This window comes from Vulpes vulpes, chromosome 15, assembly GCF_048418805.1.
Source record: "Vulpes vulpes isolate BD-2025 chromosome 15, VulVul3, whole genome shotgun sequence".
Classification (NCBI taxonomy): Eukaryota; Metazoa; Chordata; class Mammalia; order Carnivora; family Canidae; genus Vulpes; species Vulpes vulpes.
In genome coordinates, this window is record NC_132794.1 from 73676060 (window position 1) to 73818180 (window position 142121).

A 142121-nucleotide genomic window follows, 5' to 3' on the forward strand; every position below is an offset into this window, starting at 1 on the left:
CTTCTCGCCTGCCCTTGCCCCACCCTGAGAGGGAGGTAGGTGTTCTTGGGCCTGGGAGGGGAACCCCACGGAGGCTGAGGGACACCTCTGAGGGTGTGGGGCTGAGTGAAAGTCTAAGGGAAAACAAGGGAGCCTGGAATTCTGGAATCTCCTAATGGACTCCGAGCTTTTGAGCTCATCCTCCCCTGTGAGGGCAGCAGCATAACTGAGGCAAGCCCCCCTGCAGGAGTGTGGCTCCAAGAGGCCTCAGAGGCAGACAGCTAGAAGTCAGAACCCAGCCCCCAGCAATAGCACAACCTTGGATTATTCCTGCTGCTAAGCCTCTGTTTTCCTCTCTGTGAAATGGGAATAAGAGGAAAGCCTCCTCAAGTTGTCAGACTTAGGTATCTGGCACCGAGGGGTGCTCACTAGGAGTGAATGTGGATACTGGTGGGTTTGGGAAGGGTGAGATTTGAGGTTCAGAGAGGCAAGTTGGGGCCCCAGTGGGAGAGAGGGAGGGGGGAGGGGCTCCTTTTATTTCTTTAGCCTTGCTAATCCTTTCCCCCATGGCTGGGGGCTCTGCCCAGAGGCCAACTACTCTCCATGGCCCTGTGTGGCTGGCTGTAGAGGGAGTTGACTTTGTTCACCTCTGGGAGCCCTTGACATTCATGGGCAAATCTAATTTTCACCAATGGAGAGCACCGTCTTGGAGTTCCTGGGTGAGGATACCCCCATCTGCTTGGCCTCTGTGCCACTGTGAGGGCCAAACCAGATATCAGGGCCCCAGCCGCAGCTTCAGGGGCTCCCACCCTGGGCTCAAAGGGCTGCTCTGCTCAGCTGGACAAGCACTCGAGCTAAAGCAGGGAAATCGCCCTCCTCTCTTAGGATTGATTTAGTGACGTTCCATGGGCTGTATGTGAGCAGCTTGGTGTTGGGATAAGTGATAGCCAAAGTCACGGGTGATGGTGGGGGAACCCGGGGTGTGAAGCATGAGGTAAACCCATGGGTGCTGGCCACATGGGATAGGGAGCAGGGCTGCCTCCAGCCAACTGGGCACCTGCTCCATCCTCTCCGTGGACTGGTTAGAGGGGTGGGCTGGGAAATGCATGCAATCTTTCTTTTTTTTTTTTAAAGATTATTTATTTATTTATTTGAGAGAGAAGAGAGCAAGAGAGAGAGAGCACAAGGGGAAGGGGCAAGGGAGAGGGAGAAGCAGACACCCCGCTGAACAGGGAACCTACACAGGGCTCGATCCCAGGACCCCGGGATCATGAGCTGAGCCAAAGGCAGATGCTTAACCCACTGAGCCACCCAGGTGCCCCTATATATTTTTTCTTAAAGGTTTATTTATTTATTTGAGAGACAGAGGGAGTGAGCTAAAGAGTGAGCACAAGGGGCAGAGGGAGAGAGGATCTGAAGCAGACTCAGGGCTGAGCATGGAGCCCCACATGGAGCTCCACCTCATGCCCCTGAGATCAGACCTGAGCCAAAACCAAGAGTTGGCCATTTAACCGGCTGCACCCCCCAGGAACTCCTGTATACCATCTTTAAAGACCATTCTTTAACATTTCAGCCCTGGGACCCCTTCAAAACCCCTGTTCAGCCTCCTTAGGGCTCCTATGGAAGCTACTTAATGACAGTGTTATTCTTCGAGCCCTTTCTTCAAGCCTGTCAGAAGCAGGGACCTGTTGTTGACGGTGTAAGGTATGGGGTTTGAAATGTGGGGGGATCAGAAGGACATCATCTCAGGAGGAATCACGAGCACTGGTCTTGCTTCCTCTCTGGGATCAAAAGGTCAAGAAATGCTGACAGAGAAAGGACCAGGAAGGACATTCAGAGGAGAAGTTGGTACTTCCTGAGGCTTCCAACGTTTGCTCAGTGCTCTTGCCAGAGGGGAGAGGGTGCAGAAGGGCTGCCCAACAGATGGGATGATGACTGGGAAAAGCACGCCCTGCCTTGGGTTGAAATCCCTACTGGCTCTCAGTGTCTATGTCAGGAGTCCCTGGTCTGGGACCTGTGACGATGATTGCTTGGCAATCTGTAGGTTCTTTCCATTCTTTCGAAGAGTGGATATGAATGATTCCTTTTGTCCTGATGCGGCTCCAGGGGTGGGGTCAACCTGAGATTACACATCACAGTCATGCACTCATGCCTTGCTCATGCCTCAGCCTCTGTTGAGCACTGCCAGACTCTGCAGTGCAGGCTGCTGGGGGTTGAGTATGGAGTCCCTTCCCCAGGTGTTCACAGCCTCATAAGGGATGCAGACAAGCAGACGGAGCATGGCCACACAGTGTGAACAGAGCTCAGCACCCAGCCCAGATCTGGGGTCAGACAATGAAGCTCTCAGCCCCAAAAGCCTGGTGATAAGCAAGTGGGGAAGAGTGAGAGGCTTCCTATGCAGGGGAGCAATGTGCTCAGAAGTCCAGAGAAGGAAATATGCCGGTCTAAATAATCATGAGTAATTTGGCAAGACCCAGTAGAGTGGGGAGGGGCCCGGAGGCCAATGGCCTCGGATGCTGGACTTTGTCCTGAGGACAGTGGGGAGCCATTGCCTTCTGGAGCACCAGAGCCAGTCTTTTTCCATTAGGTTAGGATAACCTCGGATGAGCCAACACTGGTTATACTGTGGGAAGACACATGGATTATGGTTTAGTAGATGGGGTGTATTCAGTAGAGAAAGCCTGCTGAGAGACAACTGGACCCAAGGCCTTGGGTGAGGACAGCTTTGGTGACGTCAGGACTGCAGAGTCAAGTCTCACCTCACTCCACCTCCCCGACTTTGCCCTCACTGCTTCAGACAGACCCTTGCTCAAGTTGGACACGTGTGTCTGGTTGTGCTTTTGACTTGGCTCTGTGGTCCCTCTGCCCGCATGTGCCGCTGGCCCCACCTCCCTGCCCCGCAGCACTCCATCTCTCTCAGGCCCCAGTCCTGCCACTTCCTGTAGGAAGCCTGCCCCGAGCATCTGTCACTTCTAGGGACTATTTTGATCTTTCCAGTTGGAGGACTGTCGTAGGGCTTTCTGAGGCAGTATGAATCCTCCTGTTGGGCCTCATGGTAGAGCCATCTACGCCAAGCGTGAGTCTCTGCCACTAGACGACAAGCAATGTGAGGGAAGGGACTAGGCCTCGTCCCTCTTGGGTCACCTAGCTGTGTGGCCGGCAAGCAGCAGGTCCACATTCAAGTGTCTGTTCCGTGGCATCATGTTTTGCTGCATGCATCCTAGACTTGTCTGGAGATATTGGGCAGTGAGTGTGGGGCTCCCCCTGGGTTTCTCCAGGCCCATTTCCCTCAGTGGCTAGAGGCTCTGGGTTTCCCCCTTCCAAGTCTTCTTGGCTTGCCCAGGAGCCATCGCCCATCCCTTTGCTGCACCTATCATCCCTTGTGCCTGTCTCCCTAAGGGTCCTCATTATATTTGGCCAAAGTTATTTTGTGTGTGTCCACTCTCCCCACCTTCCTGCCCCTGCACCCAGCCCAGTGCCAGAGACACAGTAAAATATCAGTAAGTGCTTGTTGAATGAAAACCCAAAAGCCCTGGCGAGAGTACGAGACCGTTCCTCAGGCATATTAAAATGGGAGCACAATCGCCAATTGAATGTGTTTCCTTCAAAGGGCCATATATCCTGGAAGCTTCATTCCAGACGCCCAGATGGCAAGGCCTGGGAGAGTTCCGAGTTATTCCTATTGAAACTGTTTCCTCCAGCAGGTCCAGAGTTCAAAAGGGAGGCATTTGCCGCACACAATCGGGCCAGTGTGCAGGGATGTGGGTGGCACAGTTCCAAGGCTTCAGTGGGACTTTGAGCAGTAACCAATGCAAATCTAAGAGAAAGGCTTCTCCCAGGGGGCAAATGTGGTCACCCAGAAATGGAGCTTTTGGCGACAAGAAGAAGGAGAAGAGGGGCGCCTGGGGGGGCTCAGTCGGTGAAGCGTCTACCTTCAGCTCAGGTCAGGATCCTGGAGTCCTGGGATCAAGTCCCGCATTGGGCTCCCCACTTGTCAGGGAGCCTGCTTCTCCCTCTGCTCCTTACTCTTTCTCTCCTGCCCTCTTTCACTCTCTCAAATAAAGAAATAAAATCTTAAAAAAAAAAAAAAAGGAGGAGGAGGAGGAAGAGGAAGAAGACGACGACGATGACAAAGAAGACTGGACTTGGGGCCCTGGGACCTTAAGCCCTGGGTTTGAGATCGAACTTTCTGGTCCTCTAACCCCAACCTCATTTTGCCAGTGACAATTTATTCCAAGCCAACAAATAGATGCAGGGCAGGCCAGAGGACTTTTTCTGATTTGTGAATTGCTTCGGTTCACTGAGGCTTCAGAATGAAGTCCCTTTGCTTCTTCTTCAAGGCGACACCTCTGCTGAGTGTAGGACCCTCCCTGAAAAAAACCTACTCCAGTGGGGTTCACCTCCGTGTTCTCCATGTACAAAAGGAAGTCCCAAGCTTCCTTTCGGGACTCACTGCCTTTGCTCAGGCCTCTCCTCCTCGTAGTGTCAGCCCCTGACGTCGCAGCCTCCCCCAAATTGGGTTCCATTGTTTCTTTTTCACTGAGGGATTTCTCTGATCACCACAATTTGTAAGGATCTCTGGGGTGGGGGGATGGAGGGAACCAGTCCTAAGTGACTGGGGGTGGGGGAGGAGTTATGCTGGAATATTCCTCCAGTAAGCACGCATTGAGCACCCACTAGTATTTCCTGTCGTGCTCAGCACGTGCCAGGTGCTGTGCTAAAGCTCTCCACCGGCATGATCACACCCAGCACTCCCAACAGCCCTCCAGGTTTTTAAAAAGTGCCTTGGCGGTAGTCATGGGAATCATTGTCATGTACGTCTGTGGCTGAGTGCAGAGTAGAATTTTACTTCCTGAGCCTTTTGTGGCTGTGTGGGGCCACATGAGCAGGTCTGGCCAGTCACTTGGGAGAGGAAGTAAGCAGCACGTCATTCCAGATTGGAGACTATTTCATTTTCCCTCCACTACGGTGACAGACCAACAGTGATGGAGAAGGTGACAGCTCCACCAGCCTGCGCGTTGTTGAGAGAGTACCACGAGCGGGTGCTCAGGCTGACCCATGATGCACATGGAGCATAAATCAATTCGGATGGTTTTGAGCCACTGAGATCCTCGACTTGCTTGTTACTGCCGCATGACCTAGCCTACGCTGACCATGACCTCCATTTGACAGATGAAGAAGTCACGGTTGCGTGGGGGAGACGTGGATGGGCCTGGGGAGAGGTAGCTGGAGCTCTCATGGTGCCCAGAGCCTTGCCTGCCTGGCCGGTGAGGTAAGGCCTTGAGGACCAGGCAAGCTGCTGGATTGTACGCGGTTATCGCTAGAGTACAAGAAAGGGCTTGAGAACAGAGGAGCAGCACAGTCACATTTGGGCTTCGGGAGGATCATCCTGGCAGCAGCTGCTCTTGGCTGAGAGGTCACTCTCCATCCGCCCGCGTGGAATGATCAGTGAGGAGCCCCGCGGAAAGCCAGACTCCCAGCGTACGTAGAGGGAGGCCCAGGGCAAGTCTGCAGAGCGCCTGCGATCCCCCAGCACCCGGAGTGGACCATGCACGCATCCACAGAATGAGAGAGGCTAGGAGGAAGAGGGGACTCCCGGGAGGGCCTTCTCCCTACCCCGGGGAGGCCTGTTGGCTCCATTGTCTTTTTAAATGACCATAAAACAGCACGGAAATGAATGCCAACTAACAAGGTTAAAGGATCCTTAAAAAACAAACGATGCCATTTTTCCCCCAACTCACTGCTGAGTAAAAATTTGTCACTTCAGTAAGCATTTTATTGGTAATTACAGAGTTACTTTATTTGCATATTACAGAGCTGCTAGCGGCCCTGGTGAAAATGCTTAATGTCGTTGAGCATCTTGGAAGGAATTACTCAACCCAGGGAGGGAGAATTCAGTAATTATTTCCTTAAAACTGGAATTTGCTAATAACTTTGCAGTAGATCACTTTGTGCTCCCCAATAAGCAATTAAATAATAAGCAATTAAGTGCCAAAGTGACTGGGGCATAGGACCTACCCCCAAATAGGGTCTCTGCTAGGCATCCTTTGACAGGGAATGGAGTTCAAGTTAACCCTTTGATTCCTGAACCACAGGGAGCACTGATTCCTCGAGAAGCCAGTTAGAGAGGGCTGGTGCCCAGGGTCATGGGCTCCTCTTCAGAGCGCTATCTGGGCACCCAAAGGGAAGGCTGGCCCCTCCGTCTGCAGCCAGGAGGAGCTGGCTGTCCTCCCAGCAGCTGGGGTCACTGGGGCAGAGGCTAAGTGTGAGGATTCCAGAATCACACTTCCTAGGTTTGTGAATTGGGCCCAGCCCTTACCATCCACGTGTCTTGGACAGGTTACTCACCCTCTAGGCCTCAGTTTTTTCTCATCAGTAAAGGGGTTCATGGTGGTATGTGACGACCGGGACAGCATAGACTCAGAACCCAGTAGAAGCTCGGCAAGTCGGAGTGGGCATTGGTTTTGCCCCCGGGCATAGGTCTTTGCCGGCTTCATAGGGGAACGGGAGTTGAACCTGAGGTCCAGTGGTTGCAGGTCAGGTCTCCCCAGATTCCTTTGCCTGCCCAAGAGGTGCACCTGCAGAGGGTGAGGGTGGTGCTTACCACACGGGGTCAGTTTCCCGGGGTGGAATCCTGGCCCCCCACGTGTGCACACTCCGGAGCTGTGTGACTTTGGGGTACCCGCGCCCTCTCCGAGAGCCCTGGGCTCCTCGCCTGTAAACCGAGGACAGCAATACCCAGTGGGAAGAGGCAAGGGTGCAGGTGTCCTGTGTGTAACCACACACTGCAGTCATCCAGCTTCCTTCCAGGCAAATTAAAAAAGAAAAAAAAAATCAAGTGGACACAGACTTGTTCTTCAAAAAACAACAACAACGACAAAAAACGATCATTACAATTTCAGACTTGTTCTGTCTTCATTTCTGATTGATACTTAATCAGCAGTGGCTGGGAACTCTTGGCTTTCCGTCTCTCCCTCTGTTAAGTATTTAATGATCTGAAAACAAACACTGGAGAAGATGCTACCTACGGAGGCCCTTGATATTTCTGTAACCCGAGGGCTCCTGGCGTGGCGGGGCCCAGTGTACCCGCCGCTTCACCTGCGCGCACGATCTGCTCAGGTGTGGCGTTCTGTTTAATAATGCAAAATGCTATTCCGTGGAGGGGAGAGCACAGAAATGGGTATTTCGAAAGCTTTGTCTCCCCCTCTCCACCCCCGGACCGACTCGGCCGCAGGAGCTGGAATATTTAGTGACCTTCTGAGAAGGACTATGGGACGAACGAGCAAAGGCCCCCAGCCATAGGCTCGATGCTCAGGGCTGTAGGTCTGGTTCCCAGAGGCCAGTTCCCATGGCAGGTACCCCCTCTTATTCACCTGGTTAGTCTTTCTCTTTAGCCTAAGGATGTGGTCCAGATTGACACCCCTCCCCGGCCCTGATGGGGGCTCACTGCCCGTGGGCACCTCCATCACGACAGGCATTTTTTGAGCTGAGCTTCATAGATGTCTGTGTCCCTATGAGGCCAGGGCCTAACATCAGAGCAGGTAAACATACAGGCTGGGAAGCTGTAACGGCCAAGTCCCCTCCGGCACTGAGCTGTGTCTGCCTCATGAATACTCCCTCTTTGGCCACGTTCTGTCCTCTGTTGCCACCCAGGAGACCAGCTCCATGTCCACACAGTGCCTCTGCCAGCTTCCAAGGCCGGCTCTTGGGGTCGGAATCCCATCACACCCAGGGGTGCCTGGGTGGCTCAGTCAGCTCAGCGTCTGCCTTCGGCTCAGGTCATGATCTCTGGGTCCTGGAATTGAGCTCTACATTGGGCGGGGCGGGGGGGGGGTGCGTGTCTCTGCCCAGCAGGGAGTCTGCTTCTCCCTCTCCCTCTACCCCTCCCCTCCCCACTCATGCACTCTCAGACCTCTCTCTCTCTGAAATAAAATCTTACAACAACAAAAAAAGAATCTAATCCCACCCCAGTGATGTCCATCTCCAGACCTCCACCCTCCCTCCAGTGATTTGGCTTTTGGGGTATATATAGCTTGATCACCTGCTCCTGAACCCGTTCTAGTTTATTAATGCCACCTCCTCCCCAAACTGGGCTACTCTTCATTTCTCCTGTGCAAGAGCTTCTGAAGGACCTGGTGGGAGCCAGCCGGAGCTGATGGGGTGAGCTCAGCTGCCATTGCTCAGCTTGGGGTTTGCTGATGGGTCATGAATGTGGATGGCAGATGGAGAGGGGAGGTTTGGGTAGGTCTGGGCGGGGGTTCATCACAGGTTCTTTAAGGAACTTAGCTCTCTGTTATGATCATGCCATACAGTGTCCCGCAGGAGCTTCTAGCAGGGACTTGGGGGAAATGCCAAAAAGGCCCAGAGAATAAGTATAGATCCACATGGATATGCCTTCAGGGCAATAAAACAACGTGCAGCCTTGTCGACCCCTTGTGAGCTGACCATGGACAACCCAGCAGCTCACACCTTCCTACCACCTGCTGAAGCTGAACCCCCTCTCAGCTGAGCCTTCTTCAGGACTCCCGGCATTTGCAGTGCGTGTTGTTGGCACAGCCGTTGGACAATCTGGGCTGTGAGACTGTCTCATTTCTGACTTAATCCGTCACCCATGTCTTCCATGGCCATTTAGCCCTTTGCTCTTGGCCTCTCTCCAGGGAGGTGGGGTCCTTGAGAGCCAAGGCCTGCTTTTATTATCTCTGTGTGGTCCCTCCAGGGCCGGCACAGAGCAGGGGCCAACCAGTGGGTTTTGCTCTGGGCTGCAGTGGGCAGCAGGTGATGGAGGCAGCAACATCATCCAGGTGGAGGGAAGGCCAAGGCCTGGGGCTGAGATGCACGAGACATGTTTCTAGCTTGGAAGTTAGCAGCCTTCAGGATGGAGCCTGCCCCAGAATGGAAGATGTGTGGATTAAAACTGCCCTCAGATGGCAGCCGAACCTAAACACAGTGGTGTGCCAGCCAATGTTTAACAGCTGGCGCTCTGGGGGGTGGCAGTGCGGGAAGGGACCCATTGCTATCCTGGCTGGCAGCAGGTGCTCATTTCCAGGGTGTGCATCTTCTCACCATGGCCGGTTTCGGGGCACCCACATGAAGCCACAGAACACAGAGTCAGCCAGAAGTACCTGCAAGCTTCGCTCAGGAGTCGGTGGGAGGCTGCCCCCCTCCGTTAATGACGTCTTAGCGCTGCCCCCTTCTCATCTCTTGCAGCACTTGACCCCTTTCTGGGCCTCCAGGAAGATTCTCCTAGTGCTCCTTCTCACGGGCTGCCCTTCTCTCAGCCGTGGGTCAGCACCACCTGTGCATTAGACTCCCTTAGGGAGGGTGAGCCTGCAGACGACGCCCAGGCCTGTCCCCAGACCGGTTAAATTAAGATCTCTGGATACGTGACCCCGGGCATCGGTAGTTTTGGAAGCTCTTCGGGTGACTCCAAAGTGCAGCCAAGTTTGAGAACCGCTGTTTTAAAAACTTCTAGGGGCGCCTGGGTGGCTCAGGTGATTGCACGTCTGACTCTTGATTTGGGCTCAGCTCATGATCTTGCGGTGGTGGAAAGGGGCCCGGCCCTGGGCTCGGTGCTGGGTGTGGAGGCTGCTCGAATCCTCTCTCTCCCTCTGCCCATCCCCAGTGGCCTCACCACTCTACAATAAAATTAAAAAAAAAAAAAAAAGAGAGAGAGAGAGAGAAATAAAGAAAATTCTGATGCTGGCTGCCGCTCCAGCACAGTCGAAACACACTCCCCTGGCCCGTGTGTGTGATTACCACGCTTTCCAGATGAAATCCCAGTGTAGCCACCAGTGAGACCCCCCTTCACAGAGGCCCCCTGGCCCTGGCTCCCCTCGCCCCTTCAAACTCCCCGTTCTCACCCAGGGGACCTCATCTCCCGTAACATCCCCCTTTCCCTTCTCTGTTTCTGGCTTCTTGTGCTGCCGTCCCTACCTGGGGTGTCCCAGCTCAGGCTCCATTCATTCCCTGTCTTCTCTGTCCCCGTGTCTCCCCCTCCCCGCCACCCCCCATTTCCACACATGGCACATGGCACTCCCACTGTGCCCAGCACCTGCCTGTCCCTTGTCACCCCCTGTCCTGGCTCAGATCTGGGGCGGTGTGGAGGCCAGGGCTCTTCCGTTCACTCTCAGCAGCCCAACTGCTCCAGCCTAGGCCTTCTGGAGGTTGCTTCCTGCCCTCCTACTTCCACATTGCTGGGCGTGTGTGCTCTCAGCCACATGCCTCGGCTCCCCTTGGCCTACAGCAGTACACAGGTAAGGCCCCCCCCAGCCCCCCCATCCTCATTATAGGTATCACTCCCACTGCACGTCTTCGTGAGGGCCACATCCCAGCCTCGATAAACCCCTGGATGCTCCCTTCGAATGCTGGGCACCCTCCTGCCTCAGTCCCCACTGGCCATCGGCCTTCCTCTCTTCTCCATCCTGGAACACCCTTTATCCAGCGGAGACCCCGCTCACACGTCACCTCTTCCGTGGAAACTTCTTGGTCTCCAATCACAGCGATTCATTCATTAGTTGATGAATTACTCTCTCTGGTGGAGACTTGTGCCACGTTGTGAGCAGTGCTCTTCTGGTTCTCCCGCCACCCCCCCTTGGTTAATTTAGATTTTTTTTTCTGTAACTTTCTCTGGCTCATCTTTCCCCACTGCCAGTATTCAACAAAGCAGCTAACAGGAAGGAAGTACCTACTACATATTGTGATATCAAATTATTTAATTAATGGTCTATTATGAATGGTTTATTTAATCATTAGTCAACTAACGGGTGCTCTGGGTTGAGTGGAGTCCCCCCAAATTCTTATATTGGAGTCCTCAGTACCTCAGAGCATGACCTTATTTGGAGGTGGGGTCTTGGTGGTGATAATTAAATTAAAATGACGTTATTAGGATGCATTCTAACCCTGTATGGTTCGTGGTGTCTTTATTAAAAGGGGAGATCTGGATACAGATGTAGACCGGAGGTGGGGGGGAAGCGGGGAAGGTCACGTTAAGATGAAACCAAAGGGGGATCCCTGGGTGGTGCAGCGGTTTAGTGCCTGCCTTTGGCCCAGGGCGCGATCCTGGAGACCAGGGATCGAGTCCCACGTCGGGCTCCCAGCATGGAGCCTGCTTCTCCCTCAGCCTGTGTCTCTGCCTCTCTCTCTCTCTCTCTCTCTGTGACTATCATAAATAAATTTAAAAAAATTTTTTAAAAAAAGATGAAACCAAAGGAAACGAACTAGGGGTGGTGGAAGGGGAGGTGGGTGGGGGGTGGGGGTGACTGGGTGGCGGGCACTGAGGGGGGCACTTGATGGGATGAGCACTGGGTGTTATTCTATATGTTGGCAAATTGAACTCCAATAAAAATAATAAATTTGTAAGTAAAAAAAAAAAAAGATGAAACCAAAGGTTGAGTGGTGCTTCTACCAGCCAAGGGACCCCAAAGATTGCCAGCAAACCACCAGAAGCGGGAAGAGGCACGGAGCAGGCTGTCCCTCTCAGCCTTCAGAGGGGTGCAAAGCTGCCAACACCTCGATCTCAGACTTGTAGGCCCCAAGGCTGTGAGACAGTGCATTTCTGTTGTCCAGAGCCAGTCACATGTGACGCTTCATTACAGCAGCGAGAGCAAGCTGATACAGCTGTGAGTAGTGTGCCTTAGACCTTCATTTCAAAACTTCCAAGAGCCAAAAAAAACCCCAAAACACAAAAAAAACCCAAAAACAAAAACAAAAAAAACCTTCCAAGAGCCCCAAGTTCAAAGATCAACTGTTCCACAAGGGTTTGTTGTGGCTTTCCACCGACAGGGCACTGTTGTAGGACCTGGGGACACAGCAATAATCCAGACAGACCAAGTCTCTTCTCTCCTGGAGTTCCGTCTCCGGCGTGGACCAGGCATGAAGTAAACAAAGAAGTTAATATCTAATGACAACAGCTGCAAGGGATCCTGGGACATGGACCCTTCTTTCCAGGCTTTTTTCCTTATTCGGGTCATGGCAACTCACTGGTGGATGTTCCATCTCTGGGTTTGGCTTGCGTGGGGCCCTTAAAGAACAAAATGAGATTTTGATAATCAAAGCACCTTTTGTGTCTTCTTCTCCTTGCCCCTCTGCTTAAAAATGAGTTCATAAAACAAATGGAACAAATCCTTTATTTGTATTCTTCATAAAAGAAACCACTGGAAATCCTCCTGTGGAGCCATGTGCCCTGCAGGATGCATGGTGAGAGTGATTCCCCCGGCGTGTCAGGATGTGGTTATTGGATGGGGGGGCGAGGGCGCTTGCTGTTTCAAGCAGAAATAGGCTAACTGGCCCCGAGGAGCCGAGACAACAGGAGCCCAGGCATGTGACTCGGGCTGGCTGGAGCTGCAGCAGGACCCTTCCCATCAGGCCCAGGAGCCCTTCTGCAGAGCCCGGCTGCCTAGGGGGCCGGGGCAGCGAGGGCAAGCTTCCAAGCCAAGCCTCTGGATAATTTTTTTTTTCTGGGTGAAGAATCACAAAGACTCTAATTTGACAATCTATAGAATCGTAACACCTCATTTAGCCGGTGCCATTCGGGAGTGAGGAGTTCCACATAAGTGAGTTTTCCAGATAATTGAACTTTATTCCCTGAAGAGCCGAAGCTTAAAAGAAATTAGCCACTTTGACAGAAAGCTTTCTAAAATACGTTCCTCTGCTGTCAGACGCTGGGTACCCAGACGGAGGTTTAGCCCTTCCTCTGCAGCCCTGATGGTCAGGACTCTGTGTGCTTCTGGGTTGGGTTGGGTTGGGTTACGGTTGCCTGCAGGGAGGGGTTCAGCCCGGCCGAATGTCCAGATCAGCTGGATGGCTTAAAAGATCCTGATGCCTGGGCCCCACTCCAGACCATTTTACTCAGCATCTCTGGGAGGTGGAGCCAAACACGGGTGTTTATTAAAGCTCCCAGATGATTCCGATGTGTAGACAAGCTTGAGAACGGCTCTTCTAGCGTGGGCTGCATTTCCTACCGTGTCCCCAAGCGCAGCAGTCATGACACAAGCCACTGCTCCCGAGTCTGACACTCAGCTGGTGACCCACGTGACCCTCAGGACCTTTCATTGCTGCTCCGAGGTGGCAGGCTTGCCTTTCAGACGGGGAATGGCAGGAACTTTCCACCATTGCTTAGCTAAATGGTGGTAGCTGAGCCGTCCAGCCCTATGGGGTCCCAAACCCCTCCTTTGTGAGCCGGCCCTGGCCAGCTCTGCACTGGGGGCGCTTTCATCCATTGCTTTGGTTGTGCCTTCCCTTCTTCACAGGTAGTTTCCAGCAACACCATCGTCGCTTGGGGGCCTGTCTGTCTCTAACCATGCCCCACCACCCTGACCCAGAGCTTCCAATCTGCCCAGGGCAGGGAATCCGGTTCGCTCAGCTGGTTGGGACCATATGCAAATGGAAACACTGGACTCTGAGTGGAGGCCTGAAGAGAAGGAGCTTTGGGGGGAAAGCACGTGTGAGCTCTAAGCCAGAAGCTTTGGAAATCTGCTTTCCTTGTGGGGGACCCAGGAGATAGCTATATAAGTAAATCAACTCACTTCTCTGCCTTTTGTCGGCTCCTGGTGGGTGGGTGGGGGTGGTCCCCAGACAGTGGGCACAGCGAAGGTGCTCAGGGGATATCTGCTGCTGTCTGTTCTGCGCCCCACCATGTGGGAGGTTGGATGGAGACTCTTCAGTGTGATCCTATCTCTGTCCCCAGCTGCGGTCTCCTTCCCCTTCGGCCACACTGGGCTTCTCACCAACCTCTGAACTTGTCCCAACATCTCACCCTGATGCTCCAGCTTCTCTTCTCTGTGAGTCCTGCCCCCACTTCCTTGCAGCAAACGCTCCCCAGAGCCTCTTCCTGTAAGGCAGGTAGGTCCTGGGACCGGTCCAAGGAGCATCAGTTTCTTCATCTGTGAAATGGGAATGGTATCACGTATCTCACCAAGTGACACAGCAAGGCATGGGAAACGCCTGACCCAAATGACCACCCGAGACACAGGGGCTCATTCTCCTAAAGGACCAGATTGAACCCACAGGATTTCCGTCCAGCCAACACTGCCTTCTTCTCCCCAGTAGATCGGCCCCAGGTGTTGAGCTAGTTGGCCCCTTCTTGGAGCCATGCAGCTCAAATAAACCTCCGTTCCTCTAGAACTGGCTCCTGGCAGGAGGAGAAGTCTGCATGTTCCCGTGGGTGGAGAGGTGGGTGCAGGGGGATGGAAGAGGGGGGAGGGACTGCAGGGTGCTGGGCCCAGGGTCTCTGCAGACACCACCACAGGAGGATTGTTTTCATTCCCACTCCAGGTCAGACCCTGTGCATCCCGTCCTGTGCAGTCTGGGAGCTTCTCTCCGTGCGTTTGTCAGCTATCCCAGTGTAAGGCAGGGACCCTCTTCCACCCCAGGCGGCTCCTGGGCCCAGCGCAGAGCAGGGGCCCACTGTGCATTCCTGGAACCACGCAGAGCCTGCAGCCTCTCCAATACAGGCCTCGAGAGACCTGAGCCTGTACAGGCTTCTGCACGCAGACAAGCAGGGAAGTATTTCAAAACTTGGTATTTCACCAGAAATGGCCCTTCAGACAGGCCCAAGATACACAGCCAAGTGTTTGCACTTCGAAGGGTGGGAGCCCGGCCCCAGGCTCAGCGGCCAGGTCTTCCCTGTGTCAACAAGGGAAAGGAAGTTGGCCGGGTCTGGGGCTCTGGGGAGAGCTGACCGAGGGGTTTTCCGTGTGGCTGGAGGAGAGGGAGGTGGGGAAGGCACTTCCTGCACCCGGCCTGGATGCCTGGGGCCTTCTTGCAGGTCAGGGAAGGACCTCCCAGGGAGTTCCCTAGGTGCTCCCACTTCCTGCTGACCTGGTGCGGGCATGTGTCCTGCTCGATGCCTCCCCAGCCTGCTGACGTCTGTGGGGTGCACGGTCCCCACACTGGAGACGAGGAAGCAGGCCTGGAAGAGGTGGGCCCACGTGGTGGCCGCCAACCCGCAGAGCCGGCTTCCACCTGGACAGGAGCAGCAGGTGACCGTTTGCTCTTCCTTTGTCCCTTTGTCCCCCCTTTCTCCAAGGCTGCAGGGCCCCACCATGGCCTGCCAGGCACTGAGGGCCTGAGAAGGGAAGACACAGCCTCATGGAGCTGCCAGTCAAAGGCAGGCCAGCCCTGCCATCGGGGATGGCCTGGTGGCCGTGTGAGGGGACACTGTGCTCCATCCATATGTCATGGGAGTGGGGAAAGGGAGTGAGGGCCTCTGAGGGCCATGCCTGGAAGGGGGCATGAGCTGAGTCCTGGGAAAGGAGTCTCATTTGCTAGGGGGATGGGATGGAGAGGGCGCTGCAGGCCGGTGGCTGGCCGGGCCCCCAAATACACACGCTCTGTTCATGGGACAGCAGGTGGACCCCCGGGCAGAGCCGGAGCTGACCTCTGCCGCTGAAGTCTGGGGGAGGCACGTGGGATGGGGCCGGGCCTGGGCAGAAATCGGAGGATCGGAGGAGCCCGGGGGGTGAGCGGCACATCTGCGGTCCCAAGGGGGCCAGGGGAGACACAGAGGGGCGACAGGGCCCTGGGGGTCCCGTCAGGAGCTCTCTCGGCACGTCTGCTCCCCAGAGGACCCCGGTGACAATGTCTCAAGACCCTATCCAGGCAGTGTGGGGGGTGATGACACAGTGGAGGTGTCCCAAGTGTGCCGAGAGCTGGCCGGTGTCACCTTTATGACAGACCCATCCTCAGCCCCTGTGGTGCCGACAGAGGAACGGGTGTTGGGAAGCACTGGGTTACGTTTCAGGAGGTTAGAGCACTTCGTTGGTGTGATTTTGGGGAGGTCCTTCCGCTTCCCTCGGTGGATCTCAGGGTTTTCAGGGTTTTCAGCAGAGAGTGGGGTGGATGGGATGAGCCCTGAATTCTGGCTTGAACAGAAGCTCCCATCGGGGAGGGAAGGGGGGTGGCGTGGAGCAGGGACAAGCCCAGACCGGGAGATGGGCTGGGGACGAGGCTCTGCAATGTCACACGGAGGATGTGTGACCACAGGCAAATCGTTTCCCTGCTGTCAGTGGAGATCCTGATCCCTCTCCTGGCTCACTCACGCGGTTATTGTGAACATCAAATGACATAATAAGTGTGAAGTGTTGCTTAAACTGTCAGGTATGGTTTAAAGTTGAATCACCTTCTGGTTCCAGGACCTTAGGGAGCATTTAACCCAATTATCTCGTATTCCCGAAGATGAAACAGAAGTTCAGAGTGGCTGGGACTTGTCCGCTGTTCTCTGACAGAGCCGACACCGGTTTCTAGAGACAGTCTCTTCCCTTCAACCACTGCCCTTGCTGCTGATTCATTTTGTCGTAGAAAAAAAATTTTAACCACCACCCAGCTGACCCTTGGCGTGGAACCTCTCTCTGCCTTCAAAAGAAAAGAAGAAAAAAAAAATTCCAAACCCCAACCACCACTGAGCAGTTGCTTCTCAGGAAAAGCCACTGCCTGCTGCCCCCAGGAATGTGACACAACAGAAACTGGCCTCGCTGCCTGCCACCAAACAAACGTGGCCTGTTCTGATGGCTCTGTGGCCGATGTCTTGCTGTCACCAAGCTCCTCCAAATCGCTGTGGGAGGTTGTTTTGATATTTGATTAGCCGCGGAGGGTAGCTCGGAGTGCTTGAGCGAGCCGGCTCCGAAGCCATCACGGCGCTGAGTGCCGTGGCCTGTTGGAGATAGCGCCGTATCAGGGAGAGTGGTGGCGGGCAGGCCTCCAAGAGGGAAGATGAGTGGGCTGCTGGGAGAAATTAATATGAGGGAAGGAAGTGGTGAATGAAGTCAAATGAAAGCAGGGTCCTGTGATATCCGTGACTCATAAATCTCATTGATACCTGGCATGCGAGTTCCCGGCTCTCCCTGGAGTTAGTAAATGGCTTGTCCTCAGGGTGACCCTTCCAGAAGATTCATGGGTGTGGAGGGTGGTGGTGGTGGTGGTGGTGGGGGTATCCGGAGGAGGTGGGAGGCAGGTGCTGGGAGGCCTGTGTGGCTTTCAGGAAGAGTTTGCCCAAGTCCCACCTGTCCCACAGGAGAGATCCAGCTCTGACGCTCAGCCCCCAGGGACGTTGGGGACCTGCCTAGCACAGGATTCAGCGGGGAAGAGGCCAAGGCAGGGCGACACCAGGAGGGATGATGGCAGAGTGAAAAGGGAGGAGGAGGGAGACCCAACAGGAGGCACGATCAGAGCCTGACTCCTTAGCGAGGCTGCCCAGGCTATAACGTTCTTCAAGGCATTCGGTGCCAGGAGGGGCTTTTATTGCTTTTAACCACCATGAAGCCCCTGACACGAAAGATGGCATCTGCCAAATGAACTCCTTTCCCTATCTTATTGATTGATTGATTGATTGATTTACTGAATCAGAAATCTCTCTAAGTTCCTGCTCAGAGAACCTGGCCAGGTCCCAGAGCCCTTGGTCACCTGTGGAATGGGATGGCTTCAGCCTTGGAGTTCAGTGGGCCTTGCTGTGAGGTCAAGTTTAGGGCAATGGGGGACTCGCAGTGGGGCTTTGAAGTGTGGGAAACCACTTGAGGACCCCATTGCTTTGTGCAAGGCTCAACTCAAGCTGGCAACTCTAGATTCTGTGCCACCCCCAGTGCTCCTACGGTGCAACACCACCTACCCCGGGAGCCACGCTGGGGAGGCTGGCTCCAGCATAAAGGAAGGACAGCTGAATAGACGGGGAAAGGTAGTGGTGCCTCAGAGGATGGGGAGGGGTATGGTCCCAGGAGAGAAGGATGAGAAGAATGGACCAGGTGTCACATCAGGGAACTTGCTGCAACTATGGATGTGCTAACGCTGCCCTGTGGTCCCTCTAAGGACATGCCGAGGATATCATGTGACCTCATTCTGTTAGTCAGGCTGTTTTGTGTAGGAAGGCGGTTCCTCTGCAGCCAAAGAAACCCCCTATTTCAGTGTATGAGGGACCCACATCAGAGTCCCCAGGCATGCACCCCCAAAATGATGGGGGAACTCAAGGACTAGTTGGGAGATCCAAGAGCTGGCAAACGGGGCCTTTCATGAATCCCAGAGGCAGCGACTCCCATTGGCCAAGCCCACGATCAAACCACAACTCACCAGGACGATGCCTCCCCGTCTCCTCGTCTCCTCTCCCGCATCTCACCACCGGCTTTCCAGGGCTAGCCCAGCTGCTCGTCTCAGCTCTAGTCTACAGCTGAGGAGACTGAGGTGCCCAGAGGTGAGGTAATTTGTCCAGCATCACACTCTGGACGCTGGGCCTAGGCTCGTCCAACTCCAAGCCGAGGTTGTAACGGCTATACAGAGGCTCTTGCATACTTCGGGCTGCCTTCCCGATTAGGCTGTGAGCACTTAGAAGGCAGAAGCAAGATCATATTTATTATTTGGCGTGATTCATTCTGATGTATTTATTGAGGGCTCGCTTCACGTAGGCGCTGGGCTAGGCAGGATCTGGTCCGTCGTACAGTGGGCGATGCTCAAGAATTTCAAGACGGTGACAGTAGTGCGTTGAACCAGGTGCAGGGCCTTGGGAGGCAACTCATGAAGCTGGTCCAGGGGCTGGAAGAGAGGAGAGGAAGACAGCAAGATTAGATGTCCCTGAGGTGCCCTCAGAGGACGGGACCAGCTACAGGCCCGGGGCCCAGAGAGGGCAGGGAGGGCACTGAGCTCAATGGGCACTTGGCTCGGGGCCTATACTTGACATCGTAGACTTTCAACAAGTGTGTGCTAAGAAGAGCATCTTGGTGCACCTTCCCTCTTAGCGACATTATGAGGCAGACGTTATTTATGTAACAAACCATCATAGTGTGTACTATGTGCCAGATGTCTTCCTAAGCATTTATGAAGGTGACCCACTTTGCTCTTAACCTACTGATGCGGTTGCTCTGTCCTCCCCATTGTATAGACAAGGAAGCTGAGGTTCACAGGTGTTCAGCGAACGGACAGCCCAGCTAGTGAATAACGATTCCACCCCAATTGGTCTGCTTCTGAATCAGAAGTTTCCCCCTAGAACACCTCACACCATCCCTGTGGAGAATCTCAGTGATGTGTGGATGTGTGGACGCGTGCCTAGGCCTCGGGGGTCCCAGGCTTGCTGGAATGGGATGACAGGTCCATGAGGGGCCAGGGGTGGATGGTGCTCGGGAGCCTGCTATTGGGGAGAGGCTGAACAGGGAACCCCAGGGCCTGCAGGCTGCTGAGAATCCTGGCCTGGAGATCAGCATGGGAGGGACGGGGGCTGAAGCTGGTTAAAATAGAAGTTTTACAACTTCCCCCATCTTACAGGAGAAGGACCTTGGAAAATAAAATTAGAAGAAAGTAGAGAAGGGAAAAGCAGCCATCGTCTCAATATCGAAATACCGTGCCAGCTAATATTTTATTTTTTTTCTTTTTTCTTTTCCAGAAGAGAACTTATTTATTTATATTGCTGATGCATTAACATTGAATTCATAGCCAACAACACTATATAACTTATTCTAGAACAAACCTTATCTAACACATTTATTTTCTTCATTAGACACATCATGGTTTTTTTGAACTGAGGAATGTTAGTTAACACGTCAGTGCTAAACTTGGGGGCCATTTTATACAAAACCATCAATAAGCACAAAAAGGTGAATAACATGGCATTGAATATATTGCATAAAGGGCACTTGTTTACATTATGAGAGCCAGCTAGTATTTTAAAATACTCCCTGCCAGTCTTGGAGGAATGTGAGAAAAGCATAGTCTCTTATGTTTTGGGGGAAAGGTGAAGGGGGTGTAACCTTTGTGGAAAGCAATCTGGTGACATCTATTAAAATGAAAAAAAAATGCATATGCCCTTCAACTCAGCCATCACACTCCTAGGAGAGTAAAAGCCCACGAACATAAAAGTTCCATTAGGTAAAAATGTAAGTACACAGATGTCTGTTGGAGCATCATTATTCTTTTATTTATTTTTTATTTTTTATTTTTTTTCATTATTTTTTTTAAGATTTATTTATTTGAGAGAGGGTGTGAACATGAGAGAGGGGAGGGGCAGAGGGAGAGAGGGAATCTCAAGCACACTCCCTGCTGAGCCTCCATCTGGAGCTCGATCTCATGACCCTGAGATCATGACCTGAGCCAAAATCAGGAGTCGGATGCTTAACTGACTGAGCCACCCAGGCGCCCTGCTGCAGCTTTATTCCAATGGTGCCCTGAGTGTGTGCATACACGCAGAACGCAGTGAGCGCCCATTAACCAGGGGCGGGGAGCTAAATAGTGGTACATACACCATGGACAATTATACGGCTGATAAAAAGAATGAGTCAGCACTGTACCCATCAGACTTGGGGTGGGGGGTGCTGTTAAGAGGGAAAAGTGAGATGCAGAAAAGTGTGTATAACACGATCCACCTTTTGTAAAACAGTCACAAAAATCACCTGCCCTTGTGTCTGTACGTACAGGTGCGCGTATATCAGATCATGCAAGCGTGCATGTGAACACAGAAGGACCCACGCTCAGGCGTTAGCATGGGTCACCCGAGACAGAGTGGGGGCTACGGGGCGTGGTCACTGAGATGGCACTACAGGATAGGAAAGGGGACACAGGATTCTTAGAACAAAAAGGAGAAAGACAAACACCGCTCGTTTCCCACCTGTCTTTTTCCCACTATATAATCTTCTTCCAGCCAACTCCCTTGTTGCTTCGCATCAAGGCCACACCAGCCTGGTACAAAAATGGGGGCATGATCACATGGTCCACAGTAACCCTGTAACCCCAGGCCCCGCTGGCAAAGTTTCCAGAGCTCCAGTCTGGGAGTCCACCCGTCTGCCGGCTGGGGCCGCCGGTCATGTCATGCGTCTGCTTCCAGCCTCCCCTGCTGGCCCAACTGAACAAGGCTGCCTGGTTGGCCATTGCTCAGCATGAGGGGCTGCCTGCAACTGTGCCTGCAGATGGGGGGGGGAGGGGTCGCAGGAGCTCCCGGAGGCCACGCACAGTCATCTGGCCTCCACTCACACCTCTTCCCAGGGTTGTCAGGGTTCTCAGGGTGCACGCAACAGAAGATGGATTTTCCTGACTTCAGCAAAAGAGGGAGCTTGGTGGGGGAGACCGTGAGATGGACAAGGCGGGGATACTGAGCCAGGAGCTCAGTAACAGGAAGCAGGGTGTCCCCAGCACACCTCAGGGGCAGAGACTTGCTGGTCCTCCAGACTGGCTGCCGCTCACAGGCTGAACGAGCTCCAACCCCGTGTGCTTCCTTGGCTCTGCTGGGGATTCAGAGTCCCAGGAGAGAGTGTCCCCGGGCCTGGGGTCCTGCCCTGGCCAAGCCAGGGCAGTGGGAGGAAGGCTCCAGCACAAGAAGTCTCTGGGGCCTCCTCTCCCTTTCCGGGGAAACAGAAGCCTCCCGTGTTTACTATAAACTGAGACTGTGTTTTGTGGGGGGAGATACTCCTCCCAGAGGAAACTGGGGGCTGCTGAGGGCAATGGATGCTAGAGAATTAAAAAAAAAAAATCAAATGTCTTCTCCTCGCAGCTCCCCCCGCCTGCCACCCATGTAGCACTTAGGGAGATGGGCTGGGTTGGCTTTTTCTCATGGGTGACCCTTTGGGCTGTAAGTGAAGGGAACTGACTCCAGCTATTTTCATCCGGAATGGGGGCTTTCTAGAAGCGGCTAAGCCAGCCCAGGACCGTGAAGAACCCAAGGCCTCAGGGATTGCTATTGGGGGGCCCAGACTCTCCCTGGGCCCGTCTTTCCACTGGAGACCCCGTGGTCTCGTGTGCGTCGGCTTCCCCTCTAGTCCGGCCCTTCCTGCCTTTCTCTCTCTTTCTTCAGACTGACTGTCTGCCCTTCATGCCCGTGGAGTTGGAAAGCTTCCAGCCCACAGCTCCTCCATTTACATTTCCGCTCCTCAAGAAAGCCGTCCAGCTGTCTGGCTGTCTCTCAGCCTCAATTACGGATTTCCCAGGCACAACCGGATTGGCTCCGCCCGGGTCAGGTGGCCACCTGGGTCTCATGGGCTGTGGCCAGTGGCCGTGGCTTCCGGGGGCCTCGCCCCAGAGCTGAGAACAGAGAACAGAGGTGCTGAGTCCACCAAGCCAGGGACCCGTCTAGACGGGTGGTGCTGGGGGCCTGGGGTAGAAGGTGGGAGGGTCCTCAGTTCCCAGAGTCTTGGGAACTGGCCCACACTAGCCATGGGCTTTGCTGTTTGCTTTTAGGGGCTGCATGGGGCCCGATCGGGGAGCACGCATGGAGCTGGCAGTCATGATCAAACAGTTTTGAACACTAATTTTTTTTTTTCTCTTTTCCCCAAGTAATCGCTGCACACAGCTCTGGAAAATCGAATAATATTAAAAGGCTTCATGTGCAAAGCACTGGCTCCTCATCCCTCCCCCACTCCCAAGGGGAAGCAATCTCAGCTCCCGTAGGTCCTGCTTCTATTATTTATCTCCATATACTTCTAAATAATTTGCCAGGCAGCTCCTTCTCTCTCTCTCTCTCTCTCTCTCTCTCTCTCTCTCTCTCATTACCTATTGACTTCTCATCCTGGTCATTGAGGGTTTAGCTACTTTGCAGGCTTTCCTCCCCATTTCTCCTTCTACTACTCTGCGGCCGTGGCGCAGCGTCGCACACCTTCGGTCTGTGCTTACATTACCGGGTTCTGAAAATACGGTTTCCCCCTGACTCAGGTCCAGTCGGATGACTGCACCCCCTCTGTTGTACACCACTTGCTTCTCTTGGCATCGATCTCTTTGCTTTCTCAGTTGCCCGGTGTCTGTGCTCCCAGGGAGCTATTGCATATCTGTCAATACGGCCTCTAGACTTCGAAAGAGCGCACGAATTTCATCTCCGTGCCCCTCCTACTGTCACCTCTGATTTGGACCGGCTGCCGTCTAGGCCTCTCTGGGGGGCTCTGTGCCTGCTACACGGTAGCTACCTGAAGTTGGCACTTCCTTCAGGGGGATCCCGTGCTTCCTATATCCTCCCGTGTTCCCCGTTCTTGGTTCATGCTCTCGTTCTGCAGAGGCGCGTGCTAGCGTCAGCTGCTAAGAGAAGGTGCAGGAGAGGGTAAGTTTTTGCATGTCTGAAATGTATGTGTTCTGTCGTCATAATTGATTTATCATCAGGCTGAGTATAAAATTCCGTGTTGGAACTCATGTCCCTGTCTGCCTTTTGCGGACACGGTCCCACGGCCGTCTCAAGTTGCGGCTGAGGTCTGGATGCTGTGCAGGGCGGGGAGGGGGCCCTGCAAGTGCGAGTGCTCCAGACGGAGATTCTCAACCACCACCGGCATCGCCCCCTGCCCTGCCCCTGAGCCTGGACTTTCACTGACTCTCGTGCTCAAGCACTGAGCCGCTCGCTCGCTTGTTCAATGATTCTTCAAGACATCAGTCTGCGCCTCCTCGGTCTCCCTTCTGCAAGTGCTTGAGTGTGTAGCTTTTCCCACTCTGCTGAGTCATTGCCACTTGTCCTTCTGCTTCCCAGAGCCTGGATACTTGTTGAAATCCCGTGTCTCCTGGTGTCACAAAGCACTTTGAACTTGGATTTTTATTATTTTTATTTTTATTTATTTTTAAATATTTTATTTGTTGGGATCCCTGGGTGGCGCAGCAGTTTGGCGCCTGCCTTTGGCCCAGGGCGCGATCCTGGAGACCCGGGATCGAATCCCACGTCGGGCTCTCAGTGCATGGAGCCTGCTTCTCCCTCTGCCTGTGTCTCTGCCTCTCTCTCTGTGACTATCATAAATAAATAAAAATTAAGAAATATTTTATTTGTTTATTCATGACAGACACACACAGGGAGGGGCAGAGACACAGGCAGAGGGAGAAGCGAACCCCGTGTAGGGAGCCCAACGTGGGACTGGATCCCAGGACTCCAGGATCACGCTCTGGGCCCAAGGCAGATGCTTAAACCGCTGAACTACCCAGGCTGCCCTGAACTTGGGTTTTTATACATCTTCCCCTTTACTGTCACTTTCAGGAGAGGCTGGAAGTGAGAGAAAGCCCAGGTGTGTTCAATCCACCCTGCTTAAGTGGATTAGCATCTTGATCTTGTTTAAATCTGGCTTTTTCCTATGCTTACAACATATATATTTTTCCACATTACTCTTTTATGGACATCTTTTGTAATTGCTGTATAATATTTTATATTCCATCCAGAGGAGGTGGGGTGACTGACTTACTTACCATCCCTTATTACGGACATTTAATTTGCTTTCATTTTGCACATAATAAACACCTTTATGCATATGGCTTTTTCTGCTCTTTGGACTGTTTTCTTAGGATATATTCCAAAGGATATGAATCTGCTGAAAACCCTGATCAGTTTTGCCAAATTTCCAGAATGTTTGTACCAGTTTCACCTGTGGGCAAGAGAAAGGGCAGGCTGTCATAACCACCTGGCTGGTCTTCTATGGCTGTGCAGAACTTGTCGAAACATTAGGTTTCCCGCAGGCTTCCTCAACACCAAGTTCCGGTGAATCTGTGGAGCCTGACAAAGGCGTTCATTCTTGCTAAGAAATGTCCCCATACTTGTCTCGACCAGTTAATAAAAACAATGTCGATGAAGGAAGAAAGGAATGTAGATGCTTTGTCTTCTTCCTTAGCCTTATACTGTGTTGGGGGAAGGAGGGGGGAACCTGGAGGTACAGATAGAGGAAAAAGAATTTTCTAAAAATAATTTTTTTAAAAAAATAATTTTTAAGACATAGCATGAGTTGAAACCAGCCTGGATGGTCAGTGACTTATAAACAGGGGAATCTTACTACTTCGCCTCATTCCGCATCGAACAAAGGTGTTTTTTGTGCACTCGTAGGGCCGCCTTCTGAAATCTGCTTATAAGGACCTGCAGATCGTCTTGGGTCGGGGAAGTGTGAGGTCCTTCTTTCGGGCAGGTGAGCAGAAGAGCCCAGAGAGGGAAAGGGGCTGCTCCACCGCCACAGAGCAAGTCTGGAAGAGAGCCCTGGGCTGCCCAGCCCAGGATGCTTTCCTGCAAGTCGGGTGAGCCTGAATCACGGCTAGGGTTTGTCAACATCTCGTCTGTGACAAATAGGATGTCAGTGGTGGCACAGGGCGGGCTGTGGGCTTTTCCCCAGCCCAGCGCTGTGGAGGGACGCGGGCCAGTAGCAGTGGAATCAATATCACACTTTGCAGGGAGCCCGTTGGCGGCTGGACGGGCTGGGAACTGTGGCTCTTGGCTCGTCGCTGTCCGGGGCCTTCCAGGGGGGAGGGCAGCCATCTGTGAGGCTGGCGAGGCTTCAGGAAGGGAAGCGTGGGGCCCGGGCTCCCCAGATAGCCTTGCAACCCTTTGGACTTGCCGTGGAGAGCCCTAAGTGACCTCCCCACGCTGGCCTTCCCCCCGCACAAAGCCCCCTTACTCTTTCTATCTTCTACTTGTGTGCTGGGGGATCGTCCCCTGAGAGCAGGACGGGGGTGGTTGTCTTTATTCCCAGACCCTGTGCACTTCTCACGGACCGTCTGTGTCTCCCCCTGGAGCCTGGCTGAGCAGACGGTCTCAGTGTCAACCTTCAGGGGCCCAGACAGTCTCAGTGTCAACCTTCCGGGGCCCATCGCAGCTCCACCGCTGGCAGGTGGGTCTGGCCTGAGCACATGGGGCATCTCCGAGCCTCCGCTGCCCCATCAATAGGATGGAAGATGTGAGCTGATGAAATCGCTGATAGTCAACCGCTCCTGACCTGCAGAAACTACACATTTCATATTGTCCAACCTGACGGCGGTCCCTGCTTAGGAGCTTTTTGAGCATTAGAACGAGATCGCTCATGTCCCACGCTCAGCACCTGCCTCACATGCGGTGACCACCCCCAGGAGTGCTTTAGTCTCTAGACTCGGGCCTGGGCAAGGGATAGCAAGTACTGAGCATCTAGCATTTGCTAGATACTTTTTTCTTTCTTTCTTTCTTTCTTTCTTTCTTTCTTTCTTTCTTTCTTTCTTTCTTTTTTTTAAAGATCTTTAAACATTTATTCATGAGAGACACAGAGAGAGGCAGAGACACAGACAGAGGGAGAAGCGGGCTCCCTGTGGGACTCGATCCCAGGACCCAGGATCACGCCCTGAGCCAAAAGCAGATGCTCAACCCCCGAGCCACCCAGATGCCCTGCTAGATACTTTCTATGTCACATCATTTCATCCCCTCAACAATCCTGGGGAGGATTAGTATGATTATCTTCGTGTTATAGATTAGGAAACTGAGGCACAGTGAGGGTAACTGTCCTCCCCAATCACACAGCTAGTTGTGGCTGAGCTGGGCTTGGAACCCAGATGTTTCCCATTCTGGAGGCCACGTGCTTTCCCTGTGGCACACTCCCACTTTCTGCGTCTTACTGGAGAAGTCCCGAGTGCTGGGGACTGAAATGAGGACATTTTCCCCAAATTTTGAATTAGGAACATACCAAGGTCCTTATGAGTTATTTCCAATGAATTAAGAAGCCTCATGCATGTGATGTTCTGTTTGAGTTCATAAAGTATGAATCATCCTATGGCTCCATGAAAGAGGAACTCTTGTCTGCATTTTACAGGTAAGAACACCGAGGCTCAGAGAGGTTAGGGGACTTGCCTAAAGCCACACAGCAGGAAACAGAATAACTGAGATGCACCTCCAGGTCTGCTGGACTCCGAAGGAGGCTCTCTTTATGCTGGGCAAGAGCCACAGGCTTGCAACATCCGGGCTATCGACTGGCTGGCTGCTGGAATCTTGTCATCCAGGGGCCGGGTGCTTTCTCCCTACTGTCCCTGCCCTATCTGCACTGGACCAGCCTGCAACGGGGCAGGGCCCGGATTTGTGGGCAACAGTGACATCCCTGGAATCACCATGAACTGCTGCATCCCGGTGGCGGCCCCCTCCCCCCCAGCCCAGGCACACCAGAGCTCTGGGGGGAGGGGGAGGGGGGCCCTACTGGCTCAAAATAGCTCTGTGTTATTAGCTGCATTTAATTGAAGGTGTTTCGAGGGCAGCCTCCACCGGGCCCAAACCAAATGGAAAATGACACACTGTCAAATTAATGTCCCCAGACCATGATAAATGGCCGGGGTGGTGAGTAATGCTTCCATTTCTTGTTTTAAAGGAGAAGGATGCAGCCAGGCCCTGCAAGTCTGTCCCTATTGTGCGGGGAAAGGTCAGGGGCATCTTTGGGATAAATAGCCCTCCTCGCAGTGGCCGGCCCACCAGGATGGGCTTCTCTGGCTTCTGCTGAGCTGTGCTTTCTCTCTTTCCTGTCTCTGGAGGCTGGTGAGATTGGCGACCGGCCTGTGAGCCTCCAGGCCGATGTCCAGGGAGGAAGGCGCAGGAGAGAAGAGTAACCCTTCCCCCGCCCGTACTTCACACCTTCCCCAGCACAGTCGCCCCTGCTACCCCCTTTGACTCAGAGGCCGCTCCTGACCTCAGCTGCACCTGCTCCCCGCTGCTTGGCTTCGGCCCTGCTGCTTCCTCCACCCCACCCTGCACACCCGAGCTCTCTACCATGCGGGATGGATTGCGGAGCACCTGCTCCATTCCGGGCCCAGGCTCTGCACCCAGAGAGGCAGGAAGCCACGAGAGACAGTCCCCTTTCCCGGAGGACGCCGCAGACAGCGCCTGACAGCCAGAGTCGGCTGGCACCCCAGCAGGCCGGGCTGCAGTGGTCTCCCTTGAACGCAAACAATCTCCCAGAACATAAACAACAGGCCTCCGCAAGACAAAAACAAGGCCCCCTCCGTGATGGTGTCTGAACGCAGACAAAAATAAGAACCACAAAAATATCCAAACACTACCCTATCCTGGCTAGTATCAGGGGCTACTGCTTCTTGAGCAATTCCAGCTTTATAATAGCTTTTTTAAAAAAGATTTTATTTATTTATTCGTGAGAGACACAGAGAGAGAGGCAGAGACACAGTTAGAGGGAGAAGCAGGCTCCTCGCAGGGAGCCCGAGGTGGGACTCCATCCCAGGACCCCGGGATCACACCCCGGGGCCAAGGGCAGGACCTCAGCGGCTCAGCCACCCAGGCGTCCCACCAGTTACAGCTTTAGCTTTGCTCAATTCTTCTCTCCCAGAGGAGGTTCATGAAGACGCTCAGTCTCAGTCGCAGCACCACCTGCCCCCCCAGACCTCCACTTCCTGACAGCATTGATCCCAGAACAAAGCTCTGCTCCCTTGAGTCCTCCCTCAAATCACCCATCAGCAGCTCAAATCCTGGACTCAATCCTCCACCCTGTCCCTGAGGGGCCCCGCTGGTCCCCAGGGTGTGTGTTCTCCTTTGTCGCAACAGGTCATGCACCCACCTCTGTTCGAATACGGGTGTGTCCCTCATGGTCTTTGGTTGGATGGCCTTGGCACCACCCACCTTGGGTGCGGGGTGCGGGGTGGGGCAGAGCTATGGAGGGACTAAATTGCCCCACAAATACTCTGCTGTAAGAACAAGGGTGTTGGGACCGTTCATTCTAGATGTGGAGACTTCGTGGAGCAGGTGACATGAGCTGGTTGTCAAAGGAGCAAGTGAGGTGCGGGATTAGTGGATGACGACGCCCTCCATGTGATGGGACCATGAGCAAAGGCACAGAAGTGGGAGCCAGTGTGTAGGGTTTCTCTCTCCTCTCATTGCCTCTCAAAGCAGGGGAAATTCTGTTTATCCTTCAAGGCTCAGTGTGCCTGCCACCTCCTCCCAGCAGCCCTCCAAGCCTGCCTTGGAGTCCCTTCATCACTCCGGGCTCTAGTTTTCCTGTTCGTAAAGTGAGAGGATTGGACTAAATCATTGCTCTTCAAACTTCTTTTTTAAAGAAATACAGCCCTTTGCACAAAGGTAATCTTACCCAGGAGCCCAACAAATAAGACACATACGAGATATAAATGGAGCTGCTGTGGTTGAATTGGGGGTGGGGGGCCTGCTTCTTAGCTTTTTTGTAACTCCTGGGGGCAGGCAGAGGGTGTCCTGGGGACCCCGAGGCTCCCCTGTGCCAACAGGAAAGGCTCGAGAGCCTCTGTGACCCCCTCGGACCCTTTGCTGGGTCTCCCCCACCCTCCTGGAAGCTCCCCCGCCCCCAGACTGGAGCTGCGTTCTGATTGGCTCCCTTTCTCCGTCCCTGTGTGAGGGGGATGCTGAGCAGGTGCTGTCCCAGCGTCTTGCTTCCCCATTTTCCTGGAGGCACTGGTGGGGACCCCGAGGGGGCCCAGGTCAGGCAGCTGTGGACGGCCAGCCAGAGGTGCTCTGGCCTCTCCCTTCCAGCCAGCACTTTCCCCACTGTGTGGGGATCCAAGGCTCAGGGCATGTCCTGTCCATCCATCCGTCTGTCTGCCTCCAGGGGCTCAGGCTCCTCTCCTTCCCCGTGACAGCCCGAGGCAATATCGAGGGCACGGATGCCTCTCCCAGCTCCATTATCACCAGCTCCCCTGCTGCTGCCAATGGACCATCAGTCCCTGATGATACGTCGCAGAAAATTGGTTGTCAGGCCAATAAATATATCCGATTGGATTTTTGACATCCGGGCGAACCCATTCGGAAGGCATTTGATTAAAGAGCTAAAAGGTAGCGCAGTGATAGCCGCCCTCAGTCTGGCCTAAATAGGGTGCTGTCTTCCCTCTGGGCGAGAGGCTCCCTCCTTCCCCATCTGCTCCTCTCCTCCTTTCCCATTTTCATCCTTCACTGCTCTGAAAGTGCCGCACTCAATCAGGGCTCCGGGTGGGAGGAGGGACAGCCTGGCCAAGCGCAGAGGGATGGCCTTCCCTTGGCTGCCTGCTAGGGGGGCTGGGGCCTCCAGGTGCTGGCCCCCACCCCTGCTGGAGCCCGCCTGCACCTGCCTCCTGAAGGCGGGGCCCAGTCACTCAGTGCCCCGGTGGAGCTCCTCTTGGGGTGGGAGGTGAGGGCGTGGAAAGCGGCCCCGAGGGACGAGCTGGGTTCATATCTCTGCTCAGCCCCTCCTGGGCTTTATGAGCTCTATCCTCGAGCTTTATTTCTCCATCTGTAAAATGGGAAGAATAAACTCTGGTGCTGCTTCCAGGCATGCATTTCTTTGGCTTGAAATAAAAACGTCACGGTCGGTTAACTGGGGGACACGATGCACGCTCCCTGTCGCGGTCGGTGATGACGTGGGCACGGCGGGATGCTGCACCCCGCGTGTGGGAAGCACGCTGTTCCCTTATTTTTAGCTTGCAGTCGCCAACGGCAGGTTTGGCAAGAAGACGGCGCAATGATTGGAATCACCAAAGAGCAAATAACTTCATTGCGAATCCAATTTTTTTTTTTTTTTTGTCTTTTCATCCTGACATCCTTTCCCTATCACAAAAGTTCCTCTGGCGGTGCTGGGAGCTCGTGATGTTTCTTGGGAAGCAGCTGTGGCATTGCGGGGGGCAGCGAGGGGATGCAACGCGTGCCAGGCCTGGGTGCAGAGAGGACGTGTCTTCCCCTCCTCCCTCTCTCGCCCTCTTTCCTCCAGCCCTGGAGCCGGCACCCATGGTCTTTCTGGGGTCTGGGCAGCAGCCCCCAACCGGTCTCTTTGCCCTGTGCTCTCTCGCCCCCAATCCACCATACACGTGGCCCCTCCCCATCTCCCTGAAACCCAGCCCCGTGTGTCAGCCTCCCAGGCTGCGGGCCCTGGTGGTTCCTGGGCTCCCAGAGCACCTGCTCCCAGTCTTACATCCCCACAGCTAATCCCCCTATGCACACCTCCTTCCAGTTGTCCCCAGGCACCCAGAATATTTTCTTGCCAACGTCATTGTCCCCTGATCCCCACTCCCCGGGCCGTGCTATTATTGCTCTTTGGGGGCACAGTTTCCACGCAGCCCGCAGCTCCCGGGCCACCAGGACAATCCTGTGCCTTTTTTACCCTACGCTGCCCCCTTCCCAGCCAGGCCACAGCCCTGAGTAAATGGGCCGACTGGCCAAGAGCTCCTCTCTGGCCTGGAGTGAGAAGAGCCTTATGTGCTCAGTGATGTATTTTCAAGATCCCAGATCTGAACCCAGGCTCGGCGTGGGCTCTGCATCCCAGACTGACATGGATCTGCCAACCCGGCTCTGGGGCCTGCGCTTGCCCTGGAAGGAAAGATGCACCCCTGGAATGTGTCTGAGCCTCCGCGGGAGATTCCACTGAGCACGAATCCTTCCTGCTGCTGAGCCGCCTCCTCCTGTCGGGCTCCCTTCCACCTGGCTCTGTGCTGTGCCTTCCGAGTCCCCGCACAGAAGAGGAGTGCCCGAAGTCCCCTTCAGGCTTGGTCATTCCAGTCGATGGAGCCGAATTAGCTGGCTCATTTGTCTCTGAGCGGGAGGACAGGCGTGCAGGCAGCTGCTGCCTCCCCAGAGCTGGAGGCACCTTTGCAGCAAGGCCTCTCTCCCTCCCGGGAGTGTCTCTCCCCTCCGCCTCTGCCCCCGGGAGGCCCAAGCAGGCAGCAGGAAGCAGGTGCACCTGGCTTGGGACTCTCCCGCCAGCTGGGCGGAGCTGCCAATGCCTCTCAGACCCTGAGCGTCAGTGAGCATGGAGCCTTGGCCCCGAGCCCCCCCCAAGGCTTTGGGGGGTTGAATGGTGACCCCCAAAAGAGATGTCCGTGTCCTAATCCCCAGAAACCGGGAAGGTGTCCTTATGTGGAGAAAAGGGTCCTTGCAGATGCTATTAGGGTAAAGGTCTTGAGATTAAGAGATCCTCCTGGATTCTCTAAGTGGCCACGACTCCAGGAACAAGGGTCCTTAGGAGAGACATGCAGGGGACATGTGACCGAGGCAGAGGTTGCCCGGAGGCAGCCAAAGTGAAGAAACGCCTGGAGCCACCAGGAGCTGAGGAGGCAAGGCACAGGATGTCTCTCTGAGTCTCCAGAGGGAGCATGGCCCTGCTCACAACCTGATCTTGGGCTTCGGGACTCCAGAACTGAGCTTTGGGGTAACTTGTTGAAGCAGCCACAGGACGCTCAGTGGCTGCCTCCCTGCGCCACCCTGTCTGGGGGTGTGGGGGCTCTGCGGGGGGCTTCAGCTTCTGCCCCTCATCTGTCAGAGCAGCCTTGGGGGGGCAGAGAGGTGCTTTTGCTGCAGGCAGCTCACCCCTTGCTCCCGCCTGAGCCCTGAGGCCCCTGGACCGCTCCCCCAGCCTCGGGCAGCCCCAGACCTCCAGCCACATTCCTGCACGTTCCAATGGGGGAGCCTTGTCGCCGGTGTCCCTTTGTTCCTTCAGCAGGACAGCAGGTCTAATTTACTGCTTCACAGAGCTAACTAGACCCTCATCTGCAAAATGGACAAAATTAACAACTGTCGCAGCCCTCCAGGCCTGTGCAAAAGGAATGATAAGGCTATTGAGCCAGAGGAAAACTCTCGGGTTCCTGCAGGCCCTGGCGTTCTTGCAACCAGAGGCACTTGGTAGGAGGGAAGAAGGAAACGTTTCCACAGCTGATGCAAATGTAAGAGGAGCCCCCAACCGGGTGACCTCGAAGCCCTGGGGCAAATGACAGCTGAATCTCTCCAGCCTTGTTTTCCTTATCTGTAAAATGGAGATAATAACACCTACTTGCCTAGGGTCATCATGAAAATTAAATAGAAGAATAGAGGTGCACTTTAGAGGGCAGAGAGCTGAGCGCCCCCCGGGGACTAATCCCCGGGGGAGTCCTAGAGAGGAGCTGCCTAATGAATGTGCATTACCCACGGTGAGAGCCAAGTGCCCAGTGGAGCTGACTCACCCAGAAGTCTCTAAAGGTCAGGGCAAGGTCGAGCCTGAAGGTCACAGGGAGGAATGATGGAGGGGAGGTGACCAGAGAAACTTCCAGAAATCAGGAAGAGGACAGGATGCTCCAGCATGGAGTGGAAGGAGGGCAGGGTTTGGCATCCGGCCGACCCGCGTTCACCTTTCAGCTTGCCACTGGCAAGCTCTGGGCCCCTGAGCAACTTAGCCTCTCTGAGTGTCAGGGTTTGCCTCGGTACAGCGAGAGTGAGTAAGGCCCTCCGCTTGGGGTCCCAGTGGTCCTGGGAGCGTCCACTGAGGGGACGAGCAGAAGGGACTTGGCGCAGTAAGTCAATCCCCATCAGTAACTTTCTTGCCCTCCCCTGCTTCCCTGCCTACCGAATTGAAAATTAGGGGCCACTGGCAGGTTGCAGGAACCACAGAAGTCTCCCTGGAGGAGGTGGGCTCTGCTCAGGCTCCACTGGGGCCAGGAGAGGCCGAGTGTTGGATCACAGAGCTCGTCTCCTTCTCCAGAGGGCATCTCCATGTCACCGTGCAGGGGGACAGACGGCTACCCCATCAGGCTGCCTCTAAAAATAACCTCCCATCTTGCTCCCAGCGTTGGCACACGCTCCGGGCTTCCTCCTGGCGCTGGCCCTGCCCTGGCAGGGTTCTGCTTATGGCTCTGTCTCTGTGCAGGGCTTCTGGAGGCCAAGACCAGCAGGACCAGAGATCTGGGGAGAGGCAGGGGCTGTTCTCAGAGCCGGGAGTCCCTGGGCCTGCAGGGTGCAGGTTGAGGCAGGCCCTGGGAGGTCCGCTGGGCCCCTAAGGTCTGCCAGCAACTTCTGGCCGTCTGTCCAGCCAGGCCTTCTGTCTGGTGGAGCAGCCAGGTCAGCAGGGGAGAAGTGGGCACGCACGGCCCTTGGGCACCTGCAAGTGCATTGCCATCTACCATCTCCTCTGCCCTTGACACCTCCCCGGTCACTGTCACTGGGGAGAGGAGGACTTGGCCTTCAGATGTCTCGCTAGTCCTCTGCAGGGTGCCTGGCGCCCAGTAGGTGCTCAGGGAATACATATGTTGAATGAATGATGGAGAAGGCAGGTTTTACATTGGGACAGAGCTGGGAAACAATAGGTCTGGAATTTGTACTGACCTCGGGGCATTTAGGCAAGCGCCTTCACCTCTTTGAACCGCATGTTCTTGTGTGGGAAAGGTCCTCATGGCTGGGTGAGCTCCTCTCCACCTCCACCTCCACTCAGGCCCACGTCGGAAGCTCCAAGGGGAGAAGTATGGGAAGGAGGCAGAGTGGCTTCTAGGGAGACCCAGGCACAGAGTGGGCACGCTGACGTGTTGGAGGCCCCGTCCCCACACGGACACCCAACCTGGCTGGGGGTTTGTTAGCCGAGAGTAAGGAACCAGAGCCCCAGGTACCAAGTGGCTGGTCTAAAGTCATCCAGCCGTGGAGTGGGGGACCTGACACTGGGCCCTGAGCCTCCCGTCCCCAAGTGCTGGGTCTTCTCTGTTTCAGGATGAGGAAGAGGAAAGCAGAGATGGGAAGTCGAGGGAGGGAGAGACAGGGGTACAGTGGAGGTGGCAGGGACGTGGGGCTCCAGGAGGTGAGAGAGGAAGGGGGATTGCAAAGTCTCCATCTGCACGCTGGATCAGGCTTGACCAGAGAGGTTCCATTGGTGGTGTTCAGTGGTCAAGAGGTGGCCAGACTCTCACAGCACCACTCGGGCCCTCAGATGAGCAATGGGTGGGCTGGGAGACAGCAAGGAGCCTCTAGGATGGGTGGGGTCGGGAAGGGAGCTGAGCAGGGGGGTTGGGCAGGAGGCCAGGGCCGGGGGCTCATCAGCCCCTCTCTCTGAAGAGCACATTCGCCTTCCCGGCCTGCTTCCCGGCCTCCAGCCCCTGGAGCACAGTGCTGAAGAGCAAAGGCTTGGGGGTCCGCGGCACCTGCAGGCCTGGCACAGCCACCAGCCACCTACTACTCATGGGGGGAACACACTTAGCCCTTTGGGCATCAGGTTTGGGTGACATGGTGAGGGTGGGGGCACCCCGAGACCCCTCTAGGGAGGTCCATGTGGACGGGAAGTGGGGCGACACACGGCAGCCGTCTAGCACAGTGAGGGCACTCAGTGAGGATTGGGGCGATGATTCACAGGGATTGTACGAGGCAGGGACATGAACACCAGAGCACGAAACCAGCACCTGCTGGTGCTCCATTTATTAATTCAACAGATCCGTATCAAGGACCCAGGGGTCAGCCACACGTGGAGCCGACGAGGGTCCCTGCCGCCTGCACCACCCCCCGCCCCGCCGGGAGTGACTGTACCTTCTCAGTCCCCACGCCCCTACCCTGCCAGCTGGGAGGCGCAGCGCTGCTCTGCAGGCTGAGTCCGGAGCACCTGATGAGGGCATCGGAAACACCCAGGGAGGGAAAGGAAAAAGTGGAGCTGATAATTAGCTGCTGAGGATGCTGGGAACATCGCTTCCCGGCTCCTTCTGGGGCTCAGGTTGATGAGGAACCAGCCCTGGGGGCCCGGCCCCGTTCAGTCTCTCCTTTCATTAATGCGGTTTCCACTCGGCTGTTCTCACACTGAAGTTTCCATGCGGGCCCTCGGCCTCCCCGGGGGGTGCCAGGTACTGTGGTGGAAGTGGCCAAGCCTCTGAAGTCCAGGGGTCTGGATTCAAGTCCCAGCTCTGGCACCTTCATTCTTCTTGGGCAGGTCAGCTAGCCTCTTGGGGCCCTGCTTCCTCATTTGCCTCAGTCAGGTAACGATGTGTCCTTGGTGGGTTGTTGTGTCAATTAAAGGAGACAACGGCACGAGGCACATGTTGGGTGTTAGCAAATCTTAGGTTTTGATTCTCCCTTGCCTGGTGCTCGGCCCACTGAAAAGGAAGGGGAGAGGATTCTCCTCGTGGAGGTGGAAGGGGAGGGCATGCTGGGTGACCAGGAGCACAGCACCAAGGAGAGAGGCGGAGAGGGAGGAGGACCTAAGACTTCACAGAAGAGCCTTGAAGCTCTGCTTCTTGCAGAGCTCCTTCCCGTAGGTTTCTGGGTCCAGGAGACCTCAGAGGGGGGTTGTGCCTGCTAGGCTCATTGTCCTCATCTCACTCTGAGGAAGGCTGCATAACCGAATCCCAGGAGGTCTGCGTGACCCTGCTCTCAAGCCTGGGGAATGGGCTCCACCTGGGACCCCCATTGCTGCATCGGCACCAGGATGAAAAGGCTGGGTGGGCTGGAGAGATAAGCCCTGAACCAGGAATTGGGAGGCTGGCCAAGGGCTAGTTCTCTCTCTGGGTCTCGGTTTCCTCCTCTGGGAAAAAATAGGACACACAGCATCTACCTCCAGGGCCACTGTGTAAGTCTACAGGCTTTACCACTCTGGGGGGCTCATTCACCCAGGTGCTCCCCCTGGGGCTTACAGATGCTCCTTCTGAGGGACTGAGCATGTCAGAGGCAGCAGACGGGCAGGATTCCTGCCACAGGCCCCAGGAGCCCTCACTGGGTAAGTGACCCTGATTGCTCGTGAGCCTAGAAATGGCCTTTCTCTAGGGACAGTGGTAGTGAATGCTCCGTGCTGGGCACCCTTCTAGACACTTTACACTTAATCCTCACAACAACCTAGTAAAGTAGCTGTAGTATTATCATCATTCTCATTTTACAGAAGGAGAAACTGAGGTGTAAAGAAGTCAAATGACTTGCCCGAGGTCACACAGCTAGTAAAAGGTAGATCTGGAAAAAAAAAAAAGAAAGAAAAAAATAAAAAAGGTAGATCTGGGATCTGAAGCTGGGGATCTGGGTCTGCCTCCAGAGACCACACGCCTACTCCCGACTCCGCATTGCCCCTTGTGAGACACACCAACCACATTCAGGGTGTGGCTCCGGAGGAAGATCGTGTATCGGTTAGCTAGCTACTGCCGTGTAACAAGCAACTCTAAAAAAATGAAGGGGTTTATTTTTCCCAACACTTCTGCAGGTGGCTGGGCAATGCCTGTGCTGGTTTCTCCCGGGCTCGCTCACTGAGCTGCACTCTGCTGAAGGGGCAGCCAGAGGATCTGCAGGATGGGTCAGTAGTAGTTCCCTCTCGTCAGGTATCACGATGAGTAAGTTAGAGAACGCCATCCGGCGCTTCGCACAGTGCCTGACACACAAATGTCCTCTGTGGCTCTGGTTAAAAGACTTTGCTCTGGCCAGTCCATGACCTTGGAGCCAGCAGGGACTTTGAGGGAGTTCTGAGCAGCCTGGCGTCCCGCCCAGGGGAGGCAGCAGAGCCGCCACGGTTACCCGGGTCTTCTGACTTCTGTCTGGCGCTCTTTGCACCGCTCTGAGACTAACACAGAGAAGACCAAAATTCCAGTTCAGGCACAGCAAACCGCTTTTCTCACACCTGCTGGCCGTGATTGATCAGTGGTGGCTGCCCCAGGTCCTCCGCTGGGAAGGGCTGCAGGGCCGGCCCTGGCTCAGTGGCAAGGAAAGCCAGGATCGATTGTTGATGGCAGGCCCTGGGCGCCAGAGGGAGAGCGGGCCACGTGTGCCATTTCTGTGTCATGCTCGTGGTTCTGGCCTTAGCTCTGACCTCGCCTGCCGAGGCATGGAGCATTGAGTGAATCATGGGCTCTGGGCCCATTTCACAGACGAGACGCAAGGTCCAGAGTGGTTAGGACCCTGGCCCAAGGTCACACGGCTGGACCATTCCCTTGTCAGTGACTTTTCTGTGTTTCCATTCTTCCTCACGCCTCGGGGGCATCTGGACAGCTTTGGGTCTGGCCCCCGCTGCCTGAGTTTCCAGCCTGCAACCAAGAGGAGAGGAGACCCAGGGGCTCCCCCGCCTCACTCGGGCCTCGGGGTGGGGGGGTTCCCACCAGATGCAGCGCAGGCCGCATGGGGGAGAACACTTCTCGCTCTTTGTTTGGATTCAGATAAGGGCATTTTCAAGTTTCTTGAGATCACGGTGGAGGCCAGCCAGTTCTATTTCCACCCGGGGATCAATCATCTCTTTCCCTGGTCTTCTGCACACGTCAGCTGGCAAGAACTCAGACGGGGCAGGCGCAAGATTAGGAGCGAGGGAGGAGTGGTCATTTCAGCGCTCGGGGCCAGCAGGTTTGGAGTTCTCTTTCTGAGGCAAAGACATGACACAAATCTTCCCGCTGCCCGGCCAACTCCCGCTCGTGTATCTGCCAGGGGTGACACTCAGACAACGTCTGCACACAGGGCCCGACCATTAAGGAATTCATTAATCAGGATCCTGTTTACAGCTCTCTGGCAAGCGATCATAATTTACTGGCTCAAGCCAAGACCCTGGGCCTTCCTGCAAACTGCTGAGATGTTTGGTAAAAATATCTGCTGGGGACAGGGCCAGCCGGGAGGTGTGTGTGCAATTGCTGCTGACTAGTGAAATGGAGGCCCAGTGTGGGTCACAGGCCCCGGCAAGGGCTGGAAGACAGCCTGTCACTGCCTCGAGGTGTCACCTTGGACGAGTCACTGCCCTGTTTGCTCACATCGGTATTGTGAAGGGGGGGGAGTAGCTGAGTGGCAACTCCCGTGTACTCTGCATAGGAGCAGGCTGCTTGGAATTAAAAGACAAAAACAAAACAAAACAAAATGCCAAAAAAAAAAAAAAAAAAAAAACCCACCAAAAAACAACACAGAAATCCTTTGGCGATATTTGCAAACTGTGGATTTCTTTTTTTATTATTATTATTATTTTTTAAAGATTTTCTTAATTTATTCATGAGAGACCCAGAGAGAGAGAGAGAGAGAGAGAGAGAGAGAGAGAGGCAGAGACACAGGCAGAGGGAGAAGCAGGCTCCATGCAGGGAGCCCGATGTGGGACTCGATCCCGGGTCTCCAGGATCACACCCTGGGTCAAAGGCAGGTGCCAAACCGCTGAGCCACCGGGCTGCCTGCAAACTGTGGATTTCATATGGAAAGGCGGGTCTCCAGTGTACATGGGCACGTACTCCTACCTGGCCATGCCAGCCCGGACCTCAGTAGGCCCCAACATCCCCACATGGGTCTGTGATCTCGACTTTGCCAAGGTTAGCCCCTCCCTGCTACTAGGGGTGGGCCCGGGGCCTCCATGTAAAGCTGTGTTGGTTGCACACTGCACAAAGCATCCAGCTGTGGGGGTGAATGGGGGCTGGATTCCTGCCTGCCCACCCGGGGTGGGTGCTGGTGCGGAGCTTGGCTGTTCGGCTCGAGGAAGGGGGACATTTTTATAATCCTCACAAAGGCATCATTTGGGCCGGTGGTGGCCCTGCCCCGGGCCCCACCGTGCAGGTGGTTTGCGTTCCACAGAGATTGTGGTGGGGCTTTGTCAGAGGCAGGGCCGCAGGCCGGGCCCAGGCTGTCAGGACAGCCAGCTAGGAGACTTTGGGGAAGGCCCATCCTCTCCCCCAGCCAGTTTCCTAATTGAAAGATGAGAGGGTTAATGGGATCATCTCAAAGGTGCTTCTGGCTGTGGGAGAGGAGGATGCGTAGAAGGCAAAGCAGTGAGACTCAGCCAGGGGTGCTGGGGGTGCCTTGCCTGGGCTGTGTGCCTTACTCTGCGGAAAGGCTGGAAGGCCCACAGCGGGGACGGTTGGGGGCACAGCCCTCCTGTCCCCGGACTCACCTGGTGGTGCCCCTCAAGGCGAGCTCTGGCTTGTAGGGGGGGCCCTGGGGTTACCGCTGCCTTATTGCCACCCCCCTTCCCGGACACATGAGGTCACCCGGCGAGTCACGGCAGAGCTGGGACTCGAAACTGGCCCCCTCTTGGCTCTGGAAAGTGGCATTTGTGCCAGCTTCTTCCCATTCAGGCAGCCTACCCTGGTCCTCACTGGGCGCAGAACACAGGGGTGGGGGCAGACCTGGCCTCTGCCCTGGTCCAGGGTGCGGATGAACGGGACAGGCCCTCAGGAGCTGGGACCGGGGAAACCGGCCGGGAGCAGGTGAGGGGCTTGGGGCCACATGACCGGAGCGCAGGCGGCCGGCAGGTGCAGGGGAGCCCAGTGGGCCTCCACGCCTCTGCGGTCTCCCTTTCGCGGGCTTAGCCGGGGCCTCCTCTGGGGCTGGGCTGTGTTCTCACTGCCACCTCTCTTCGTTTGACCCGGACATTCTCCAGACCGGGAGATGGCAATCTACAGCCCTCAGACCAGCTCAGCTTGCTGACTTCTTGGTAAAGTTTTATTGGAACGCGCTCACCCTCCTTTCCGTACACACCGTCTGTGGCTGCTTTTGCGCTGCTATAGCAGGACTGAGCTGTCTCAACGGACACAGTATGTGTGGCGCCTAAGGCCCCCCAAAAATGTACTACCCACCTCTTTTTTTTAAAAAAGACTTTATTCATTTATTCATGAGTAATACAGAGAGAGAGAGGCAGAGACACAGGCAGAGGGAGAAGCAGGCTCCATGCAGGGAGTCCGACGTGGGACTCGATCCCGGGACCCCTGGCTCACACCCCAAGCCAAAGAAAGATGCTCAAACACTGAGCCACCTGGGTGTCCCACTACCCACCTTTTTTACAGAAAAAGCTTGCCAACCCCTGCCCTAGACCCACCAGTGCCCATGACACTGGAGTCCTGATAAAGCGATCAGCCTATTTCCCTTATTTGACAAAGGAGGGCGTGAGTCGCAGAGAGGTTAAGCCGTTTGCCCCACGTCACACAACTAACAGGAGACTGAACCCAGAGAGTACGACTCTGGAATCAGGATGCCCTTCACGAGGAAGAGCACTCTTCCGAGGCAGTGGGGTTTCCAACCACAAACCAATGCCCAGAGTCGGGGCCAGGAAATGAGTATCTTAAGGCCTTTGCATTGGCTACTTTCTCCCCAAGCCACTCCCCTTCCTAAAATGTAGTGGACTAGGGCCTCAGAAGACGGCTCGTATAGGGCTTGTGTGTCATTAATCTCTTTTTTTAAACTTTAAAGAGGGACCATGAGATAGTACGTTTGTGCTCAGCTCACTTGGAACGTGGTCGTTTGCACAGAGCAGCAGTGACAGCCAAGGAGAGGAGGGTTCGCCAAGTGCCCCCCCCGCCACCCCCAGGCGTGGTATTGCCCGACCAATATGTCACTGACCTAGGAGGACCCATGGGATACGGCTGCTTCTGAAACCTGAATTTGTACAATGGACCATCAGGGTAGGTCCTTATAGAATGCTGTTTCTTATTGATGAATTGATTTTATTTCCTTAAAAAAAAAAAAAATCCATTCCTTGAAATAATCCCTTAAGGAATACCACTTGGGCAAACTCACTTAAAATTTGTACATACCTAATGATTTAAACAATTTTATGTAAGGTGGACATTTTATGTAATACCGTGTAATCATTTTACCAGGAATCCATTTTTTTTCCAAGTCACCTTTATTGGTTGCAGGGCTGCTTTAGGCACATGTATTTTCCTAGTCCTCCTGGGTGCTGGGGCTCCTTTGTTCTGAGTGATACAGAAACATGTTAGAAGAAAGAAAGTTCCCCGAAAAGTGGCTAATGTAACTCTGCCAAGCTGCGTGCTGCAGGAAGTTGCTCTTTCTGACTGATGACCAAAGGCCTGCCCGCGGAATGTCAGCAGCCACAGGGAAAATGCACCGCTGTCCGGAACCTTCACTGTGGTTTACCTGCTGAACCAAACAGGTTCATGTCATTGAGGATAGACTCCATTAGTGTCAAATAGCAAGCTGACTACGGGGGAAGTCAGAGACCTGACATAGAAAATCAAACTTGGGGATCCCTGGGTGGCTCAGCGGTTTAGCGCCTGCCTTTGGCCCCGGGCATGATCCTGGAGTCCCGGGATCGAGTCCCACGTCGGGCTCCCTGCATGGAGCCTGCTTCTCCTCTGCCTGTGTCTCTACCTCTCTCTGTGTCTCTCATGAATAAATAAATAAAATATTAAAAAAAAAACAAGAAAATCAGACTTGTAATTTGATCAGTAATCTTTGAGCATTCTAGAATCTTCTGGAAAAATCTGGCTTTATGCACGGCTATTGTTCTCCCGTCCACCTGGAACTTATCCATATGTTATCTCATAATGCATATGCCAAGGGAGCGAGGTGGACATTTCCACCCCCACTTTGCAGCTGAAGGAGCCGAGGCCCAGAGCCTAGACGACTTTGCACAGCAGGGCCGTCTCCAGTCAGCTCGTCTGCTCCTCCGCAGCGTGCTCTGGCCGTGCGCCGCCTCTCCAGTTGAAAGTACCGCAGTTGCGTTTCTTCTCCCTTTGTCTCCAGTTGACACATGAACTCTGAGGGCGCCTCCCAGTAGATCCCAAAAGAATGAGTCTTGGTGTGCCCAGGTGGTGCAGTTGGTTAGGTGTCCGGCTCTTGGTTTCAGTTCAGGTTGGGATCTTGTGGTCGTGGGATCGAGCCCCATGTTGGGCTCCGCACTCAGCGGGGAGTCTGCTTGAGATTCTCTCCCTCTGTGCCACCCCCTCCAACAAAATAAATAGATCTAAAAAATATATAAAGGAATGAGTCTTGAAAGCACAGTCCATGGTCACATTTTAGCGGGGAGAGATGGGGGTGGGGGACAGGCTATCAGGGCTGAACGTTTCTCCTTGGGAAGGCATTGGAGGGGACTGGGAGAGGATCCTTGGTTTGGGAGCCAGAGAGAGGATCCTGTTCCAAATCCTAGCTCTGCCCCTGGCCAAGCAGGGAATCTTGGGGTTCTCAAGCTTCTTGGTGCCTTAGTTTCCTTAGCTAGGGGATGAATATACTGATGCTTACCCTATCACCATGTTAGGGGTGTGTGGCTATTGGGAAGTTGCGATGACAAGATACATGTAAGGCTCCTGCCACTTAGGAAGTCACTCGGGGGTGGCGATTAATATTATCTAGGCCAGTTCATTTGCTTCTCTGCCCCGAGGTCAGTCCTTGGCTGAACGACTGGGATTTGTTCCTGACGATTCTGCTGCTAAACAAAAAGCTGTTAAGTGAAAAATCCATTCCATAAATTTTAATGGGAAAAATGATGACCCCTTCCACTCCAGTGCATGGTTTTTAAGGCTGCCCCTCCTAACGCACTGGAGCTGCACAGGTGCTTCTAATGCCCGCCCAGGCCCCAGAGTGCCCACCCGGGGCCTCGTCCTCCCTGTCACCACGGAGAGCCTGAGTCCTCCTCTGCTTCCCCTCAGGGCTGCCGAAATGGCACCTTACAATCATGTGCCTTGGCTTCCTGAGCCCCATTTTACAGATGGAGAAACCGAGCCCAAGACTCACTTTGAGCCACTCGGGCAGTACACGGCAGCTCTCTGGGCTGAATCCCAGGCCCTGTGCTCTCTGACCTGAGCCCAGGAGCAGAGTGGTGATGGTAATCCAGGTTTCCCCCAAATTAGACCGGGGGAGATAGTCTCGGATGATCACCCTCTAAAGGTCCAAAGTCCTGGCCGGGCCAGCTAGAGCTCTGCTGCGGCTCACGTGGACATAGTCGAGGAGCCCCAACACGTGGACTTGGAACCCAGCTCGTGGTTCCCCCAAGATTTCCCAGTTAGAAAGCCCCTGGCCTTCTTGGTGTAAACCGGAAGATATTACTAGCTCGGGCCTTCTGCCAGCACTTCTGGGGCCTCTGAACGCCTCAGACAGCAGAGCATCAACCCAGGGGCACTGGTGTGGAGAGGGGGGACAACAGGGAAGCCAGCTAGATGCTGGGTGTCCCCCACCTTCACCCCCTCGCCCACCAGCTGGACCTCTGCCTGGACACGAGAGCTTATAGTGGATCCCCAGGAGATAGTGAGCTCCCGTCCTGCTGGGCTGCACTAGGTCTTGTGTGTGCAAAGAGGTGAGACACCCTCTGTCATCACAGAATTTGCAGTTGTCATGGGAAGAAGGGGCTGAAGGACGTGTGTGTGTGTGTGTGTGTGTGCGCGTGTGTGTGCACATGCAGAAAGAACACCTATGTGAGCTAGGTGGGAGAGACTAGGGAGCGGAAGGAGGGGACAGGAGGGGAGGAGGAATTGGGGAGAAAGGCATAGGGAGCTGGAGCCAGAGCAGTACTTCTGTGTTCATCCTCTGACTTTTGCCCCCGGATGGATGCAGGGTCAGGAGCATTGCCCCTGGCCCGGGGTCACAGGTGCAGCAGGACCTGGTGGGGGGCCCAGCAGGTACAGGGGAGGAGAGGAACGTGGCTAACAAGAGTGTTGTCCGAGGGCCTGGACCTCCACGGAGGTCCCACCCGTGACTGTCACGTGGAACAAGAGCTCCGAGTTGCCGGGTTTCCTAATTTTCCAATCCAGAAGCTAGGTTTCTGTGGAAAATGTCCAATTTTCAAGCCTCACTAAGGCCACATGACACACATCTGGGGGCCTCGTACAGCCTGGTGAAGGGCTGGCCTGGTCTGTTTGCTCAAGAAAAGAGCACGGGCCTTGGGGTAGGGCCAACCGGGTTTGCATCTCATCTGCCACTCTCCGACGCGGGGTCTTGGACGAGTGATTTAATCTCCGAGCCTCTGTCTCCTTATCTGAGGGTAAGAAGGGCTATCTCACCGGGTTACGGTGGGATTAAAGATTACGCCTCCCGGAATCGCCCTGCAGGAACCAGTGACTAGCACATGGTAAGTGAGCCACGGTTATCTGGCCCTGTCATCTTCGGCTTGTTCTCAGGCGGTGTTTTTCAGAAATGCCCTCTTTGGCATCTTTCTCCTTAGCAACCATCTCCCTTGGTTTAGGATGAAGACACGGACGGTCTGTTACTTTGGATCTGGGACTGACCAGATCGCAGCTCACGGGGCAGATGTGCTTGCGGACAAACCTTCTTCCCCCAGGGGAGTATTAACCGTACATGTGAGCTCAGCCCCAGCCCCCCATTCTGTAAGAAGCACAAGCTGGGAGAAAGGGAAGGGCTCACCAGGCCGCCTCGCGTGTTAGTGGTGGAGCTCAGACCCGAATCACAGCTCCCCGACTCTCAGCCCAGTGCTCTCTGTCTTTTCTCTTAGCTCTGGAGGGTTCTCTAGAATTGAGGAGGGGGTCCACCGAGGGTCTGGTTTCTTCCCAGAGAGAGGGTGCTATCCGACTGCAACCTGGTGAGATGGAGCCTGGGAAGCCAACCCCCCTTGGGGAAGTTCAAGCCTGTGGACTCAGTAGATGCTCCTGCAAACTCTCTTGAGCCTCGGGACCCCGGAGCTGGGCGGGAGGGCCCGGAGCAGAGTCTGGCCTGGGCCATCTCGGGCCCCTGGGGTTCTAGTCTTGCCTGTTCTCCTGGCGCTTTGCACTGGGCCCCCTCCCAGGGACATGCATTCCCCCGGCCTCCTCAGCCAGAGTGCACACTAGTTCAGAGCGAGGGCCCTGTCTTTCTCTCTCTCTTGTTTTAAGACTTTTTTATTTATTTGAGAGTGAGAGGAGGAGAGAACACAAGTGGGCGGAGGCGCAGAGGAAGAGGGAGGAGCAGACTCCCTGCTAAGCAGGGAGCCTGCAGCGGGACTTGATCCCAGGACTTGATCCCAGGGCTTGATCCCAGGAGATCATGACCTGAGCCAAAGGCAGATGCTTAACCGACTGAGCCACCCAGACACCCTGCGAGGGCCCTGCCTTAATCATCTTGGTACATCCTGGGAAAATGACGTGCCCGTGGGACCTGGTGGGTGCCCACTGAGAGCCGGCTGGTGCAGGACCGTGGGGCGAAGAGCTGACTTCCCATCTACCAAACTAGCAAACACAACTGGAAAACAATACCACCAAAGGCCAGCAAGTGATGGTGAGGCAGTGGCGTGTGCAACCGCTGCTAGTGGCATTCTTGTTTCATCTGAGACATCAGTTGCACAAGAGATAAGATACTCTTTACAGACGCTCATGCCTTTTGGCCTTGTACTTCTACTTCTGGGAATGTGCAAATGACCTGTTTTCCTTAGTTCCCATCTTTCTTCCCCGGGGCTCCACCTATGATTTGAACAACCTTTCCCTTTTTTCTCCTTCCCCTTAGGGGAAGACTTCTTGAAGTGCTTTTGCTGGGCTTGTCCAAGCTGCTTTTAAAGGAGCATGAAGTCAAGAGCGAGGCTGGCACTTTTAAGCCTATTAATGTAAGAAACGCATGAGACTGCAGTCCTGGTTGATCCTGGAAGCCCTGATGTGCCAGCAGAGCTTCTTCTTCCTTCTGCTCCCGAGGCTGCCCCTGTGCTTATGGGGAAGCTGTCATTGTCCCTTCTATCGGGCTCTCCCCTCCCCTTCTGAAATCTCATCTGTCCCCCAGCAAATGAGAGCCTTGAGGGGTCTTGGCTGAGAGGGGCCCACAATGTTTTCCTCCTAGGGATCTGGTCTCATGGGATGGCCCACTGGGGAAGAAGGGAGGATGTGCTGCCTAAGTATCCGGGTCGGCTGTGGGAGGCAGGTGTACCCAGAAGCACAGGACGTACATCTCCAAGTATTTTCTTTTCTTTTCTTTTCTTTTCTTTTCTTTTCTTTTCTTTTCTTTTCTTTTCTTTTCTTTTCTTTTCTTTTCTTTTCTTTCTTTTCTTCTTTTCTTTTCTTTTCTTTTCTTTTCTTCTTTTCTTTTCTTTTCTTTTCTCTTTTCTTTTCTTTTCTTTTCTTTCTTTTCTTTTCTTATTTTTCTCCAAGTATTTTCCAAGGAGCCAGGATTAAGTTCGCTGTGAACCAGAGGAGCCCAATCGGCTAGGAACCCGATGTGAGATTCCCAGCATAGCTCAAAAGATTTGCCTGGCATCATATTGTCACCCCAGATTCTCTTGTTAAACCCGGGACAGCTTCTGCTCAGATTTGTGTCTTACAAACCAGCCAACAGACACGCTTCTAGGGCCCCAAGGAGACGTTTCGTGAGGCAGGGTTTTGCAGCGGGGCCACCTAGGAGGCTCCCCGGCTCCACGTCACCTGCACCTCTTCCTCCACCAACACTGCTCAGGGGCTCTCCATTTCATTCTATTTCTCGATTTTTTTAAAATAAAACGCTATTTCTTTTTCTATAGACATCTAGCATTTGCTTCCAGTTGCTGCAGAGTCTTCTGAAATACGCCCCTGCTACATCCTCCCCCTCCTCTCTCCAGGTGAGGAACACTACATCATCCCGCACCACAGATGTCACCGCATGAGCATCTCCAGGTGTGCAGTTCATGAACTCCTGGTTCAGCAATCAAGGAGAGTCCGAATCTCTGGCTGCCTTTGAGAAATTTGCCCATTAGCACGTTGGGGTTGGAGGGGGCCTCAGAGATGGTTTCTTCGGACCGGTCCGTTTTCCGGATGAGAATTCTCAGGATCTGAGAGTGGCAGTGACTGGCCTCTGGTCCTCCATTGAATTGGTAACAGAACCAAAGCTACAATCTGGCCTATCTGCTCCCCTGTTCCCGGTTTGGACAATTGCAGAAGTGGCAACCGTTGTAAAATGAGAGTGAGGCAAGGGTGGAGCACACAGCTCCCAGGGCAGGGCTGGTTGGCAGGAAGGGGGACAGATGAAGGTCATAGAACATTCACGTTCATGTCTCTTATTAAGGAAATGAGAATCTGGCACGTGCTGCCTGGCTTGCTAAAGGCAAGGAAGAGCTGTGTGTGTGTGTGTGTGTGTGTTTGTGTGTGTGTATGTGTGTGAGAGAGAGGGAGAGAGGGAGAGAGGGCTATGCATTTCTTCCTGCAAAACCAGTGATTGCAGCAGTGATGCTGCTTCTGTAGAGAAGAGCAAACAAGCACGGAGCCAGGGCAGAAGGAGACCGTAAGGAGTAGCCAAGTCAAGCCAGCTGTCCTCCCAGCAGCGAGTGTGGTTTCCGTTCCATGTGCTGCAGAAGGTTCTTGAAGCCAGAACTGATCGTGTGTGAGTGACAACTCAGAAGGATCTCTCCTAGACACTTGTCATGTCACCAGGAGATTTGTAGCAAAAATAACAGCACAAACTGTGGAGGAATTTGGACTTGTCAAAGGGCCTTCTTTATCTCCCATCACATGATTGCAGGTCAGGTTGTAATCTTGTATACTTTAAAAAAAAATCGTAAATGTGCCTATTGCTAAAAGTCTGAAAAATTCAGGAATAATGATGACAACCAAAAACCATCCATAATCCTTAAAGTATATGTTTTGCACTAAATACTAAAAAATTTGAATCTTACTGTTATATACAAATATGTACTTTTCACCACATATTTTATCGTCACATTTCCCCTTTATGCCTTTAAATGTCTTTCAAAGGCATTATTTTAAAAGACTATATAATATTCCATCCTGTGACTACTTGTAATTTATTAAACCAACCCCCTGAAACGTTATGTTGTCTAATATTTATGTGGTTTTCAAAATTCTGTGACAAGCATTGTTTTACCCACATAAATCTTTGCAACAAAGTCTGACAATTAGATTCCTAAAAGGGAATTTGCTGTGTCAGAGGGATTTTTTTTTTTTTAGAGTTCTTAAAATATAGCCCTAAATTGCTTTGTCATGCACGATGCTGTTGCTCCCTATGTGTCCCCATACGGTGTATCATTTTGTAAAGTATTTGCTAATTTCAAAGTTTAAGCCTGATCTAGAAATTATTTAGGGTGCATTTGTAGTTATTTGCATTTTTGCGGCCATTAATTGGCACCTGGCCTAGGAATCTTCCCACTGATATTTGACTGGTTTCCTTATTAATCTGAGTTTTTACGTTGGAAGATCAGTCCTCCTGTCTTATTGATTGCAAATACTGTCAAGTTTGTGATGAGCATGTTCAGTTTTGTTTATAATGTTCTCCTTATTTAAAAGGTTTTATTTACTTATTTGAGAGAGAGAGAGAGAGAGAGAGAGAGAGCATGAGCAGAGGATCAGGGCAGAAGGAGAGGGAGAAGCGCATTCCCTGCTGGCAGGGAGCCTGATGTGGGGCTCGATCCCAGGACCCCAGGATCATGGCCTAAGCTGAAGGCAGACACTTAACCGGCTGAGCCACCCAGACGCCCTTGTTTACAAAGTTCTTAAGAGTTTGGGAGCTTTCAATTTTTCTTGAGTTCCATTTTTATCTTTTAATTTTTATATCTTTTATGCTTCTAGAGCTTTTTCTTCTCCATTTGTAAGAGCTGATAAATATTTATCTTTGTTTTCTTCTAGATTTTTATGACTTTGCCTTTCATGTATATCTTTAATCTTTGTAATTTATTTTAGTATCAAACGTGATGTGAAGATATAAATTCACTTAGTGTTTTGTTTTGTTTTGTTTTTTTTTTTTTTTGAGAGAGAGAGAGAGAGAGAGAAAGGGCAAGAAGGCATGGGAGGGGCAGAAGAGGGAGAGAGAATCTCAAGCAGGCTCCCTGCCCAGCATGGAGCTGGATGCAGGCTCTTTCCCATCACCCTGAGATCATGACCTGAGCAGAAATCAAGAGTCAACGCTTAACTGGCCGAGCCCCCCATGCACCCTAATTCTTTTAGTTTTTGAAATAGTTAAACAATTGCTCCAGTCCTAATCAGTTGTTTTTTTCTTTCCCCGCCGATGTGAATTAAACCTTATCATCCCCTGACTTATGTACCTACCACATTTATATCCTAACGTCTGCTCTCAAGATATTCTTTTTCTTCCATTGATCTATCTAGTAATTCTTATGCTATGATCACACTGTTTTATAATGATTATAGCTTTGTATTGTATTGCCTTTTTTTAAAAAAAAGATTTTATTTACTTATTCACGAGAGACACAGAGAGAGGCAGAGACACAGGTAGAGGGAGAAGTAGGCTCCATGCGGGGAGCCCAACGTGGGACTCGATCCCAGGATCCCTGGATCACACCCTGAGCTGAAGGCAGATGCTCAACTGCTGAGCCACCCAGATGTACCTCTATTGCCTTTTTTGGTAGGGAAAGTCTCCCTTCATTATATTTATTTATCCAAATTTTCTTGGTCAGAAAGAGACCTATTTTTTTCTAGTTTCAGTAAATTAGAAAAAGTAAACTTAAAAATTAAAAAAAATTTTTTAAAAAAACGTATAAGGTGACTGACTTCTAATGACAGGTAATTTATGGATGTCAGCAATTTACATTCAGCAACAGTTGCTTCTTCATTTTCCCAGATAAAATTTAATATAATTTAGAAATTCAGAAGAACTTGATCAAAGCTGAGATTCCATAGTTTCTTTCTTTCTTTCTTTTTTTTAATTGCATTACAGGTATATCATTTTGAGGAAGAAATGAATGTCATTGTAATATTGAAGTTGTCTGCTCCAGGAGTATGCCGTATTTCTCATTTGTTGGTCTTTATAGCTCTGAAATGTTCTCTCATTTCTTTATGTTACCCTACACGTTTGTTGTTAAAGTAATTCACCTGCACAGAATTTGTGGTCCTTGGTGATGGGGAATCCTCTTTTCCAAGTGTTACATTTTTGCTGGTTCTTGTTGGCACATACAAAAAGTAATATTTAAAAAATATATCATGTCTTATCAAAAAGACAAGAGATAACAATCGGTGGCGAGGATGTGGACAATGGGGAACCCTCGTGTACTGTTGGTGGGAATAAAAAGTGGTGCAGCCACTATGGAAAACAGTATGGAGATTCCTCGAAAAATTAAAAATAGAGCTACCCCATGATCTAGCAATTGCACTTTGGGGTATTTATCTGAAGAAAATGAAAACACAGACTTAACCGATACATATACCTCTATGTTCATTAGAGCATTATTCACAATAGGTAAGATTTGAAAGCAACATAAGAATCCATCAATAAGGAAGATGTGGCGTATATATGTACAATGGAATATTATTTGGCCATTAAAAGGAAGGAAATCTTGTCATTGTCTACAACACGGATGAAACTTGAGGGCATTATGCTAAGTGAAATAAGCCAGACGGAGAAAGACCAAGACCATATAACTTCACTTATGTGGAATGGAAACAAACCTCAAAAAACAAACAAACAAACAAAACAACAGAAGCCCCCACCAAGCTCAGAGATCCAGAGGATGGCTTGGTGGTTGCCAGAGGTGGGGGGGGGGGTGAGAGGCAGGAGAAATGGGTGAACTGTATTTTGTTTCTAGTTTAAATACATTGAGAAAAATAATACTAAAATAAATTTAATTTAATTTAATTTAATTTAATTAAAAATACTCAATAGAAAATTACATAAGGTCACTGCTGCCGTCTAATTGGTAGGTAATTGATGGATGTCAGCATTTCAACAACAGTTGGCTTGGAAAACATATATATTTCTTTTGTTTTTAGTTACTTCCCTATCATTAGTTCCTTTTTTTAAAAACTTTTTTTTTTTTAAGATTTATTTATTTATTTATTCATGAGAGACATACAGAGAGAAAGAGGCAGAGACACAGGCAGAGGGAGAAGCAGGCTCCATGCAGGGAGCCCGACGTGGGACTCGATCTCGGGTCTCCAGGATCAGGCCCTGGGCTGAAGGCGGCGCTAAACCGCTGGGCCACCCGGGGATCCCCACTATCATTAGTTCCAATAGGCTTTCGGTGTGTTTTGTTTTTCAAGAAGTTTTTCGGATAGGCAGTTATATCATTGGAGAATTGCATCTCCTCCCTTTCCACAGCTGGAGTTCTTATGCCTTTGTGCATCCTTCTGTACTTACTGGGGCTCACAAGCCAGTGTTACATAATGGCAGTGTTTTCGGGGTCATTGCCTTTTTCTTGATATTTTTAAATTGATTTTCTTTTTTAATAGAGAGAGAGTGTACTCCTGTGTGCCAGTTACAGGGGGAAGGGGTGGAAGGGAGAGGAAGGGAGAATCTTAAGCAGGTTCCATGGGGCTCGATGCCATGGCCCTGAGATCATAACTTGAGTTGAAATCAAGAGTCTGAAACTCAACTGGACTGAGTCACCCAGGCGCCCTGACCTTTTCCTTGATTTTGATGGAACACTTCTTCTTCTTCTTTTTAAAGATTTTATTTATTTATTCATGGGAGACACAGAGAGAGAGAGAGAGAGAGACAGAGACACAGGCAGAGGGAGAAGCAGGCTCCATGCAGGGAGCCTGACGCGGGACTCGATCCCGGGGCCTCCAGGATCATGCCCTGGGCTGCAGGAGGTGCCAAACCACTGAGCCACCAGGGCTGCCCAGCAGATTTTCTAACATCGAACCATATCCACATTTCTAGAATCAAAGTCCCCTGATCATGGCCCATTGGTGCTCTCATCCAAAGCTGGTTTTGCTTTGCTAATATTTTATTGAGGATTTTTGTGTCAATAGAAGAGGTTGGTAAGAAGGCGGGATCTGGAATGAGGATGCCTGGCTTTGAATCCTGGCCCTGGCACGCCGGGCTGTGTGTCCCGGGGCAAGTTCCTCTCTCTCTGATCCCGATGGAGATGAGCGAGCCCTTGCACCCTGCTTGGCTCACAAGAGCTTAAGGATCACACAAGAACAGCGCAAGGCCGAGTTCTTCCTGTGAGTTAGGCATGACCGCTTTCCCTTAACAAAACAAGAAATTCAGGCTCAGAGAGGGTAAGTAACTTGTTTAAATTCACACAATTGGTAAATTGCTGAAGAGAGATGCTTTATCCACTTGTCCAAATCGTCTTGGTCACGGGGCCTGTTTGCAGTTCCTCATGGAGCCAGCTTGACATCTGCCTGCCTTCTGTCTGCGACTCCCTTTGTTCTGAAGGACCCTCTTTCCTTTATCTGGAGAACTGCGTGTTCTTTAAAGCCCGGGTCAAACATCTTCTCCACTGTGAAGCTTTTGTTCCTCATCTCAAAGATCCAGGTACTCCGTGCTGAAATCCCACGGCATCTAATACAGCGTTGCACCTGTCACTCCCGTTTTGCAGGGGTCTCATCCTCCCTGGGGTCTCCAAGCCCCCAACACGCTGCCTCCCCAGGAAGGTTCACCCCAATCCGCTGCCGGCCCTCAGCTGGGAAGCAGCTTTCGTCTTTCTCCTCTGCCAATAGGAATCACATCCCCAGCCTCAGAAGACAGCTGTGAAGATTTACATGAGGGTAAAGCCCTCTGCCCAGATCCCAGCACACAGTAAGTGCTCAATAAACACTGCCGCCCACCTTTCCTCTCCTGCCGCCCCCTTTCCCATGGAAGAACGACAAGCTTCTAGGGCAGGAGGCGTTTCTCATGCATGCCTCTCTCCCCGCCAGAGCCTGACACAAGCCAGACAAGAAATACTTCTTGCCTGAGTCTCCTCGCAACCTTGTGAGAGAGGCAGGGATTTGTGTACCCAGGAGCTGAAGTCTTGAAAACGACCTGCTCGAGATCACAGAGGTGCACGGCAGAAGAGTCAGGCCCAGAACCCCAATTCTTTGATGTGGTTTCTTTTCTTTTCCTTTTAAGATTATTTATTTATTCATGAGAGATGAGAGAGAGAGAGAGAGAGAGAGAGAGGCAGAGACACAGGCAGAGGGAGAAGTAGGCTCCCTGCAGGGAGCCTGATGGGGATTCGATCCTGGGTCTCCAAGATCACGACCTGAGCCGAAGGCAGACGCCCAATCACTGAGCCACCCAAGTGTCCCCGTTGATGTGATTTCCTGTCGATGACATGGGTTCTCCGATCCCCCCAGCGGGCACAGTGCTGGAGCAGCATGTCTCAACCTGCATCCCTAGGTAGATACCGAAAGAAGGTTCTCAGGTTAGGATACAAGGGGTAGAGCAAAAGTCTTCGTGTGTTCTGGAGCTCAGCTGTGTCATCCTTCCGTAGTCGGAGGGGGATGTGCAGGGAGGGGGTTCGGCACCGGGGCTCCGTGTCAGCCAGTCCTGGCACCAAATTCTGGCTCTGACACCCCCCTTAGCTGGTGATGAATATAATCAGTGACAGAGTCAGGAGTTCTGTTGGGCTCATGGTTTCCAAACTTAGCAACGTAATCAAGAACCAGAGCAGCCACCGATGCCAAGGGTAGTACTGGTCTAAGAGCGTAATGGGAGGCATTTCTATTCCTGTTTTATACTTGAGGAAACCAAGGCACAAAAGTGACAGAGAGGTCGCCCGGATTTACAGCCATGGCGTGGAGGAGCTGTTTGCAAATACAGGCTGCCTGGCTGCAAAAGCTGTTTTTTTTTTTTTTTTTTTTTTTTTTTTTTTTTTTTTTTTAGAGAGAGAGATAGGCTAGACTTCTGGGAAAGAGTGGCACCCTTCCTTGCTGACACCCGCCTCTCTGTCCAGAGTTAACACGGGGTTCTTCAGAGGTACAAGAATCAAACAGCACCAGGTGGCAGTTTGTGGCCTGGTTATGACCAGTGCTGAGGCCTGGCCCGGGGCAAGCCATTGAATTCTCTGGCCTCAGTTTCTCTGTCAGTGAAATGGGGACGATCATGAGGTGCTGGAGTTATCGTTGGCCTCCCCTGTGTTTCAGGACCCCCAGCCAGTCATGACCAAGATGTGGCAAGTTCTCAGGCGGAGGCGATCCCGCTCTCCCACCAGCCTCCCTCTCCTCGGTCACCCTCCTTGCTCCTGCCAGTATCTTTCCAGGGCTCCCCGCCCCCGGGAATGATCTCCAGGCCACTCCACCGCCTCTGCCAGGGTCTCTCTTCTCCCACCAGCCATTCCCTGGTCCAAGAACTCAGCAATCCCCAATCCCCTCCCTGGGCCGACACCAGGCCTGTGAGCACACGTACACGCATTCACACATGCACACATCAGTGACGTTGGTTCAGGTTCCTCCACAAGCAGATCCAAGGACTCCAGCAGCCGTACTTTGCTGGGGTGGTATCTCGAACACACCAGGTGGGAGTAGAGAAGCCAGACCTGGAGGGGAGGCACCCAACATAGACTGGGCTGGTGACCACTGTGGGTGCCGGGGACAGAGCATAAGACTCCTTCTGAGCCAGGCCATCGGAGGGCTTAGGGAGCTGGGGCCTTATTGCTCCCTGCTCCCGTGAACCATCGCCTGCCAGCTGCTCCCAGAATTATCCAGGATGCTAATTCCTGGCACTGTTGGTCTTTTTGTGCCTGGGTGGGGCAGGCTCTAGTGGCCACAGAAGGCTCACAGTTAAAGGAATTTGGATGGTGGTGGACGGAAGCTGGCAGGGCTGGGGACAGCACGAGGCGCAGACAGACAGCACCTGCTGCCCCAGTGGCCTCACACTTGGGCGGGCATCAGCATCCCCTGGAGGGTGGGATAGAACCCAGATTGCTAGGCCCCCTCCCAGAGTCTCTGTTTCAGTAGATCTGAGCTGGGGCCCTGGCATTTGTATTTCTAATGCGTTCCCAAGTGCGGTGGCTGCTGCTGGCCAAAGGCCACACTGAGGACTGACTACTGTGCCCTCCTCCTCTGCACCCCCCACCCCGCCCCTTCTCTCCCAAATAAAGTCCAAATACCCCTGCTTAGTGTTCTAGGCACATTCTCACCTCTCCAGGTCCACCTGCAGTGCTATCTCCCACGGGCCCCCTGCAAACACACACGGAGTCTTGTACTGTCTCTGGAAACTGCTCTATTGTTTCTGGCCTCTGAACCTTTGCAGCCTCTGTTCTCTGCTGGAACATCCTCTCTCTGCCGCTTCTGCCCCTTGGGATTGTACCCAACCCTTAATTGCAATGTCTTACCTCTTCCCTTTAGCTTTGCCATCGTCCCAGCTGCTCGCATGCTCGCTTGCACTCTCTCTCTCTCTCTCTCTCTCTTTCACGCCTTTCTCTCAGAGCCTCTTATCTGGGCCTCTTCAATAGCACTTATGGCTGTTTACCTTGTATCTCAAGAAATCAAGTGCTTATTTCATCTTCTTAATAACAATCTACAAACCACTTTGTCAAAGAAGGTCTCTTTTGATTTTTAGAATGACCCCGGGAGTTAGGGAAGTGGAGTGGTATTATTAGCTGTTTCGAAAACGAGGTTCAGAGACGCCAAGTAACTAGCTTGAGACCACCAGCCAGAAAGTGTCGGGGTCAGGCCTTGACTTTGGGTCTTCTAGGTAGAGCTTTGGCATTCTGCTTTCCCTATTGTCTCCTTCCCCCTCTTACTGTCAGCCCTTGGGGGTGGGGGTGGGGATGGGGATGGGGTGCGCCTTCAACCAGTGTCTGTTGGATGGGTGGATGGGATGTGTTGGACTGGATTGGGATCCTTTTCTTTGAGTCGTTCCTAGAATAGGCTTTCACGGAAAAGCTTGTTAATAAAATGTCTTAAGTCCTTGGTGTTACCTCAGAGAAGATCCACCCCTCTGCCCCTCTGTAGAGAGCCTAGAAATGGCTAAGAATCTAAATTCTGTGTTTGGGTCCCGACCACCTTTACCCAGGCTATGCAATTCCCCAATGCCAGTTAAGGATCCTGCAATTCAACTCGATTCTGACACTATCTACCTGGAGATAGTATCAGATACCACAGGTTAGGGGGCTCTGCCCTACAAAACTTTCCCCCACCCTCCACTTCAGATGCTACTTACAAGTCCAGGCTGTCACCCCATCTATAGATCAGAAGTTCTCACGACCTCCTCCTTGGGTTTGATTAATTTTCTAGAAGCGGCTCACAGAACTCAGAGAAAATTTACCCTACCAGATTATAGAGCAGCCAGATGGAAGAGATGCACAGGGCAGGGTAAAGGGAAGGGCTCAGAGCGTCTGTGCCCTCCGAGCACACACCCCTTTTTCTGAATCCCCACATGGTCACCAACCTGGAAACCCCTCCTTTTGGGTTTTCATGGAAGCTTCTTACATAAGCATTATTGATTAACTCCTTGGTCACTGGCAACTGGTTCACCTCCAGCCCCTCTCCCCTCCATGGAGGCCCAGGGGTGGAACTTAAAATTCCAACCCTCTCATCGCATGGTTGGGTCCCTTGGCAACCAACTCTCAACCTTGGCTTCCCTAGGTCCTTTCCATTTTTTACAAGTCACCTCATCAATATAACAAAAGACACCTTTAGGGTTCTCCTTGCTTGGGAACCTACAATGGCTTTAGAAACTCTGCGCCAGAAACAGATGAAGACCAACCACATATTTCTCATTGTAAGTCATAGTATCACAGCCTCCTTGATCTATTTCCCATTCCCTTTCCAAGGAGACTAATGCTTTATCCCTGTCACCTTATCCCTCAAGGTGGACTCCCATCATCTTCCCACTGTCCCAGATCCATCAACCAAATTCCAGGAAACATGGTCACTTCCGGTGAAGAAGGGACACCTATAGCCCATGACAGTGGGCAGCATGTCACTTTTGGAAGGAACAGAGGGGAGCTTGAGTCATGGGATCGGGCTCAGCTTTGCCTCTTATAAGTTACTGTCTGAGCCTTACTCTACCTGTGTACCCTGCCTTCCTTAAAGGGACATCTTAAAAGCCAGATGAGGTGACTGCTGGGAAGGTGGTTTGTAAGCTGGAAGGCTCCATACAACAATCGCTGGCACCATGTTTTTATTGTATAGACGGGAAATTGGCTTCCAGAGGAATGACCAGAGATACACAGATGATTAATATCCCAGCATTACCGGTTGGGCTCCCTCCCCACCCCCAGGCTCCCAGCTTCTCTGTGCTGGGGAGGGATGTGCCCTGGAATCACAGGCAGGGGTTCAGGTTCTAGCTCAGCCTCTGGTATAACGCGCTACGTAACCTTGGGCAAATTACTTCATCTCTCTGGACCTGAGTGCCTTTGCCTTACAAAAGAATGCCTTCTCGCCTTCACCAAGAGCATTCTTCTCTTATTTTTCTGTATGTCTCCTTCCCCCAGCAGCCTCATCCATCAACTGGACTTCAAACTCCCAGCTTACCCGTGGCCGAGCCACACCTCCAGCCTCATCCTCCTTTCTGGCCTGGAGCCCACCTTCTGCCTACAAAACGCCCCAGCGACGTGTCACGCTCGACAGGTGCCGGCTGGAACACAGGTCTTTCCCCACAAGCTCGATCCTCCTCCTGTGTTTCTCATCCTAAAGAGTGACATCATTTCATCCAACCCTGCCACATGACAGATGATGAGCAAGCTGAGGCCCAGAGAGGTTAAGAGACTTGCTCAACTTACGCAGCGATCCTGGCATCGTGGTGACCTACCACAATAATGGGTGATTTCTCACCCAGGCAGGTCCCATGTGGGGTGGGTGGCTTTCTTCCTCTTGTGGGTACACCGATCAGAACACACATAGTCCAAACTACCAGGACAGGGGAAGAAAGGGATCAGAGGGGAGGCTGGTTCTCCACTTGGACCTGGAAGCCACAGGCCTTTGGCCAGAACTAGTCACATGGCCTCTTCCTTCACCACAGAGGCTGGGAACCAGTGGAGCATTGGGGTCCTCAGGGAGCATCAACTGCCCCTGCCACAGGTATTGACCAACGTGGGGCCAGGGAAGACCAGAACCACTTGGAGGAAAACAACCTCTGCTCTGGAGAAGGCCAAACATGTGGGCTGGGCCAGATCTCATGGGGGCGGGGGGAGCCTGAGGGGCCTGCTCAAGGGAGCTCAGGGCCACAGCTGGTGCCCCTGCCAGGGAGAAAGTCAACCTTTGGCCGGGGGTGGGGGGATGGGGGGGGTTGGGGGGGTTGGGGGGGTGGGGGGGAGGGAGGGGACATGGCTTGTAGGAAGGGGCGTGGCTTGCAAGGAGGAGCAGCAGAGGGCAGGTGACCCAAGGAATAGGGAAGGGAGGAGGAGAAGAAGGAGAAGGGGGTGCTCCCCTGGAGACCTGGCCTAGAAGAACCAAGTCAAGCCCCACTGAAGCCTGGCTCAGAAAAGAAGCAGGGACTGGGGCGGGGGTGGTGGGTGGGTGGTGCTGGAGGTCAGACCCGCCCCGCTCTGTGCGGGCAGGAACGCCCAGGTTCTGTGGCATCTCAAGGGAAGGTCCTGGGAAGCAGAACCTGACAGCGGGGCCTGGTCGATGCACACTGCCCAGTGCGGGAAGCTGTTTTGATTAAATTTGGGAACATAATTGTAGGGTTTGTGCTGTGGTCTCATTATGGCTTTTTTAATCTTGTTAACCTCTCCTCCCCGTCTCCCAAACCCCCCTTTGCTTCCTTCCACAACCACAGGCTGCGGCCTTAGAACAATACCAGGAATATTTTCCGTCTGTCTGTCATGGCTTTCTGCTGTTCCCCCACAGTGGATCCCCAGGGGTTGGGGATGGGGTTGGCAGGACAAGGGAAGGGGAGAGTAGGGAAGGGCCCCCCCTCCAGGGCGATTGGAGATTTTGTACCATTTCAAGTCCCTCTTAGTTGGGTTCCCATGTGTCCTGCCCGGCGTTCGGTCCCCTGAGAGTCACACCAGGGACCCGGCCCCCATCCTAGGTGTCAGGGGTTGTGTGGGGCAATAGGAGGGCTGGGTGAAGTGATGATGTGAGCGAGTGTAGGTAGGGCTTCTGGGGTTTGAGGCAATAGAGGAGAGGGAGCAGGTGGGGCTGGGTGGGGAGGGTGGTGGCCACATGGACTGTTGGCTGGAAAGGAGGACCGGTGGGGGCGCAGCCCGGCCTCTGCGCGGGGACTGGGTCGGTCAGGATGCTCAGGGCTGGGTGCAGTGACAAGCCCCACTGTCTCAGTGCCTTAGCACCATAAAGCCGGATTTCTTGTTCCTGGAGAGTCCGTGTGAGCTGGCTGCAGAGGGATGGCCGAGGATGGTTGTGGAGAAGGCACAGGTTGGGGAGCATCTGTGTGATGCCCGGGGAGGGTGTGCTGGCCGGGGAGGCCAGCAGGGGGGCGGTGGGGTGGGTGGTGCATCACCTGGCCTCAGCCTGCCAAGGCAGCAGGGATGTGACCAGGCTGTGAGCTCCCTGGGTGCAGGGACACCATCTCCTACGAGGCTGGGGAGGGGGGGTTGCCATAGGAACCAGGGTGGGGGGTGGAAACACATGGGAGGAGCTTGAAGTTTCTGAGAGGCAGCGGCCTGCGCGGCAGGGGTGTGAAGAGTGGGCTGGGGATGGGGAGGGTGGGCTCCTTGTACCAGGGCCCTTCCCCTCTGCTGTCACCCCCCGGCACCTCCTGGCTGTCCCCTTCTACTTAAAGACCCCCAGTCCCCATCTCCAGGGCTATCCTGTCCCTTGAGTCCCCCAAGCCACCCCTCACCCAGTCACCCCTCCAGGGTCACGGCGCTGCCAGACATCTGGGCACCTAAGCCAGCAGTGCAGGCCCCCTGCCAGCCCTTCCTTCTCAGCGCTGTCCCCTCCCACATGGCCCCCGTCTGCCCTCCAGACTAATTCTATTAATTCCATCTTCCAAATGTCCCTGGAGTCCTGTCACTCAGCTGCACCCTTCAGACCATCGTTGTGGGTCCTCTGCTCCCCTGGGCCGTGGGGGTCTCCTCCTCATTGGCCTCCTGGCAGCTGCTTTTGCCCTCCTGCCAATTCTTTTTTTTTTTTTTAATATTTTATTTATTTATTTGATAGATACGAGAGCCCAAGCAGGGGGAGCAGCAGAGGAGAGGGAGAAGCAGGCTCCTCGCTGAGCAGGGAGCCTGCTGTGGGGCTCGAACCCAGGATCATGACCTGAGCAGAAGGCTGACGCTTAACTGACTGAGCCACCCAGGCGCCCCTCCCCTGCCAATTCTTGACCCTGTACCAGAGTAGTTTATTTTCCAAAATCTGGTCACATGACTTCCTAACCTCTTACCCTTCCCTGGCTCCTCCTCATGCCACCTGAGGTCTTCATCCTCAGCTTCCTGCTTCTCTGACAGCCCCCTCCGCCAAAGTCCATGCATCCCCAAGACCTTTTGAATATGTCTGGCTCTTGCGTAGCCCTGAGCCTCAGGTCTCTCTACCTTAGCTGCTCCTCAAGGGCGAGCGTGGATGCCTCCTCTCTCAGGAAGCCCGCCTGGCTCTCACCGCCCATCCCTCAGCACTAGAAAGCAACTACTTTCTAGCTTGTGTTGCAGTGCGTTGCACCCATGCTTTCCCTGCTCTATCAACTGTGAGCCCCTCCAGTAGGACTTGCCCCATTCCTGGCCAGCGTCCCCGCCTAGACTCCACAGCCACACACAGAGAGGGCTTAGGGAAGGAGGGACAGAGTATGGCCGGGCCAGGCGGGGCTTTCAGAGGCTGCTGGGGCGGGGGGAGCCAGAGGGCAGAGCCTGGGCCCCCCAGCAGACACTTGCTGAGCACTTCCAGGGCACCAGGCGCTCTGCTGGACACGATCTTTCCACCAGAGGACAGAGAAGGCCCACTCCGAGAGGGGAGACAGGTGACAGCAGGTGGACGGAGCCACGCCTCCTGGCAGGATCCCACTGGGAGGATGGAGGACAGCAGTGTGCAGGGGCCCAGCTGGGTGTGGGAAAGGCGTTGTTTCCAAGGCTGTCCTGGCAGCGCAGGGTGATGTCTCAACACCCATCTTGGGAAACACAGGCTCGGTTGCCCTGAGAGCACCAGGGGCATTCCCCGGGGCTCCGGGGCAAGGGGCAGCCACACATGCATAGTCCTTGCACCGTGACAGGTTGTCCAGGTCCTCTCTGTCCTCCGAGGCCTTGGCCTCCAGCTCCTCAGCCTGTCTCTGACCTCGGCCTAGAAAGCCCTTTCCTCCACAGATTCAGCCAACGTATCTGGAGGCCCACGCGCTGAGCCAGAGCTTACTCACTTCCTGTCTCTCTTCCAGAAAAACTCTCTTCCACCAACCTGTCAGTGAAGCCCACCGTCTCAGCGCTTGGAGGCTGACCTGCTCTGTCTGGCATGGCTCTTCCAGAGAGACGAGTGGGGCGTAGTTTCCTGAAGGAAGCAGAGAGCCTGGCTTCTCTGGGTGACCCCAGATGACCTGTCTGTCCTGCTGTCCTCTCTGCACATTTGGGAAACTGAGCTGGGAGTGGCAGGACCAGCCCTGACCTTGAGTCAAGACACCTGGATCTCCGACCTGGCTTTGTTGAAGTCCTGGGCAAACCACCTTCCCCCCTCGGGCTCTGTTTCCCCATCAGTAGAACGACAGGGTTGGGCCAAGTGGTCTCAAAGGGCCTTCCAGCTCCGACGTCACAGAAGAGCCCACCTTTGCAGCAGGCACTTGTGCCTGGTGGATCACGGCCCATGGGACGCCCATTGCCTGTGTGCCCGACCGATGTCCCCGATACAGGACCGCCTGGGCCTCCCCTAAAGTGTGGATTTCCAGTTCCAGCCCCTAGCAGCTGGCCGAGAAAGGCGGAACAAAGGCCATTAGAGCTCCTGAGGCCAACAGCAGAGCAATGGGTTGAGCCAACTGGCCTGCATGTGCCAATCCAAGCAGGAGGGAGAGGGCAGAGAGTTCTGAGCAACCTGGCCAGCCGGAGGCGGGGGACTGCGAACTCCAGAGGCAAGTCTGGGGCAGGCTGGGCCCCACCCCTCTGTAGCTATACAACCCCAGGTTGGTTGTTTAAGCTCAGCCAGGATCAGACCTCCGGAGAGAATAGTATGCACCCTACACGGCCGCCGGAGCAGGAAGAGACCGCTCCACTTGGACTGGCTCCCTAGCATCTGCGCCTAGCACAAGGGGCTGCTCCGTGAGCCCTGCTTCTTGCCCCTACCTGCCCCGGTTTCCACCCAACACATCTGCCCATCTGGGGCCAGCCAGGTTACCAGCTGATCTGCCAAGGCATCTGCTGGGGGTGTCAGGGCCCCTGCACTGTATCTGGTCCCCTTGGTCTTGGCCTGGAGTGGTCCTCTCCTTCTGGGATGCTTACAGTCCCCCTGGAGAAAGAAGACCGTGCTCACACCCACTTGAACCACTAAGAAATATCAGTGAATACCCAATGGATAATTTGGAGCCTGCTGGTCTCACAGAACCATACACATTACAGACATGGGAGGCTGGGAATGGAGCTCAGTGTGGATGGAAGCGACCAGAGCTGGGAAGAAGCACAGCAGCCCACAGCCAGCTGGAGTGGAGGTGGCAGGGCTGGAAGGGACTGGGATGGGGGAGACAGACTGCTGAGCCTGAGGATCCCAGGGCACGGTGAGGTGGGCTGCTGGGGCGGCAGGGCGTGCTCTGTGGGAGGCGCCCTGGTCCGAGGAACTGTGGGAGGCTGGGTCTCACAGCTGGGCATCCCAAGGTCAGGCAGGTCGAAGGGGATCTCCTTCCAACTAGTGGGCAGAAGACAGAACTTTCCACTCCTCTGAGGACTGGCTGGGATCACAGGGTGCGGCTGGAGCGGCTGTAGGCGGCTGGGAGCCGAGGGGGCTTGTAAGGGGGACAGGGCCCATGGGGCGGGCAGCACCCCGCAGAAATCCAACTCCACCTGCGTCCATCCTAGGTGCACCCCTTGGGGTCAGGAAGGCAAGGAGAGACAAGGCTCACAGTCACCGGAACTCCCGCATCGTGCCCAGCCCGTGCCTGGCCCGCGGCCCCGAGAGGCTCATTTCCCTGATGGGGAGGCTAGGGGACTCGCCCCCTTCCCTTCCTCCTGTACCATGCCGGCTCTCCCGGACTGCAGATCGTACGTTGAGGCCTAGGACAGGCCCGGGCTCCATGCCACATCCATTTGCGCTCAGCTCATCAAAGTTTAAAGACAAGACCCCATCCTTGGGCATGTTTCTCATTCCGACCCTACGCCTAGTGGGTCATGCGTGGTTGCACCTGTTACATGCACTCGCCGGGCTGAGCTCCTCATCCCCTCTCCACCTCCTTGAGGGCAGAGGCCGGGTCTCACTCCTGGCCTTCCCATGATGCTGCTGGCGGCTCGAGGGGTGAGCGGATTGCATCCCTCCCCCCCCCCCCCCCCCCCCCCCCCCCCCCCGGGCTGCGTTTCTGGAATCCACGGATGCGGTGGATGCTGACAGTGCCTGGAGGGAGGGGCGGGGGACCTCTTCCTGATGGGCTGAGTTCCCAGCTGATGAGGGGGGTGTTGGACAGGAACCTAGAGAGAAGGCTCTGGATGCAGCAGCCAGGGAGTAATTGGATGCTAATTAATTTGCATTTCACAGGAGAGTCAGGGATCTTGGGGAAAAAAAAGCTGCAAAGATTAAAGGACTCCTAGAGAAGAGAAAGCTGGGGACCAGGAGGCAGGCAGAGCAGAGGGACCTGAGAAGAGAGCACCAGGCGCTGGGGGCATTGGTGGAATCGGTGTGGGCACGGCAGGGCGGAGGACAGAAAGGTCTGGGTGCTGCCTGGGGTGCCCACCACCGCTCCTAACAGCAGCCCCAGCTGACCACCCCCTCCCCACCCTGCCCGCGCCCCCCCGCAAGGCTTCAGGTCTTCGGGGTGTGGGGGACAGGGCGACACAGACAGAGATACACACACAGAGGTCTCAGGGATGGGGGCAAGGGGGAGCTTGAGAGGCTCTCTGTCTCTGCCTCTCCCTCTCTTACGCACTCACAGAGACAGAGAGACGTGAGAGACAGAGACAGAGAGACACAGAAGGGAGAAGGCAGGGGGAGAGGAGGAAAATCGAAGGAGGGGAGCAGGGAAGAGACGGGAAGGGGGGTCAAGAAGGAGGCAAGTCAGGTGTGGCCAAAGGGGTGAAGGGCCGCAGACCTAGGAGGGCTCCCAGGGGAGACCCTATGCCCATGGCTCCCCTGCCCTGTGGCCCTCCTAGAGCAGAGGATGGAGAACTTTCTGCAAAAGGCCGGCCTTATGGTAAATACTGTAGGCTTTCCGGGCCATACAGTTCCCGTCACCTAATCTTCTTTGTAAAAAGCATCCTAAGCTCAGAGACAGCACAAAAACAGACCCCTTCTGGGATCTGGCCCCTGAAGTGCTCCCACCCGGATGAGGCGCTTCAAATGGAGCGGGGTAGGGGAGGAGGTGGTGGCAAACAGTCTGCATTTCTGGCTTGTTTTTTTTTTAAGATTTTATTTATTTATTTATTTATTTATTTATTTATTTATTTATTTATCTATTTATAAGAGAGAGAGCCTAAGGAGGGGGAGCAGCAGGCAGAGGGGGTGAGAGAAGCAGACCCCCCACTGAGCAGGGAGCCCGATGTGGGGCTTGATCGCAGGACCCGGAGCTCATGACCTGAGCCGAAGGCAGACACTTAACCCACTGAGCCACCCAGGTGCCCACAGAGTCTGCATTTCTACCAAGTTCCCGAGCAGGGTCCAGGCTGTCGTCCACAGATACCACTTGGATAATGGAGGGTCTTGGCCGTTCTGCAGGGCGGGTGGCCGTCGGGCAAGCCCTTCAGGGACGGCTGAGAGGCAGCCCTTGTTTGTAGAGCCCTGAGTATCGCTGGGCTGCGGGCCACCCCCCTTTTTTCAAGGATCCCACCTTTTTTCAGCCTTCTCCCAGGAGTGTGGTCAGCAGGTGGCCTCCAGTGCTCCAGCTGCCTCAGTGCACAGACCTGCCTCCCCTGAGATCATGGCCCCCTGGGGCAGGCCACGCTTGGTGACCCAGTGATACAGGGTGTTAGGTCCTGGCCCCCCCAGCTGGATACGGGACAGCTCCCTGCCGGTTGGCCAAGGCTTTGTCAGGCCTGCATCAAAATCCAACTCCCATCTCCCTCTGTCCAATCCAGGCTCCTCCTGCCCCTTTCACTGCTGTGGGTCCTTAATAAGCACCTGGCACCCCACACTCCCTCTCAGAGCCTGCTCCACAAGCACCCAGCCTGTGATGCAGGTGGTAGGTGGACATCCAGGCTGGGGGCAGGGACAGCAATTTGTACACACCTGGGGGCCGCTGTTGGTAAAAATAAAGTCACTCTGCAAACACAGGGTCTCCCGGGACAGGAGTGAAAGGCGTCCCAGGGTCTGGGCATGGCTAGAAGGAAGCAGGGCAGACGGAGGAGGGGGCACAGTGGCACAGGGACCTGGAGCCCCGGCTCTGGCCTGGCCTAGGGGCTAATGGCTTTGGGGAGGTCCCTGCTGCTCTCTGTTTCTTCAGGATAAAATGAGCCAGAATTTATGATCCTGGGTGTATCAGTTCCCCAGGGCTGCCATGACAAATTACCACCACCTTGGCGGCTCGAAATAACAGAAATCTATTCTCTCGCCATTCTGGAGGCCAGGGGTTCAAAGCCAGTGTCACTGGGGCAAAACTGAGGTGTCACCAAGGCCATACTGCCTCTGCACGCCCTGGCGAGCTCCTGTTCCCTGTTGCTTCCAGCTGCTGGTGGCTGCTGGTGGCTGCTGGTGGCTGCTGGTGGCTGCCGGCATTCCTCGGGTTGTGACAGCAGCCCTCGTCCTCACGGCAGCATCTTCGACTCTGTTTTGTCTTCCCATCACCTCTTCCTCTGTGTCTGTGCATCAACTCTCCCTCCGCCTGTCTCCTGGAAGGGCCCTGCGGTTACCCTGATCATCCTTTTCAAAGTCTTTAACGTAGTCACACTGCAAAGCCCCTTTTTTCCAAATAGGGTCACACGTGCAGACCCCGGGATTAGAACCTGCTGTCTTTGTGGGGCCATTATTGGGTTGCTCCCATGCACCTGCCATTTGCCCCCCGCCCCTGCCCCCTTAGGCCTTAGCTCTGTTGAGTCCACCCTTCCCGATCTGTAGTTTTAACCTATTTACAAAGGGCAGTCCCTTTTGAGCCTCGAAGTGTGTCTTTTATCAGATCTTACAAATTGCAGACATAACGCAGGAAGCGCTGTTCTAGAAAGCTGAAAATCCAGTTATGAGAGTGGGGAATGCAGCTCCTCTGGGTGGCATATTTGTGAGATGTGCCACCAAGCCACCAAGTGCAGCCCAGGCAGGGGGTGGGGATGTGGGGTGAGGGGGGCAGGATCCCAGGCTCCCACCTGCCCATTTGACAGCCCCTCTCGGCTCTGCTCCCCTGTGCTTTCAATTCTGGGCTGCCTGCGACTTTGAACAGCCGGTCCTTGTTCCTGCTGAATTTATGGGTGGAACCTCCTGATTTCATTCCTTCTGCATCAGCAAGTGGGCCCATGCACACTGCTAGACACCGGTGCTCACACTGAGCCTTCCTCCTGACGGTAGCTGAGGACCCTAGAACTACCCGCGCGTAAAAAGTTGTGTTAGCCTAGGTGAAGAAACCGTCGTGGGCGGAGGTTTGACCAATGATTCCCTGGGGTGTGAAGATTTTCAAAAGTCCAGGAGTGGAAAGTGGATTGGGCATCCTCCCTCTTTTTAAAAATATTTTATTTGTTCGTTCGTTTGTTTCTTTATTTATTTAAGAGAGAGGGAGAGAGAGAGTGCAAGCAAGCAGGGGGAGGGGCAGAGGGGGAGGGAGAGAGAATCTCAAGTGGACTCCCCACTGAGCTCAGAGCCCAGCTCGGGGCTCAATCACACAACTCTGAGATCATGACCTGAGCTGAAATCAAGAGTCAGAGGCTGAACTGATCGAGCCACCCGGGCACCCCTGGATTAGGCCCTTTGAGACAATTTCCCCCAAGAGGGAACTGAATTTGGGACGCCTGGGTGGCTCTCTGGTTAAGTATCTGCCTTTGGCTCAGTGCGTGATCCCAGGGTCCCGGGATCAAGTCCCACATCGGGCTCCCTGCATGAGGCCTGCTTCTCCCTCTGTCTGTGTCTCTGCCTCTCTCTCTCTCTCTCTCTCTCTGAGTGTCTCATGAATAAATAAATACAATCTTAAAAAAAAAAAAATGAGGGAACTGAATTAAAAAAAAAACATGCAAGCAAATCTTGCTTGTGGTCAAGGTGTATCCAGTTGGCCCAAAACCTCTGACTCCACTAGCTAGAAAGACCAGTAGGAAGAAATTGTCCAGAGGCGGTTGGGAGGGAGAGCATTTGCCTGGCTGGTGCAAAGGTGGGAGTGGGGGTGAGGCAGGAGGGGACCCTGCTGGGCAGACGCTGTGGCCGTGGGGGGCTTTGTAGGCCACACAGAGAACTTGAATTTCATTCTGAAGGCCACAGGATACCTCTGCAAAATTTTAAGCAGAAAGTGACATGTTCTTGGGCTTTAGATGTATTTTCCTGGTTGGGGTAATAGCCCGGCAAGAGGAGGTGAGGGAAAGGCTGGATGCTTGCCTGTAAGGAAAAGGACTGGATTTGAGTGGGTGGCCGCGGGGAGAGTTGAGAGAGGAGGGGGGGCTGGGGAGGTCACCCCTGGTATGGCCCGAGTGAGAGAGGGGGTGGCGGGGCCTGCCCCAGGGATGGGGTGCTGGGGTGCAGAGACTCACCTGGACTGTGTGTGGGTGCCCAGAGCGAGAATGTGACATTTTCCTAAGAGAAGAGTCACCAGCTGGGAGCAGGGGATCTCTGGGAGGAACAGAAAATGCAGGCCGGTCCCCTGCATCATGAGGCAGGGCCCTGAGAACCACAGCTGGGCGGGGACACATAGGTAGGAGGTGGCAGCAGCAAGGTGCCTGTCCAGGCCCAGCTCGTCCCCGTCTCGTGTGGATCTCGGGCAAGTGTCATTTTTTCTTTGCTTCTGTTTCCTTATCTGCAAAATGCAGGAGCTGGACCGTCATCAGGGTTCCTTTGGGAGATGGGCTGGCAGGGGGATACCTGTGGGCCCGTGGAGACGGTCTGCAGACCTGCCCGAGGCTGCTCCTGAGCCCTCAGCGGAACCACCTGAGCGGCGAAGTGACCTCAGGCCTCACGGCCACACCCTCACTCCGAGCCCTGATGGCAAGGACTCCTCTCTGTGTGCCAGGGGTGAGTCTTGTCTTGCCCTCTTGCCCAGTTCCTGGAAGGCAGAGGCCTGGGTCACAGGTTGCACACGTGTTCCTCAGCGCGTGTGTGTTGATGGGCTATGGGGACCCTGGCCCCTGCGAGTCACACGTGCACAGCACACAGCTTCTTCCTTGCACCCGGCTCGCTGCTCTGCAAGGGCCTGCTGGCCCCGAGTCCGCCCAGGCCTGGCGCCTCGCCCCTGTCCTTTCTCTCCTTTCTCTACCCTGCAGCCTCTTGTCCATCCTTCAAACCCCAAGGTCCATCCTCCAGGAAGCATCCGCTCTTCCCCCCTCCGAGTGACACCAACACGGGGCCTCACAGGGACGTGGGGCCTCCCGAGTGAGGTGACCACACCCCAGGGGCAGCCTCTCTTCTCCCTTTGGGGCGCAGGGCATGTGCACTCCTCCTGCCTCCTCTCCCCACCTCTGTCCCGAACCACTTGGAGCCAGCCCCGTGTCCTGCATGCCTCGGTGTCCCCCAGCGCTGCCCCCGGTGTCTGGTGCGTACTTAGTGCTCACCAAAGGCAGGAGGCATTTCCCTGTCCTCGGACCCCTACCCTGGCTCCTCCCTGGGGCGGGTGTGTGTGTGGGGCATGGGTGGGAGGGTGCTGCTCAGCCCCAGGGGCCCCAGCATGAGGAGCACGAGGGGACAACCAGAGAAGACTGCACAACACAATCCGGACTCACCCGTGGAAGGAAGTCTGGCATCCGGGGCAGCGGGGAGCCCACCCGTGTCAGCAGGTGCCTTCCTGGAGGAGGAGGGAGGGCGATGGAGCTGGCCGCCGGGCCCGTTTCACAGGTGGGGAGCAGCCCTGTGAGCCGGGGGGCCCCGCTCTGGCTGGGTGCCCCTCCCCTGCAGCCAGGGCCCCCCCCCGCCCCGCGCTGCATCTGGGGCTGGGGCGGACGGCCTCGCACCCGCCTGGCCCACCTTCTCGTGGCTTCCGTCCCTGGCTTCCCCGCTCGCCGGGCCCAGCGCCTGCCCTTCGGCCCGGGAGCCCCCGCTGAAGAGGCCAGAGCGTGTAGACGTGGCCCTGGGGTCCCCGGGGGGCGGCGAGCAGACCCCGTGACGCAGCTGTGGCCGGCTGGCCTCTGCGAGGGGAGGTGGCTTCGGCTGCCACCGAGGGCGGGGAGGCAGGGGAGCGCCCCGCCAGCCCCAGGGCCGTGGGCAGCCCGGGGTTCCCTGGACTCTTCGAACCCCCGCTGGGCTGGGCCGCCCCTGGCACCTGCGAGCTGCACGCCTGCCCTGGGGGGGTCTCAGTCCAGGTATCCCCAGGGTACAGGGCCAGAGGCCAGAACCCTGGGCTTTGGGAAAGGAGAAGCCAGGCAAACCACTTCATCTCACCTTCCTGTCGGTTGGGGCCGGGGGTATCCAGAAGCTCCTGCCAAGCCGCCCCGCTGTAGGCCTTCCCCCTAGCCCCGGGGGGCACCTGGGCCCCGGCAGCAGCACCGGCCCGCAGCCGTCGGAGGGCCCTGCCGGACCCCTGCCCTCTCTCCTGGGCCGTGGGCGGGGGACAGGGGAAGGCCTGGCCCGGCAGGCCTCGACCAGACACCCTTGCTGAGCCTCCCTCCCCCCAGGTGCGGTGCAACCTGAGAATGTAAGCCAGGACCCTCTCTCCAGGACAAGTGTCAACAGGAAACCTCCCGGCCAGTCTGGGTCACATTCCAGGGGCGCCCAGGGCCACGCGGAGACACTAAAAGCCACTAAAAGATCTCTTATCTGCCATCGGAGCCTCTGGATCTGTGCCCCAGTGACGCACCTTCTCCTGCCAGTGCTCTCCAAGCCTTCTGGGGAGGACTCCTCCGTCCTCCGGAGCCCTCGACACACAGGGAGCGAGAGAGACACTTTATGCGCAACGACACGGGACCCTGAGCGTGGTAGCCATGGGCTAGTGGGTGGGGGGGAGCCTATCTGTGGGCAATCAGGGTGCAGCCGAGGACCCAACGCCCGTTGGGCACTCAGGGAAGATGCGAGGCGGTTTGCTGAGCTGGTCACATCTGGGGATTAAAGGAGAGAACATGGAGAATCTGGTTAAATGCGCCCAATCTGGGCTTGGAGGAACCCACGCAAGTGCACACGGGCACACACATGTACCCCCGGGTCACCCAGTTATTTCCCATGATCGGGGGAGGGTGCCGGGGCAATAGAGAGCCCACGACTTTTATTTGACACTCCAGGCTGGGAAAGGAACTCCCTAAAGTCACACAGCAGGTGGATGACAGGACCAGGGGTTTTATTCACTTTTATTTTCCCTGGGCCATTTCACCAGGTCGTCGCCTCTGCTGCACGGGCCTCTGTTTCCCGGGGCTGTGTTTGGAACGCTTCGGAGGGGAAGAGACTCTCTGGCAGGGGTTGGGGCCTGTGCCAAGGCCCAGGGGCAGGAGGGTGAGCATCCCCCGGGTGAACAGCGTTCAGAGAGGGAAGCGATTCCACAGGCAAGGTGGGGGACGGTGGGGCGGAGCGGGAGTTGGTACAGGATTCCAGTTTCGTGATGTTTATTCTGGGATGTAGAACTGCCCAGGCCGTGCGGGGCAACTGGCTGGACCCCAGTAGGTGAGTCCCAATCCCCATGTGACAGAGGAAGACCCTGGAGTCCTGAGCTTGCTGGGTGTAGGAAGGGGGCACGTGAGAGACCTGAGGCCTCCTGCCTCATAAGTCAGGGCACCCGGGAAGCCTTCAAGAGAAGTGGGCCAGCATGGGGCCTGGAGGAGAGGGTTCTGCAGTGGGCTGGCTTCCCAGGGGACCACAGGCCCAATATTCCCACACTGCCTGGCCATTTCTCAGAGGGGAGGAGCCCTTCCGCTCCCCCAGAGAGCCGGTTTGTGAGCCCTGACCCAGTGCTCCCACTCCGGGTCAGAGGCGGTGTAGGAGGTCACATGCAGGCACCTGCCTGGGCTGAGCTGCGCTGCCACCAGGCATGACGCGTGGGTTAGGCCAAGCCTGCTGCGTCTCTTCACAGGGTAGCCATGGTCCCCGGGGCGGGGGGGCGGGCAGGGCAAGAGAGGTGAGAGGGCCAGGCCTCCCTCACGTGACTTGAGATGACCTCAAAAAAAGTGGAAGAGAGCTTGCTAGTCGTAAAGTGATGAAGTCTCCTCGTGGGTCTAGAATATTCATACGGTTTGCCACAGAGCCTGGGCCTTGAGGTCAGGGTGATTGGAGCTCGGCACACCCACGTGGATGGCATGCCTGCTGTGTGCCAGGTACTGGGGGAACCGTGCAGCCTGCAGGGATGAGTCGGGAGCTCAGAGTCCAGCAGGGAGACCCTGCCAATAGAATGCAAGGCCAGAGGCTGTGTCTCTAAGAGCATTATTTTTTTTAAAAAAAGGTTTTATTTATTATTCACGGGACAGGAAGAGAGGGAGAGGCAGAGGGAGAAGCAGACTCCCTGAGGAGTAGGGAGCCTGTTATGGGGCTTGATCCCAGGACCCCAGGATTGTGACCTGAGCTTCAGGCAGGTGCTCAACTGACTGAGCCACCCTGGTGCCCCTAAGAGCATTACTTTTATTTATTTATTTATTTATTTATTTATTTATTTATTTATTTATTTATTCATGAGAGACACAGAGAGAGAGAGAGAGAGAGAGAGAGAGAGGCAGAGACACAGGCAGAGGGAGAAGCAGGCTCCATGCAGGGAGCCCGATGTGGGACTCGATCCCAGGACCCCAGGATCAGGCCCTGGGCTGAAGGCGGCACTAAACCGCTGAGCCACCCGGGCTGCCCCAAGAGCATTACTTTTAAAGTGCAGCAGAAGACCTGAGGTGGGAGGGTCTTCCTGCTTGAGGAAGGCAAGGGAAAGAGATGGTTAGGTGTAAGTGTTTGAATCGGGGATGAACCATCGGGGTTGGGGTGCATCTCAAGGCCTCTGCATCCAGGAGGGATCTGCAGGGATGGCTGGATCTGGACCCCTTGTTCTCAAAGGTAGGCATGTGCCGAGTACCCGAAGGCCTGTTGAAACACAGTGTGCCCCTCGTCTGGGGGCCGGGTGGGGCCTGTGGCTCCGCGGGTCAAACTAGCTCCTGGGTGACGCTGGCGTGGCTGTTGGTCTGCGGCCCACGCTGTGTGGAGCATTAATACGGTTAATAATCGTGCTCATCCATGCTCTGGGCAGTAAGCTCCCCAGAAGTCATCCCGGTCAGCCCTGTCGTTTCTGGGACTGTCTTTGGAGCCTACAGTCCTTGTGTGTGGTGGGGGGTAGGTTGGCCCACGGGTCAGGGGCTGCGACACCGCCACGTGAGAACTAACTTTTTGGACTCCTTAGAACATGAGGACATTATACACACAGGGATGGCGAGAGGCACGTTGGTTTTCTTTACCCCTTCGAATGGGGTCAAGGAGCTTGAAGACCCAGTTCATAAATGTAGAGACAGAAGTGGGGGAGATGTGTGCATGCGTGTGCACAGGTGGGTGCGTGTGTGTGTGTGTGTGTGTGCACGTGCATGCGTGTGTGTGCATACACTCAGCTCAAAAACCATTAAAAAGAAAGCACTCAGGATGTACTTAAGACCTTGGGCAAGCCTCTTCCCCTTGCTGAGTGTCCGTTTCCTCGTCTGGCAAAACTAAAGGAGTTGGATCAGAGGTTCCTTCTGAGAGGAAGAGAGGGAGGGAGTGGGGGTGGTGATGGGGGGGCGGGGAGAGCGAGGGGCGGGGGCTCGGGGAGGGAGGAGAACTGAGGGAGCATCCTGGTAACAAGGCCATCATCTGATTAGCGTTGGATTTAAAGCAGCTAATAGCGGTCTGACACTTAGCAAGGCTGCGCATTCCCGGCAGGGCTGGAGCTGGCGCAGGGTCTGCAGGGACCAGACCATCCATCAGGGCATCAGCAGCCTCCCCGCCTTGCGCCTGGCGAGACCTTGAGCATGGATAATGTGGCCCAGAGGAAGCCGCAGAGGCCAAACAAAAGAAGCCCTTTCCCCAGCAGCTCCCTGGGGGGCTTCCCAGGCAATTTCCTTGAGCCCCCACCAGGCCTGGAAGAGACTTGATCCCAGGGTTCCCGGGGGAGCCCGCAGAAGGCTGGTCCTCTTTGCTCCCCACCTTTCCCCAGAGCCCTGCCCCTTGACACCAGCTCCATGACAGCGTCCTGCTGGGAGGCTGGCAAAGCAAACAAAGGCTCTGAGAAAGGTGGGGGATCCCAGGCAGCAGCCAGGCTGTGAAGGCTCCCAGAAGAGCACACACAGGTTTGTTTGGGGGTCAGCCTGGACTGGAATCCCAGTTCTCCCTACGGGAGGCTGTGGGACCCTGCACAGTGTATGCGACCTCCGGGGGTGTCAGTGTGGTCATCTACCCAGGCCTCCCTGGTTGGGCCTGGGGATTAGCTAAAACGACAGAAATGAAAGCATCTTGGAAGAAGAAGAACTGAGTCCACCCAAACCTTCAACGGCCTTATTGTAGATGAAAGCTGCCCAGCCGGGAGCAGCTTCTGGAAAATCAGACCCACATCTGAGCCTCGGCTCCTTGCTGGGTGACCCTGGGAGACTCACCTAAGCCAGCTGAGCCTTGAGGGCACCACCTGTATAATGGGAGCATCGATGATATTTTTTCCCCCTGGTCATAAAAATTAAAAGAAGGGAGCGTGCGCACAGGGCCGGGCTCCTACGAGGCCTCAGTAAGTTGCGCTTCTCACAGTCCCCAGGCGTCCTGGCCTCAGAACGAGGGTGGCACCACTGCCACCTTGCAGCCGAGCACCTGCCTCAGGTGTGGGTCTCTGCGCCGCCCTGGGCAGGCTGGGCCAGCGGGAGGGGCCTGGCCCAGCCCTGCCCGACCCACAGCAGCCTCCCCGCCCAGTGGTGAGCTCAGGAAAGCCTCAAATTATACAATTTATGAAACCCAATCCAGTTTTCCGACTGGAACGTGTGATTAGAGATTACACATTCACTGTTGCAATTATGGTAATGTTGATGTGTGGACAGATAACTGGCAGCGGGGCTGTTCTGAACCGTCTATTTATAGGTTGAAGATTCCTGCTATCTCAAGGCAGACATATGGGCCATAAAGGCAGGCGACAAAAACAGGAGGGGGAGAGAAAGCCTCCCTCGGAATGAAAAGACACCAAAGGAAACCGTAATTAGGGCTGGGACCAGCTTATGTAAATCAGGTAATACTTTCAAAACAGAGATGAGATCTGGTTTTAATAAAGCGCATTGGAACAAATGGTGGAATAATGACTTAATAAATCTAAATACAAATATTTTGTTCCGTCTCCAAAATGAACAGCCCTGGCATCTGCCGAGCCCAGGCCTGGGCGAGGGGGTGGAGCCGTAGTGTTACTGTATTCTTTCGCTCCCTCAGCAGGCTCGAAGATTTTAATTTTTAGCCTTCTGCTAAATTACACGGGCTGTCAGTCAACTGTGGGAGATATTTTGAGTAGGGAGATTTATACAAATACACAGAGCACACTCGGAAGGCTCAGCACAATATCTTTTACACCGGCCAGGATGTAAATCATAGGTTGTTCAGGCCGAATTATTGCTCTTCCGGAAATAGACTGCGGAGAAACTATCCGCCAGGAGGAGGAATCTGGAGGCTTTTTTTTTTTTTTTTTTTTTTGGTGCCCGAGCCCCAGTACTAATCAGAGGAGCTCTCTGGTGGTTCCTTTTGGTGCCTTTATTAATCACCTCCCACCCCAACGCCAAGATCTAAGCCAGAGGTTGCAAGCCGGTGGCCCGTGGGCCAAATCTGATCCACAGGTGTGCATGCACCTGCGTGCACGTGTGTGTGTTGACTGGTGTAAGGATGTTGGCCCCAACTCAGGTCAGGTTTTAAGAAATCTTTGCAAATATTTTTTTTAAGATTTTATTTATTTATTCATGAGAGACACACAGAAAGAGAGGCAGAGACACAGGCAGAGGGAGAAGCAGGCTCCATGCAGGGAGCCCGACGCGGAACTCGATCCCAGGACCCCAGGATCACACCATGGGCTGAAGGCAGGAGCTCAACCGCTGAGCCACCCAGGCGTCCCTTTTGCAAATATTTTTAAGTCAAGATATTAATCATAACATTCATACATCCAGCTTCTTTCGGTAGATCAGAAAATCTAGCTCGCAACATTGGGTCTGCCTTCCTGCGTGGTGACAGTGACACATCCTTCCTGGGGCTAAAGATGTGCCGCTGTCTCTAGGTGACTGTGGCTTCTCCAGGCTTCTCCGCACTCCATCCCCTGCATTCATGTTACCTGTCTGCTCTCAAAATTTTTGACCCCTGTGTAAATTCATCCCTTTTTAGGGTCATGAGAGTCTGTGGCTCAGGAAATGTAGTTGTGAATAACATGGGCTATGTGTGAATAAGTCACTAATTCTCAAACCCGTGTCTGTTCAATAAGAAAAATGAGGACAATATAATATATAAACGTATTCGTGTAAAATGAGTGCCTTACACACGTGCTCACATGCACACACACGCACATACACACAGATGGCAGGGAGAGGTTATGAGTGATCCTTCTTTGGGATGGACTGTCCTTTATTCCATTCTGGGCTGTTTTAATAGACGGTGGTCGTTATGCTGCTGTTCGTCACGTGACAAAATTGAAAGCTGGGAACTTGATGTCCTTGCCTTGTTTTACCACTCTGAACTCCCAAAGACTTGGAATTCCATGGCCAATAACTAATTGTACGTTCTCAGAATTGGAGGGCAGCCCTAAAGGTGTCAATCTGTCATATATACGTCTTATATATTTTCTGTTTGTGTGTCCTTCCCTTTGTTGTTCATCTCCCTATACATGTTTGCCCATGCTTCCATACATTCGTTCAACTGTGTGTGTATATATATAGCCATCTGCTTGTCCATCCAACCATTGATACATGTGCCCATCCATCCATCCATCCATCCATCCATCCATCCATCCATCCATCATCCATCATCTATCCACCCATCATCCATCTATCCATCATCCATCCATCCATCCATCCATCCATCATCCATCATCTATCCACCCATCATCCATCTATCCATCATCCATCCATCCATCCATCCATCCATCCATCCATCTATCCAATTCACAAGCCCTCCACTTCTGCTAGTCTGTGATCAACTGGATGTCCAGAAGGACCACCTGCTCCTTGGCCAGGCTGTCTGAGACTTCTTCCTGTAAAAATCTGTGTCCCACGCTTTTATACTTATAGATCCTAATACAAGAGAAGCTTTTGGTTCTATAATTTTGGCTTCTAAAACAGAACTATGTTCTAATTGTAGTTGGATCAAACATCTAGGGACAAGAGAGGCATTTTTCCTACAAAATTTGATGTTGTTACAACGGATGTCAGAGAGGAAAGAAGGGGGAGGCTGAGGTGTAGATGTGATGCAAGCCTCACCTGGTGGGTAAAGTTTCTTAACCAACAATGTAGAGCAGAGCACAGGGAGGCCTCTGGGGGTTATTTGTTTCTTCTTTTCCCACTAAAATCACGCTGACAAATATATTCCTTCTCTGAGGTGGGGCTATTGACTGCTGCTTTACCCTGAGAACACCAGACACCAACATTCACCCGCTCCTGTGCACCTGTGCATACACACACAAATATTTTATTAATTGAACAGTAAATTGAACAGTAAATACCAAGTGCAAAATACCACATGGGTGTATGCCTATTGCACATGGGTGATTCCATTGCCTCATCTCTAAAAGATGTTAGAGGAGGTGAGCTCACCAGGAAATCCAAGGTAGGATAGGAACAGTATGTGACTTTACAGAGGGGTAGAGAAAGAGAGACAGCTCAGAGGACCGAGTCATCCTGTCCTGCTGGGCAGTCTGGAGAGCTTCCTGGACGAGGTGGGGTTTCAGCAAAGCCTTAGAAGATCAGGAATTCCTTGTCTGTCAGAGATTAAGAGGAGGTAGCTAGTTTAGATCTAGGGATTCTGTGGATATGCATGTGTGTATTCATCCTTCGAGATATTCCCTAGTTCCAAACCCATCCACCAAATTCCTGTAAGTGCTTTTGTTATCCTAAATCTTCTGATTTTTTTTCTCCCTTTGCCTAAGTTTATTGTTGATTCCTTGTGAAATAAATCATAATTGCCTACTGTCACAACATGAGAACCACTTGACAGGCGTCTATCCTGAGATACTGTCAAGGCCCGTCAGCCAGCTGGCTCTGGGGCTGGGGGAGGGGAGAGAAAGAGCCTAGCAGCCAAACTCAGCATCCCAGGGGCCCAGATCATCCCCTCATAATCCAGCGGAGTGGCCCTTCCCCCACACGCCCAGCAGCAAGCGAACTCAAATGTGTTATAATGGGGCATTTAAGAACTCCCACTCCTTGCAAAAAGGTATCTGAACGCCCGATCCTCATCCTCCTTCTAGGCAATTGGCAGTTTGTAAATCACCATCACCAGATGACAAATTATTACAGAGAATGATCAATATATTTTTCAGGAGAGTTGCCATTTGGGAAAAACAGACTGACATACAAGGAGACAGTCTTGGAAGCATTAATGTGCAGAGGCTACTGATTAATCGATAAGTAAATATTTCTTGAGTGCTTATATGGATAAAAGGCAGCAGAGTGCAGCGATTAGGAGGGCCAGTGATGGAGTCCGATGGGTCTGGGTTTGAATCTTTGATGCGCTGCTGGCGATCTGTGACCTTGGGCAGGTTCCTTAACCACCAGGCCCCTCGGTTTCCTTGCGTGTCATGTAAGGACGGTGTTGGTGTCCGCTCTGCGGCCAGCTGTCAGGATCACACAAGCTAACACGTTGGACATGCCTCCGACGGTTCCCAGAGCGTGATGCGAGCTCAGGAAATGCTGCTGCTGTGGTGGATGCCATTGCATCTAGGCTCCACGGGGAGCCCAGGAGAAGACAGTTTCCTGACCTGCAGATGTCTAAAAGGGAGCTGAAGAGACCAAACACCAGGATCACAGAAAATGGTCGAAAGCTTCGGGTTAGAAGTAGCTTGATTCTGATCGTGGTCGCAACATAAGGTTTGAAAGCTTTGGCTCGTTCTGCCTGGCTGGATTGGTGGGGGCAGCTTCCAGAGAGAGTGGAGGCCGACCTGTGGACCTGGGAGGGAAGCCTCCTCTAAGTGCCTGCTACAGGTTGGCGGCTTCCGGGACATCTCCAAGGGAGGTGTTTTTTGTTTTTTTGTTTTTTTTTGTCTCCATTTTACCCACGTGGGATCTGAGACTTAGAAACGTCAAAGCAGATAGTTAGGAAATAGTAAGGGGCTGGCCAGCCAGCTGATTGGGCTTCCATGGCACACCAGGCCGTGTGTGTGTGTGTGTGTGTGTGTGTGTGTGAAGTGGGGGTACAAGTGGGGACACAATGGAGGGCTCCCAGGTCAAATGTCTTGCAGCCACCCTCGAATCTTCCTTTCCTCTACCGCCACCACCTTTGGCACGCCACTGGCATGTTTCCAGCATGGCATCTTGCAGAACCTCCTGGCTCTGCCCAGTTTCCCACTCCCCACAGAGCAGCCCGAGTGTGTGCTGCACTGGGTCTTCTTACTCCTCCGGGCCCCTCCCCACATCTTGTGTTTGTCACCATGTGCTCTTCTAGATAGCAAGACCTCCCCAGCTGGTTCAGCTTTAGGGTCCTACAGAATGGGGATCTGCCCCGTGCAGTTCTCCCATAACACATAGCTTCCTGGGACTCAGGGCCAGGTAGAGGGGATCTGAGCCTCCAACGGAGAATTGTTTCTTCCTTCCTTCCTTCCTTCCTTCCTTCCTTCCTTCCTTCCTTCCTTCCTTCCTTTTTTCTTTTTTTTTTTAGAGAGAGAGGGAGAGAGTGAGTGCAAGTAGTGGGGGCAGAGGGAGAGAGAGAATCTCAAGCAGACTCCTCACTGAGCATGGAGCTCAACGCGAGGCTGGATCCCACAACCCTTAGATCATGACCTGAGCAGAAACCAAGAGTTGGACGCTTAACTGACTGAGCCACCCAGGTGCCCCATGGAGAATTTCTAATATAGAAATTCTTTTAAAATATGGAGTCACCACTTGTTACTACTCTGCTTAAAACCTTCTAATTGTTACTCAGAAAATCATTCTAATTATTACTCAGAAAAGGCCAAGGACCTTACAAAGCCTGCCAGGCCCTACACTGTGTGGCCCCGTTACTCCCAGGCCTGTTTTCTCCTGCTGCCCCCTTGCATACCTGCCTCCTCGTTGTTCCCTGGACCACCCAGACAGGCTCCTGGGCCCTTGCTCTCTCCTTAGCCTGGAACTCCCTTCCGCAGCTGGGTTCATGGGCTCCTTTACCTCTTGTTTCCAAGGTCATCCTCCCAGGGAGGACTTCCCTGGCCTCCATATGTCAGTTGTGATGCCCCGTCCCTGCTTTATTTTTCTCCAAAGCCCTCATTATTTTATTATTCTATGTAGTTCATGTTTGATTTCTAAAGATTTATTTATTTGAGAGAGAGAGAGAGAGGAGAGAGCACATGCACATATGCGAGCAAGGGAGGGGCAGAGGGACAAGGTGAGGGACAATCTCAAGCAGACTCCCCGCTGAGTGTGGAGCCTGATGCAAAGCTTGATCCCACCACCCTGAGATCATGACCTGAGGGGCAATCAAGAGTTGGACGCGTGACTGACTGAGCCACCCAGGCGCCCCATGTAGTTCATGTTTGATTTCTTATCTCTCTTCCCTCATGCAAGGGCCAAGATTTGTCCTTTTCTTTCACTGCTTCATTCGCAATACCTGGGAGGGTACGGGCCACATAGCAGGTGCTCAGTAAATAGCAATGGAATTGGTAGGTGCTCAATACATGTTAGTTGAATAGGTGGACGGACGAAGGAAGGGCCATTAAAGCAAGTTCAGAGTCTGATGGGGAAGACAGATGTACAGAAGTAGAATCGCAGGAGGGGATGTGGCATGCCAGAGAGTGCCAGGAAGGCATGCAGGTGGCAAGTCAGGGTTGAGCTCAGGCATTTCAACACCAAAGCCCAGATCTTTCCATCACACCCATGTTTTCCAGACTCCCTCGTGTTTCTGGGGTAGAACCTCAAGGATGAAGAGGGTGTCCACCTGCAGAGGAGTTTGGTCCAGAGGTAGAGGGTGCTGAGGAGTCACATGGACTCTGGAGTAAAAAGAGAGATGGAGGGGGGACCTCTTGGCCAGGCTACCCAGCAGGACTGGAGCAGGCAGGGTAGGGAGAGGAGGCAATGAGGGAGGGGGTATGGAGGTGGCCGAGGTGATGGGGAAGAAAGGCCTCTGACCAACATTTCCCAGGACTCCCCTGCATGGACTGTGAGCCTGTGGTGCCAGGTTGAGCGGGAACCGCGTCCTGGACTCTGCTCCATCCTTGATGCTCACCTAGCTTGTCCAGCTTCTGATTCTAGAGCCAAACAGAAGTAAGAACAGGCTGGGACTTGGGCGACAGGGGTGGACACGACGTTTAAAGGGTGCCAAAGAACTCGGTAATCACAATAAATCAAACATTAATGAAGTTGTTTTTTTTTTTTTAATAAAAACAGATGCAAAAAAACCTCACCGTGAATCGAATATCAAAGTTTCAACTAAGACAGGAATTGGAAGCAACTCAGATGTCCTTCAGTAGGTGAATGGATAAATAAAATGCGGTACACCCAGACAATAGAATATTCAGACATAAAAAGAAATGAGCCATCAAGCCCGAAAAAGACGCGGAGGAAACTTAAATGCAGACGGCTAAGTGAAAGAAGCCAATCTGAAAAGGCTACCTTCTGCATGATTCAGACTATAAGGCGTTCTGGAAAAAGCAAAACCGTGAAGACAATAAAAAAGAATCGGCGGGCACTGGAGGTCAAGGGAGACGGAGGGACGAGGAAGCGGAGCACAGAGCTCCCAGGCAGCGAAACGCCCCTGTAAGGTGCACACGGCAGTGGTGAACCTGCATCATCATCCATTTGTCCAGGCCATTTGTACGTGCAACACCCAGAGTGAAGCCTGGTGGGCTTTAGTTCGTACTCACGTATTCACACCGGTTCATCCGCTGTAACATACGTACCACATTAGCGTGAGTGTGATGTTAACAACAGGAGAAACTGTGTTGAAGGAGAAGGGATCTATGGGAACTCTATACCTTCAGCTCAATTTTTAATTAATTAATTAATTAATTAATTAATTAAAATTTTCCGCTCAATTTTTATGTAGATTGTAACCTGCTCTAAAAATTGAAGTCTGTTAATTAAAAAAAAAAGCAAAAGCAAAAGCAAAGCAAAAACTCATGATGAACAGCATATCAAAGTTCAAATAAAAAGCAGCTCCGAAGGCTGGGATTAGGGTCAGGCGGGCATCATTTTTTAGGGTTGTGCAAGTTCAGGGGTGGAGGCTGCGCTCGCCCAGCTGGAGGAGTCTCCGGTACAGTTGCGTGTTGTATTGCTGGAGAGACTGAGGCTCAGAGGGGGATGGGGCTGCCTGAGACGGCTCGGTGAGATGGCTGGGGGCCTGGGAGCGGGACTGATGGACGTCTGGCCCAGCGTCCTTTCGGCAGTGGCCCTCGCTGCTGCAGGCTGGTGACTCACTGTCCGCGCTGAAGCCTACGGGACTCCCCGGCCACGTGTGCAATGACCTTTGGAGCTCGCTGAGCGCTCAGAGTCCGGTTTAAGGGAAGACCTTCTTTGTGTCTCTCTCGGATTATCACATCATTAACGAAGCGCTGGGACCAGTCCCCGCAGAAAGCACACGCGCTGGGTGGTTCCTGACATCTTCCTGGGCCCTGCCCAAGCCAGACACTCCACGATCCTGGGAAAAGCACCAGCAGCGCTGCTTTCCCGATCTTTCCGCAGCCTGGCAAGTGCTCCCCTTCCAGCCCAGCCGGGAGCCCGCCCACGCTCTGCTGGCCGGATGTTCAGAGGACACACTCCCCTACTTGACGCTCACTTAGGACGCCCTTCCTCCCCGAAGGGCCTGTGGACTTTCCCTGGGCTCACGTGGGTTTCTTTTCCACTTCGCCGGCCCCTCCGAGCCGCCTCGGTGCCAGGCATCTCCACTCTTCACGCACAGCCGCGAAGCCAGCGGGCCTCCCCGGGCAGCCGGGATGAACTTGACTCCTGCGGGCCCAGGGAGCCTAGACAGCAGCTCACGGCAGGAGGGGGCGGCTTAGCACATCAGCTGCCCCTGGCCCAGGGTCCTCCCGGAGCTGGTGAGGTTGGGACCATAAAGCTGGTGAGGTTGGGACTATAAAACAGGAGGTGGGACGGTGGAGGACGAAGGATTTCTGCAGGTCTCTCTGCGGGGCCGTCCGGTAGGCATTGGGGCACTTGTGTTTCCCAGCTGCGAGGCAGCTGCTGCTTGGCTGGTGCCATCTCCCTGAAGTCCCTCCCTTTTGTTTGCTCAAGCCAGCCTTCTTGTCGACTGCGGGGTTGGGGGATGGCCCAGCCACCTGAGGTGTGACTCTGGCTCCATTTGTCCAGCAGCTCCGAGCACGGCGTCGCCATGCTGGCCATCAAGTGTAATGACTTGGAAGACTTGGAATGTGCTGGACGCCTGGTGGCCCCTATTGTAAGAACGGAGAAGCAGAGGCAGGGGTGTGGGGTGAGAGGATAGGCTTGGGGTCAGAGGGGTCAGGGCTTACGCGCCAGCTGGCCTGTGTGATCTAAGCCCTCCTCCACCATCTGAGCTTCCTGTTGTCCACGAAGAAGTTGAAGTAGACTTTTTTTTTTAAGATTTTATTTATTTATTTGAGGGAGAGAGAGAGGAAAAATGAGTGAGGGGAGGGGCAGAGGGAGAAGCAGGCTTCCTGCTGATGTGGGGCTCCATCCCACAACCCCAGGATCATGGCCCGAGCCCAAAGACAGACACTTAACTGACTGTGCCACCCAGGCACCCCAAAAGTAGACTTTGTTTTAAACTGTGAAATCTACTGAGAATCCTAATTGCTAAGACCATCACACCCAGCCAGGCCCTACAACATCTGGCCATGTCTGCTCCACACTTGCTCCTTTCTCCTTCCCCTTCCAGATGGGGTTGCAGATCCTTGTGCACCCTCTCCCCCCTTCAGGTCTCCCCTCACTCCTTGAGGATGGCTTGGACTGGTGCCTCTGTGAAGCCTCCTTTGCTTTTTTGTCTGAGCTGGTGACGCCCTCTGCTTTACCTTGTCCTGCCCAAGGTGGTCAGGAGGCTGACAGGTGGTGGGCTGTGTCACCCACAGATGCTGTCCAGGCCGGAGAGGATTAAAATTATTGTCAGGGGGTTGGAAGGAGGATAGACCTCCTGGGAAGAACGTGAGTCTGAGGGGCACGGAGAGATGAGCAAGGCAGCAGGTTCCTGGATTCCACCCTGGGAAGACGTGGGGACTGAGGCCTGAGCAGACCCAAGTTTCCAGGGATCTGTCAGGAGCCAGGATGGGCTGGGTTGGGAGAACTGGGCTGTGTAAGCCCGGGGTGGCCTGTTCCAGCAGCTTGCCTAGACCACCTTTGGGAGGCTGGGAACCCCTGGAGCAGGAAGACCTGCGGTGACAGCCAGTTCATAGGGTGGGGCTTAGAGGGTCAGGGGACCACCTAGGGTGACCACCTGCCCTGGTTTGCCTAGGATGTGGGTGTGTAATGCTAAGACCAAGACAGTTCTGGGCATAGCAGGATGGTCGGTCACTCTAGGACCATGGGTGCCCAGCCATTGTTTCCTTGGACAGGGAGCACTTGTCGGACTAGGGAGTTGGGGGGGAGGGTTTCAGGGTGGGGGTATGTACACTCTCAGTTTCCCCACTCTGGTCCTGGCCTCTGGCCCAGCCCGCCTGCAGGGAGCAGCGCTCTGGGCATTTGGGGCTCTGTGATCTGATCCACTAAGCTGGGGCAGGGCTGCCTCTGCAAGGGAGCAAAGGGACTGATGTTTTTAAGGGCACATTTAGGAGGAAGTACTGGGAAGCCCACAGTGGCCACCCCTTTACGCTACAACCTCCAATCCAGCTTTGGGCCTCCGCTGATCTTCGGCATGTGTCTCCTGGGCTCTGTCTTTTGGGTTCCAGACTTGGAACGGGGAGGGGGTATTATTTATTGGCCTCCTTGACCTTCCTCTCCAAATAGACACTCCAAGGTAGGTAGGGACAGCACCGAGGCCTTGAAAAGTGGCGTTGAGTGACATGGGCCTGTGCCATGGCTATAGACACACTTCGGTGGCATCTGGGGGCAGGCCAGCCAGACACACAGTAAGTGACTAATACATGTGCATCATCATTATTGTTCTTTCTTTTTTATTTTTTTAAAGATTTTATTTATTTATTCATGAGAGACACAGAGAGAGGCAGAGACACAGGCAGAGGGAGAAGCAGGCTCCATGCAGGGAACCTGATGCGGCACTTGATCTCAGGACCCCGGGATCACGCCCAGATGCTCAACCACTGAGCCACCCAGGTGCCCCCATCATTATTGTTCTTGCTTTTGTTATTAGACCACACTGCTTTTAAAGCACAGCCGTTGCATTATTATCTCATGGCCCTCAGACGACCCCGGGGAGTAAGCCGGATGGTGTTTCTTTGCTCCCATTTGGCGGGTGAAGAAGCAGATCCAGAGGAGGCCATGAGTGCTTGCAGGGCATGTGCAGAATTAGTGGTGGCCCCAGGCTCCAGCTCGGGTCTCCTGACTCCCAGGCCCCTACACCTTGCAGACTGGGGTTCTCACTGGTTGAGGAATGTCAGAGTGGGAGGCATGGGATGGTGTGTGTGTGTGTGTGTGTGTGTGTGTGTGTGTGTGTGAGGTGAGAGTGAGGAGGGAGAGAAGAGGAGGGGGAGAGGGAGAGGGAGGGGGCTTCCTAGGAATCCATGGTTATCTCTAAGGAGCTAAGGATGAAGGCCCACCTTCACGTTAAGGGGCGTGGCTAACCTACCAGGTGGATGGGCCCGGGCAAGAGGCCGTGTACTGACCGGTGCAGCGAGTAGTCCCTCCGCCTCCTTCCCAAGGGAGCAGAGAATGGGCTTTGGTGTCAGAGAGACCTGCGTTTGAATCCCAGACTTTGTCTCTGAGTAGCTCTGTGAACTTGGGCAAGCGGCTTCATCCCTCTGAGCCTGTTTCCTTACCTGTGCAGCACCCACAGTCACATCTACCTCCTAGAGTCGTTGTGAATATTGAAGTACCTGGTGCTTGACAAAAGATTCCCTTTGCCCCTGCCCCGTGTGTCCCCCGGTGGGAAGGAACGGGCCCTGCTGCTTCTGGGAGGATGGCAGGATTTGTTTTGTTTTTTTTTTTGTAAGATTTTATTTATTTATTCATAGAGACAGAGAGACAGAGAGAGGCAGAGACCCAGGCAGAGGGAGAAGCACGCATCATACAGAGAGCCCGATGCGGGACTCGATCCAGGGTCTCTAGGATCACACCCTGGGCCGCAGGCGGCGCTAAACCGCTGAGCCACCGGGGCTGCCCAGGATGGCAGGATTTGAACGCTGTGCCATCGGAAGGCAGGCTCTCAACTTCAAGTGTGCACCGTTCGGTTGGGCTTCGATGCTCAGTCAAGTTCCCGTGAATGTTCTGGTTTGCTACTTAGCTCAGCCAAGGCGAAATGAGGGAGGGGCTGTGGATGCCGTTTGAATTTAAACCTTTAAAAAAAGTTGCCGTAGCTTATCCCAGGGGGCTGGGCTGGGGTGACCTGGGGGGGGGGGGAGGATGCTCAGGGTCCCTTGACTCAGCCATCCCTCCCTCCGACAGGGGCTCTGGGTTTAGGGCCGCAGGAATAGAGATTCTCCTTTTCAGTTGCGTGCTTCCCCGCTTGACACATGGCTCTTCTTCCGAAAGGGGGGAAGGTAGATTCTGAAACGGGGAAGTCCAGCTGGAGAAACGCTCCACTAGGCAGATGAAAAGACATTTCTCTCTACTGCCGTTACGCTGCCCGCCCCACACAACACACTCATTACAGTTATATCTCATTCAGCTCACCTAGAGAATAAAATTAGAAATCAAGTCAACTCCCTAGAGTCTTGTTATATCAATCTGACTTACACAAAACAGGCCAGACAGAGTGTGAGGTTTCCATAAAATTAGGCTGTGTCCCCAGGGGCTGCCTTGAAGCTACCCAACATTTCAGAAAACTGCCAGGCGCCCTTTTGCATAATTTATCAATTACACACAATTCAATTCATCGCAGGCAGGAGGCAGGAGGCGATGGTTTGGGACAGAAGGGGACCCTGGGAGCAGCATGGATAGAGGAGAGGAGATCTAGAGTCTAATCTCCTCTCCAGCGCTCACTGGATGAATCCACTTAGACAAATCCTCATGCTTCCGGGACCCCACTTTCCCCAGACATTTGGACAAGGGGCCTAAATATTCTTTATGCAATTCCGGAACTCACTGGAATTCTGATGCTCCCCATTTTGTGGAATCTGAACACTCTAAGGCGGGGAGAAAGAGATGTTCAGAGCTTGGGCCCTGCCTAAATATTCTTTATGCAATTCCGGAACTCACTGGAATTCTGATGCTCCCCATTTTGTGGAATCTGAACACTCTAAGGCGGGGAGAAAGAGATGTTCAGAGCTTGGGCCCTGCCTGGTAGCCTTGGGGTGTTGAGTGGTCAAGGCCGGCCGGAGGGCCGTGGGTGCCCAGATGCCAGAGGTCTGCCCGTCGCATGCCTAGTGACTGTCTCAGCTGGAACGCTACCCCTTGCGTCAGTCCTCCACGTTGACTTCACGTGCACTCTGGCTCAGCGGATGCTCAAAACTTCCTAGGGAAGGAGGTGGGGCTGCCATGAGCAATCGGGCTTCTTGGGTGCACGTGGGAGCTCGCAGAGGGAGATTGACATACCCAAGGCCACCGAGCTCAAGTGTCATCAGTCCAGTGTCCTCTCTCTACTTCTCCCACCCAACCCCCCCTCCTCTGGGGCCCACTGCCCCTGGAACAGGCTGTTTCATAGCATCACTTAACAGTATGTGTCATACTTGTCTTCCTGCCTCCCTGAAGGCAAAGAACAAGCTATGTCTGTCCGCTTGTTTCCCGGGCATTGGTGGAGAGGCTGCCCCCATCGTGGCTGCTCCGGTAGTGTTGTTGGGCGGAGGAATGCATGAGTGTTGAAAGAAAATGAAGGAGACTCAGGGTGACGCTGGTTCCTGACTCCTGTCCAGGGTTCGTTGCTCCGGAGCCTGACAATGTGTAGGTGTAGGTGTAGGTGACTGCAGGCCCAACTGCAGGCTCAGGGACACCAGTCCTGAGGACAGAGGACTTCGCCTGCCTTGACCCCACCATCTCGAAGGCCCCCACTTGGCCATGACCTGCTCAGCCCGGGCCTTCTGCCTCACCGACACCGAGCAGACGTCCTGCTGGGCAGTCGCTCTTACCCCTGGTTTAGAGAGGCCCGAGGCTTGGGTAGGCCGCATGCCCTGTCCTCGGCTCCAGCTGCAACGTGCACGGGAGGAGCAGGGATTCGAACCTACTCCTTCCTGGCAGGCCCAGTCTGCGTTTATTCTCTGAGACCCCAATTTCACCCCATTGTCCTGTGACTTTCAAAGAGCTGTCTTAGTACAACCTCACTTTCACGCTTGCGGGATCCTCGGGATCAAGGGAGGGAGGGAAGGAGGGAAGGATCGGCAGCCCACTTTAAGGCTGAGATGTAGGCTCAGGAAAGCAGAGGGACTCGCGCAAGGCAGGGTGTGTCAGAGCTGGGACCCAACCACCATGGATGACGGAGGGAGGTCAGCAGATTCAGTGACTTGCTCCCGGCCCAGAAGTGCTGGCCTACGGGGCCAGATGCCGGAGCAGGTGCCCGATACCCACATGCTGACTTGGAGTTTTGTTTATATGAAAGGACTGGAAAGAATATGTGGGTCTCTCCCTACTGGGGTGGCATCACCCACTGCAGAGAGCTCTCCAGGATGAGATTTCCCGGCTCCTGAGGCTGAACCGAAGGCAGCTTCGTCCTGCTGAAACACTGAATTATCCGTCCGGCAAATATAGGCTCAAATAACGCTACCTAACACGTCTTCATTATCTTTCTGGAGGAGGGCCGCAGGGGCGGAGAGAGGATGAAGGCACAGGGGTCCATCTGTGGTCCCCAAACAGGAGTGTCCGAGAGATCGGGGTGGGCTATGGGAGGGAAGAAGCAGGAGCAGCCCCCAGCCTTTCGCCACGATGCCTTCCTGAGCAGACAGTGGAAGCACCCAGAGAGGCTTTTGTTCTGGGGTTTTCTAGCATGCAGGCAGGTTTCCGGGGCGGTAGGGTCTGCAGGCCGTGTGTGTGCAGGAGCCAGAAGGCCGAACTATGTGGGGCAGTGCCAGCCCTACATCGAGATGTCTTTGGGGTAAATGTTTGCTGCTTTTGTCTGGAAGCAAAGCCCTTAGCCACTGTTTTCTACAGCCTCATGGAAATTAAAGCCAGGAAGCTGAGCAGTGGGTGATTATGGGGTTCAACTTGCTTATTAACAGCCCACAAAAGATTATCATGGGGCTTCTAGGCAAAGCCCACAGAGGCTTGGAAGCAGGCTGCTTCCTGGCTCTGCGCACTGCTCTCTGAAAGCACAGTCTTCTCAGGCAATGGGCCTCCAACAGGCTGGCCTGGGGGGCACCCCCCCGTCCCGAACCATGGGATGTTCAAAGGAGCCAAGGGGGCCTGGCCCTTTGTGAACTGTGCCTGTAGGGGGGTTAGGGATGAGGAGGGCTCAGAAATGCCCTACCCGTGTGGTAGGCACGGGGTTCAGAGATTGATGCATGTCTCCCTGGAGAGGGAGCTCGGTTAGTTGAGTGTTGGGCAGGAGGCAGCGAACGACAGCCACGTCTTTTGGTTGTCTGTTTTTATAAATAAAGTTTTATTTTATTTATTTATTTTTTTAATATTTTCACTTTTTTAAAAGATTTTATTTATTTATTCTTGAGAGACACAGAGAGAGAGAGAGAGAGAGGCAGAGACACAGGCAGAGGGAGAAGCAGGCTCCATGCAGGGAACCCGACATGGGACTCGATCCTGGGACTCCAGGATCACGCCCTGGCCCGAAGGCAGATGCTCAACTGCTGAGCCACCCAGGCGTCCCTATAAATAAAGTTTTATTGGACACAGCCACACTCATCCCTTACAGTCACCTAGGCTTGCTTTCAAGCTGCAACGGCAGAGCGGGCCCACAAAGCCTAAAACACTACCTGTCGGGTCCTCTCTGGACAAAAGTTGCCCTCCCCCAGGTGGGGATCAGAGTATGGATTTCGGGGTTGAGTAGATATGGGTTCTAATGCCACTTTTACTTTTGTTCTGTGTTACCTTGGACACGTTGCTTCCCCTCTGAACCTCGCCTTTTCCATCTGTAAAAGAGGGACGGGCATGTATTTAACACACACCTGTAAAACGGTGTTTACTCTGTATCAGGCACTGTTTGAAGTGCTTTGCCAGCACTCACTCAAGCCTCACAGCAGTTCTTTGAGGCTGGTGCTATGGTGGTCATACCCATTCTGCAGGAGGGCAAGTGGAGACCCAGAAGGTTAAGTAACTTGCCTGGGTCACGCGGCACTGGGATTCTGAACGCAGGCACTACGGCTCCAGAGCGTGTTCTTAAGTGACCATCATGACGACTGAGGACGGAGCCCGGGGGTTGGAACGCAGCAGGAGCTCGGTATGTGTTAGCTCGCTCTGCCCCTTGTCCTCCAGATTGTCTGGCTTCCTGCGTGCATCCGGAAGAAAGGTCCCGGCCCCTTTGAATTGCAGCTTCTCAGGCCATCACGTCCCCTCCTGCTTTTGCCAAAGCCGAGCATCAAGAGCGCTGCTTTGGCTTCCTGCGCACGCCCTCCTTCTCCCTCCCTGCCATTGTCTCCCTCCCACTGTTTAGTTAATAATAACATATCATGTTCTGTCTCAGATGCATATCAGTTGTGTGTAATTATTTATGGAGAAATAGACAGATGATTCCCTGCTTGGACCATTTTCCCAGGCAGCCATACCTATCACTTAGCATCCCTCTCTCCCCTCGTCTAATAACACTGTCCACTTTAGATCCTGGGGCCTTGATTTATTAGGTAATTTGTTTCTTCTCTGTGGCTTGGGTCTGCCTGTCATCAATATAATAGAATGATGGAAGTGCAAGCTATAGACACCAGACATTAAAAACTAGGCAAATATTACCCATTTCAACTCCTTGTCCAGCCACAGCCAATCCAAGGCAAACCTCGGCCTCTGCTTGTCGGGCGAAAGGAAAAAGATTACAGAGGGACACCCAGGGCCTGACTTCTCACAAAATGGCTCTGGAAAATTGGGCTGGTTGCTTTGCTGGTAGGTGCTTTTGGGGAAATGCCCAGGAGAGCACACACACACACACACACACACACACACACACACCTGCGTGCATGCACACCTGTACCACACACATGCACATGAGAGCACGTACTCAGCACAGAGATCTAAACTCCTTTCCAAACAGCCGAAATGTGCTGAGGGGGTAAAGGACCGAAGTAGGTGCCAGGGGGCCTGGCTTCCTGCCCCAGCTGTGCCGACTGGCAAGGAGGCTGGGGCAAGTCACCTCATCTCTCTGGGCCTGAATTGCCTCGTTTGTCAGACCGGGAGGCGGAGTCGATGGGCTCCAAATGGCCTTCTGGCCTTCACACACTGCCATGTGGCCAAGGTTACACAGAACATAAGAGGCAGAGCTGGAAATTGAACCTTTGCCATTCGATTCCAAGATCAGCGTTTTTTACACTGCACCAGGCCGCTGCCACGAATCATAATTGTAATCAAAATGGCCTGTCTCTTCACCATCAATAGCTGTATCACAATCACTGAAATAATATCACCAATCAATGATCTTTAATTGCATCCTCGCGGTAGTCATCAGTGCCATTATCCTCAAGGGCATCTCACCACCACCACCACCAACACCATCATGCTCGTTTCACTGAATGTCTTCCAAGGACCAGGTTGTACATGCAGGGTGCTATTGAATCCCCACCGCAATCTTAGAAAATAGGACCCATTATAATTATCCTCATTTAATAGAGGAGGTGGTTGAGGCTCCAAGTGGCCCATAATGGTAAATGCCAGACCATGGATGTGAACTCAAGTCTACTGGGATCCCAAACAAGCCACTAAGCTATGCACCGTCAGCGACGTGGTCCCAAGTGTTATCATCGACATTGTCATTATTGCCCACAAGCAGTCTCACCAAATCACACAGCAGCATCTTTTTCATCACTTCCCAAATCATTACCAGAGTCACTGCCATTGCTAATTTTGACATCATCGATGTCAGAATTAATATGATCATTATCATTGTTGTCACTGTTGTCTTAATATAAATGCCATCATCATTCATCCTTGGCAATGTTGTCATTGTCATGATCATTGAGATAGTCCAGGCCAGTGTCATAGTCAACATATACCTGTGCTATTAAAAGTGTCAGTAGAGTCATCGCTCACAGTGAAATTTCTACCCCTGGCGTTGTCATCACTAGCAATATTATGGTCATTGTGACCAACCCAGTCCACACCAACATCATAATCAGTGTTATAAAAAGCAGAGTCATTAGGACCATCACTAACCTCCCCGTCCGTATGGAATGACCAACGTTGTCAACAATATGATCAACATCAATGTCCTCCTCCTCAGTTCACCAACTCTCATAGTCTTATCAGTGCAGCCACAACAAATGGTAGATAACACATCTCCAGTTAAATGCTGTCCCAGACATCGGTCTGCCCACCATTGTTATGACCATAAAAGGCGTTGGGTATTTTCCTCCCTGGCATCATTCAGGTAGCCTGAGAGAACTGTGAAAGGCAGAAATATCTGATTCATTGTCATCCAGCCCATTCGGATGCTGCCAGGGTCATCGGGAAGCTGAAACTTTTATTATTTTATTATTTTATTTTATTTTATTTTATTTTATTTTATTTTATTTTATTTTGAAATATTTATTTATTTATTTATTTATTGAAACTTTTAAGTCTCCAGAGTTGGGTGATTGGGTTTCAGAAATTTTAGGCCATTAATTCCCACCCATCCTTCAAAGCTAAATTACTTGCTAGTTCTCCAGGGGGATCCCATCTCCTGCTTCCTTGTGCCTCTATTGTACATAATTTTAATCTCTGTGAGAGCATTTACATTTACGGTCCAAGTTGTTCGTGTGTCTGTCTTCTTCCCTGGGATGTAAGTTCCTGGAGGTGGAGTCAGGTTTTTCCATACCCCTGAGAGGCTTTACACAGAATATTTTCAATGTATATGTTTGAGGAATTAAAGGGAATGGACATCAGCTGGTCCAGGAGAGTCATGATCATGATGAAGTGTGAAGAACACCAGGCTAAGAACCAAGACGTGTGCATCCTAGTCTGGACTGTCCCTAACTACCTGTGCAGCCTTGGATCATTCATTTCCTCTCCCTCCTGCCTTTTCTTCCTGCGCCCATCTCCAGACTTAAGAGTCGTTTCCTACACCCAGTAGGTTCTGTGGCTCTACCTTCCAAATATACCCCAAACCACCCATTTCTCACCCTCCTCCGCTGCCACCTAAATAAGCCTGACACATCTTGCTAGAACCACTGCCAGTTATCTCTTAATTGATCTTTCTGCTTCCAATCTATTCCCACGTAGGGAGCAGAATGCTCTTTTGAAAGTGTCCATCAGCTCACATCAGACCCCGACCCAAACTCCACTCTATGGCTTCATTCTTCACTTAAAATAACATCCAGATTGCTTCTGTGGTCTGCAGGAGGGCCCTGACCTCCTCTCCTCCCTCACCTCATGCATCACTAGTGAGGTGCCCAGGCACACTGTTCTTCTCGTACCATCCTGAAAATCCTTAAGTACTTCTGATGAAGGCCTTCATGCTTGCTGGCCCCTCTGCCTGGAAACTTCTTTCCCTGCATCTTATAGTCAAGCATACCCTTCTCAAGAGGCTCTCGGTGACCACCCTCTGTGATATAGAGCCCCTCCAGTGGGCATTCTCTTCTCATCAAATCCACCCACTCAACAAATATTTATTGACTCTTTTCAAGATTTATCACCCTCAGCACTATCGACATTTTGGACTGGGTCATTCTATGTTGTGGGGCTGGTGGGGGGTGGGACATCCTGTGCATTGTAAGATGTTCAGCAGCATCTCTAGCCTTTACTCAATGCCAGTAGCATCGCCCTCCCCTGTCGTGTCAACCAAGGATGTTTCCAGATATTGTCATATGTCCTCTAGGGGCAAAATCACCCTCAGTTGGAAAGCACGCTCTTCCAGAAACTTGAGTTAGATCAGTATATAAGACAGATGCCACCGTTGGCATTCTGCTCCCCCAATCTCCCAGCCTTCCTGGGAGAACAACAGTGAGTATAATAAGTAACTTATGTATATTCTAGAAAGTGACAAATACTATGGGAAAAAATATAGCTGGTTAAGGGTGATCGTGGGTGCCGGAGGGGGTTGCAATTTTAAATAAGGTAGTCGGGATAAATAGCCCTGTTGGAAGGGCGCTTTATATTTATCGTTATTTTTTTTTTTTGTTTAATCATTGCATGTATCACAATATGAAAGTATATCACAGTTTTGTTTACTTGCTTATTATCTGTCTTCTTCTCCAGAGAGTAAATTATTCCCCTCCAGAGAGTAAATTCTATGAGGGCAGAAAATGTTTCTGTCCTGTTCAGCATTGTGTATATCCAATACCTAGAACAGTGCCTGGCCCAGAATTATAGTCAATAAATGTGTAGGCCATTGGTAGGAGCTGGGAACACTGAGATAAATAGCCTGAGTGGACAGCATTTCATCCTTCCCTGATGTTTAGAGAACCTCCCCATTCCACCCACAGTCCCTTATACTAACATCTTTCCCAGGTAACTTAGAAGTTTTATAATCCATGTGGTTCGTACTCAGAGGCAATTTCAAATACCTGACTCTCTTGGTGGAATATTAGTCTTCTTCTGATCAGGCCAATCTGACCCCAAGGCATCTTGTTGGAGGCCCTGCTCTCCGTCTTGATAAATCACTCTCCACGCTGACATCTTCTCTCCACCCAACATGGCCAGTTCTTCTGTTCTGGAACGTCAGCTCAGTGTGGAGGAAGGCTGCCACGGAAGGGGAAGGCAGCCAGCTTCCCGTCTTGAGAGGCGTTAAGGGTGGACTCCATGACCACGGCAGGAGGCTGTGAAGGGGATTGGAGCCTCAGACGCAGGTGGTCCAGGGTCAGTGATCTGACACTCAGTGAGCGGCAGAGTCACCGTGGAGCTCATTAAACAGACCGCTGGCTCGACCCCAATATTCTGACGTAGTAGCCCGGAGATGGTGCAGGGCCGGGCCATGCCCAGCACTGTTGTTCCAGGGACCACCGTGTGAGCAGTTCCACACTAATGTGCCCGACAGCTCCTCTCATGCCCCAGGTTCTGCCATGTCTCCTTTCCCCAGGCATGCAATGCAGCCCTGTCCCCTTCCAGCCCATTCCTTATCTCCTGTCAGCTCTGAACTTGTCTTCTCCTAACACCTTCTGTGGTACTACCTGGGGTCTCAAGCATCTCAGTCTTTCCCTGGTATCTCCCCGCCTAGCCTTGGTCAGTAAGTGATTCTTTCAGGGCCAAAGGTCACTGGTAACATCCCTCTAAAGCAGGTGAGGCCTGGAGATTCTGCTTCCAGGGAGCACATGGTTTGCATGCAGAGACCAGCATATGGACCTGGAACCCTAGGGAGGGACCGGAGATATCCCATAAAGAATTGGCAAGCACAGGATGGATGTGCCGGGCCTGTTGCAGAGAAGGGGCACAAGGCCTTGGTCAATCTCAGAGGGCTCAAGGGGGAGGTGTGATGTGAGCTGAGTACTGCAGGATTGGAGAAAAGGGAATATTAGGCTGAATCATACGAAATTGTTGCTATTCAAGCACTGCTGGCCTCCAAACCCTAACATTTCATGTGGCTCAATCTAAGAACATTACTTTCATTCCTCCTATGCATCAATTATTATCATCACCCTCATTCTGTAGATGAGAGACTGATGCCCAGAAAGATTAAACAGCTTGCCCAATGACACAGAGTAGGAGCCAGAGCCCGGGGACCCAGACCATTTTGACTCCATGCTCTAGCGTTTGGGTCCATCTAATGCAGTGGGTCTCAGGCTTTGGGGAAAGCACCTGGATCCCTTGGAGACCCCACTCAATAGTTGCAAGGGCAAAGGGGAGGATGATGGTGGTGGTGGTGAAAATCTGGGTTTTGATCAAGCTCCCAGGGAGTACTGAAGCTGATGGTCTGTGGTCTACACTCGGTGGCTTGCTGGTTTAGGTAGGACAAGTTGGGAGAGGGCGATCTCCAAGGAGTGAGAGAGAGAGGCCAGATGAACAGAGCCCTAGAGGTACAAACAGGTGTGGTATGTGCCAGCGAAGGCAGGGGTACCAGACTTGGGCTGGCGGGACATAAGGGGTGCAGGTGGGGGTGGTGGAGAAAAGTGACCAGGCTGCGGAGGATAGTAGGGCCAGGCTGTCTCCATGCTTCCTGTCCCAGTCTCCGTCCCTCCATCCTTGCCTTTTCTGAGGAGGCAGCATCCGGTAGCACCAACTCATCAACTCCACCCCCCACCCCCTGCCAACTCTACCCTTCCCCCCCATCCAGCAGGGGCTCCTAGAGGGTTTTTAGCCTAGACCATTTCTCTAAAGCCACTGATCCCTTCTGCCGAGTGTGATAAACCCTATTTTATAAAGAAGACATGAATGGCTGTAATCAGATACAGTGTTTGCTGTGCTGAACAAAATGAGCAAAAGAAAAAAATATGCAGCCAGGCTATAATTATGGGTGTAATATTTCAGCCCATTAGCAAAAAATATCTCAGAAACCTGCTGCCCCGCCTTCTCAGCTAAAAAATTGGATGCTAAGCTGGTGAAGGCAAACAGAGAGAGCAGAGCACTGAAGCAGAGGCCTAATTAATTGCATATACAATTTTTTTTTTTTTTTTTTTTTTGGCTGGCAGTAGGTTCTGACAATTCTGGATCTTTTGCTGCAATAGAGGAAAAAGAGATTGTCATTCTCAGGCAGTGTTGGTCTGAGGGCTTCTAGGGATTGGTCACTCTCCCCGACCCGGCCCAGCTTGGCCCAGTACTAGCCAAAGGCCTGTCACTTACCAAGCATTTAGTGAATTTAGTGACTTTTGTTGCTTGCTAAATGCCAGGCACAGTGATAAAGCTTTACCAATTTTCTCGTTTTCCCTTTGGAAGCAATGTGAGGTGATTTGATGGATTTTATTGATGACCTTCAGGTCCTTTCCTACCATTTTTTTTTTTTTTTTTGAGTCTAGGAACTTACCACTATCTTTGGGAAACTACCTGTGAGCTGCTGGAGTCACTGCCTGGGGACTTTGTGCCACCTGCCCCGCCAGCCAGGGACCTTGACCAGGGTGCCGTGGAAGCAGGAGTGTGAAAGGCCAGGTTCCCACCTTGGGTCAGGGTAACTGGGAGCATCTCACTCACACTCCTGGGTTCCCCATGGGACTGGGCTCAGGCGTCCTCTGCAAGACCTGGCTGGAACTCACCCCCCTTGCCTGCCTTCCTCTCCTCCCCTGCCCTGACTTCCCACTCCCTGTGGCATCCCTGGAGCTAATCCACTTGTATGTTACTCCTCGGGTCTGAATATGCTTCTGGGGAGTTGTTGGGGATGGATGGGGATTTACGTCCATCATCTTATTCCAGAGCCTTATCTCTGTGCTGTGGCACCTTTTATTAGCATCAGCGAGGTAGACCAGGTCTACTCCTTCCCTTTCCCACCATTCTCTGGCTATTGTTTCCCAGAGGATTTCTTCCAGATTGCCCCCTGAATCCATTCAGTCCTTAAATCAGCTCCTCCCTCATCTGGTCTCTTGTGCAGTATACAGATGTCTATTTCCTGCAGTCATGGGGCTCCCCATCCATCAACAAAATTACTGGAGCACCGTGATTCTGTGTTATCCATCTGTGAATTTCTAGAGCCCAATACAGGGGTCAGTCCTCAGCAAGCTTGCAGGAAATACATATGCAATAAACGAATTAATGAATTAATCAAATGGAGCCTTTTGGCCCCCTTACATACATGTAGCACCTGCCTCTAAGCCATTTCTCGTCCCTAGGATTTGTATAAGACTGGGCAAAATTGGTGGTTCAAAAGCTGCTATTCTGTGTTCTAGAATTCAGCACTGTCTGGGCAATTCTAAAAATCAGATACATGTCTCTGTTTCTGAGTCTTCTAGTTGCCTGCCTTTTACCTTAATGTAAAACTGTATACCTAGAGTGGTGTCATTTTCCTCTTACCAAGCTCTGGAGGGCTCTGACTAGTTTCTGTGTATGTACGTATTCAATAAGTCGCTCATTCACTCTTGCAGTCATCTAGGCATCTAACCCTATCCATTCAGTTAACCCCACCCCTTCATCTAATACCATCCAACCATCCATCCATCCATCCATCCCTCCCTCCCTCCACCCACCCATCTATCCCTCCATCTACCCACCCACCCATTCATTCACCTATCTACCCCCATCTACCTGTCCAGTCATCCATCCACCCACTCATTCACCCATCCACCTATCTATCCACCCACCCACCCACCCATCCATCCATTCATTGACCCACCCGAAAAAGCTCCTGTGAAGGTTGACTCCAGTAATAGTCTAGTGGGGGATGTGGATGTATTAAGAAGACTATGTGATCCTGCATGAAGGAGGAATCTACAGAGTATTATGGGTTCATAGCGTCAGGTGTCCCAGACAAACTTTCCAGGGCACCTGAACTGGGATCTTCCAGGTAAATTGTGAAGAGAAGAGAGGAATGGGGTAGACTGTCCCAGGCAGAAGGCCTGGAATATGATATAAAGAAAGGGAAAGATGAGTGAGTGCACGGAATAAAGGAGACTCAAAGGAATAAAGGACATTCAACCTGGCTGATCTCACATGGGGGGCAGAGGTATAGGGTAAAGCTGGAGGGGTTGCCTGAGGTCGATCATGCAAGGCCTTGCTCATTCAGTAAAGGAGAAGGATCAGGAACTGAGAGCAGTGAGGGAGGCTTCAAAGGGCCTGTAAGCAGGACAGAGTCAAGACCGGATCTATATCTCCTAGAAGGTCACCCTGGGAAACAGGAAGTGGGGGAAAGGAGACCTGTGAGGGGACTAGGGTTGGGGAGGTAGGGGGACCAGATGGAAGTTGCCATGAAGTACTGATGGAGGCAGGGACTGCTGCGGTTGCAGGGGAAGGAAAGAACCGGGGCTTTGTGCCTGGAGGGCAGATTCTTAGAAAGTGATGGGAATTGGGATTGACTGAATTGGAAACAGAGACAGGGAGCAGTAAAGGATGAGTGGCAATGTCTGGTCTGTGTGGTGGGGTAGATTGATGTGACACTGACAAGTCATGGAGGGAGAGTAGATGGGCATAGAGCATGAGGCCTGGAGAGGGGAGAGCCAATGTGCTCAGCGGGGGGGGGGGGGGGGGCAGGTGAGTTTGAGATGTCTGTGAAGCTTTCAAGTGGGGTTTTTCAAAAGATGATTGGATATCCAGGTCTGAAGTCCTGAGCAGATGCAAGAGCTGGGAATAAAGATGTAGGGCTCACCAGGCTAGGAGTGGCTACCAACTCATCAGAGTAGATGGGAAGGCCCCGGGAAGGTGTGTAGACTCAGGAGGGGAAGGCCCTTCTCCCAGCGCCCCATTGCTGACCGCCTACCTGGGTGGTGGGCAATCCCTTCCCTAGCTTGCTGTGCATAAATAGACCACGTCTCCACGCTGACCCCTCTCTCTGTGGCCAAGCATGTCGGGTGCATGTCCTGTCTGTGCTTGGTCTTCCTCCTCTTGCTCCCTCTCACCCCCAGAGGCCTCGGGGCAGCAATTATGTGAGCAAAGCCTGGATGTGTTTCTCTGTGTCTGCCATGAGACAGCCTCTCCCTCTGGAGGGTTCTTTGGTCTGGAGGAAGGAAGAGAGATTATTCTTCCTGGCATGGCTGCTCAAGAGAGGAGGAAGGGAACCAGCTCCCTTCCAGGGTTAGAAGCTCAGGGGTTAACCTCCCTCTACCACTGCTTTCAGAAATGTTTTTAATTATTAAATGTTTTTAATTATTAAATTATTGCATTATAAAAAAGGTATACAGCCCAGAACAAGAACAAAATAAATTTGAGAGATCCCCCTGCCTTTCATCCTGCCATCCCTAGTACCACACTCCCTAGTGACGATTCATGCACACACACACACACACATACACACACATACACACTATACCCTTCTCAGCAATTGACTTTTTTTTTGTTTATAAGTTTATACTAGGCATATTTTTGCATCAAAATATATATAGCTCTACTTCCACTTTTTTCTTTTTTCCACTTTTTATTGGAAAACTCATACAAGTTTATGGCACAGAGAGTGGAAATTCAGAAAGAATGAAAAAAGAAAAAAGAAAATCCAAATCTGCCAGCATCCTAAAATCTCATTATCTAGAGATGATGATGAACATTGAGGAGAAGCGTATAAAATTTATATTTACTAGACAATAATGGAAGAAGAATCTAAAGTTAGGGAGAAAGAATTAGGGAACACCTAAAGTGGGTTTTTCTTCAAAATAAGGGATTTTGGTCCTTATATAACTTTTCTCTTTCTTTTAAACTTTTATTAAAAGGAATCAAGAGGTTGGAGTTGCAATGTTTTATTTTAACTCTATGCTTCTTGTTTGTTAGTTTATTTTTATTTCTTTAATGTTTGTTAGCTTAGGCAGAGCTAGGTCATTTCTCTTCTGAAAATTAGAAGAAACAACTTATTATACAAACATACGACACCACTCTAGGTAGACAGTTTTACATTAAAATTATAAAAAAAGAGATAAGCCTACTGTTATCGTAATTAGTCAACAGAAATTACTGACTTATCCAATCATGTTCAAGAGGAACCAAGATATCACGAGGAAGTGATTAGCACTTAACACAAACCCAGACAGAATGTACGTACATTCAAAGTGTTCGTGGATTCTTTGCTCCTTCCCACATTCCCTGACCAACGGCCGGTTGGCTCTGTGGGATCAGAAACATGGTTTCCCACCCTTAATCCGTGGCTTAAAATCATGCCACAGCCTAGCTCACTTTATAACTGGACCATGACCTTCACCTACAGTTCATTGTTTCTCCCAGAGTCTCTACCTTGTGTTTCCTTGTTGCTCAGAAGAGTCACATGCCTTACTTCCATGACAGCTCTGAGCATTCCGGCTTCTTACTCATAAAATTGGGCAATGATGTTTTCTTCTTCTTTTTTAAAGAATTTATTTATTTGTTTGTTTGTTTGTTTATTTATTTTGGAGAGAGAGTGAGAGAGCGTGTGAGTGTGCAAGTAGGTGGGAGGGAGAGGGACCAGCAGCAGACTCCGCACTGAGCATGGAGCCCAAGGCCGGGCTCGATCTCACAACCCCGAGATCATGACCTGAGCTGAAATCAAGAGTCACACAAACTGAGGGTCAACCACAAGTGACCCTCACCCAGGCACCCCAGTGCTGTTTTCTTCTTTTCTCACGGAGTCCTCTGATTACTTGTTCTAACTGGGGGTAAATCTCTTCTTAGACCAGCTGTACAACTACTGGTCCTACTGGTATGTCTTTTCCTTCATCTCCTGGGTTAGTTCTTTTGTTTGTTTGTCTGCTTTTGTTTCAAGTTTTTATTCAGTTTAGCACATAGAGTAATACTGGATTCAGGAGTAGAATTCGTGGCTCATCACTTACGTATAACACCCAGTGCTCATCACAAGTGCCCTCCTTAATGCCCATCACTCTTCTAGCCCACCCCCCACCCACCTCCCTCCATCAACCCTCAGTTCATTCTCTATAGATAATAGTCTTTTATGGTTTGTTCCCTCCCTCCCTGTCTTTTTTTCTGCCTTCTCCTGCGTTCATCTGTTTTATTTCTTAAATTCCACATATGAGTGAACTCATATGAAGTTTGTCTTTCTCTGATTGATTTATTTTGCTTAGCATAACTCTCTAGCTCCTGCCATATTGTTGTAAATGGCAAGATTTCATTCTTTTTCATGATTAATATTCCATTGTGTATATATATATATATTCCATTGTAATAATATTCCATGGTGTACACCATGTCTTCTTTATGCATTCATCAGTCAATGGACACTTGGACACTTGGGCTGTTTCCACAATTTAGCTATTCTAGATAATGCTACTATAAACCCTGGGAAGCATGTGCCCCTTCAAGTCCTGGGGTAAGTTCTATGATTTTTCCAGCCTGTTGTCTTCTTTATTGGATTCAGTTTTTATTTTGTCAGAGTACATCCTCAAGGGATTTTTTTTTTCAGAAAGTGTGCATAACAGGGGTGGGGGTGTGGTGAGAACCTGTGTTCTTGAGTACTTAAGAATGTCTGTACTGTGCTCTTGCATTTGAATAAGAGACCCCTCCTCCGAATGCTATAGACATTGTTCTGCGACTTTCTAGAAAGTTCCATCACATGCACGACATCTAAAGTCAATCTGATTGCTCTTTCCTTTTGGATACTCTTTTTTTCCTTAAGAAGTTTTAAGATTTCCTCTTAATTGCTAGACCTCAGAAACGTTACCTCTTTGTTTTGAGACTTGTGTCTCTTTCCCATCACATGTGTTCTGTCATTGGTGAGAACAGTGGCTGGCTGCTGCTTTTTTGTCTGGCCTCCCTTCCACTTGGGAACTGCCACTAATTCATTCTATCCCAGTGACTTTTTTTTTAAAGGTTTTATTTATTTATTCATGAGAGACATGGAGAGAGAGGCAGAGACGCAGGCAGAGGGAGAAGCAGGCTCCATGCAGGGAGCCCGATGTGGGCTTCGATCCCAGGACCCTGGGATCACACCCTGAGCCAAAGGCAGATGCTCAACCGCTGAGCCACTCAGGCATCCCTATCCCAGGGACTTTGGAGGTGCCATTAATGAAGGGGAGAGTTGGCTTGGGAATAAACCCACAGCAGGCAGCAGAGGAGGGCAGAGAGTTAAAGGGAGCAAGGGAGAGAGAGAATGAACGAATGATTTTCAAGCAGTGAGCCTCGGGATGCAGGCAGGACTGAGGTCAGATCAGACAGTATGATCATTTTCTCTCCACCCAATCTGAGGTGCGTTTCCATCAGATGTGAAGAAGATCTTGATAATATAGTGATCCCTTTTACCCCCTGAATCCCCATCTTCCATCCGCCAGGGGGGATTTCCTCTTACCATTGGATTATTCCTTCCCTATTATAGCTTTGGTTCTCTCCTTCTGATTCCTATTAGTCGGGTATCCCCTTCTGTGATCTAGGCTCCATCTCCTTTAATCTTTCCTTATTTTAAAAATCACTTTGACATTTCAGTCTATATTCTGAGACATTTCCTAGACTTTTTGTCTCCATCTCTGATTTGGTCTTCTGTTCAGTTATTCAACCCATTTCTTAGCTCTTCATTTCAGCCAATGTATTTGTCAGTCTAAGAACTGTTTTATTCTCTGTTTGTTTCTTTTTTTCCCCCACAGCAAGCTGCTTTTGTTTCATGAATGCTGCATCCTCCCGGTGAATCAGCATGAGTGTTCTTCTGTTTGCTGCATCATCTCTGTTTTTCCTTTTCAGTTGCTTTGTTCATCTTGATCCTTCTTTTTCATGTGGGTTGTTTTCCTCAAAGCTCCATAATCCTCAGATATCCATTGAAGATGTGTGAATAAATAACTAGGTTGACCTGTATAGGCTGGGATGGGATGTTTTCCTGCTTGGTTACGCAGGGCTTCTTCTAAAATAGGCCTTTCTCCTGGGTGGGCCAGGGTCCTGGAAGTGTCTGGGTGAGGCTTGCCGACAGGGAGCAGAAAGGCAAAGTCATGATCTGCCACTGTTCTGGAGTTCCGAAGGAAGACTGCCTTCTGAGCATGGAGAGGCTTCGTTACAGGGATTTTGATGCAAGAGAGTCCCCCAAATTCTTAAATTCCTCAAAATTGCAACAAGTATAATGAGACTAATGAGAAAAACAGGGTTAAGGATAAGCTACTCAAAATCCCTTCAGTGTTATAAACATTAACAAAAATAAGACTAACAAAAATGCAGGTGTTTTAAAAATACACGTTACATTTCTAATAAATAAAAAAAAAATTACAATAAATACGGGGCTTTACCTGTTTTGTTTTGTGTTTAAAGTGATAGTGGATTGATAGAAAGTGGTGTGAGGGGATCCCTGGGTGGCGCAGCGGTTTGGCGCCTGCCTTTGGCCCAGGGCGTGATCCTGGAGACTCGGGATCGAATCCCACATCGGGCTCCCAGTGCATGGAGCCTGCTTCTCCCTCTGCCTGTGTCTCTGCCTCTCTCTCTCTCTCTCTCTCTGTGACTATCATAAATAAATAAAAATTAAAAAATAAAAAAAATAAAATAAAAAAAAAGAAAGTGGTGTGAGGTAGGGATAGGCTTCTGGGTTATGAAAGTGAGGGTCAAATGCAAAGGGAATGAGGAGCACCTTGTCATAAGCCCTACCAAGATAATGCAGGTGGCCCCAAGGAGGACTGGAGGTGCCTGGGGACTGTATCTGGTACTGTGTGCCCCTGGGTGCAGCTTGCTTTGCATTCAGCTGCTGTTATTTGGTGGCACAGATTGTAAGGTGCAGGGACAATTGTGTATAAGCCAATGCAACTTCTACATTGTACTGATCGGTTCCTCTGTATCAGTCACCTAAGAGCCCATGCAGGTGGTGAAGACCCCCTTTGTAGTAGAACAGGTCACATTTTTATCTCTGTGGAGTCTTTGCCCATGTTTTTTTTTTTTTTTTTCCTTCTTCAGGGTCTGTTGAGGGGGTTGGGAAGGACTAGTCAGCAGAAATGCTGGCAGCACCCCACGTTTTTTCTGAGCGAGTTCTTCTCATGACTTTTTCCTGGGGTTGAATGCCAAGGCTACCTGTTCCGTGTAGAGGCTGCAACAACTGGCCCAGCTATGCTTCTAGCAGTTTCAATTGCCCCAAGGCCCCCTGGCTTCGGGTGGAGTTTCTCTGAGGCTCTGGCTTCAGTGACAAGCTGGCTGCTCCTAGGCTTATGCTGACTTGTGGTTTCCTTGTTCTGGCTTCTCAGCCGACTGGATATCCTATTCCTGCTACCTTTCTCCACATTTTGGTCCACTGAGGGCACCCTTGCCTATTTCCTACCATGGATTTACTCTTTTACTTATGACTTCCATTTTTTTCCAATAGGATTTTGGTACGGAGAAAAATCTACCTTCTCTGTACCCCGTCTACGTCTCAAATTGGAAATTCTCTCCGCTACTTTTTGTCCTTTTGACTTTGAAGCTTGTCACTGTTCTGAACTTCAGTTTGTTATCTGGACAATGGGAATACTAGTATTATCCGTCCTGCCCACCTCCCAGGGATGGGAAAGGATGGAGGGTGTGGGAATCATCTCTCAACAAAAAGAGCAGCGTGAATTTAAGTTGTTACTAAGTTCATGGAAGAGAACCCTCCAATTGGGCAGGACAGAAGATAGACCCAAGAGAGGGGAAGCAACTGTTGCCCAAGGTTACCCAGAAAGCCCCTGCCTCTTGGCTCCTGGGTCCCCCTCTTGTCAGGCCCTGCTACTCGGCAGTCTGCAAACAACCGTGGCTGTGGTGCTGGTGGCCGAGCAATTGAGAATTCGGAGGAGGCAGGGATGGCATAAATAATTCAGTGATTGCCGACCACGGGCCATTAAATTTTCCATGATCTGTTTTATTGTATCTGTTCTGCAGCGTTAGTTGATGCCAGTTCGGATGCAAACCAGGCATTTCACTGCCTGCAGGAGCTAGCCACTGCTCCCTGTCAGAGGTCCAAGACCACGGAAGCATTGGCTGTGGGCCCAGCTGAGCCTCCATCTCCAAAGGTGGCCAAACAGGGGTTGGTATCACAGAGGTGTGAGTGGCAAGCTTCCCTCCTGCCCCTGCCGGTCCCTGAGCCACCAGTACCAGGGGCCTCTCATCTTCAATCTCAGGATGCCCTCCCTAATGACCTCAATTTTAGCCTCTTGCTGTTGCAAATGATTTTAAAAAATATAGTGTGTTAGGGCAGCCTGGGTAGCTCAGTGGGTTAGCACCACCGTCCACTCAGGGCCTGATCCTGGAGACCCGGGATCGAGTCCCGCGTTGGGCTCCCTGCATGGAGCCTGTTTCTCCCTCTGCCTGTGTCTCTTCCTCTCTCTCTCTTTCTGTGTCTTTCATGAATAGATAAATAAAATCTTAAAAAAAAAAAAATATATATATATATAGTGTGTTAGGTCAGGATGAGGAGCTCAAGGGGTTAACTTGCTCTGTGTAAACATGAAAGGTCACTATCATTTTTGTAATTCTTTTTTTTTTTTTGACATTTGCACATTCCTTCACATACCAGGAGCCTCAAAACCTGGCAGCGGTCCTAACCTCACATAACTTCTGGGAAACTTTATGGATTTTCAACCCCAGGATCATATTGTTGAGAATCCTCAGTGTGGTGGGGACTCCTTACAGGCGGAGAAACGAAGTCTCAGAGAAGGAAGTGGCCTTGGTCCAAGACGCAGGGTGGGTCCGGGGCCAGGTACCGGGACTCCCAGACCAGAGCTCTCCCTGGGGCCTAGGACTCAGGAGGGAGAGCCTGCCCACCCCTGGATCATTGGCTCATCCCCTCCACTTCTCAGGGTCATCGCAGCTTCTCAGACCTGTTCACAGGTTGGATGCTTTCCCCACTGTCCTGAGAAGCACATGCTTTCCTGAGACCACTTTTCCAAACGTGCCTCGTCCCCACACCACGGCAGAGCAGAGTGGGAAGGGAAAGAGCCGGGTGCTGCAGACAGGTGCACCTAAGTGTCATGCTCAGGAGGCCTGGCCAGTGGGCATGGCCTCGGCTTCCCCATTCTATTCACTAGCATGAGTAGATGGGACAGTGCACCAAGTTGGACAAAGGCAAGAAGGAAGAGTCCCTGATGGCTTAAAGATTCCCCAGGGGACAGTGAAGTGTGGTAGCAGGAATTCAGGACGTGTAGTCAGATGAGCTGGCTCCAAATTCCGGATTATAAGTTATCAGTGGCTTATCAGCTATGTATGTGAGGGAAATCACATCCCCTGTCTGAGAGCCCCTGACAACCTCAGTGGGGATGCCAAACCTGAACCCACGGGATTTTTGCGAGGCTCGGTGGTAATGACAGTTGCCAAAATCATTTTGACACCTCTGTCGGTTGGTTATCACTGCTTATCAAACCACCCCAGAACTTGATGGCTTAGAACAACCATTCATTATTCCTCGAGACTCTACGGATTCACGGGCGCCCATCTTATCTCGTCTGTGGTCAGCTGTGGTAGGGTGGGCCCCTCTGCGGCTCCAGGCTGGACATCATCGTGTGTGGGGGGCTGCCAGGTTACGAGCTGGCCTTGGGTGGTGTGCCCCGGCTCTCTGACCCTCCAGCAGGCCTGCTCGGGCCAGTTCACGTGGCAGTTGCTGGGTCCTAAGAGAAAGCATGAGAGTACGTAAGCCCTGTCGAAGGTCGGACTTGGAACCAGCACTCCTGTCACATCCTGTAGGCCAAAGCAAGACCCAGGGCCAACCCAGATTCAAGATGAGGGTGGGGGCTGGATCCACTTCTTCATGGGAGGAGCTACAAAGTCACCTTGCAGAGGACCTGGATGTAGGGAAGGGTGCAGTGGGGTGACCACTGGTACAATCAGATCTGCCCAGTTTTCAGGTCCACACTCTTCTTGAGTGAGTTCAAGATAGAGAGGCCCAGAATGACATGACTGGGTGTGACTTTCAAGACAGAGGAAGTGGCTTTGTCCAAGGCCACACAGCTGGTGAGAGAACAGAGTTGGGGTGAGAACCCATAACCGTGAATGTCAAGTACCATATGTCAAAACCAGCCCCCAAGCCGGTTCTTCTATCGAATTTGTTCTGGGGAAAATCCAGTAGATGGTGTTTTGGGGCACTTGCATCTGCGTTCCTTTTTTGTCATGTTGCAATTTCAGAAGGTCAAGGAGGGCTTGAGATTAGGCTTCCTGGCCTTCCATTCTGGAAGGAACCCCTGACGACGAAGGGTAGGCCCTAGATGATCTCATCTGGGTGATGAGATCCAGATTCAGAGTCTATGGCTTAAAAGAACTTCGCTCCTGCGACTTTCTTTCACCTTTTAGAGAAGCACACAGTGCAGGGGAACTGCATTTCAGCCTTGACTCTGGGCTTCTCACGCCGGCAGTGCCACGCTAGTGTGGAGAGAACCTCATCCCCCGTGGCTGGGATGATTGCTCTAGTCTCCTAATCGGCCTTCTAACCCTCTGACTCACTTCCCACACCCCTGCCTCAAATCCATCTTGCCAGCAGCTCCAGAGTGATCTTGCTGATGCTTGGCCTGGCTTGTGACATCCCACTGAGGGGAACATCTTCCAGAAGTGTGTGTTCCTAGGCTTGAGCTTGAGAGCCGGGCAGATCCAGGTTTGAATCTAGGCTCTGACACTCATTATAACTGCGGGGGCTCGGACAAACGATTTCACTGCTCTAGGCTCAAGTTTCTTCACGTGTGATGTGTAGAAACTCACTGGATTTGCAAAGCACTGGCCGTGCAATCATAGCAGAGTCTCTGGGACACAGCAGGTACTCAGGAGGTGTTAGCTGCTTCTCCTACAGCTGTCAGTATGTCATGGCTCCCCATGGCCATGCAACTCAGACAGGCTCTCCAGGAGGCCCAGCTGCCTCTCCAGGGTCACCGCTCACTGCGCCAGGAGCCTTCTGTGAACCTCTGTTCTAGTGAGTTCCTCGTCGTATCCTGGAGATGCGTGTCCTTTGGCACTTCCACAGCTCTGATCACACCAGTCCACCCCTCGGAGGAGGCCTCCATGCTGCCTTTCCTCTTACCTGAGTTGTATCCTTCTTCAAAGCCAGCACAAGCCCTCCTCTGGGTTATGAAAGTGAGGGTGTTGGGACTCCAGGGGCACCTGCTTCTCTCGCCTCCACCCAGCTACTCTCTGCGCTGCTCCTTGTCCTACACGGCCTGTGCCAGTTTGCTAGCTGTCCCAGCTATTGCTGTCACCGTGACTTTTACTGCATCATCTTATTATCTTTTTTTAAAAAGATTGATTGATTGATTGATTGATTGATTTATTCATGAGAGACATAGAGAGAGGGAGAGAGAGAGGCAGAGACCCAGGTAGAGGGAGAAGCAGGTTCCATGCAGGGAGCCCGATGTGGGACTTGATCCCGGGACTCCAAGATCACGCCCTGGTGCCAAATCGCTGAGCCACCCAGGGATCCCCTATCTTTTATTATGGATCACCCTCCACTAGCCGGAAGACTGGGAAGTCCCTCCACCCTCTCAGAGCCTTTGGTGAGGCCCCCGGCCAATGGGCAAGAAATTCAAGAAAGACTTGTCTCGTGCTTCCGGCTCTGAGTGTCTCCTGTGGCTCTTGTCCCAAGGTAACTAGAACTGCCACAACAGGGGCTGGAGTAGCTGGAGGCTGCCCAAGCATCTTTCCTTTCATGTGGCTTCAGGGCCTTGCCAAGCGGACTCCCTGTGTGGCGAGTTTGGGCTTCCTCGCAGCATGGCAGCCTCAGAGAAGTCTGGTGGCTTCCAGGAAGCTTGGGACACTGTGTGAGCAAGGTGGAAACTGCAACTCCTTCTTATGACCTATGTCAAGAAGTCACAGAGGGTCCCTTCTGTGGTACTGTATTGGTTGAAGCTGTCACAGAAGCCTGCCCGGTATTAAAAGTGGGGGAGGGAACACAGACTCCACCTCTTCATGGGACGAGCGTCCAAGTCATATTGTAAGAAGAACAGGTAGGGCGGGAGATTTTGCTGTGGTCACCTTTGGAAAGTACAGTCTGCAGCGCCGGCCCGCTGTTGTGCTTTGTGACCAAGCGAGGCGAGAACGGGCACGTTCTAACTAGGGACTCGGGAATCAGGCCCCCGCTGACTGGCTGTGTAACTGGGCAAGTCCATTCACTGCACTGTGCCTCAGTTTCCTTCTCTTGGAAATGAGTTCCTCTCTCCTGGGGGGTAGTTGTGAGGATTAAGTGAGCTACACAGGACAAGCACCTGGAACGGCACACCGTAAGTGTCCACTGTCACCCTACAGATGTCATTAGTATCATCAATCGCAATTTCCATAGAGTGATTGATGAGATTGAGCTTTCAAGGCCCCAGAAGACTAAAACATCGCTACCTAACGGAGTCACGAGTGACCGTGGCACTGTCTGAGCTCCTGCGGGGCTCGGCGAGAGGTTGACTCCCCACTCACGGGTCCAGGTCCCTGTTACAGCCCAAGCTGCAGACTCCGAAAATGGAAAGTCAGGGTGCCACGCGAGGAGTATGGAACATCGAGAAAATTCAAAAATCAACATGTTTCGATCATCATCATTATCTTTTGAGCTGCAGGATTTCATGCCCCAGCAAACATTTTTATTGCTCCCCAAAGTCAGGTGGATTTCCCGAGCCTGGGACTGAAGCACACCACGCATAACCCCACACTGCACTTCAAACACCATCCTGGAGTCCTGGAAATACAGCTCTCACGACCCGGTGGCCTGTAAGGATAGAGTAATGCTTCCTTTTTGTGCGAGCAGGATGCTGTGGACGCGCCGTAGAACAGTAAGATGACCAGGCCCCCCTCAGGTCCCTTTTTTCTACCTCTGGCGTGCCTTCGCTTTAATCCCCCGACAGCTCTTTTCAGTTTAGCAGAGAGCTCACTTGAAATTTCAAGTCCCCCATGGTGGCTCCGGACTGATGATGGATGGAGTGGGGGGCACATTTGGAGCCAAGCTCCCCTGTCTGGGTTGGAATAACTCTGAGAAGCAGCTCAATGGCAGAGTTCCCTGCGGGGGCAGGTGGAGAGGGCCCTTTGCGGAGCTCTGCCCAAGGTCACGGCCCAGCCTGGCTCTGCCTCCTCCCCAGCCCTGGCCTGCCGGCCCTGATCATTCTGGTTTCTGCCGGGAGCGTTTTCCTAATAGATCGCTTTCCCATGAACCCTCATCTCGGGGCTGCTTCTGGAGACTGTGAAGGGAGAGAGGCACGATGCACGGGGCCCTGAGGAGGGGACGAGCCCGGCCACACCTGCTGTGAGGCTGCTCGGCCTCTGACCCCGTGTTCCTGTAGGGCTTTAGCATCTGAGGCGCTTAGTTTTCTGGCTGTGATGCCTCCATGGATTTCGAGGAGTTACCTGTTTTCACGCCAGATCTGGGTTTTGTACTTCTCGGAGGTGCTCAGCCCCTCTGACCCTCCGGGTCCTGTTCAGCTCAGGGCATCTCATTCTTCAGACCACCTGCCATGTCAACTTGCCATAGGGCCAGGGCCTGGCTTTGGCACCAACTCCATCGTGCCCACAGGCTGGGAACCTCGATGGCTCCCATGCCCACTTCTGACCCGGGGGGACCCTCCGCTCTGGGCTCGGATGAAGTGAGCAGCCAGGGTTGCAGGATTTGGCTCCCCCAGAAGCTGCCTGAAAACCCCCAGTGCACCCCAAATCGGCTGGAGAGCAGTAATTCTCTGTGCAGATAACCTTGACCTATGAGAGACAGGAGATGGGTTAGAGCCAGAAGGTAGATTTTTCTGGTTTCCCCGCAAAGCCCTGTTCCCAGACTCAGAGATTCCGCACGACCGTCTGGAAGAGATCCCATGCGGCCGAGAGACAGCCTGCAAGGCCGCAGCCAGTGTAGCAACACCCCACCTCACATTCGCTTTCCCTCCTTCCCTGCCTCATTTCCTTTCTCCTTCCTACCTGGGGATTGCGCTGCAGGTGGCAGTGGGGGTGGGGGTGCGGGTCGTACACTGTGCATCACGACCAGAGGAGAGGTTCTTGTGAGGCTGTGCTGCGGGGCCCGGGGTGGGAGGGGGAGGCTCCATCCAGGACTTCGTCCTCAGGTGTGGCAGCGTCCCACCTGAGCTCTGGGCAGATACTCGGCACCCCCCATCTCCTCTGCCCACTGGCCACAGTGGTCTTTTGAAAGTAGCTCACTCTCCTGCGGAAACCATTTTCAGGGCTCTCCGCTGTCCTGGAGTCAAGCCCAGAGGTCCCAACCCAACGGTGAAGGCCTGGGCTCTGGGGCCCGGCTCCCCAGGGAGCCCACATCCCAGCTTTCAGAGCTGCTCTCATTTCCCTAGACCCCTTGTGCCCCATCCGTGTCCCCACGTCTCTGCCTGTTGTGTTTTCTCTCCCTCCCCCTGGTGCCCTCTTCCTCAGCCTTCCAAATTCACCCTGCACGCGGCCTCCTCACGAGGCAGCAACGTCCCCTCCGGATCACCCTCCACTAGCCGGCACACTGGGAAGCCCCTCCACCCTCTCAGAGCCGTTGGTGAGGCCCCCGGCCCATGGCACAGTCTCGGGGGACCATTGATTTGCTCGCACCTCCCAGAGCCACATGAATCCCACGCCCAGGTTGGGTCCAGACACGCAAGCCTGACATCACTAGTCATCCTCCCTGTGTCCCCTACGAGACCAAGTTCAGACGTATAGATGGGGACGTGTGTCAGGGTGCAGGGGACCGATGCCTCTGGCCCCCACGGGCAGAGGTGTCCAGGCCTTTGTTGGCCAGATTTCTAGATCTGCCATCTGTCTAGTGGTGTAATCTTGGGCAGGTGACCTCCCTGGACCTGGACTTCCCCATTTGTGCAATGGAAACAGACCCCGGCCCCATCTGCAGGAGTGAGAGGCCGTCCACTGCCGTGTGGCAAGGTGACGACACTGGAGGCCTCAGTGCATGTTCCCGCTTCTGCGGGTCAGCCACCCCCAGCTGGGCCTTCCTGCCGGAGGGCTCCCAGGGGATGGCAGCCAGGTGGCAGCCGGGCGGCCGGGGCTGCGGCCTCACCTGGCCACACGGCCGTGCCCTGGGCCGTCACTGGCTGCGGGCCGTCCACCTGAACGGCCACACATGGCCTCCCGTGCACTTGGGCCTCTCCCTGCAGGGGGTTCTGTGAGGCCACCCCCCGTGACCCAGCGCTCCAAGAACCCAGGTGGAAGCCGCCGGGCTTCTCGTGGCTTCGCCTAAGGAGCCTGCTCCGTCACTTCCGCTGCATCCTACCCCCCGTTGCTTGGTCAGGCAAGTCACCAAGGCCACGCGGGCTCAAGGTTGGCACTTCACCTTCCGATGAGAGCGGAAGCACAAGGTTGTCTCGCACCTACCACAACGAGGCCTTGCAGAGAGTGCACAGGATCAGGTGCGCGAAGCGTGCCCGGTAGGTACCAGCTCTGGGGTGCCCCCGGCGTGGATTCACCCAAGCCGGCTCCCGGAGCCTCCCCTGAGCCTCACCAGCAGTGAGGGCAGCAGTGCGTGCAGAAGGGGCAGCGGGACAGGCAGGCAGGCTAGCAGCCGGCGCTGAGCCTTCCACATCGCGGTGAAGCTTGATGCAGCTGAAGGATCTAGAAGCCCGGGTTCTAGCACTAATGATACCGCAAAGTTGAGTTGCCTTGAGCAAGGTCATTGGCCTCTCTGGACTCAGTCTCCCCATTTGTCAAAGGAGGGATTGGACTGGGTGAGCTCTATGGCTCCTCTGGCCCTGTCGTTTGATGGTTCTGTTGGTCTGGAATGTTCCTCAGCACTGTCCCAGGGGCTCTAGGGGACTCCTAAACTGATGGCCAGGATGGGGGACTTGATGTTTCTCCTATCCGCCCTTCAGGGACTCTCTCGATTTTCATCTTTGGTGTCACAGCTGGGCACTAAACCTTGCCCTAGCTCTCAGAGGTGCCTGACTTCCCCTCCTGGGCTTAGCCTTTAAAAGTCCCTTTTGTAAATGAGGTGTTGGTAGTGTCGAGATGTTGGGACCTCCCCGCCTCTCCTTGATCCTCCTGGGAACCTCCAGGGCCTTGCTTAGGTCAGGGCATGGGGTAGCCACCCCTATGCTTAACCGGGGCCCAGCCCCACGTTCATGCTTGGTGAGTTTTCCAGTTGATTTCCTGGGAGCTTTTCGGGTAAGTAAGGTGCAGTTCCCAGCAGGGCTGACAGCATTTGGAGATTTCCCAGCCTTCACCCTCCACTGTTAAGTGGGAAAGTTTCTACCTCTGGAAATGTGACCGAGAAACATGCTTTTATCGCTCAGTTTCTGTCTACCAGGAACCACCGCCAGGCCATGGGGAACTGAATATATTTTCAAATGAGGTAGAAAAAAAGTTTCAACATACAGTGTCCCCTCCCAGTCATCCTGCTGATGACGGTTTCATAATTATTTCTTGGAATTTAACATGAGCTGAAGCTCAAAAGGGGTGAATTTGGCCAGATTCAGGGAAGAGGGGAGAGATTTCCAGGGCAGGGGAGAGGTCAAGTGTGAGCAAAGCCCAGGAGGTGACACTGAGAAAGCTGTCTCGGGGGTAGTGAAGGAGGCCAGCCTAGATGCAGCAGGACCCTCCCATTGGTGGAAGGGGACACAAGTGTCTAGAGAGAGGTCCACACGGGGCCTGGGGCTGGTTCCTGGAAATAGGAGAAAAGCAGAAGCTTCCCTGATTTACAGTCTAGGGGATGAGACAGATGCTAATCAAATGGCCATGCCAACACATGTACAATTCTGGCTGGGGCTAGTGACACGAGCAACAGTTATATGGTGTGATGAGGCCCCGGCTAGAGCCAAGTCAGACTTCCCTGATGGTGAGAGGCATGACCTAAAGGATGAATAGGAGCTAACTGTAGGGAAGGTGAGAGGGAAGTGCATTCCAGGTAGAGACAGCATGTGCAAAGGCCCTGGGCAGGAAGGAGTGTGAGTAGCACTAGGAACCCAGAGAGAGGCAGTTGGGGAGGGTAAATGGGATTTTTTTTCTCCCTGCATATTAGTGAGCTGGGCCTTTAACCCCGTCCCCTACCAAACAATGGGAAACACTTTGAAGGCGTGGGCTGCTGATGTGCTCTATCTGTGTTTAGGCGATGTGACACAGGCTGCACGAGGACTCTGGATTGGAGGTGGCAATAGTGGGCACCGGGGGACAGTGAGGAGGCTACTGCACTTGTCCAGTGGACCCAGGTGGCCACAGAAGACATGACTGCAGGGTTTTGGGAGATTCTCAGGAGATGAGATTGCCAGAGCCTGCAGGAAGATGGCCTATGGAGGACGAAGGAGAGGCAGATGTCAAGGACGATGGCCATTTCTGGCTTGGGCATCTTGATGGTGGCGTTTGCCATCCACCCAGGTGAGGAAGGCTGGAGGAGGGGTCCACCAGGGGATTCACCGAGGGAAATTTCAGGCTGCAACTACCTGCAGGCCACATGCCTGGGGAAGGTAAGGAGGCGAGTGGCTCTCTGTGTTGGAGTCTCAGGTGGCTGTGGGGCCTGAGAGCTACCTCCGAGACGTCCGGTCTACGTGGTCCCTGAGCCACTGTGGTAGAAACGGCTGAGTGGGGGCCTGCCCCTCCTCCACCAGGGGGACGTGGATGGGATTAATCCCGAGAAGGAGTAGAGTCGGGGAGGGGCGTCCCAGCCCCAGACAGATGTCTGGCCTGCAAAGAAGACCGTGAAGGAAACACGGACCCAAGGCCAAGCTGTTCACCGGGCAGGCCTGGTCACTGCTGCCAGATTCTGTGAGGTCAGCAGCAGCAGGTCTGGCTTGGCAGGATGATGGGCCCCTCGGCCTAAGCTCAGTCATTCACTCACAGGATGCTCACCACCTTCTTCCTGCCAGTTACACCCAGATGTTCTTTTTTATTTTTATTTTTTAAAATTTTTTTCATGGAGTTCGATTTGCCAACATATAGTGTAACACCTACTGCTCATCCCATCAAGTGCCCCCCCTCAGAGGGTCCCAACTGGTGCCCGATCTAGAGTTCAGCCGTCGGCGCTCCAATACTCACACAGGCCACTGGCAATCAGAACAAAGGAACAGCCTTCACATGGCTTCTGTTTAGCTTCTGGAAACAGGGCTTTGTGGCATTTTTAAGCTCAAGTTGGAAAGTTCATTGGGCATATGGCTGGAAGGTGGTGTTTTCCAGAGGGAGCCGTCACTGAACCCCACTCCCTTTGTCCCCTACCCCCACCCCCTGTTCTTCCCCTCCCACACATTCCATCCAACAAGGAGGAAAGGGAAACAAGGGGTGGAAATTGGCCTTTCAGATCTAGGGACTAGCATTTAGAAAAACCAAATTTCAGGGGGCTCCGATGAAGCCTGTAATCCGGCGTCCAATTTAATTCACTCCAATTAGATTCAAGTCAATTCAATTCAACTCAGTCAATTCAAATTAATCCAGGGAATTTACGAGAGTCTGCTGTGCTAGCTGGGGTGGGAGCGAGACCCCAGCGTTTCCGGGCCCGGGTGGCCCAGTGTCTTAGAGGAGCCAGTTGGGCTGTGGGTGGAGGTCGGGTCCCCGGGCAGGGCCAGCGCTCCCCGTCTCCTGGAGTTGGGCGGAGCATCCCTGAGGCCGTGCTGGTAGATGGCCTGCCCGGCCCGTCACAGGACAGGCACCTGCTTCCTGGAAGCTATCAAGTAGCTCGTGCAGACGTCTGGGCCTCTTCCTCTGGGCAGGGCAGACACCGTTCTGAGCGCTTCACATGTACTAATTCACCTCTGGGATGGAAACTCTTATGGCCATCCCCATTTTGCATGAAGAATTGGAGCTGCAGAGGTTAAACCACTTGCCCAAGGCCGCTCAGCCTGAAAGTGGCGGAGCTGGGATTTCCCCCCAGTGCCGTCTGACTCCTGGGCCCAGGGACTCCTGCGGTCCGCCTCTCCGGCTACTCTTATCTCCTCCCAGCCTTCCTTCCTCGGCAGCCACGAGGTGAACGAAGCCCACCAGTAAGGCCCATCAGCCACTTGGGCTCTGGACACCTGGGACGAGGCATGGGAGCCAAGGCCTGCCACCCTTCCTCCCTCATCCCCCGCTAGGAAGCCAGCCTCGAGCCAGCCAGCCAGCTCTGCCCCCCGGCCTCCTCTGGTGGGAGTCTCAGAGGGCGAACCACGCCAGGACTCTGCCCTGTGGAGCGGCCTGTGGGCACAGTCAGGGAGTGGCTGGCTTTGCGGATGCCAGGCACCTGCTCTCACCCTGCTTGTTGAAAGGCAGGTGAAGGGCAGCCCCGGTGGCTCAGTGGTTTAACGCCACCTTCGGCCCAGGGCTTGATCCTGGAGACCCGGGATCGAGTGCCACGTCGGGCTCCCTGCATAGAGCCTGCTTCTCCCTCTGCCTGTGTCTCTGCCTCTCTCTCTCTCTGTGTGTCTCTAATAAATAAATAAATTAAAAAAAAAAAAAAAAGAAAGAAAGCAGGTGAAGAAGGCACAGGAGCCAGGATCTAGGGAGGGAAGTGGCCTGTTCAGCTTGCAGGACGGTGCCTCCCCCAACCCCCAGCTTGTCCCTCCCTTCCCCCACCCAAGCCGTGGCCACTTCTGGGATCTGAAATGTGGATGTTGCTGCTCTGGGTGGAGGTTGCTCGTGTGCCTGGAGTGGGGGTTTGCTCCAGAGACAGACGCCAATAGACCGGCCCGCATTGTTGGCCGTTGAGATGGGCCAGGTGGCGAAGCAGTGAAGTTCATCCCTCTTGCTGAGCTGTCCCCCCAGATGGTCTGACCCCCTCACAGAGCGCTAACCCGCATATTCCCTGTCGCCTCTTACCAAGAAGGCATTGGCCATGGTGAGCAATTTCAAGTGTCACCAAGACTCCTTCATCCATCCATCCATCCATCCATCCATCCATCCATCCATCCATCCATCCATTCAACACATCTGCGAGTGTGTCTGGGTGCCAGGCAACAGGACTAAATGGGACCTACCCGGCTGCTGCCATGCTGGGCCTTACAGAGTATTCACTGGGGGGCTGCCTATGGGCAAGGGTGTGATGAAGGAGATTCAGTCATTGCTTTGAGTGACAGCAGGCCACACACATGATTGGGCCCAGCTCCTTCCTTGGGCAACCAAGGCCTGGGAGGAGACACCCGGAGGGACCTCTACAAGTCCTGAGCCAGAGTTTTCCTCCTTTCTGGGGTGGTGTGTCCCCCTCTCTGTGATTTCCAGATCCATAACTTCTCTGATTCATGTGACAAAGGTAACAGAGCAGCATCCGGGGTCAGGCCTTGGGCTGGGTGCTGGGATGAGGAGAGAGACAGAACTGTTCTTGGAGTTCATTCAAGGATGTGCACCAGGGACCGGCCTAGGAAGGAAGCCTCAGGTCCCCTAGACCCCGGGGAGGGCAGGGGAGCCAGAAATCCTCTGCTCAGCCTACAAGGGAACTGCTGAACTCACACTGGACTTCTCTGCTGACCGATGGCTACTGTGCTCTCCTGGGTTTGCTCCACTTCTCCGGGGTGAACCTGCAGACCTGCCTCAGTTTCCTTATCTGTCGGAAAGCAGTAGGATGGAGCTCCCCCTAGGGAGTTGCTGGGGAGAATGGGAGTGGGTGGGGGCTGATGGCCAAGTGCCCGTGCAGAGCTGGACACAGAGCGAGTTCTGTAAGCATGAGCTCTTCCTGTCATTGACAGGCATGCTGCCCTTCTTCTGGAGCCTTCCAGGGACTAGCCCAGGTACAGAGCAGTCTACTGAGACCTGGGACCCCTGGGTTCATGTGCTTCCACAGCCCCTCTCTTGCTGACGACCTTGAGTGAGCCCTTGGGACCCTGGGCCTGGGCTTCAGCCTCCCACCCCCAGGATAATCCCTGGGCCTGGGACCCTGGAGCTCTGTTAGCTGGAGCGGGCTCTCCCAAGCCACCTGCCAGGAGCAGGGGCTCACCTCTGTCATCGCAGCCAGACTCTCAAGCTCAGAGTTGGTGGAGCTCTCCTTGGTTAAGACACAGAGAGTCCGCTCTCTTGGGACCTTGGCCAGGTGCTCTGGACCGCCCCTGTGCCCTGCCCGCTGGGAAGGCGTGGTGCCTCCCGCCGTGCCCCCAGCAGCACTAAGGTCAGATGCTTGTCTTTGGCTCTCTCACTTCCTCTTTCTAGCCCCTGCTGCTGTTCTGGCCCATTCCCTCTCTCCTCTCCTAGCACGTAGAGCCCCTCGGTTCTGTGTCCGACAACTCAGACCTTTAGTCCCGGTGGACCATGAGGGATTTCAGAGATCCCTGAAGCCCCCTACCCCATTTAACAGATAAGGACACAAGCCTGGGGAGGCCCCCTGGCCCCCAGCCCAGATTCACACTGGGGACTGGCAACTGAACTTGTGTCTCCCACCAAAGGCCTTTGGACTTCAAAGGGGACGCAAAGCATAGACGATGTGTGACCCCGTGTGCAATGACGAACGAGCGACTGAGAAATAAAATGGAGCTCGTGTGGCACAGACAGGGCTAATTTCTTGGATGTACAGAGAGCTTCTACCTAGCGATGAGAAAAATGCCAATAACCCAATTTTGAAAATGGGCCAGGTAGAGGGAGGCCGTGTTTGAAAAGAATATATTAATGGCTCTTAAATATATGAAAAGTTCGTCTTCCCCATAAGAGAAATGCAAATTGAAACTTCAAGAAGAGACTGCCTTTCAACCAGAAGGTTGGAAAAGATCAGAAGCTCCCGGCTGTAAGGGCGTGGGGACAGGTGGCAGCAGAGGGGACTGGCTGGCCTGTCGCTCGGGGCCACCTCTGGGCAGCCCCGTCCCAGCTACGCGAGCTCTTCCCTTGGACCCAGCCAACTGCATCAAGCAGATACATGTGTGAAGTCTGTACTCGGCCGTTCGCGGTGGCGCCACTTATAAAAGGAACAGGTTGAAAATCGGCTGAATGTTAATCAACGGGAGGCTGATTGGGTAAACAGTGGTGTCCAGGCGGTGGGATTCCACGGAGCTGTTAAACAGAAGGGCCACACAGAAGGTCTCAGCCCCACCGCATGGGATGGACGACCTCCCACCTGGACCCAGTCCTCCCACGGAATCGCATAAAATCACATAAAATAACAAATTACTAGTCTTCAATTATTTAAAAAAGGGGGTGGTGTCTATATGCTCTTATAAAGGGCCCCGAGATGTACTGGTCTGTTATGTGTGTGGAAAGGGAGGAAAAGAATGCCCACATGCACACGTGGAGGTGTTGGCAAGTGCATGTGGTTTCTGGAAGGCTTTCAAGAAACTAGTACAAAGGGCACCGGGAGGCTCAGCGGTTGAGCATCTGCCTTCAGCTCAGGGTGTGATCCCGGGGTCCTGGGATCAAGTCCCGCATCGGGCTCCCTGCATGGAGCCTGCTCCTCCCTCTGCCTGTGTCTCTGCCTCTCTCTCTCTGTGTCTCTCATGAATAAATAAATAAAATCTTAAAAAAAAAAAGAAGAAGAAGAAGAAACTAGTAGAAGTCGAGGCTCCAGGAGGAGAGCCGGGGTGGTGAGCACTGGGGGAAGGAAGGAGACGTGGTTTCCAGGGCACGTCTTTTTGTACCTTCTGACTCTCGGGGCAGGTCCAGGCGTTCCGTGCTAAGGACATTCCTGCATGACTAAGCCCCACTGCCACGGACCCCACAGCCCTGCAGCCCCTCACACGGATCCTCAGGGAGACCTAGTCATGGCAGCTGCTCAGGGCAGCCCCTGCCAGGCTTGGAGTCGAGGCCGGAGGGGAAGGCCAAGTGACAAGCCTGGGCAAGCTACTGCCTGCCTTCCCGTCAGTCCCACGGCGGGACAGTTGGCTGTGCGGTCCGGCTTCGGGCTAAGATCTTTGCCCTCTCCACGTCCTTTGCCAGACATGGACGGATGCTCAGAGCCCATTCTACAGAGGAAGCAACTGAGCCCAGAGGTGTTGAGCCTGTCTGGTGTGGTGGACGGAGCCCAGGCAGACCTGCTCTCCCAAGCCAGCGCCTTGGCCGTGTGATGCCGGGCGAGCCCCATTGCCACTCTGAGCCTCAGTGTTGTCATCCATGACATGGGAACAATAATATCTGGTCTCAGAATTGCCGAGCCAGTGAAAGCCCTGGAGGAAAAGCAGCTGTGTGTGGGGGTGACTGCCCCATGCTGCCTCCTCCTGAAATCCATGCTCCAGCTGCCTCGGGCGTGTGAGCTCCCAGAGGGTCCCGCTCCTCACCCAGGGACCCAGTGCCAGTGTAGGCGTGGGCCAGTCACACCTGCTGGAGAAGCACGTGAGCTGGTTCGCTCGTGGGCACCAGGGCAACACCCCCAGGGGAGCATGAGAACCACTTCCTTGCCCACTCCTTCCTCTTTCAATCATTTTGCTTCAGACCCAACCCTTGCCTGCCACAGGCCAAGACCAGACGGAAGCTGCAGAGCTCTCTGGGACAAGGAAGGGCACCCAGGGCTGAGCTTTCCCCGGGGCCCTGCCTGAATCAAAGTTACCAACTCAGCACAGCGTCGGGTCCTGCTGGGCACCGTCGGGGTGCTGTGTGCGGCCTAGCGGATTCTCTCTTCAAGCCGCCCTGGAGTGAGAAATGTGCAGGCGGCCCCAGTTCAAGTACAGCTCAAGGTCGCACGGCTACAGTGGAAGGAGCTGGCGTCTGCAGGCAGGCAGCCGGTCAGGGTGGAGAGGAGAGGGGCTGAGGGCATCAGGAGATGAAGACTCCTGGGAGCTCGGAGAAGGCCGGGCCCAGGGTGGGCGCTGGTGTCCTTTCCTCACCGCTTGCTCCTGCCAGATGCAAGAAGCCAGCAGAGGGGGAAATGCCCCGTCATTCGGAGCCTCGCAGATTTCCTTCTAGACCTTTCCCGGGTAGAAGCAGGGCCCTGCTGGCAACCCCAGGCCGGTGCACGCCAGGGCCCTGTGCATGCCAGGGAAACCAGGCAAGCAGGCTGGGTCACGCTCCCTCCCCATATTGGGAGGCCTCGGGCCCGCTGTCCCGCGTGCTGATGTCCCCTTCCCCGGGCCTGCCGGCGGCCGAGCGGCCAAGCCCCCCGTGTGCGTGCAGGACTCCTGGGTCACAGGGGACAAGTCAGTACAGTGCAGGTGAGGAGCTGGTGAGCCAGGCCTTCCCCCTCCCTACAGGCCTGAAACCGTGCTCAGAGAGAAGTGGCTTGCCCAGGTCACCTGGTGCGTGGGAGGAAGACCCAGAACTGGGATTGTGCCCTGAAGAGAGAACCTGTGCTTCTCTTGCTGCAGGAGGTGACAGGGCTGAGCTCAGCCGCATTCAAAATAACCCCCAACCTCTGCTGGCCGTCCACCGCCCACCTCCCCGCGGAGCGAGTGAGAAAGGAAACCTTTCCACTCAGGTGCTCTTGTCACTTTTTCCGTGCTCATTTGCATGAGCCTGTCTCGGTGCTGAGGCCACCTTCACTCGGGGTCACTGTGGGGGTGACTCTGGCGGACGGGGCTGCGTGTGGCGGGCTCTGTCCCCTGCTGGAGGCAGACCACGAAAGCCACAGCTAGCGGGGGGTGCAGGGTCACGTGGCCTCTGTGGCCTGCAGCACCTGGTGGTTGTCGAGGAGGAGAGCACAGCTCCGAGGGGAGCTCTGCCTCCCCTTCGGCACCCCATTACTCCAGAGGAACAGTGCTCACGGAGGCAGGCCGGCACCCCCTTCATCGACCCCTCCCAGGCCCCGGAGCCTACTGGCCGGCTCCTCACTTCCTCCCTTGGCCAGCCTGCTGTCAGCCTTGATTCCTAGATCCTTGTGACCTGCTGGGGCCCTTTGACCCATTAGGCCAGGCGTGTTCTTCCCACCTGCCTCATTCCCACGGTTCACCTTAGCTCTGCTCCTACCTCCGTTCCCTGTCCCTGTCTCCCCTCCCGTGCTCAGCACTTCCAGGATTCCTTCTAGGCAGCAGAAAAGCTCCCCCTGCGGCAGCCACAGGTGCCCTGTGACCTGTCCCCTCCCACAGCCAGCCTCTCCATCTGTGCCCCAATCCCCAGCCTGGCTGAGGGCTGCTGGAAGTGGGCTTTGCAAACACATCAGGGAAGTTCCAAGCGTGAGGCCACCCAGGACAGAGCAGGTGTGCACTGCAAATGCCACCCACAAGCCCCCAGGGGGAGTGGGACAGGTCGCCAGGCCAGTGGGAGGGAGCGGGGTAGACTCCTGACCCCGGCAGTTGTGAGACCCATCCACAGCAGGTGCCTCCGCTGAGTCTCAAAGTGGCTTCCTGGGGCCCCAGCACCCTGGCCTCCCAGGTGCGGCCCTGCCTGGGGCCAGGACGTCATTTCCATGACCTCTAAACTATACTTCAGTGACCAGTTTATTATTACAATAACTGTGTTTACCACGTACAGGTTTAGACACGGTTTTGAGATCCCCGTCTGTCCTGGCCACAGCCCGTGAGGCAGAGCAGATGCGGACACCATCACTCCCTCCTTGAGATGGGGAATCACTCTCATCTGGTGAGGTCCCTACTGCCGGCATCCAGGCCGGAGCCCCACCTGCCAAATCCTATAACCTGCTTCCTCTACACTTCCTCTTGAGCCTTAACATCACACGGGGCAGTGGTCCCCCTGGAAGCAGGCATTTGCTGCTGCTGCACCTGTACCAGCTGGGTGACCAGGGGCAAGTCCTTCAGACTCCTTGGGTCTCCGGTGATGCAGCTGGACAGGGAAAGCCATCTTGTAGGGTTATGGTGACGACAGAGAGCAGAGTGACCGCCTGGGCACCGTCTGGCACCTGGCAGTGGTCCGTCTAAGCTAGCTCCTAGCCTGGCCTCTGTGTGACAGCGCACCTGTTTGCAGGGCCGTGCCCCGGGCCCTTCCCGGCGGCCAGCCTCCTGCTGCCTTCCGCGTGCGTGTGAGCAGCAACCGCCTCTCCTGTTTGCGGGCCCGTAATTGTCTGATTGTTTGCCTGGGCTGGATCTTCTGTCCTCCCCTTGGGAAGCTGACGCAGTGGGATTATTTTCCGCACTTGACAGATCAAGGAGACAGAGAGCTTTGGCAAGGGCGTTGAGTCACTCTGCAAGAGCGGGCCAGCCGGGACCGGGACCAGAGCTCCGGGCCTCCCCTCCGGGGAGGTTTCCCGGCCATGCTCCCCAGGTTCCTTCTTCATGCTTGATTTATGTCCAAAAACCTGAAACCAAGTTCCTAAAGCCTCTGAAAAGCCACGCTGAGCGCACAGTGGCCCGCCCGCCTAGGCCCGGGCTCACGGTGCCAGGCGCCAGCGCTGCGCGTGTTTACTGAAGGAGCCCCCTCCCGCCGCCGTCCTTCCCTCTGTGCTTGTGGTGCTTCTCACTCCAGCTCTGCAGCCTGACCCACACTCTTCCTCTCTCTGCCCCCACCCCTTGCCCCTGTTCTAGAAGATCTCCCAGGTCACCGGCTTTGCTCCTGCCCCGGGTTGGAAGGCAGCCGTGGTGTCACCAGGGAGCGGCCTCATCGTTTCCACAGCCTGCAGGCCTCCCCCGAGATGGGGCTGAACTGAAGTCAGCTTGCTCGGGGCCCCCGGGGGAAGGCTCCTTCCTCTAGGTCCCGCCTTGTTGGCTGGAACGAGCCTCAGATCAGAGAACACCCCTGAAATTCCACCCTGCTCCCCTTGCCTCTCCTCAAGGAGCAGGGATGGGGAGAGGGTGGGGGAGCTGGGCAGGGCAGAGAAGTGCCCCTCCAAGTTCTAGGGCCGCCTCTCCGCCAGGGGTTTCTATTAGAGGCAGGAGAAGGAGGCCCAACTGGGGCTGAGCCCTTCACCTTGTTTTCCAGAAACCTTCAGAAGTGGGGGCCACGGGCACCTGCTCCTCTCTGCCTGCCCACACCTTCCTCAGCAGGGGCTCCCACAGCCTCCTGCTCTGCTAGGAAAAGACATCACCCCAACTGACTCCTGCAAGCCTCAGGTGGGTCTGGGGAGCTGTGGCCGAGGCTTCGGGGTCAGCTTCCTGTGACGGCAGCCAGCTGTATGCTGACTCCTGGCCTTGGACCCTCCTGGCTTCTTTCTCAGTGCCTGCCAGGCTGCTCACGTCCCTGACTGTGGGTCAGGCAGGCCTGACTTCTAGAAGATCCTGCTCTGCAGTTTGCTGTGTGACCTTGGATAAGTTACTCAGCTGACCTGAGCCTATGGTTTCTCACCTGAAAAATAAGGTTGTAAGTGAGAGTGGGATAAGGAAAGCCCAGGGCTTTGCACGGGGGGAGCCCCCATATTTAGCAGTCACTGTGTCGCCTGCATTTCTCCGGGGTGAGGTGGGGCGGGAACTTCAGACCCAGGATCTGTGCTTCCTCCCCTGGCTTGTTCCCAGACTTGGGTATCCCTGGGTCAGGTGAGCTGGTGACCACCAGGGGGAGGGCGGGGCCGGCTGTGTGGCCGGGATGCTGGCAGGGAGAGCCCGAGCTGTTGCAGCAAGCCCACAGGCTCAGATGAGAGGCCCTGTCGGGACCAGGACTGAGGCCCCAGCTAGCCAGAGAGAGTCCTGCGGGGATCCCCGAAGTGCCCACAGATGTCGGGACAGGAGGTACCGCAAGGGACCTGAGGGTCTGGGGATGCTTCCTGGATGCCCGCAAGCCTGGCTTTGGGGTCCGGACTTCACTCGGGGACTGAGTGGAAGGGCATTTCAGGGGGTTGGGAATGGCACAGGCAAGGTTTTTTTGGTACACAGGCAAGGGGACCTAAGTGACCTCTAGGACTCTGGGGTGCTGGCCCTGAGACTTGCCCTCCCTGGGCCTCAGAGGAAAATAGGCTAAAAAAGCCATACCTTACATTTCCTGAGTTCTTATGTGCAAGCACAGTTCTAAGTGCTCGTCACCCTTTTAGCCCTCATCACACCCCGTGAGGGTCCACATTCTTTAGACAGGGAGCCAAGGCACAGCAGAGGCTGGGCAGCTTGCCCAAGTTCGTGGTTTCCAAGGGGCAAAGGGAGAGTCCTGGAAGGAGGCAGCCGGGACAGCCCCACATGCCGCCCTGCGGCCGGGGCCTTCTAGGCTGGGCTGCGCAGGGGGCAAGGTCTGTGGCCTGCCCCGCAAGGGGAGGCCACTCGCACAGGGAGCTGCAGGCCCTGTGACCCGTGCCACAGGCCAGCACAGACCCACCACAAACACAGTTAGTAATGGTGTCTCTGTGGCGACCCACTGGGCCTGCCCTTGAGCCTGGCTGGCAAGCAGCTCCCATCAGGCTGCTCAGACACCTTGTTCTTGACACAGGTGTTCAGGACACAGCCCGGGATTTGGGACGGCCAGGGTCTTCCACCCGGTGTCTAAGGGAAGTGGTGCCACTTAGCTTATCAGGCTTCCACTGCCCCCGTCTACAAAGGGGCATCACCTGTCCTCCTTACTGGCGACGCGGCCTGGGAAATGTTGGGGTTGGCTGGGGCGCCCATGGTTTCTCGTGCGAGGAGTGGGGATCCCAGGGAACACCTGCGTTGGGCGGGTGCCGGCGTCATAGGCAGCATGGACGTGGGCCAGACAAGGAGACAGAAGCTCGGAGGGATGCACTGGCCCCCAAGGCTGTGCGTGTATGAAGTGGTGGAGCTGCATGGACTCCCAGAACAGTGCTCCCCAGAAGGAAGAATTGTCCTCAGCTTTAGCTTGAGCTTTGAGCTCAAGCGTGGATCCTGCTTACTACCCACCTCTGGGGGGCGGGGGGTGCCCCATGCTGGCTTCGGCACCCGCTGGGACGACAGAGAGGAATGAGAGACACAACAGCGATCAGAGTCCCCCCAGCTAGCTGTGACAGGCCACCACTCGGTGTGAGAGCCCGCGGGGCAAAGGGGCCTAGTTCCCAGGGGGCCAGCCGCCGGCAGAGCAGGGCCTCCTCGGCGCCCACAGGGCCTCCCCCAGAACAGAGCGCCTGAGGCAGGGTCCTGGGGTGGGCTCTCTAGCCCCTCACTAATCCATTTCACTCTCAAAAGTGGGAACAGCCTTAGAAGCTGCCCGGGAATTTCTCGCTGCCAGAAAAATCTGTGCATGAGCTTTTGGGGTGGGAGGGAACGCCTTCAGAGGAGGGGAAGCTGCTCTGGGTAGAGGAGGGAGGGGATCGGGAGCTGAGCTGCAAGCCATGAGGGAGGCAGAGGGGCAGGGTGTGCTGGGAGGGAGGGAGGCAGAGGGGCAGGATGTGCTGGGACCACCCCCCCCCCCAACCCTCGGAGGCTGTGCAGCCAGAGGAGATCCCCTCAGCGGAGGGGGGAAGCCAGAGGCAGCGGGCTCAGCCCCTGAGCCCCCAGCGAGCACCCCAGACTTAGCTGGCATTCGGAGGAGGGCTCTGGGCCCCGCTGGTGGAGGCGATAGGGACTAGGACCTGGACGGCTCTGAATGAGACTTGCCCCAGGCCACCTCCCGGCCAGCGAGTGGTAGAGGGTCAGGAGTCAGATCCAGGGCCCCCCGGTGCTACGCTCCCTGGCAGGTGTGCCTTGGCCAATGGCAAATGGTGGCCGTGTCCACGCGTGCCTTTGAACCCACGTCTCTCTCCTTTCCCTCCTTGGGGCTCCCTAAGAACTCCCTCCCCCATCCTCCCTGCCTCCCAGTCCGAGGGAAGAGGAGGCTACAGACTCATCCCCGGCCCTCGGCCTCCCTGACACCCCCGCGCCCCCCAGGAGGGGCCCTGCTGCACCCCAAAGTGACGCCTCTCGGGGCGTGCCGGGGCTCTCTGCGGAGGGAGGAGTGGGGCAGCCGTGTGATACCGAGGAGCGAAGCGCAGGCCTGCCAGGATGCCATAAAGCTCAGTCTAGCACAGCAAAGTGGCAAAAAGGAAGAATAAAACACCCGTCTATTTAAGAGTAACGACAGGGAAAAATACATTTTCATCAGCTCGTCTTCTCGCGGCTGAGGCCCCGCTGCAAGCTCCACATTCCGCCGTTAGGAGAGAAATCAAAACAACTTCGCTGTGTTTAGCTTCATTTTGCCGCATCGCTCAGCTCTGAGTTAAAAAGCAACAGGTACCGTGGTATCTCTCCCAGAAACACAGGAACGGCTTTAAAATGCAATTATGGGGGCTGGTGGAAGGAAAGGGGAAAAATGTTTTTCTTCGATTGATGTATGATTGCCCCCATGCTGTTTGGAATCGTATTTTCGCTGAGCTCTGCTAAGAAGTGCTATTTGCAGGGAGCCTGACAGACGGAAGCGATTGGGTTTGGCAGGTCTAAATGTATTATTTTAGCAGGTCTCCGAGGGAAGATTCTGGGAGGGGCGCTGGCCTTTTAAAGTGCAGAGGACAGGGGCTGCTCAGCCTCCATCCCGCCTGTCAAGACCAATCAGCCGGCCTGGAAACAGCCCCTGAGCCTTCTGTAGAGGCCCACCTCCCCACCTCCCCCCTTGCCGGCCTCCTCCCCCCCTCCCTGCAGCCCCTGGCTCCCACTGACAAGTGCCATTAGTCATTGGCTCACCCAGTAGGGACTATCCCCAGGAGATAGGAGAGGCTGGGCTCTCTGCTAGGCACTGCGGGGCTTCTAAGGGGGCTTGGGTTGGAAGGGGGACGGGCGAGGCTGAGCCTGAGGAGCCCAAGGGAGGAAGGGGGGAGGGTCGGCACAGCCTAGAAGGGAGGAACATTTGGTGCATTTGAATCATCAGGAGGACGTCAGGGACGGGAACGAGGTGGCAGCCCTAGTGGAAGGCAGTCACGCTTCCCAGATAGGAACCTCTACCACACAGTGGGACGACCAGAGGCACTCAAGGCCCCGGCTGTGACACCAACGGAGTCATCATCTGATGATCAGCATTTGGGCCCCTGATGCGTATCAGGCACGGTCCTAAGCCCTTTACAAACACTAACTCATTGAATCAAGACAGTCGTGGGTGGGCTTGATCATCACCCCCATCTTACAGAGGAGATGGGACCCAGGGAGGCGAAGCATCTTGCCCAAAGGCACCCAGCTGGTGAGAAGCAGAGGCCGGACGTGAGCCCACCCTCTAAACCGCCCTGCTGGGGTGGGGTGGGGAATCCAACAGGGGCCGACCCTGGGATCAGGCCCCGGCGAAGCTGGACCACTCACAGTCCAATGATTATTTTTTTTTCCCAAGAAATACAGTACGGCACTGCAAATGATTTTCCTAATGATATTTCCTTCTCTCTGGTTTACTTTATTAGAAGAACAAGCTACGTAATCCATTAAATGGGTGTTGGCCGACTGTTCATGTTATCGGTAAGGCTTCTTCTGGCCCACGGTGGGTTATTAGTGGTTAGGTTTTGGGGGAGTCAAAAGTTACATATGGATTTTTGACTGCATGGCGAAGGTGGGGGCAGGGGTCAGAGCTCCTACCCCCGCATTGTTCAAGGGTCAGCCTTGATCTGGGTTTCTCAACCTTGGCCTCACTGGTTTGGACCAGGTAGATCTTTGCGGTGGGGCCTGTCCTGTGCATTGAAGGATGCTTAACAGCCTCCCTGACACCATCCACCAATGCCAGCGGTGCCACTCTCCCCTCCTTGTCCCACGTCCCTACATCTTGACTACCAGAATTGCCTCCTGACCTCGATGGAAGTTTCTCCTGGGTGGCAACGTTGCCCCTAATGGAGAAGCACTACTCTAGACTCTCGTTGTTTAGGAGAAGAGGAGGAGCACATGAGACATAAAGCAATTGTCCGGGGGTTGGAGTCTCTGGGAGAGTTTTGTTTGGATGGTGCCTTAGATGACAGATCCATTGCCCCAGGGAACTGGTGGGAAGAGACGGGGGTGGGGGTGAGACGGTGGGGACGGTGGGGAAACGTGGCAGACGTTATGATCCAGAATGGCCGATTAGGTGTGTCCTGAGCTCACGTCCGAGGCCGATGTCAGTAATCACTCACTGTTCTTTCCAACTAGCTCAGGAGACAGCTCCAGAATCGTCAACACGTGGCTCCAGGCAGCTGCCACGGCACAGCTGGGGAGCCCAACTCGACATCTGTTGCCCTCCCCGAGTAAGATTCTTCTCTGAGAAGATTCTTTTTCTGTGACTCGAAGGGACTTCCCTATTTGAAATTCTCCCTCCTGCTTTAGGGGGTATTCTCTCGATGGGGCTAATTAGGCCCTGCCTCCTTCCATCTTCCTCTCCTCCGAGGAAGCACGGGTCCCGAGGACCACAGGGCCCAGAGTGGGAGGGCATGTGGCCGCTTCCTCAGGACAGGAGGGACCTGGGCGAGGAGGGGGCACAGGGCACCCTGTGCAGGCAGAGGCATAAGGTCTTTATCAGAGGGGCCTAGACGGGGGAGGTGGGCATAATCCTGCCCCACTCTGGGCATCTAAGATTCTCCGATGTATTGGGGGGGTTGGGGGGAGCCACAGAGTCTGCTTACCCCAGGGGCCCTTGGAGGGCCTCAGGCTCCATCCCATACTTCCTGAGCCTCTGCCTGCATCAGGCACCAAGCACCCACCCCTCACTGCCCCACCCCGTAGACAGACCCCATTGCCTGTGGTGCCGGGCAGGACACTAGGTCTCAGAGCTCTTAAGTACCTGCCCCAACAGTAGGCAGAGATGGGCTGAAACCTAGAGTCCCCACCAACTTGAGCTGGTTCCTCCACCACACTGTCCCCTGGGCCTCCGGGGACCATCTTGCAGGGGGAGAGTATCGGTGCAGAGAGAAGGCGTGTAGGGGCCACATAAAGTGGCTAAGGGCTCTGGAGCCGGGCTGGGTTCAGATCCTGGCTCTGCCCCTGGGCAGCTGGGTGGCCCCAGGTGAGTTGTCTGACCTCTCTTTGCCCCATCCTGCTTCCCTCGCCTGTCAGATGGCAGCGACAGCTCCTACGTCATGCAGCTGTTGCCTGGATTCTCAGAACTGAGAGCCCCGCACGTAAACCTTAGCTGCGACCACCGCCACTGTGCTTGTAGGCAGCAGGAGTCCCCTCGCCCTGTCCTGGACCCTTCTGCCGCTCGGGGTGCCTCCATCCAGTGCCCTTCCTAAAAAGGCTTGCTCGATGGTGTGGGTTTCTTCCTCTGAGTTGGAGGTGTCAGGGACGGCCAACCTCAGCCCCAGCCTGAGCCAAATGTCACCGGAAAGGCACAGCCTGTGGTTGGTTGACACTCCCGCCCCTCGAGCCCTAGAAACCTGCTGTGCACACAGGCAGAGGGCCCCTTGAGGCAGAGCATGTGGGACCAGGGGCTCTGGAAACCGGGGGTGGGGGTGGAAGGGAAGGGCAGCAACAGGGCTGGGTCCTCCGTGAGGGGCTGGGGAGGTGGGCCAGCAGAGCAGGGCGTTGGTAGTTGCCGGGGTATTAGGGCTCTTTGCCAATCCCTCTGGTTACGGGTACTTTCCCTCTGCCTGGGAATCCCAGCTCAGGCCCCTGCCTCCTCGGGGAAACACAGCGGTTTCTGTGCCTCTGCAGCCAGGGTGCAGCCGGGGGTGGGGTGGGGTGCGGGGGTGCGGGGGTGGTGGCTCAGCCTCCCAGGCCTTCCCACACGGGACACGAATCTGAAGGGAGGCGTGGGCAGATGCAGGTGTGGGAGGCCCCAACTGGCAGGGGTGCAGCTGCCGGCAGGACTCCAAGCTGGCACCCTGTACCCAGAGTCCACGGCATCAAGTGTGATGACTCAGGGAATAGTGGTGACCCCAAGGCCAATCTCACAGGCTGCTTTCGGATTTGGTTCCTACTGCGGAGCCTCCCCGTTTGGGTATCTGGTCCCCCTGGAGATGGATTTGAGAAGCGATCTAAAATCCTTTAATACACTCCTTTTCTCCTTGAACAGACTGGATTTCTATTGCCTCCTGTGCCCCATATAACCCCCAGCACTTCCCAGCCTAGAGGAACCCAGAGGTGCTCTGAAGGATAGCTCCACGCCATGCTTGCTGCACCTGAACATTCAACCCAAGGGTTGCCTTGGCCTGTGCCTGTACATGTGTGGCCTCAAAATGAGGATGTATAGCCTGAGAATGGGGTATGGAGGAGGTGGGGGCCGTCCCACTGGCTGGCCTTGGGGGCAGGTGGATTTGGGGCTGAGTAGGTGAAGCCGTGTTCTTTCTACCCACCTGCTTACTTCCCTGCCAGCGACCTGGTGTGGGGTCTCAGTCTTGTGGTTCCCCACTGCCTGTCTGGATTTGAGCAACACCAACCACGAGGGGCCAGGGTGGTGGTGGTCTAGACAGACAGACAGAGCTGGAGCTCAGAGGCTCATGCCTCCTCTGGCTGACCGACCCCTTGGTACCCGGGCCCAGGCCCACATCAAGCACTGTGGCGGGAACAAGGGAAAGGGCCACCTAGACTCATCCCACTGCAGGATCCCGAGGATGGAGGGCACACACAGTGTTCTGCTTTCCAGTAAAATCTAATGCAGGCCCAGCCAAGGCCAGGTTGCTCTGGGGTGCCTCCCTCGCCCTCTCCAGGGCACTGCACATCAGGAGCAGATGCTGAAAAGGAAACTGCAACCCCCACATACACATATGCGTGTGTGCACACACCCACAGACCTGTGTGTGCAAAGGGCCATCCTCCTCACCACCTATGAAGCCTGCCATTACCTCTGCCAGCCCCGGGGCCCGTCCTGCTCATCACGCTGCTGCAGCCCAAGGACCTCCAGTTCTGGTCTCAGGGGCTTTCACAGACAGGCACTAGTATTGGCAAAGAAAAGAATGTTCTGGAGGTCTCCAAGGGCAGTCTATGGATGGGAGTTTCACATTGGTTAGAATGTCCGGGTGTAGCAGAGAAGAAGAGAGGGCCAGAGACTGTGAGGAGAGGCAAGTGGGAAGGACCCAAGGGAGAGGGGAAGAGAGATGGAACAGGGGGCAGATACGGAGGTGGGGAGAGCCAGGAATGAGCAAAGTGGGGTGGGAGGCCGGGGAGGAGGGTGAGGAGGTGGCAGGGGCAAGGCAGGCCACCCTATGGGGCAGGATCAGGGCCATACCCCTCCCCCAGCCAGGCCAGCACCCTGCCCCCTGTAAGGTACCGAAGGGAAACCTGGTGATGGGTTCGGAATGCACCCCTGTAGCGGCTCTCAGGCCTCTGCACCCTACTCTCAATGGGGCCAGTGGTAACCCTCACCCCGACAACCCACCCAGGCCAGACACTCCCGAGCCCCTCTACGGCCCCCAAACCACCAGGAACAGTCACAAAGTCCTCTGGGGCGGGGGTGGGGTGGGGGTGCACACCACGGGGTCCCAGTGCTTGTGTGACCAGCCTGTACGCGTGCGTTTGGGTGTGAGTGCATGTGAGTGTGAGCGCTGCAGTCCCGTCAGCCCACGTTACTTCTCTGAAAGCTTGTTTTGCAGCCAAGGTGAGTGGGGCTCCTGGGCTGGGTCGGGTCCTGGGGACACGGGGCTGGAGGGCCAGGGAGATGCGGGGCCCCCGTCTTCCTTCCAGACTAGGGACAATTCACAAAATGGGACACCAGGAGACACTCGTGAGGGGCCTGGGGTGCAGGACAGAGCTAGGGGCTTCCGTCCCAAACCAGCCAAAAATGCATCTCCTCCCGGTGACCTGCCTGCACCCACAGGGAGCAAGTCCGCATGGGAACATGGGGACCCGCCCGTTCTTCCCAATTCCTGTCCCATCCTCCCGGCGCCAGACCCCGGCACCACGGCCCTCCCGGGTCAGCTCCCAAGACGGGCTCACGCTGGCACCCATGCCTCGCCGCGGCTCCTCTCGCAGGCGGTGCCATCCGCGTGGCTATGTAAGATCAAATAAAATGACTCCCCCCCAGGTCCTCAGCCATGCTGGCTACACTTCTGTTCCTCAGTCGCCACATGTGCCACTCGGGACGGAGCCGAGCTGTTTCCATCGTGGCAGCCAGCTCTATAGGACTGTGCTGCGTCTAGCCCCTCTGAGCCCCCAGACTCGGGCTCTCCTGCCGCAGGACCTTTGCTTGTCCTGGTGGTGAACAGGACGCCCTGCTCCTTTGCCTGCTCATGGAAAGGCCCCGGCAGGTCCAGGCCTGGCTTCCCCAGGAAGCCCTGCCCGCCAGCCTGCAGGGCTCCTGCATCCAGCTTCCCGCCCTGCTGGGCTCACTCAAGGCCGTCAGCTCGTGGCGCTTGGCCTGTAGATTTATTTTCCACAGTGGGTAGTGGGTACCTCTTCCTTCTTTCTAGCCCCTCCGGGTCTCCCTCCTGGTCCATCCACCCCGTCCTCCCTCTGCCCCACCCCTTGGTCTCTCTCACAACCTCTGTGGGCTCCCATTTCCTCTTTGATTTCTCTCTTCCCTCGGCCTCTGCCTCTCCCTCTCCCCCTGCTTTGCTAGAGATGCTAATTGTACCTGCAATTACCTAATTGCCATGGCAATTAGCCAGTTGCAGTCGATTTTGAAGGTGCAAAATGGCAAATTGCAGGCATAAGGAGGTAATTTTAAGCACAAAACTGCCCAGAGCACTTGGCCTGAGCCCCAGGGGAGCTGAGGAGAGATAGGCCTGCTAGAGAAAGAGGAGCCTCTCCCAGCTGAGAGAAGGTCCCCAGGGGGGTGCACTGGGGCGAGGGGGGGGCAGAGGGTGGGAAATATCCTGCTGAGCAATTCACAGAATCTGCAGCCCAGAGTGAGGCCAACCTGGAGGCTCTAACTGTAGTGATTTTCATATTATCACTAGTGCTGATGAGGACGAGGTCCCTGGAGAGGGCAGCCGGCTGTCACCCTCTTCAAGCTGAGCACAGAGGGCTGGGCCAGGAGGACCCCACCCTGGGAGGCCACTCCAGGGCCCAGGATGCACTTACTGAGCTGCGCTGCGCTGCCCTGCAGCCAGAGGAGTCGCTCAGGCCGCTGAGCGTCATGGGAGAGGCCCAGGCCTGGTTCCATTCTAACCACCTTCCTCTAGGAGTTGGCACTGGGGTGGCTGGGGGTGGTGAAGAAGCCAGGTGGTGCCTCCTGCAGGAAGCATGTGCCTCCTGTGTGACCAGGAGCCAGGGCAGCGTGTGCTTCGAGAGCAGGTGGTTGCACATCTTGGTGGCGGGTGTCTGGGCACTTGGGCTTGACCCACGTGTGTCCTTGTCCAGGAGTCTGCTCTGGGGTCCGAACTCTGGGTGTGGCTGGGACAGGGGTGGGCTCCGGGACACAGGATACAGGGGCATCCTTTTGGGCATCAATGTTGCAGCGGCAAGGCCGGGGTGCTCTTTATACTAATTTGCATGCTTTTGGGGGACCCCCCCCGGGAGTGCGGGTGGGGAGACGAGAGGGACGCTTGTAGCGTTGGCTGTAGTCCTGCCTCCCGGAGTAACCTTGCTGGGAGCAGTCTCTGAGCGGCACCCGAAGCCCGCGGTGTGCCAGGCATGGGCTTGCTGCAGCCTTCGGACCTGTCGTCCCTGTGGCACATCGGCTCCCAGTCAGACAGGACCCCCGTGGGGACAGAAGAGCTCCCGGAGAACAGGTTCCTAATTCACCCGTCTAGCTGGAAGTTAAAAAATGCAGGAGGAATGGAAGGAATGGAAGCCTGAATCAGTGGACAGGCTGCTGCCTCTCTGGGCCCCAGTCCCCCCACCCGTGACGTAGAAGGCTGGGCCTGAGGGGGGAGCCCATCTTAAGGGGGTCCCTCTCCCTATCCTTGCTCACCGGGTCCCTATGGGGGTGCCCACCTGAGCTCTCTGCACCGAGCCCCAGGTCCCCCAGACCTCCCGGGTACCCCCTGCCCCTGCCGTTTGGCACCCCGCTGCGTACTGCGCTGGCCACGGAGAATTCTGAAGCCTTGCGTCTTGGTCCCTTGCTTCCCCGCCGAAGGGAGGGGTGTGTTTTAGACTTTCCCCTCCCTGGCACCCTGTGAGACTCTGCAACTGGGGACGGACCGGCGTTTACAATCCCAAACCTCCGAAGCCTCTAAGGAGTGAAGCAGGGGTCCAGGACACCCCGCAATCCTACTCTGCTGGGGGTAGGGATGGTGTGGGGACAGCTGGGAGCTGGGGTGGGGGAGGTGGGGCCCACCAGCAGCCCCACCTTCCCGCCCATTCCCGCCTCCCTGCACGCTCCCCTCACCGGCCTCGGAGGGACACCCGACTAAACACAACAGCCAGCGTCTGAGGCCACGGGTACAAGTTAATTAATTCACCAGAGGGAAGGAAGGCTAGAAATAACCCATGACAGGGGAGGGGGCCGGGGGGGCAGGTTTATTCACCAGCCGGTTTCGCAGAGTCTCTGCTCTGGCAATACAGGTTAATGAGCACAGGCCTCGTTGCCAACATAATAGCGACTAAAAATAAAAAAATAAAAAAAAAAAAGAGGAACGAGTCACCCTCCCTGGTGAATCAGACGCCTCCAATTGTAATTTCCATGCTGATACTATAATTTTCCTGTTCCTCTGGCTCTCCCTGGGGCTGATGGAAACGGAACCCCCTCCCCCAAAAGGAGAGACAGGTCCTATTCTGGTGTAGGAAGGAGAGGTGGGTGAACGGGGATGGGGAGGGCACCTGGGTGACCAGCCAAGGAGCTGAGGACAAATGGCCACCTGTGGCCCAGAGGAAGACACGGGGCTCTGCTGTGTCAAATGACCTGGCGACGGTCGCACGCGCAGGGGGTAGCAGGAGCGACCACTCTGTCTTTGTAACTTCAGCTCTGGATTTGTCAGATGAGGAGATTGAGGCCCAGGGAGGGAACGTGACGTGCCGAGAGTCTCCCAGGAGAGCAGTGGGATTGCTGGGCTGGGAGGCGGCCCCTGGGAGAGCTGGCCTTTCCCTTTTCCGGCCGTGAACCGGCCCTCCTGCCCCCCGCCCCCCCCACACCCGTTCCTGCCTCACCCTGACTCTGGCCCTCTGCCCTTTGTGGGACCTGTAAAATGAAAATCCCCCGATTCCCAGCTCTCCTCCTGGCCACCAGAGCTGCATATCCAGGTTGCCAGAGGTGCTTGTCACCATCTTTTGTCTGTGGAAGTCACCCTGGCCCACCTTCCTGGGGGCAGGTGCCAGGAGCTTCCCTGGGGGACTCAGCCTCTACAATTGCTTTAGGTGAATTGGAAAAAAAAAAAGTTGCCCCCTCTCTGCAGACACAGGTATTAGGCTTGGCCACTGGACCAGGGTGGGTTTCAGGTCCCGCTTGCTCCACCCCTCATCCTACCTGGGTGTCTTTGAGTAGGGCATGCACCACATCGCCTTCTCCGATGGCCCAGCCTGCCTTTGTCTTCCTGGAGGCCAGCCGACCCCCCAGAAGCTCTCCAAGGGAGCAGAATTTCCATGAGAACTAAGTGAGGCTCCCCCTTTCCTTCCTCTCCCCAGCATATGTTGTGAAAGGAAAAAGACGGAAATAAACTGGAGGGCTCTGTGCGGATCACAGCAACTCCCGCCCGAGGGTGCAGTGGGACGTGGGGACCTGGAGCCCGAGTGGCTCAGAAATGGCCTCTGGAGGTCAGAGCAGAAGCGGCTGCATTGGCCACCAGGCGCAGACTAGAGCCGGCTGGCCCCCACCGGGCCCGGCCCCTGCACGCAGAGGTCCCCTAGGTCCCACGGAGCCCGCGTCTAGTGGCGTCTGCGGGAGGAGAGAGGCCTTGTCTTGGGCAGCAGGAGAGGGAGGCGGGCCGGCGGAGGGGTACTCTGCATGCCCTCCCGCCCCGGTGGTGGTGCAACAGCCCTCGGTGATCCCCCGGGCACCCCGTGACAGGCCACCCCGGGGCGACACTCACCAGGGTGCCCATTGCCCCGCACTGTGCCTTCGTGACATTTTGCACAGCAGGTGTCAAGCACGGACTAAAACCCAGTGTGTCTCGCTATTTTATCCCTAATTACTCACTCACCAGCTGAAGGCTTTCTGCAGAGGACCCTGGCTCCATCTCAGGTCCTGGGCCTTCATGCTTTCTCTGAGCCTTCATGCTTTCCCCCAGACCTTGGCAGCAGACCCCCGCCCCCCAGCGCACCCCAGCAGGTGCATGCACGCCCAGGCCTGGCCATCTTCTGCCCCCCACCCCCGCCGCCTCCACCTTGGCTCTCGGGAGCAGGCCCTCACCAGCGCCCTGTGGATGGACCCCACATTGGGCCCCTGCCCCTTCCAGGCCGGCCCCCCTCGGACACCTGCTCCCCCCAGGAGCCCCTCGCCTGCCGCGTCCTCCACCTCTCTCCCTCCTGGCTCGGGGCCACCAGCATTTCAATGAGCTAAGCCTTTTCTCTGCCTTGGAAACATCCCTTTCTTGACCTCCTGGCCCCTTCCAGCTATTGCCCCATCCCGGCCTTTCCTTCACAGCCAAACCTCTTAACTGGGGTGTCCGCACAAGTGCTTTCCACTTCCTCACCTCCCACCTCCCACAGTCTGGCTCTGGCACCGTGGGCCCCCAGAGCTGGCCTCCCCGGCCACCTCTGACCTTCTTGTTGCTAAATCTAGTGGACACTTTTAACTCCACATCCCACATGGCCTGTGGATGGGGCCTGACGCTGCCGACCACTTCTTCCTCCTGACATCCTTTCTTGCCTCGGCTTCTAGACAGCGCGGTCTCCCGGCCTCCTCCTGCCCCCGGCAGCTCCGACGTGACCACACACGTGGCGTCCTCTTCCTCCCACATGGCGTGTTGCTCAGAGGTCTGTTCTCCCTCACTGCCCACCTCACGCACTCCAGCACCTTCCTCTGCCTTCTCTGAGCTGTGACTTCCACGTCTGGGTCGTCCCCTGCCCTGCAGACCAGGCACCGGGCACCAGGCCACTCACACTCAGCAGGGCCAAAACGAAGCACATCATCCTTCCTTCTAAACCAGAGCGTCTTCCTCTCCAGGTGGGGCCAGTCCAAACACCAGAAATCAGAGCATCGTCCTGGAGGCTGTCTTGCCCTTATACTCGGAGCAGCTGGTCATCTCTGACCCTTTCCCTGCACCAGTCGGCTCCCCCACCCCTGCCCTCCTTAGGTGATGGCCCAGTCGCCTCACCTCATGGGTCTCTCACCCTTCATGTTCACTTCCTATAACATAGCTGGAGCCTATATTTTTCAAAAAATATATTTTATTTATTTATTTGACAGAGAGCCAGAGAGATCCAGAGAGCACAAGCAGGGGGAGTGGCAAAGAGGGAGAGAGAAGCAGGCTCCCCACTGGGCAGGGAGCCCAATGTGGGGCTTGATCCCAGGACCCTGAGGTCATGACCCGAGCCAAAGGCAGATGCTTGACCGACTGAGCCACCCAGGTGCCCTGGATCCGATTTTTCAAAGCCTACTTGATTCTAACACTCTCCTGCCTAAAAGCTTTCGCTAACTCCCTATCATCCTCAGGAATAAGCTCAGAATTTCTAACGTGCCCTGCCTGGCGTTCCTCTCCCTTGTCCGGCCACGCAGAAACACTGCCCGCCCTGCAGGGCTCTTTGCTCCCTCATGACCCCCCACCTATCCTTTCTCCCCCACTCTTCACCACCTCTCTACCTGGCTGGTGGGTGCTTGGTCCGCTGGTGGGTTCAGCTCCCAGCTCAGCTGTCATCCTCCAGGGGAGTCCTCCAGGAGCACCCACTCTGCACCCACCTGCCCCACTCTGCCCCATGCCGGGCACCTGCTGAGGGCAGAGCCAGCAATCCCTTTCCTACCCATCCCTCCCAGGGCCCAGAGCCGCATGAAGCAAAGGCCCAAGTCCTGTCCTGTTGGAAAAACGGGTCTCGCCCCACCAAAACCCACTTCCAGTGTCAGGGGCTGACCCGAGGCACATTTTCTAGCAGGATAAGGGTGCCTTGAACAGGCCGTGACCCCCAGGCACCTCACTCCTGTCTGCTCCTATCCAGTGGGGCTCGCCGCCTTGAATCATCATCGTGATGCGTGTTGTCATCTCCCAACTGGAGGTGGGAATGAGGGCTCCTTCCGAGAGCTGTCACAGGCATTCGGTGGGAGCTTGCAGCACCCAGTCAGCATTCAACAGACAGCAGCTCTCAGAATCGCTGTTCATCATTTACAGATATTCCCATCAGGAGGGCAGACAAACTGAGGCTCTGAGAGCGCCCGGACAGTGCATCCACGAGGGAAGCACATCCCCCACCCCAAACCTCAGGGAACTTCTTTGGCCTTTTCAAGCTTAGCAGGCCGCATGCACCTGCGGTGATCCGAGCTCAGGTAATCAAGAGCCCCAACAAGGGGCCCCAGGGGCCAAGGAACCTTCCTTCCCTCCCTGGCATTTCTCTCTCTGGGCCCCAGGTCTGTATGCACCGGAGGTGACTGAACAGTCTCTTGTAAATATGTACAAAGGAGGCCGGCCAGGGCCTCGGAGACCTGCCACCTCCTCAATCAATACCCCCCCTGCCCTCGAGAGATCAATGCAGCTACTGCAGCAATCCAGAGTGCCGCCGGCCTGGGCTGTGTCACTTGCAGACCTGCTGTTTATTTTCCTCCTGATTTCTCCCAGAGCCTCCAGCCCTCACGGCTGTCCCCCCCTCCCCCCCCCAAGCAGCAGCCTGCGTGACTGCTGGCCTCCCAGGAGCCCTGACCCTGGAGGGCAAGGGGGAGGAGGGCGGGCTGGGGCCTGTCACCCTTCAGCTGGCTGATGTGGAGGTCTTAATGAATATGAATCGCCTCCTCCTCCACGGAGCCAGCCCCATCAGATTCCTTCACACCTCGCCGAGCCCAGAAAGGTTACTCAGAATTAAATGTAAATCACATATTTACTGGTATGAATCAGACCACAGTGTCACTTTCTCACAGCAGAGACTTTAATCACACTGCAGGCCCCCGGGGGGTTCTACTCTCCTGTGGCCTCACCTTGGGCTGCAGGTGGGGGTGTCCCAGGGGCCTGGGAAAAGCCAGAGGGCACAGCCAGAGACCTGACGCTCATGTGCCAGGCCCTTCGGCGCCCAGGTCACGGCAGCCTTTTAATACCGGTCACGACGGGCTAGATGGCCCGTCTTGTAAATGTGGAAATCATCACAGAAACGTCGCAGTTAAAAGGCTGCTGGCGGTGACCTCCCTGCCCGGCATCCTGAATGTTTCAGGAGGCAGGAGGAGAAAGAAGAGAGAGGCACAGGGGTTTCAGTGATGCCACTCTCTGTTGAGGGCGAGACCCTGCTCAGAGCCTGGCTTTGCCACTTGCTCGGTCACAGGACTGAGGGCAAGTCACGGTGACCGCAGGTTCTTGGTCTACAAAGCAGAGATACGAAGCAGGTCCTGTGGCTCCACTGACATGTGCCTATGCAAGCATTACCCAGCTGTAAAGTGCTCTGCAGGTCTAAGGAGCAACGACCACCAGCTCCGTGCCAGGGCCACCCAACAGGGAATAAAGGGACCCAGGTCTCAGTTCCTGGTTCTATCCTGCCCCCACCCCGCACCGCCCCACAACAGCTTTGTGTCCCTTGGTATAGCCTTTAGCTCCTCTGAGCTTCAGCTTCGCGTTGGCAAAATGGAAATATCGAGGTCTGGGGCGCCCGGGTGGCTCAGTGGTTGAGCAGCTGCCTTTGGCTCAGGACGTGATCCCGGGGCCCTGGGATCGAGTCCTGCATTGGGCTCCCTGCATGGAGCCTGCTTCTCCCTCTGCCTGTGTCTCTGCCTCTCCCTCTATGTCTCTCATGAATAAATAAAGAAAATATTAAAAAAGAAAAGGAAATAGTGAGGACTTTGCTGGTGGACAGAGGCTCCAGCGAATGCAGTAAGACAGACCCCTGTGCAAACTGTACAGTCCCCAACACAGCTAGGGAGCTTTGTGTGGGTCACTGCCCTCAGCCACGGCAGGATGCCAGGAAATCGGCCTTCCTCAGGATGTCACAACCCCCCCTCTCCCCCCGCTTCCCAAGCCCATTCTCCTGGGGGCCAGTCTCCAGGCTAACAGCTGTGTATTTGGAGAGCTCTTTACAGTTTGCAAAGCAGCGTGCGAGGCAGGAGCTTGCAGGGTACTTAGGACGACAGGTTGATGTTGGGGGGTCCTTGGTGGTGCTAGCTCTTCACAAGGATGCTTGCTGGAAGACTTGACACTTCTGCCAGAGTTTGTGCCGGAGTGCCCTCCCTGGAGCCAAATGGCCAGATTGGGCTTTCTTGCCCCGAGAATTTTCTAACTGGATGATTATTTCCCGGAAAACCGAGAAACTTGCCTGCACTGTCTGCACAGGAAGCCAGTCTACATTGTGTGTGTGTTTGCGTGTTTAATCTGAGAAACAGATGTCATTTCTTCGTCTCAGGAAGACCTCTTTTCACCAGCTTTAAGGAACAGAGCTCTCTTGGGCTTAAAGTCAAGGAACCTTCTTTTTTGTAGCCAGTTCCAGTCTTGGAAAAGCTCTGCCTTTGTTTATGGATTCAAGCTAGGGAAATATCCACTGCATTTAGAATTTATCTCTTAACCCTTAGTTAGACATAAGAAATGAAGTCATAATTTTAGGGGAAAGAAAGTCTGTTCCCATGAGCTATTTCAGTTACCTATTGTGTAGCAAATCACCCCAAAACTTAGTAGGGGGGGGAATAAAGCCCAATTTATTAAGCTCATAGCTTCCAAAAGTCAGGCATTTGGAAAGGGTACAGTGGGGATGGCTTGTGTTTGCTCAATCATGTCTGAGGCCTCAGCAGGACGAGTTTGAACGCTTTGGGGTACCAGAGCTGCTGGGGGACAGAATTAGCTGGAGGAGACTTCACTCACCTGTCTGGTTGGATATTCAAAATCTGGGCTCAGCTGATCATCAGAGCACCCTCGGGTGGCCTCCGCACGTGGATAGGGATTCTCACATCGTGGACTCTGGGTTCTGAGTGGGGCGCATCTTAGGAGCAAGTGTTCCAAGAGACCAAGCAAAAGCTTCAAGGCCTTTTAGACCTAACCTCAGAAGTCACGCCATGCCATTTCTACCACATTGTATTGGTTACAAGGGAGTGACTAAGGCCAGCCCAAACTCCAGAAGCATGAAGTAGATTCCTTCTCTCCATGGGGGAGTGGCAAGGTCAAGGTCGCATTGCCAAAGAGCTTGTAGGTTAGGAGTTACTGTTGCCACCACTTTGGAAAGTACCTTCTGCCGCAAGATCTATTGTTGCTTTCAATGGAGCCACTGAGAAATCAATTAACCAATCAAGCAATGGCCAAATATGTACTGATTACCTCCCGTGCGCATTGGAACAAGCTTCCTGCTTCACTGAGCCAGCCACCATGGCAGGCAGAGAACTTGGACTCTACCGCTCAGAGTCTCAGATTCCACATTTAGAAAATGGGATCCAATCAGAGGTCTTTTGATGGCAAGAAACAGAGTCTCAATCCAGGCAGTCTCGAGTAGAGAAACACTTTATTGGCAGGTCACTCCGGGGTCCTGTGGAAATCCAAGGACTGAGATCTAAATTCATTTCCAGGAATCGTGAGACTCAACTGGGAAGCCATCAGTAACAGAAACTGCTCTCTCTTTGTTTCCTGGGGCCACATGAGGGAATTCACTGCTGGGGAATCTGTGGCTTTCTCTCTTTACTGTCCAGCTTCCTCTGCTCATTCACAGCTTCCTCAGTCCTTCCTCGCAGCTCGTGGCTTCTTCATCACCCATAATGATTACCATGATTCAAATTCTTCCTCTTGACCTTTTAGCAGTAAGCCTATCAGATGCAGAGGCCCTGTCCCCAGGCCTGATTGATCCAGCCCATTATTTCCAGCCATTTCTCATGGATCATAGGTTGTTGGCCAGTGTAGAAATAAGATGCCTCTGCATCAAGTGCCCACTTCTTCTAATTAGGCAAAGGATGCAGAGAATTCCATGGGAGGAAACATAGAAGCATGCCTGTGGCTTTTCAGCAGGGCCTCTGGGTGAGGCAGTGTCCCTCAGCCAGAATATGTACAGAGAAGACTCTCTTCAACTTCTCTAGCAACGTCTCACCATAGTAAGAGGAGGATGGAATTGCCAAAATGGGGAAGGAGAAGTGCTCATTCATCTACAAACTGCCGCACAAATGGGATCAGCATCACGTTTGATCCATCCATCCATTCATTCACTCAAGAAATATTTATTGAGCATCTACTAGGTGCCAGACACTGTGCTTAGACCTAGGGAGAGAGTCACAAGCAAGATAGGCCTGGTTCTTGCTCTCTTCCTTCATTTCTGCGATTATATATCGAGACTTAAGTTATGGAATCTGCAAAAGCCCAAGTAGCTTTACATCCGGTTGGTAACGCAAAGCATAAACACACCAGAGTTTAATAAAATAACCTACAAGAAAATTGAAGCACACCAAAATAACACTTTTTACTGATCAGATTGGCAAAAATTAAAATGAACTCTCAGAGTGTTGGTATGGAAAAATGATCACACTTCCACATGGTGGGAATGTAAAATTGGTACAAACTCCAAGCGGAGGCGTCTAAGCATAACCTTTAAAATTACAAATGCACACTTCC